At 37.2% G+C, this 143,400-nt stretch overlaps 7 protein-coding genes, 1 long non-coding RNA gene and 4 other non-coding genes across 13 annotated transcripts; 10 read left to right on the forward strand and 2 right to left on the reverse strand.

The window, feature by feature from the left end:
- Positions 1-33,316: 33,316 nt before the first annotated feature.
- Positions 33,317-37,335, forward strand: LOC145769875 (COP9 signalosome complex subunit 5-like). Its single transcript, XM_082581417.1, has one exon. It carries the CDS (start codon positions 33,427-33,429, stop codon positions 34,552-34,554), a length of 1,128 nt encoding a protein of 375 aa, XP_082437543.1. The 5' UTR covers positions 33,317-33,426; the 3' UTR covers positions 34,555-37,335.
- Positions 37,336-37,343: 8 nt separating this feature from the next.
- On the forward strand, positions 37,344-46,610 carry LOC145769876 (phosphatidylinositol-3-phosphatase SAC1-like). The gene is made up of 9 exons (XM_082581418.1): positions 37,344-37,511; positions 38,206-38,367; positions 38,686-38,846; positions 39,355-39,672; positions 40,915-41,011; positions 41,178-41,384; positions 41,659-41,826; positions 42,292-42,486; positions 42,873-46,610. Exons 1-9 carry the CDS (start codon positions 37,344-37,346, stop codon positions 43,158-43,160), a joined length of 1,764 nt encoding a protein of 587 aa, XP_082437544.1. The 3' UTR covers positions 43,161-46,610.
- Positions 46,611-47,438: 828 nt separating this feature from the next.
- LOC145770320 (uncharacterized) lies at positions 47,439-94,677 on the reverse strand. Of its 2 annotated transcripts, none has more exons than XM_082581921.1 (48): positions 94,571-94,677; positions 94,198-94,339; positions 93,829-94,001; positions 93,421-93,555; positions 92,477-92,635; positions 91,519-91,722; positions 91,218-91,256; positions 90,985-91,052; positions 90,467-90,572; positions 89,880-90,017; positions 89,440-89,620; positions 88,793-88,920; positions 88,455-88,576; positions 86,074-86,196; positions 85,320-85,461; positions 83,061-83,174; positions 82,067-82,184; positions 78,810-78,943; positions 77,178-77,257; positions 76,615-76,731; positions 76,150-76,312; positions 74,801-74,913; positions 74,298-74,431; positions 72,890-72,930; positions 72,304-72,483; positions 71,435-71,553; positions 70,732-70,897; positions 69,593-69,720; positions 68,767-68,908; positions 67,736-67,924; positions 65,834-65,988; positions 65,268-65,475; positions 64,202-64,298; positions 63,573-63,708; positions 61,694-61,891; positions 60,658-60,763; positions 59,873-60,019; positions 57,796-57,920; positions 56,978-57,124; positions 56,398-56,635; positions 54,972-55,093; positions 53,898-54,034; positions 53,301-53,463; positions 52,002-52,173; positions 50,382-50,555; positions 49,060-49,206; positions 48,456-48,709; positions 47,439-47,665 (listed from the first exon to the last, which is right to left on the reverse strand). In XM_082581921.1, the coding sequence occupies exons 1-48, from the start codon at positions 94,650-94,652 to the stop codon at positions 47,639-47,641; spliced, it is 6,633 nt and encodes a 2,210-aa protein (XP_082438047.1). In that variant the 5' UTR covers positions 94,653-94,677; the 3' UTR covers positions 47,439-47,638. The 2 variants fall into 2 exon arrangements, with proteins under 2 accessions (XP_082438047.1, XP_082438048.1); XM_082581922.1 differs by having other exon boundaries at positions 53,898-54,022; positions 54,951-55,093.
- Positions 55,264-62,251, forward strand: LOC145770322 (uncharacterized). The gene is made up of 3 exons (XR_014289142.1): positions 55,264-55,688; positions 56,222-56,276; positions 62,134-62,251. It is a non-coding gene; the product is annotated as an uncharacterized LOC145770322 (long non-coding RNA).
- Positions 94,678-95,110: 433 nt separating the features above from the next.
- Positions 95,111-96,899, reverse strand: LOC145771216 (type-2 ice-structuring protein-like). Its single transcript, XM_082582950.1, has 5 exons — positions 96,889-96,899; positions 96,290-96,429; positions 95,872-95,974; positions 95,366-95,474; positions 95,111-95,185 (listed from the first exon to the last, which is right to left on the reverse strand). Exons 1-5 carry the CDS (start codon positions 96,897-96,899, stop codon positions 95,111-95,113), a joined length of 438 nt encoding a protein of 145 aa, XP_082439076.1.
- Positions 96,900-106,068: 9,169 nt separating this feature from the next.
- On the forward strand, positions 106,069-106,142 carry Trnar-ucu (transfer RNA arginine (anticodon UCU)). The gene has a single exon. It is a non-coding gene; the product is annotated as a tRNA-Arg (tRNA).
- A 1,499-nt stretch (positions 106,143-107,641) lies between these two features.
- On the forward strand, positions 107,642-107,715 carry Trnar-ucu (transfer RNA arginine (anticodon UCU)). Its single transcript has one exon. It is a non-coding gene; the product is annotated as a tRNA-Arg (tRNA).
- An 811-nt stretch (positions 107,716-108,526) lies between these two features.
- On the forward strand, positions 108,527-108,600 carry Trnar-ucu (transfer RNA arginine (anticodon UCU)). The gene has a single exon. It is a non-coding gene; the product is annotated as a tRNA-Arg (tRNA).
- Positions 108,601-110,317: 1,717 nt separating this feature from the next.
- Positions 110,318-110,391, forward strand: Trnar-ucu (transfer RNA arginine (anticodon UCU)). The gene has a single exon. It is a non-coding gene; the product is annotated as a tRNA-Arg (tRNA).
- A 1,244-nt stretch (positions 110,392-111,635) lies between these two features.
- Positions 111,636-119,072, forward strand: LOC145771353 (chymotrypsinogen A-like). Its single transcript, XM_082583107.1, has 7 exons — positions 111,636-111,689; positions 112,752-112,855; positions 114,720-114,808; positions 116,973-117,132; positions 117,436-117,532; positions 118,200-118,339; positions 118,765-119,072. The coding sequence occupies exons 1-7, from the start codon at positions 111,644-111,646 to the stop codon at positions 118,927-118,929; spliced, it is 801 nt and encodes a 266-aa protein (XP_082439233.1). The 5' UTR covers positions 111,636-111,643; the 3' UTR covers positions 118,930-119,072.
- A 3,760-nt stretch (positions 119,073-122,832) lies between these two features.
- Positions 122,833-129,738, forward strand: LOC145771217 (uncharacterized). The gene is made up of 11 exons (XM_082582951.1): positions 122,833-123,046; positions 123,268-123,426; positions 124,050-124,165; positions 125,005-125,219; positions 125,795-125,940; positions 126,560-126,687; positions 127,380-127,487; positions 127,611-127,724; positions 128,450-128,540; positions 128,947-129,062; positions 129,319-129,738. Exons 1-11 carry the CDS (start codon positions 122,833-122,835, stop codon positions 129,736-129,738), a joined length of 1,827 nt encoding a protein of 608 aa, XP_082439077.1.
- A 1,416-nt stretch (positions 129,739-131,154) lies between these two features.
- Positions 131,155-135,435, forward strand: LOC145771339 (chymotrypsinogen B-like). Its single transcript, XM_082583089.1, has 7 exons — positions 131,155-131,208; positions 131,677-131,780; positions 132,679-132,767; positions 133,197-133,362; positions 133,925-134,018; positions 134,495-134,634; positions 135,139-135,435. Exons 1-7 carry the CDS (start codon positions 131,163-131,165, stop codon positions 135,301-135,303), a joined length of 804 nt encoding a protein of 267 aa, XP_082439215.1. The 5' UTR covers positions 131,155-131,162; the 3' UTR covers positions 135,304-135,435.
- Positions 135,436-143,400: the final 7,965 nt, after the last annotated feature.

The raw sequence follows: 143,400 nt of genomic DNA on the forward strand, positions 1-143,400 counted from the left end.
ATAATTTTAAAAAAAAATTGAAAAAATCCCCCGTTAAGGGATCGGACTCACCGAATCGGACCATTCCGTTTAATGTTATAGTCTGAAATGTAAATTCAAAAGAACCATGGGCATTGGGCAAGCTCCTACAAAGTACCATCAGGAAGCCACAGTCGGCGAAGTCCATTTAGTGTTTAAATACTCTTTATTTATTGTTTGTACTTTTGTTTCTTTTTTCTAAAAAGGTCTGTTACAGGTGAACCACTGACCCATGGGTAACGAATTGACCCATCAACCATCTTCAGCGACCCACTTATCTTTTTAACAATATATTCATACATAACCTAATAATGCAAGTGTGCTCCTTGCATGTTACCAAACTTTACTTGTTTGTATTTTGTAATACAAACAATGAATGGATGCATCTGGGGTGTTTTGGATTAGTATGATCTGAAAATAAAATTATTAAGAAAAATGGACGTGGATGTTCTTTTTTCCTGCTGTTGAAACCCATGCTGAAAATGTAATCCTTGCGAAATTGAACACCTTTCCAAAGGGTCCACGTCTTTTAGGCGCTGACAGTTAGGCGCTGGTCTAATAGGCGCGCACACTGTGGCGTCTGGATATTTAGGTGCGGAGCACTGTGGCGCCCGTTCATTTAGGTGCTATTTCTAGTAAAGTCTGTAGATTGTATCAGCTTAGCAGGTAGGGGCGTAGGGCAATGCTTTTCACACAAAATATTATATTGAACAGGAAAATATATTGTTTTGTTAATGCGTGTGCGTTGTTGGTCATGGCTTCAGTGAGTGAAGTTGCTTAAACCGCCAATGCTTTTTCACACAAAATGTTATATTCAACAGAAAAAATATATGGGTAAGGCTGCTTAAACCGGGAATGATTTTCACACAAATTGTTATATTGAAGAGAAAAATATGTCATGGCTAGGCTTAAGTGAAGAGTAATTTAGTTTTCCGTCAAAACCCCGACTAGGTTTAATAACAAGCGAAGTCCCACCATTATGCTTGCAACTTGTAGCCAAGGTGTAGCCTATATTCCCTGTAGAAATGTATTCATGTGAACAGAGGTAGAGCGTCTTACGCGTTCTCGTCACATGGCCAATCCATCCCGAACAAAAGTAATTGCGAAAGATAACAGATTAAGTAAAGTTCCATCTGGCTGCAACTTGTGTTCAGGATGCATTGCAAATGTCCTGTAGAAATGTGCTAATATCAAGAGTAGTAGAGCGTTTTCACGCACCTCAACTCCACACGATCTATCCGTCTCAAGTAGAAGTAATTATCAAAGGTAACAGATTGCACAAAGCTGCGTCTTTAAACCAGCAGCTTCTACTCCAGAAGTACGTGTCCTGTGGAGATCAGGTGGTCTACTGGTCTAATTGCCCTGCATACAAGCCGATGTTGGATTTGAGCACTTCATTTGCACTGAAAAGTTTGCCACATCATAAAGCAAAGATTGATATGGCAGCTTCGACTATTTCAACTTCACGTAATCGTGAAAAAATTGCTGCTAATGGCTTCATGTATACATTGCAGTGTTTGATTGCGCATTTTCCGTATTTATTAATTGTTTAATAAAAATCTTCATCCTTCCACCTCGTGTAGCCTACCTTCTCAAACAAAAGAGCTTGCTGTGGGTTCTTTGCTGTAGCCTAGGCTACTTGCAAAGTGAGGCACTGCACACCAAAATTTTAACCACCCGCTTCAATATAGGCTAAGGTACGATTTTTTTTACTGATGTTTAGTGTAGTTATTATTTGACTTAACTCTTTCGCAACCACCGAGGTCAAGACGTTTAATCTAAATAACCAGACATTTTTCACACAAATCTGTTGTATTTACGCCGTAAAAATATCTCATGTGATCGACGTAGACGCACAATCTTGACATCAAATGAAAGCATACATCTTCAGCTATCCGAAAATGCAAAGCTTTGCAATAAAATTTAAAACATTCAATGTACAACTAGCAACTTTCCATACGGTGTTTTTTCTAATTTCTAAAAAAATTAAAAATTGGCAGAAAAGTGTACTTCATTATAATCTTTACTACCCAAGCATGATAAAATAATTTGAAAATATATGTAGTTTAATCGAATGCCAAAACAATTCTGCACATGAGAAAAATTTTACTTCGTTTCTGCGCGCAATGCTTTAGGAGGTACAGCAGAATGATTATGGAAAAAATTTGGAAAATTTTAAGCAAAAAGTTTACCTAATTTAGCCTACAGTCTTTTTGATCGAGAACCTTTTGTGTGAAAAGCATTGCCGGTTTAAGCAGCTTCACTCACTGAAGCCATGATATAATTTTCTGGCAAGCTGCCATGCTGATACAATCTACATACTTTACTAGGATAAGCACCTAAATGACCGGGCGCCACAGTGCTCCGCACCTAAATATCCAGACGCCACAGTGTGCGCGCCTATTAGACCAGCGCCTAACTGTCAGCGCCTAAAAGACTTGCTCCCTTTCCAAATTCATATGAAACTTTAGTCAATGTTGCTTGGTTTTTCATATTAATTGAGCGATCCTTTATTTTCAAAAGTGAAGTTTATGCAATTAAGTAGGCTAGACAGAATCGTCTCAGCTTAGATACGAATGGTGCACATGTGAAGTTAAAATCCACACAACATACCAGCCAGAGATGACAAGGCTTGCAGAAAAGATGCAGTAGCAAGTTTCGCATTAACATTAACATGTAATTAAATGTATGACCTAGTTTTGTGTTTTTAAGGATTAAGATCTCTTTTGTAACCCATGAGATAGAAAAGGTTTGCCATCCCAAGTCTATTGCACATAGTTTAAAATTAATACATGCCCCAACTACAACTTGTACGTATTCAGTTTGAAAGCAAAATTTCAAAATTTGTTTAATAGTTCATCCAAAGTTTCATTTAATTGTGATCACTCAATGCTTGTGACACAATAAAGATATTCTACAGCATAACAAAGTTTTATAATTTTACTATAGCTTATTGCTTGCATTCACCATGATGGTTAACTAACAGCTGCAGTGTGAAGAGCGATTTTCTCTTCAGGTCTGAGATGATTATTAACTTAAACGCCTGGCTTAACTTCAAATTGCCTAAAGCATAATAAATGAAAAAGAACCACGTTTTAAGTATAAATGATTGATATAATAAAAAAACAAATATGCTGTACTTTAAGCTAATACGATTCATCTAGATTTTACGAAATGTTTATGCTAAATTAAATTTAACAAGAAAAAGTTCTCATGACATGCACTTTGGTATAACACTTACATGGTATTACATAACTGTTGATAATAATACATTGTACAAAAGACTTGGTTCATTGGTACGTACCAAGAAAATAGAAAAAGAACAACAATAAACAGAAATAAAACATTTTTATACATTATACATTGCGTATTTTTGAAAGTATATGGCAAAATCACATATCAATCTAACATGCTTCATGTCTTTGTGATCTCAATACAACAAAGGTGAATAACTTGGCATGTCTAGATTGCTGTATGGCGTATGCTATGAAAACATTAATAATAAATTACCTTGTTCAATGTGTATTGTGTAGTCATTAGGTTCAGAAATAAATTATAGGCAATTACTATTGTTTAGCTTTCACTTGCATACACAGTCTTGACATAACAGAAAGTTAAGTAGCCTATTGCATCAACAAGCAAATTTGCGCTAAACCAAGCATTGGTGAAAATCATGACCTTTTTTATATAAATGCCTTGTAGCCTACACGTGCGATTGGAGGCAATGACTGGAGGCGATTGATTAAATCTGACAGTGCAAATCAATTATATAGTATACATTATAATATGATTATAACTGCATACCTTTCACCAGCTTCAGCTTATGAAATAAATTCATATATTAAAAAAATGATTTTTAAAGCAATATACATATTGAACAGACAGTTTGAAAGAAAGGTTGCATATAGGGTTGTAAAAAATAAAGCAACATAAGAATAAGAAGATATGCTTCAAAATTGATCAGGATAACAATAATCGACTTTCACTTTTACTGTAATTGCTACATTTACAACATTACAAATTGTTGTTATATATGATATATATATTTTATATTTTTAACTAACTACTTTCCAGTGCAGTATAACCCATGGGCTTTTACCTATTACTGAGCTATACAAAAATTTCACAACCAAACAATAAAAATTAATCAGGCAAGTAGAACAAGTATAATATTAATATATAATTTTTTTTACATCTTAGTTAAGTCTAATCAGATTAAGTGACCACATCCTACCGTAGCTATAAGCAAACGCTTGGCATGCATTAAACATGTAGTCTATTATATTACAAAAATTTGAAAAAAGAAAAATGCTTTTTTTAGTACTGTGCAACCACAACTCCTGCAATTTCAATCCAAAATGCAACCCAAATGGCTATGCCATGAACAGATAAACCTGTACCACAGACTTGGGAGTGATAGTGTGTGACAACCTTAAGTTTCACAAGCACACGCATATCAGCACATCAACCTCATATTATGCAAACACCAACTTTGAAATCAACACCAATTTGGACATATCCACTCCAACAGTATTAATCTAATTCAACTATAACGTTCTTTCAACACTTAATTTTTTCAATCAAAGAGACGATTTAATATCAAGACTCAAGAGGCAACAACAAGTTCTTATCTAAAGAACAATTATAATATCGAACAAATCTTCACAAGCCTTCGTTCTCAAATCGATTGATTAACAAGTGGAACATGTTACCAAACAAAATTGTGACGTCTGAAAATACTTTCAAATGCAACTAAGAAAAACTTTTTGACACACCGATAGTACCGTACCCTATTTAGCTGGTCCTAGCAATAAGTTTTCCTACTGAATTATATTATACAGTAGGGTGGTCCTTATTTGAGGGTAAATTTTTTTTTGTAAAAGTTTCAGGTCTGACCATGCCAAAATGTTCTCATCGGCTTTAAAACACTCTGTGCAAAATATGAAAAAAATATACATATATTTAGAGGTTGCCCAGAGCCGTTGAAATTTGGAATTTATGGCGAAAAATGTGCATATATCAGATGTCAAAGAAATAGAGCACAAGTGCTTTTTACATCACTCCATGATTGTATAGCAGTCATCAGTCCATGCTATCTGTGCTAACGATGAACGGCAAGTAGCAAATTCTGAGAAATGAGTATGCCTGGCTAGTCACATCACCTGTTCTGATTCAACATTTTGAACTTTAGCATCTCTTTATTTACTGTGAGGGGGCCAAGCTAACTGCTTGGCGAAGGACCATTAATAAATTGATGCTTTAAAGTCCTAGCGTCATAGATTTTCATCAGAAGACAAGTTTTTGTTCAGTTTAAAAATCGTACTGATAACACAGCAAATAATATATAGGCTATAGTTATATACCGATGTTCTATATTTCTAATAACCTTAATTTAGGATATTATACTGTACAATGTCCATTGTCCATGTCCTTACTGTAGTTAGACAGTATATTTAATATGCCAACCAAGAGCCATGGTGAGCAACCAATCATTGTTGCATTAAGGTCTTTTTGAGGGTTTGTGGATATTTCTTGCGGTGATCACAAACGACTTAGAGAAGGAATTGTAATTTTTCTTCATCTTTTGTCCAACATCCAGAGAAATCTTACACAAGAGCAACTCCTCTTTCAGCATGTTTGTTTGTAACAGCCAGAGACTTTACAGTTGCTTTAGCGGTTTGAAAATTACCATCTTTCTCCCACTCTGTTGCTGGATGTTGAAACAAAGAGTCTGATATGTTCAGTTTCTTGAAGAGTGACCATGTGCTACTGTTACATTGTGTTAGTTGTGAAGAATGATCATAACATTTTTCCTTCGAGGTTACCCAATATTAATGTAACCTGTTTTACCAGACCTTCTCCTGCATTGCTGGACATTGCTTGCACCATCTCATCTTTCAGATCTGTTGAAATGTCATCATCAAACAGGAAATGACCCACTAATTCTTCCGATAAATAGGCTACCACAAATGGGCGCAATCTTCTTAGCCGTCACTATTGAAATGCCTTTCATCATCATCTATGACATCTTTGATACAAGTTTTGTTTCTGTATGACTTCACAAAAAAAAAAAAAAAATTGTATCAAAGATGTCATAGAAATGCCTTTATTGATGCACTTATAATCAACCAAGCTCTTCAAAACACACAGGTCACTGTTGGGAGCTTTAACAGCAAGTGGAGCAAGAATCCAGGCTTTTACGTAGATTCTTCATTCTTACAATAGTTTTTGACTTTTTGTAACTGCATCTCGCTCAGCGGCTTCAATAAGTTCACCCATGCAAGATGACGCAACACACTTGACGATTGATGAGATTGACGAAACTATGTTAGGCCTATGACTTATGAGCTATAATATGTTGGCAGTATTATGTTATCTGCTATATGTTAAGTTAAACATTGAACAACAATCCGCTGTTTCAAAAGAATTAAGTAGGAGATAGGCAACATAGCCTTATTAAAAGGTTTAAGTCATTGATATGATATTTTTTAGTTAAGAAACCACTTATCTAAAAGGTACACCTTTTTTTGACTTTTAGATAGGCCTACACTTGCCATTATTTTCTACTTAGCTTAACAATCTGTTTAGAAAATAAGAAAGCATTGTTAGAAATTCATTTATGAAAAATATATTCATAATGGTGTAAATTAAATATGATGAACCGAACAACATTCCGTCTATTGGGGTGGTGTATGGTGATTTTTCATTGGTCTTGGGCAACCTCTAAACATCAATATTTTTTAAAAATATTTCACACACAGTGTTTTTGTGCCTAGTAGCACATTTTAGCAGGGTCAGACATTGAACTTTCCAAAATTGAAAAATAAGGACCATCCTATTATACAGTGTACATATATAATTATACATATATTAAATCAAATCAATGTTTTTTAAATGTTGTTGTGATTGTCCTTTTTGTATTCAAGATATTATGCTATATAAAAGGTACGTATACTTCCTGTGAATAACTTGCCTACCATTAGAATGGCAGACATGCCTTAAACATAATCAGTGCATGCGCCATGCGCATTTACTCAACATCATTGTTACACAATATGTTTGTTGATCAAACAAAAATCAAAAAAATAAACAACATGTCACATATTTATAACTAATAAGTCTACTTACTTTATGAGAGCCATTAATGTTCATTTGCATGTTGTTGTTATCATTGATCTTCGAAGGGTGAGGAAAACGTGAAAATCCAAGTGATGTAGCACATTGTGGGATTGAAAGAGTAGAAGAGTGTCCATTATCAAGGCCATTTGTACCGGAAACCAAATATAAGCTGCTCGATGTTGGAATATTAGTTGATGAAATTGATTGCTCTAACATTGTGTTGATGTTTTCACAATCACTTCTTTTGGAAGCACATAATCTTACTAAATCTTCGTAGTTTTTAGTCACACTTTTACTTGGTGTAACTTGGTGCTGTGACTGATCAAAATTCCATTGCCGTTTATGAGATAACAATACTTGGCATTTACTGTTTTCCACATCAACATTCATACTCGGCCATTTTTAATGACCAACACATTAAAACAAAGCCCTAAAATAGTATTGACAGGCTAATAATGTAAAAATAACTGAGGTTTAAAATGTTAAACAAACAAAATTCTATTTATTTATTTTAGTGTCTGAGCATTTAGTTGCTGAGTAGGCATATTTTAGAAACTAGGGCTAAAGTGTAAACTGTAGCAGCCTATTTGGGATGAAATTCTAATTCTTGAATATGTTTAATTCAATTGCAATTGTGATTTTCTTACACAGATATATGCATCAATACAAGCAGGGGCTCCAGACACTTCCTGAGAGTGGGGGGGTAATTTAAGCAGGGGCGGGAACGATGTTTTGACATCGACAGGGGCTTATTGGATTATCGCATAACATATACTTCTGGAAGGTCGCTCCCCAGACCCCGTTTGCATTACTGAAAGCTTCAGTTTCGTATTACTGAAAATGAAATATTGAAAGCTTCTTATTACTGCATTACTGAAAGCTTCTTATTACTGCATTACTGAAAGCTTCTTAGGCTGCACGTTTTGCGCTAAAGGCGCAAAGTTTTTGCCTTTCAGCACGATTTAAAATCGAAAAATTCTTTCAACGAATCTGAAATCACGAGCAAAAGCTTTTTAACATTTGCCACATTTTTTGAGGTTTTGAGACAATTTTGACTGGAAGAGGGGACGTACGCAAAATCCCTCTCTGTATTCTTCCTTGGCTCAAGTCCTCCAAAATTTACACTTCAGACGCTAAAATGTTAGATTTAAAAGGCCAAAAGCGTTAAGGTCAAAGCTATAATAATCTATAAAACTTAATTTACAATTACATGAATACAGCACGACAACCTGTGCCATAACATCCACAGTGAAATAAAACGTTTCAGCATCTAGGGTTAGGCCTACATTCAACACAAAAAAAAAGAAGCTAAAATGCATTAACTTTTATAAGAACTGAAAATAAGGAGACATCTTGATCGATACTACAGGAAGGCCTACCATCTACTACGCCGTATAAGAAATAACACTAAACAAAAAATGCCTTAACACCCAGGTAATACTTTGTGCCGAAATCTCACAAAAACTACAAAGAAATAACATTATAAACGAACACCTCAACTCAAACAAAACACTGTGTGCACTCTGCTTCTATTCTAAGCAGAACAGTCAGAAGTCGCCAAAGACTTTAAATCTTTGTGCATTGTTGAAAAGAATTCTTTGCAGGTTTCATCTACACTTAGTTCATCCAAATACACTTGATGGGCATGGCACATGGCAATGAAATTGAGTCATGAAGCAGTCATTGTGCTTCGGAGCCATGTTTTTAAGTGGCGTAGCGAGTTAAACGATCTTTCAGCTTCTGCAGAAGAAGAGCCATTGACCCATAGCAACTTTACAAGTTTTTCCACACGGGCCTACAACTCTTTGACAATAATAGGCCTAAGTCCCATTAACTTGTTTCGAACATCGCACACATACTTGATCGGCCCAAATTTCTGATGGAAGTGGCTTAAATCTTGTCCCAAAATTTTCACGTCGAAGCCATATCGTTCCAACGTTGTAACAGCACTGTCGTTTACTGTGCCAGATACTAAAACTTCAAGCATTTGGTGAGTTTTAATTTCTTCGCCATTGAAGCGGTGGGTGAGGCCTTGCACTATGCTGTCAATAGATGCATAGAACTGACTTCTGTAATGAGAAGCGAGGTCATAGGAAGCACTTTGCTCACAGCGCTTTCTTGAAATTTGGACTTTAGCTAAGCCTAAAGCTATCTACTTGCTGCTGAATTTCCTTGTATCACTGCTTAAATTGTTCTTCATTTCTAAGACTCTGGTAATTAACTTTTGAGTTTTCAACCAGCTCTATTATGTCGCTGATGGTATAAGACTTAATCTGCAACAGGCCAGTTATCGTTTCAAGTAGTTTGAATAAAACTTGGCAAAACTGCAATGCAAAGTATGTGTTGCCTTGCAATAATTGAGAATAAAGCCTAATGATTTCGCATCAATTGTTGAAATTTTGAAGTGTGTTTAACAAGGGTTCGTAGTTTGACAACACTGAAGAAATGGCCGGTACACGTGTCAGCCATCTTGTTTGGCACAAAGTGTGCAAGCCATGGTGGGATTCCTCCTGCAGGGCGATTTTGAACTTGCCAGACTGATTTTGTAAACTACTTAGCTTCTGAACAATTCCCACAGCATTATGCACTGCAGGTCTCTATTGCATATTTGCGTTGTCTTGCGAGTTGGAGTTTCCAAGCAAACAACTAAAAAGTTGTGCAACAAAATAAAAAAAAAACACAGAAGTAGAAAAAATATAAAAATTAAATTTTTATTTCTACATTAGTGGGGGGTAATTTTGCATTAGTTACCCCCCACTCCAATTGGTGGGGGGTAATCACCCCCGCGGCCCCCCTCTAACGGAGCCCTTGTATACAAGGTTGTTAAAATCAGCAGACAGTGAAGCACTACATAAAAATGATGTCGTGTCATCGTGTCATTGGTTAAGTTGTTCTTTATATGAAATAAGCTACCCAGCTAATCATTAATCTTCATCATTAACCAATTTCGATCACACAGGCCAGGGATTAGTTCTCTTGTTGAGGGTGTGGCCTGTCTGTTTGTCGAGAGCGAAGTCTTCCTCTCAACATTTTCACTTTGTCGTAAAGCCATATTGGCAACGACACAACTCCTTTCATCATTAATTATCACTGATTCAACATCATCAGGCAATAACTTCACAATTCATATTGTGGGCAATCACAGTTTCTCTACATCATGTGTTACTGCTTATCACTAACATGTTCAGGGCAAAAAGCATCACTTACAAGCAAACCAATAAAAGATAGAAGAACGTTCATTTTAAACTATAGATACACAACTATCGTTTCTAGCACTAGTTGCTACGTTCATCTGATGAAATTGAAAGTAAAATTAACAACAAACAAGATGGTTTATTGCTTCACTGACATTTCGCGCACCATGACAATGCGCATCCTCAGAGCGAATAACATACAAAATAAAATTTCACCAGGTTTCAAATACAAATTTCACATACAAATTTTATTTTGTATGTTATTCGCTCTGAGGATGTGCATTGTCATGGTGCGCGAAACGTCAGTGAAACAATAAACCGTCTTATTTGTTGTTAATTTTACTTTCAATTTCATCAGATGAACGTAGCAACTAGTGCTAGAAACGATAATTGTCCTGATGAACACCCAAACTTTTCAGTATTCAGATACACAACTATTTAGGTAATAAGGTACAGGTCTGCACTCTGCATCAGGTATCGCTATAAAACACAAATAGTGTACATATTAAATGACAAAAGCAGTAAACTGAATAGGCTATATACTGAAAAGTTTGGGGGTTCATCAAGATAATTATTTTTTCAGGCAGAAGTTGCAACATTCATCTGATAAATGCAAAAGTAAAAGCAGAAACATACAAGTTGTTTTATTGCTTCACTGACGTTTCACGCACCATGACAATGAGCTTCCTCAGAATGAGCAACATACACAATCCAATTTACAAAGTTATATAGGCTACAGTTGAGTTGAAGGAAAAAACAGTGAAACATATAACCTACCGGTACATGGTAAACAAAAAACGTGTGAGTAGTCACTTTCTACTTTGTATGTTTTCTAAAAACTTTCAAACATCACACATAAAACCGAATCAGTTGAGACAAGCAGAATACTCGAGACAATTTAAAAAATAAAACAAATTATTAAAAATGCACTACAGCAAAAAATTGTTTTATTAACAATGCAAATGTACACAACCAGAAGGATTAAAATCTGCTGCCAAAAGCATATCATTTTTTTATTATCTTGATGGCTTCATGCCTAATTGGGCACTGTTGCAAACATTACCATAATTTAATTTCATCTGGAGCATTCTATTTATCTCCACTGCTTCAGCTTTATAATCTAACATAGAAAGCAGGCCCGCTTCTTGTCATTGTTGAAGAACTGGTAAAAGAAAATTATGCAAGTTCATACTTTGGTGCTAAGAAGACCATAGCCTCAAAGGCTATTGCTAACCTATCACATATGTTAACAATGGGCACTGCAATTGTAATAACATGTGGTATTTTAATGAAAATGACAGTTAACCTAACTAGCAACAAGGGCTACAGTAGCCTACCATACCGGGACTCAATAACCGGTTATGTTCGGTGATCTCAGTCAAAAACGTGCAAAGATACAGCCTTTATACAAAAGTTGAGAATTGTAATCAAATCAAAGTTTACAAGATACTACGGAGAGTCACTGCACCAATCAACCCATGCAACAGGCCATGTAGTAACATCATAGTTCAGTTCAGTTTATTTTTTGTTTTGTTGGCGAAAAAAAAAGACACAAAAAGCAAAAAGACAATAAACACAAATAATTCGCACAACAAGGATGGCAGCGAAAGACCAAACGGTCATTAAAGTCAGCTGCTACTCAAACATTTAAACAAAAGACCCAAAATTAAGAACATTAACACATACGGTATAATATATAATATATAGCACAATACCAGCACTTTAATTTGTAAAAATTAACAATGGAATTAACAATACATTAACAATGGAATAACACCTTAGGGCAACATAAAAAAAACATTGTGTAGAGAAATAAGCGGATGATACGTTTCAGGAATGATCATTGTACAAATTCTTTAATAAACATATATAATATATATATTTAAATTTAAAAACATTGTAAGACTTTTCTTTTATTTCTTTTGGTACTTGATTCCATAGTTTCACTCCATTAAAACATAGCATCTTCTTACCAGAGTTTGACGTTGTAGAAGGCAAATATAAATCATTTTTTTGGTTCTGACGGGTTTTATGATGGTGAATTTCATTTACAAAAATAAAGCAGCCAGCAAAGGCCCGGGGCAGCATTTTGTGCACATATTTGTACATAAATTTTGCAGTTTCTAATTTAATAATATCGTCAATTCTGAGCACATTAAATTGGTGATAAAGAACATAACTTTGTATTTGTTGACCTCGGCAAAAATAAGCAGGATTGAATGAACTTGTTTTGTAACACTTGTAGTGGAGCAAGCAATGTAGAGTTTGCTCTTCCCCAATTTATAATCGAGTATTGGATCTTGGATTGAAACAAAGCATAATATAAAGCCCGTAATACTGTTAAAGGGGCAATATATCTCAGCTTAAATGCTATGCCGCAGACCTTTGCAAGCTGCTTTCTAAGATTAATAATATGACTATCCCATGTCAATCGCTCATCTAAAGTTACACCTAGATAGTTTATACATTTCTTCCTTTCGATGGATCGGCCACTGATGGACAGACTAAAATTTTCTGCTGCACTTTTTTGTTGCAGAGGATCATATAAGTAGTTTTACTATAATTTAATGAAAGTTTATTGGATTCATCCACACATCAATTTTTTTTATTTCTCTATTGACATTTTTTTGGAGAGATGACAGGCATTTATCTGACATATGAAAGTTTGAGTCATCAGCAAAAAGTGTAGTTGAAAACAAAGATGCATTTGGAAGATCATTCACATAAAGAAAAAGCAAGGGACCAAGGATTGACCCCTGTGGGACACCACATTTAACAACATTGAAATTAAAATTCTTACCGTTAATTTTTGTACTTTGCATTCTATTTGTTAGATAAGATGTTAAAACGTTTAAAAACTTGCCACGAAAGCCATAATGGTGAAGTTTTTGTAAAAGTATGCCATGATCAACTGTATCGAAAGCTTTACTTAAATCAACAAAAACCGAACATGTGTATTTATGATCATTCAAGTTAGAAAGTAAATCATCATAAATTTTTGTCAATGCTAAGCTTGTTGAATCATTTTCACGAAAACCATGTTGAGCTGGGGTTAAAATATTATATTTGTCAATAAAATTCATCATCCGTTTATATAGAATTTTTTCGAAAATTTTGGCAAAAGTTGGCAATAAAGAAATTGGTCGCAAATCTGTAAAGTGTAAAGGTGAACTAACTTTTGGTACAGGTATTATCAGACTCTTTTTGAGTACATCAGGAAAGATTTCTTGCAAGACACATTTATTCAGTACTTTTGTTAAAAAAGGGCATATAATTACATTAGCCATTTTGATAAATTTAGAAGGTATTTCAAAAATGCCTGAAGCTTTATTTGCTTTGAGGCTCCTTATAGCATCAGATACTTCTATCTCATTTATATCAGGAAAGCCAAAAGAAGAACATTTTCTGTTTAACATGAATGATTCAAAATTTACATTTGAATTTGGAATTTTAGCTGCCATTGAAGTTCCAATATTTGTGAAGTAATTATTTAATAAATTAATGAATTCCATAGAATATGTTTTATAGCTTTTATCATTTATAGTCATAGTTGAAGGAAGCTTTTTATTATTCGAATTTCTTTTCCCCTCTATCATCTCATGAATGATCTTCCATGTTTTCTTGGAGTCACTTTTTGTTTCTTCAAACTTTTTTTTATAATGTTGATTTTTCAGTGATTGTTTCAAATGATTCAGCTTATTGCAATATGCTTTGTATTTCCTCTTTGCTGATTCATTTTTATTTTTTATCCAATATCTAAATAGTCTGTTTTTTGTTTTAATAGATTTATGAATGCCTTTTGTTATCCATGGTTTGTTAGAGAGCTTAATTTTAGTTCTCGACATGTTTCTAAGTGGTGCATGTTTATCTAGTGTTACTTGAAATCGCATAATAAAAGAGTGCATCAAGTTGTCTGCATCATCACAATCAGTATTTACTTCATTCAAATTAGACTCTAAATCGCATAGGAAGCTGTCAAGACAAAAGTTTTTTAAGCTTCGAATTTTTTTAGTGGGTGAATTACACAGTGCTACATTTTTATTTTTAACACATAAGAAAATAGGTAAATGATCAGAGATGTCATGTAAGCAAATGCCATAGGCATTTTGGTTACAAGTTATGTTTGTGTAGATGTGATCTAATAGGCTTGGATTAGATTCTCCACAAAATCTAGTTGCACTTGTTATCAATGACTGGCAGCCTGCAGCTTCAAGAGCTTCTTTATAATTTAATACTGCAGGAGACTTTGCAGCCTTTAACAAGTCAATATTTATATCTCCACAAATTATGTATTTACATCGAGAGTTTTCTAATTTATTTAAAGAATCAATTATTTTGTCTTTGAATGCAGAAAAAGCGTAACTAGGATGACGATATATGACTCCTACAAACATCATACATCACACACATTTAGCTAGACATTTTCCTTTCTGTAATTTCACTATCTTAATAACCTGGAACGAACAATAACAATGGACTTGCTTATGTGAGAAGTATACTAAACAAAAAACTATAATTGGAAGTTGCTCTTACTGCTTTTCTATTTACACAGTTCAGCAAACTGTGTTAGCCTACCCTACTAGGCTATGACTGCCCAACCTATATAATTCTTGAATTGTTTTTTGTTGCAACTGATTTTTCATAAATATATTGTGTTCTTTTGTATTACAATATATGCTAATTTTCGGCAACAAACAAAACACGCAACCTGTCAATCTCCCCTTTATTGAAGCAGGGACAAGGGAGTCGAAATATTTGGTGCGTTTCTAACTATGTTTGTAAAAAATAAACGGCAACACTGATTCCAATAATGTGATTGAGAAAAATTTTGTAAATCAATTTCGTTGTAAGTTTAGGCCTATACAGACGCAGATGGCAGATTATAAACAAAAACAAATGTGTTTATTTGTTTCAACTAGCCAATGCTAATAAGCCAAGTTCCAACTTGTTTATTTATTGCTGTTGGCTTGCAGGCTTGGTCATGGTAGTCAGTGAAACAAGGAAGCAGCTGACTCGATGACTGATATAGTCTTTCGCTGCTTCCTGTCTGTTGTGGTATTTAGATAGCTATGGTACTATTTTATTCGTATTGTGTATAATTGTACCGTACTATTATCGCAACAGACAAAATAAAAGGTTCTTCTCTCTCTCTCTCTGGTAGGCTATTCATCGAGAAAACAATAAAATCAAAGGTGAACAAAAGCCAGAGTTTTGGAGTATTTTTAGATCCGTTGTCTCGGTTTTCGAATGAAGTCGGAGTGGAGTTGAAGTCTGAAATTCTTGGCAAAAATAAGAACGAGATTGGAGCCGGAGTCTACTTTTTGGTAATAGGTACTTTTAGCATGCAAATCTTTGCGGCCTACTAAACGCAGTTACTATTTTTGTGAGTATTTATTTTCTAAGCAAAATTTTTTTCATTTAAAAATATGTTTTTTTTCTCATGACAGGAAATATTGAAGGCATAAGTGCAGGGATACCTAATCTAAAAAAGGGGATACGAAAGCTTTTATTACGTCTGACAATAAAAGGGCTTCTGTTTATCGTAAATAATCTGTGTTCATTGTAAAATGACAATTGGCACCGATAGTAGGGTACCCCATGGCCACCTGGAGATGCGGCCTGATTTGTCACATTTTGCAGATTTTGATTACAGCTACTGCTAGTGCTTGACTGACATTTTTTGAGATGTTTTTACTTTTTGCGGTTTCCTAATAACATATAAAACTTTTTTGTTGCTTTGGGGAAGCAGTAGCAAATGAGAAAAAGTAAGTTGAAAAACACAAAATCAGACTGTTATTGAAAATTAACAGTCTGACTAAAATCTTCGAAATCAAATTTTCTTTGTTTTTCAACATGTGAGGATGTTAAAACTTATTGTGTCATCTGGGGAAAAGAATAAAGAAAGCGTGAAAATCTAATTTTTAGAAAAAAATATTTAAACGTTCGCCCAAAGTTAGAAATACCTGGAAATTTCTGCAAAATGTGACAAATCAGGCCATATCTTTAGGTGGCCATGGGTACCCATATAGTTGCTTTACATCTAGCCTACTGAAAAGGCTTTGTTAAAAAAACGACTTACTGGTAACTTTTCAACTGTCTTTGTAACCGTCTTCTGTAGCTCATTGCACCAGCTGCACTACAAAACTTTCTACGATTTAAAAAAAAAAACATGTTTAAAGCACTACAAACTACCGCCCTGGTAGTGTCATGAGAATAAGGCAATCGCTGCGAGCCTTCATATCCCCTTCTTTAGATATCCCTGCATAAGTGTTATACGTAGAAGGCTATAAAAGAATTAGATTGTGATTTATGTTTTGCGTTTAGACTAGAGTCAGATTGCAGTCAATATTCCCAAAATATTTGGAGCAGGAGTAGATTTGGAGTAGTTTCGAGTCGCAGACTTGGGAGTCGGAGTGGAGCAGGAGTCCAGAAAACCTGACTCTGTAACCTGCACCTTTGAATAGAGTGGGGATGAAACCTCCGCAAATACTAACTTGCAGGCGCAGTAGCGCGCTACTTTTTTGGTAAAAGTAGCGGTAGCGGGAGAGGGGCTACTTTTTTTCAGTCGTACTCCCGCTGCTTGCTACTTTTTAATTTAAAGTGAAAAAATACTCGTTCTTTGGCAACACTGGCGTAGTCAAGCAGCTGGTAGGCACTTTAACAAGCAGATTTCTAATAATCCACGCGCGTATCCAATCCAACCACGAACCAATGAGATGCTACGTTATCTGAGGTGGGAATCAAACCCACGTCATTGTAATGACTACTACCGCCCTAACCCAATGCGCCAAGCCAACCGATGGCAGAGCGATGATTTAATTTAGCTAGAATTTGCGTTTTTCCTTTATTCTTCCCAAACGCAATCTTGATGACGTCATGAAAAGCGTAACTTCCGATTGGTTCGTGCTGGATTGGATATCTGCATGTTAAAGTGCCTCCCAGCAGCTATATAATGTACTTGCTATAAATCGGTTTGGTTGCAAAGTTTCGGTGTTTTAGATGTAATTCGATTGTTGCAAATCGACTACGAGACAGATGTAACTCGACTGTTGCGGGAGACATCAAGCCAAGTTGATACCGAGAAAGTGACATCAACACCAGTCTCGACTCCGAGGATGAATTTTTTGGTGTGTTGGGCTAGATTGGCAGAGTGAAGTTTTCAGATCGTTGAAGTGTTGTTCCCGGGGAATTATTCCATTCACTAGGTGCCACTGAATGGAGAGCAGTCCTGAAATGCGTTGCTCAAGCCAGGGCCGGATTAAGGCGGGGGTTGATGGGGCTGCAGCCCCAGGCCCACCAAAAAAATAGGCCCACCGATAACAACTTACTAAGAGCAACTGACATGCTTATTATCAGGATCGAAAAAATAAAGGACGAATATCATAGAACGAACGCTAACTGTGTAAACCGTTATTTTAATTGAGTTATGGTCTTGCATAATGGAACGGTTTTATAAAACTAGTCGGGCGCTCCAGGATAGCAAAATTACTTTGAATAAGGCAACAAATCTGCTTCAGGGTATACATAACTTTGTTCAAAAATTTAGATCCCAATTTCAAAAGCTCAAAGAAAAGGGTAGAGCAGGGCTACTCAACTGGCGGACCGCGGTCTGAATCCGGACCTTCTGGGGGTTGATGGTGGACCTTGAGCTTTTGGAAGAATACCCTCTTTGCCACGTTTCAGGGCTTTTTTAAACATATTTCTACTGAAAGGAAGCAATTTCTACTGTGATTATCCTAATTGCTGGGGGTCTTCGACTCCCAAACTCTCCAATACTTCCTCAGAAATCTAATTCGAGTTACATTTTACTTAAGAAAGTGGTTTGATAAAATAGTTTAGCTTTCGTGGTTGCGTGTGAAATAACTTGTTCACCGGACCGCTAAAAATAGACAACTTGTTAAACTGGACCTTTGTTAAAATTAATTGAGTAATCCTGGCGGGGAGTATTAAGTGGCTGTCATCATTATATTGAATGAAGAAATTTCAAGAAGGAAGAGAAGAAAAGTATGCTTGGATAGCGAAGGTGGATCTGAAAACACATCACTTGATCCATCGTGCAGATTCAAAGTAGACTCATATTTGCCAATCATTGACCAAATTATTTTGTGTATGAAATCCCGCATCGCAGCATACGATCGTCTTCAAATAAGATTTTCGTTTCTGGCGGAATTAAACACCATGTCCAGTAACGGCGCCACGGGGTGGACTGGGGTGGACATGTCCACCCCACTCCTATTTAGAGTCGATTTTGTAATTCGTCGAGATCCGATGAGAAAACTTGGGGGGTGTATGCGGAAGGTTAGGGGAGCCTAGTGACAGCGTCATAAATTAATTTCAACTTGTTACGTATTATTACTATTACTTTTGCAGCATTGACTTATACGAAGAAATGAAGAAACTTCATTGTTATCGCTCTGTTGTATTGATTGATGATTGTAGTTTAATTTTACCATTTTGAGGTGATGGCTTTTGTCACGTCACAGCTGAGACACAAGCTTTTGTGGTGTTTGCTAGTTCACCACGTTTTTTTGTTCCGTAATTTTGACGTAACAATCAAGATATAGAATTAATAGAAAGAGTCGATGGCCACCCTCAGAAGTCAAAATCTTAAATCAGTAATCATTCACTAAGGTGTTGCGACCGTGCCATATTTCAAACTGATTGTCCTGCTTTGGTATCATGCACGTTTTAACGTCCGCGTTTTGTCGCTTCTACTTTTTTCTAGACCTCTGCTATGTTTGTCATATATTGTTTTTTCGTTGTGATGGTCAGAAATAAAAACAAACTGAACTGAACTGATTCATGAGCTAAGTTTAAGTGAAGGTCGATTTTATTTGGCTCGAAGAGGTAGCCTAATTGGAATATTGCTGTCTTGCTATTTATCGAAATGTCTGAAAGGGATCCGGCGTCTGAAGTGATCCACGGCGATAATCGCGAATTTGTTGTTAAATCTAGCCCGATTCAGCCCCTGATAGTTTTTCCGCAGTCGGAGCAGTGCAAAAAGATATACCGATTTCAAAAGAAATGGTATTCAGAGTTTGGGTGGGTGGAGTACTCGACTTCGAAAGATGCTGCATTTTGTTTTATGTTTGCGGATCGAAATCAAATTACCAGAGAAACCACCACGTCGGCTGAGCGATGCCGCTACCTACCCAGCCAATTCCGAGATGGTCAAACATTATTGACAGGTTGCAACAGTCTTCCATGGAGTGAATCTGAATCCATTACAGAAAAGTTAAGAGATTTTTTTATCCCTTTCTTGACAGAATGCAAAATGAACTTACAAAGCGTTACTCAGATCAACCCTGTGAATTAATGTCAAATGCACCTGCATTTTATCCCACGCACATGTCTCCATCAAATTTGCCTACAGTTGAATATTTAGCCAAATTCTATAATTTCGATGAAAATCAAGTTGGGCAGCAATATCTTCTTTTTTTTGAGGTCAGCTAATTGTCAAAAGTGGAAACTAGAATTTGAAAAGCACAAAAATGGATTGACCACGTGGTTGTGTAAGACCCTGTGGTTGTGTTTGCCTTCACTTTTGAAATTGTTTGAACAAAACGATCTTAATCATTTGTACAACGATTTGTTTCAAATTATTGCTATTGTTGCTACTTTGCCCGTGACTGTGGCATCTTGTGAACGTATTCACAGCAAAGTTAAGATAATGAGCAATTATCTGCGAGCTGCCATGTCATCACAAAGACTTGAACATCTGGTGCAGATCAGCAGGGAGTGAGACATTGCCGATAACACTGATCTTCAAACGTTGGTGGAAGCTTTTAAACTGACCTGCGAGCGCAAAATAAAACTCTAACGCAGTGATTCTTAACCTATGGCTATAAGGCTATTATTGGGTAATTGGGAGGCTTTTTAAAATTCTGTTTAAGGGGCCACCCAATAAATTTTTATGAGGCCGCCTATAATTGCAGCAGCTCTATCACATGAAATAGCGACATGCTTGCTAACATCAAGATCGTATAGTCGGCAATTCTATGGACCGCAGAGGAAATGTATGGGAACGTTTGGTCCCATAAAACGACTTAAAACACTGGTTATAACCAGAGAAAACTGAATTTTGATATGTCACCAAGATTTTGGTAACTTTTGATACCTTCGTACTTTATAAAACGGATCATTTCCGTTTTATCTATTTTATTGTTCATAATTCAGAGTGCTCTCAATGGAAAACGAGCTTTTGCCCCCTTGCAATTTCTTTTGTTTATTTTTCAATAAATTTCACAACCGAGCTGCAGTGAGTCACATCGCAATTGGTAATATTAGTGACCATACTTTACGCTAGTAGGCTATATTACCTCGAAATATTTTTGTCCACCCCACTCATTTTTGGCTGGCGCCGCCCCTGACCATGTCTAACTGTAAAATTGAAGAGAGTGCTTCTTCGTCGTATGAGCTGTTCTTCCGGACTATATGTTTGGGCATGATGTCATCAGCCACTCGACAGTCTCGTCATCCAGGGCCTTCAGTCCAAGCGTTCCATGTGGTGGTTCCAAGAGAGTGCTAAAACATTGCTTCACTATTATCCAGATGATCTAGATTTTGGAAGAATCACTGCCTGAAGAGATGATTCATTTTTCTGCACTGCTTAAACAACACTATTTTAACAGCGAATGCAGCAAAAAAACTCGAATGTTTAGATTCATCAATGAAAATGAGTTTATGTAGGCTATGCATTTCCTGACGTATTTGTTGTAGGCTACTAAGAATGTATCGTTGTCTGATGATTTCTAATTGTTCAGGTGAGCGCTCATTTTCAGTGCTTAAAAGAGTAAAGAATCAACTGCGTTCATCCATGGACCAGAAAAGATTGCATTCCTTAGCTCTACTCTGCATTGAAAACAAAATTTTGGAAAAAAATAGACACCGATGATGTTATATTAACAGCTTTGCTTTGTCTAAATCCAGAAAACATGTCATTTGAATGAGTTTAATAAGTAAATACTGTACTTCGGGTATAATTTTTGTTATTTCATTTTAATTCTGATTGGTACAATGAGGGGAATGAAATATAGGCCTCAGATTACCAATAGCCCCAGGTCCATGAAAACCTTAATCCGGCCCTGGCTCAAGCACACACCCCGTGAGTCGAACCAGCGCCGCGTGATCTTGAGTCGAGCGCGTAACCACTCAGCTAACAGAGCGGAGTGTTGAACCATTCGTTAAAGTTCTTCAAAAACTTTCACATTATCATCTCACAAGTAGAACTATATTTTGAACATTTATTTGACTGTTGACATGCAGCAGTGGCCGAATGGTTAGCGCGTTGGGCTCGCAGTCGAGAGCCTGCATGTTCGACTCCAGCCACCCGCACTTGCTGTTGTTTCTCTGGGCAAGAAACTTTACGACAATTGCCTCTATCCAGTGATCGATTTCGAGTAATAAGTAGTACAAAATTTAAGTCATAAGTAGAGTAGACAACCGGAAACAGACATTGCCGTCGGCTGCAGCGTGGGTCAGGTGTACGTCGGAAGGCGTACATCGATGCATAGCGCTTAAGTCCGCTTTCCCGCAATGCAGGATAAATATATGGCAAACAAACAAACAATTTATTACGTGGATAACCCAATAAACTACGTCAATAATTTTTCCCAAATCTCTTTCCTGGTAAGAGATAATCGTGACAGAATAATCGTGACAGATTCTATTATGATAAAAATGTCAATTCCATTGCATTTCGGAAAACTTAGACATTTCTTGCTTTCTTAGTTTGCCATAATCACTCATTTAGGCCTAACGATAACAAAAAACGTATTCTTTCTTGGTGAAAAAAAAGTCAATGAAACGGTCAAATATTTATGGGCTATTCGTAATTATTATCGTAATTATCATAATCGTAAAATCGTAATTATTATCAGATAGGCCTAAACATTTTTTGTGTACTTTTGCTTTTGAAACTTTCTCCCCTCGGCAATTTATTAAGTCAAGTAGGCTACAATTTATTAAGTCAAGAAAACGGCCAAATATTCATGGGCTACAATCAAATGTAGCCACAATAGGCCTATAACAATAATAATCAAAATCTGTCCCGATAGCTCAGTTGGTTCCGTCTCAATAGCTCAGTGGGTTAGCGCGTGACTTCGTGAACGAAGAAGCTTCAAGATCAACCGGCGCTGGTTCGACTGTCGGGGTGTGCGCTTGAACAACGCAGTCTAAGGACTGTTCTCTATAATGTTCTGCCTTTACTCACAAGTACACTTTGCTTGCTTACAGTTTCTTTTTAATAATTGTAAAATCCGTTTACATGTGCGAAGTAACATAAATACACAACGGTTCATGCAATATCAATATGAGAATATAAATGAAAGGGACTCATGAATACTACAATCCTCCCCAAGTTGTAGATTTGGATTAAGGGGTATGCTTTTTATATAACGAGTACGATAAATTATAGTTGTCACAAATTTTCAGTCTGATGATAACAAAACGTTGCTTACTCGAATTACAGTTTTACACAGAACAAGAATTAATCAAACATACTTGTCATCAATCTATACAAAGGTCATTTGTGACTGGTTTGAAGAATGAAGAGTTTCTTGTGACCACATGAGATCCTTTTTTTTGCAGTGATCATCGAACCATTTATGTTGGTCACTTTGTAAGGACGCAATCCATAAGGGAGTGATAGTTTACTTTCTCTTTTAACTTTCAACAAAACCAAGTCACCAATTGAAATATCACAATTTTTAGCATGTGTACGTTTGTCTGCATATTTTTTCATTTACATTTTGCACGAGTGTCTTTCTCTCTCAACGATTGGTCATTTACAGTAGTGAGAGCTTGAGGAATAGTAATATTAGCTTTCCTTCAAACAAGAGTTCTGGTCGTGCAGTGTGGCGTAGCTCGATAATTTCTCAAAAAGTTATTCAAGTCAGATTGCCATGAATTGTGTTGAACATTTGAAATGCGAACAGATTTGTTAAGTGTTTTCATGAAGCGTTCAGCTTCGCTGTTGCTTTTCGGCCACAACGGAGTTATTTTTCGATGTTTGAAACCTAAACGTTGGGCAAATTGCTTAAAATCGTAAAGGAAATCGCGAATACTCATATCGACAATTACTAGCAAGTATTTACCAGTGTTATACGGTCCAGAAAAATCAATACACAGTTCAGTCCATGGTGCGTTAGGCAATGGTGACATTTTTAATGGTTCAACAGTGTTTTTAACGGTTGCAGCTTGGCAATAAATGCAATTTTTAACAGCGTTTTCAACAGTTTTGTCAATGCCAGGAAACCAAACTTTTTCTCGAATCAATGCTTTGGTTTTCACGATGCCTTGATGTCCTTGGTGTGCAAGAGTTACGGCTTGTTTTTCTAACACTCGCGGCATGACGATTTTGTTCTGTTTAAGAATTAAATCTGAGTTTGTTAATGTCAGCTCGTTTCTGATAGGAAAAGGAATGTATGGCTTGATGTCTTGATCTGGGTTCTTCATAGCAGATTTCCATGCGTTGCTTTTGATGATGTTGATGATTCTCTGCATTGTGTCGTCACCTTTGACAGCACTTGTGACATCATCAATTGTCATTGCTAGTGGAATTGCTGATTGAGAAATAAAGTTCACATATTGTTCAGTCGCATCACACAATTGAGTGCAATGTGTGCTTCCCACGGGATGTCGAGACATGTAATCAGCAGGGTTGTCTTTTCCTGGTTTATACGTCACAACGAAATTGTAGGGTTGCAATCTTAGATTCCAAGGCTCAATTCTTGCTGGAGGCTTGGATGATGCATTTCTGAATATGAGTTCTAATGGCTTGTGATCTGTAATCAAATTGAAGGGTTTTTGCATGCCATATAGATACAGATGAAAATGTTCACAGCCCCAAAACAATTGCTAGTGCTTCTCTCTCAGTTTGAGAATATCTTTGTTCAACAGGGGTGAGAACTTTACTTGCATATGCAACAATCCGGGCAGGTTCATTAACATTGCTACGTTGAGTGAGAATGGCTCCAAGTCCTACGGGACTGGCATCTACGACAAGCTCTGTTTTTTTGTTCAGGTCAAAGTATGTTAAGACTTCAGGGTTGCCAGACTGAAATTTGCAAAAAGGCCAAACTCACCAAGAAAAAAGGCCAACTTAAGGCCAGATAGGTAGAAAAAAGGCCAAAAATAAGCCAAACTCACACAAGATAAAATAAGCATTGTAATCACGATTTCCAGACTATGGAAAGGTCTTAATGCAAAATAATACAAAAAAAAAGACCAAAACAAGGAAAATATTAGATAAAAAAGGCTAAATGGATATTTACCTGTTTATATTAAAAATAATGAAATATACATAGTTACATATATTTAACAAATTTACTTATATTTTATTGGATTATTGAAGAATTTCTTCTGAATAGTTGGTTTATTCATTTTCTGATGAAATATACAAATTCTCACTGTTGTGCAATTCAATCATATTTGGGGTGCACTTGAAGTTTTTGCAACACATTTTTTGGTCCAACAGGTGAGAACGAATTCTTATGACAACTTCCAATAGTTGAATTTGTGTTCTGTTTCTAGGTTTTGTTTTTACAGCAATAACTAGTGAAAATGTTACCATGATACTTCTTCACATCACCAATGTGATCAATTGAGCACGCTATGGTTAAACTAAGATCCATTTCTGCTATTTTTTCTGAATCAGTGACTTCATGGACAAATTTAGTGAGAGAACTTTAAGAGGAGTTTGGTAGCCTATTTTATTTAGATGTTTCTTGGTTTTTTCATGTGTTGAAATGTTGCTTAGCTTTGGCAATATATGCACCTTGCTTGCACATTACACAGTACTCGGCTGGCAAGCCGGCGGTTGTGTTAGACCAGTGGTAGTGGGGGACCGGCAAACTTTAAAAAAAAATGTTCGCGGACCGGCAACCAAAGATCGTAGTGAATAGAATGAATATTTGTAACGTTTTGTTAACCAAAGTTGTTGTTGTGCACCATAATGCAAGGTTTTAGCATATGATTTGTATTCAGGACAAAAATTGGAATAAAACGGCAATCAAATCAACTCAAAGAGAAAAATGTCAATCCATTTGCATACAAAATCAATGTCAGTGGAAAAATTTCTTACTGGTACGCTGCCAGTAGCCTATGTGAGGAAGACGAGATATCAAAGAAGTTTCTAAATCACGTAGCTCTGTGTCGGCATCCAGGCGATTTCTTTGCTTTTAATTGTTATTAAAGAGTTGAAACAATTACCATCAATTTAATGGCACGAATTCGTTTGCAAGAGATATCCAAAAGTGTTACAATGATGTTTTTCAAATCTTGACTGCAAAGTAGAAGCACAACATATTGTAATTCAATCAGACTTTCTTTTTCATGAAGATTAAGGTCGCATGTGTTAACATCATTCATCGATGCATGGATTGTTTATCCAAAAGTTTCCATGTCGAGGATCTTCATTCTTCATGTTACGCAAAATGATCGTCAAAATTGTTAGCCAACTCTTTCAATTATTGACTCACAATGCTCAGCACCTCTTTTTACTTTTTTCACCACTCCATTTTACCAGCATTTTCCACAGCAAATCGGCTTGTCTTCATTCTATTCCGAAGCGCAATTTTCCGCATAGTCTTTGAAAAACAAGATCTTTGCTTTCTCACTCCGGTTTTGGCAAATTTCCATTGCAGGCCTGACTATCCCGGAACTTCAAATTTATTTAATTCCAAATTTTCGTCTCCAACGACTTTAAAATTTTTCAAAATCAAGGACAAAATCCCCCATTTGGTTATGTATTTCTGTGTTTCAAAACTTTTTGAAAACTACGCGCAATTGGTCACAAAAACATTATCAACGGCATAGAATTAGGCCATCAAAAAGTTCACCTTTATTATCAAACAATTTTACGTGGAGATATGTCAGTTTTACAGCTGTGCATATTTCACAGCAGTGGCGTAGCCAAGGGGGGGGGGGGGGTTTGGGAGTTACAACCCCCCTCTTTGGCACGCGTGTGACGTCACGATATTGAGAATGATGCTTTCAATCTAAAAAAAATTGCCTAATTTTAAACAAAATTGCATTAAAACAGCGAGTTTTGCCAATACCAAACATCTCAACCAGGAATTGGCAACAAGAAAACATAGAAACTCAGCTTTATTTCCGAAAAATGCCGAAGAAAACATGATCTTATCCTTTTGCTATGCCACCGGACAGCACCATTTTACAGGAATATTCGTAACCACATTTTTGTTGATAATGCTCTCAGAATGCACCAAATTCAAAGGAATTTTTCAAAATTTTCTGGGGGAGGCCCCCCAGAACCCCGCCACTGGGTCGTCAAAACCCCCCTTTCTAAATTCCTGGCTACGCTACTGTACTCACAGTTCAATCACAATTTTACAATATGCTAATGACTTCACATTAAAATAAGCTCTGCAGAAAGTAAAATCTTTTGCGGACCGGCAAAATAATTACACTGACCGGCACCGGTCCGCGGACCGGCGGTTGAGAACCACAGTGTTAGACTACCGATCGATCGAAACGTAAACACGTTACGTTTCTGTATAGGCTACCTACTTTTGAGCGTTGACATTATAATTCCAAAATAATATCTATAACATTCATATTTATCGATATTTTATGAATTGTACCAGATTTTAATAAATTGTAGCAAAAAAAATTCTGAAATTAGCCCAAAAGGTAGCAAGTATAAAAGGACTGTAGCGGATGAGTTTTAATCCTCTACAGTAGTGACATCTGGCACCACTGGCTGCCTTAGCGGGTGAGCGCAGTCTGACTCGGCGCCAGCGTCACAATACGACTATTAAACAAGTTTAGAACATGTATTGAACAATGGTGAATATGGTTTCATCTGGTAAGGTTACGATATATGAGAAATATTGATTATTATGCATTTTGAAGAGTAAATTTTAAAAAAAGCCAAATTTAAGGCTAAATCTAGAAAAAGGCCAAATTTAAGGCCAAATCTAGAAAAAGGCCAAACGTATAATTTCTAAGGCCAACAGACTTTAAAAAAGGCCAAATTCGAGAAATTTAAGGCCAATCTGGCCACCCTGTAAGACTTCATTCCCAGTCAGGCTGTCTTTGAGAGCTTGTATTGCGTCATCATGCACAGCGGTCCATTTCCACTCTGTGTTCTGATGTGTTAACTCTCGCAACGGTTGAGTGATTGTTGAAAAGTTTCTGATTGTTCTTGCACAATAGTTTGCTAATCCCAGTAGACTTCGCACTTCACCGACTGATTTTGGCGTTGCAGCATTCTTTATAGCATTTATTTTGGTGTCTTGTGCAGAAATGCCTTTGTCAGAAAATGTGTATCCATAAAATTCCAATTTTGTTTTGTTAAATTCACATTTTCTTTTGTTCAGAGTGAGATTCTTTTCTCGCAATCGTTGCAATAAAGCATCAAGATTCTTGTTGTGGTCTGCTTCAATCTTTCCATAGACAATGATGTCATCGCTAATGTTGAGTGTACCGGGTAAGCCATCGAGTGCTTGCTGAATGGTTTTTTGAAAAAATTCGGCTGCTGAACTCACACCAAAGTTTAAACGTTTGTAGCGATATAACCCATTATGAGTTGAGAATGTTGTTATGTATCTGCTGTCATCATCCAACTCAATTTGGTGATATCCTTTGTTCAGATTTAGCTTTGAAAACATTTTGGCCCCATTTAGTGCATGAATAAGGTCATCCACAGTTGGGCAGATGTGTCTTTCACGATGTATAGCCTTGTTTGGCATTCTCATGTCCACACAGATTCTTACTTCTTCTGGGTTGTTTGGTTTTGGTGGTGTGACAATGGGGGATACCCAAGGTGTTGGACCATTGACTTTTTCAATTATATCATGGTCTTCCAAGTATTTCAGTTCTGTGTTGACTTTTTTCCGAATGTGAAATGGTATTCGCCTGTGTGGGATAGCTGTAGGTATCACTGATTTGTCAATGTGGAATTTGGCTTTGAAGTCTTTGAGTTTGCCTATGCCTTGAAAACGGTCAGCATACTTGTTGATGCTAGAATTGGTACCAGTGACAGTTTGATTGATTATGTGCAACAGGTTTAGATTAACAGCACTGTTGTAGCTCAACAAACAGCCATGTGTTCCTTCCACTACATAGCCTAAAATGTGGCATAAGTTGATTTATTTTTTGTCTTTATGTCAGCATGACATTTGCCAAGTAGTTTCATTGGCTTGCAAGAACCATATGTAAAAATTTTAACATTGGTTTTGAAAAGTTTGCATTGTATTTTGTTGAAGTTTTCTTCATCAATGAGATTAGCTGATGATCCAGAATCAAGCAAAAATTTGATGTTTTTTCCATTGATGTTTAGATTTGCAGTAGGATTCTTTTCTGAATTTATTCTACATATAATATAAGCAATTTCTTCATTAGAATCTGATGTGTCACTACTGCTTTGCTGTTCAGATGTAGCTCTAACATTTCTTTGATATTGTTTTTGTTTAGTTAAACAGCATTTTTCAAAATGATTTGGTTTTCCACAATTTCTGCAAGTCTTTCCGAATGCAGGGCATAACCGCCTTTCCTTAGCATGAGGATAACTGCCACTGCAAAAATAGCACTTGCTGATGCTTGTTGACTGTCTGAGTTGTGTTGGCCTAGTAGGTTTTGGCTTGAATGAATGCTGTTTATTTGTTGAGAGTTTGTGCATTTTGTTGATCGATTGTGATTGACTGTGAGCCTGTTGTTCAAGATGTTCTGTTTGCTGTCGTGAAGTTTCAAAGGTTTTTCCTATTTCAAGCAAATTTGTTAGATTCAGATTTTTTGCTTCTAGAGCACTGGTACGCAGTTTTTTGTTAGAAGTTTTGCTGATGATTTGCCTTTTAATTTCTTTGTCAATTTCGCCACCAAAATCACAAGTTTGAGCCTTTTTTCTAAGTCTGGCGTAAAACTGATTGATGGTTTCATCTGGCAGTTGTGCCATTTCATGAAATTGCAGCACTTCATAGTCAATGTTTATCTGAGGCTTGAAGTAGTTACTGATGGCTTGTTTGGCAGCCTCATAATCATTTTCATTACCAGTGTTAGGCAAAGTTATGAAAATGTCGAACAGCCATTCTCCTGCATAGTGCAGTAGAGATGCTCGTTTGATTTTATCTTCTTTAATTTTATTGACAATAAAGAAGTTTTCTAAACGACAAACCCACTTGTTCCACCGTTGTCCAGTTGATGAAGGATCACCCTCTTCAAAAGATGGAAATGCTTGCGAAAGACCAGTCATCTTGCTGTCTTACGTTGATGTGTTTAGCCTACGTGGTTTCTGAAACTCTACTCGTCGCCAGTTATAATGTTCTGCCTTTACTCACTAGTACACTTTGCTTGCTTACAGTTTCTTTTTAATAATTGTAAAATCCGTTTACATGTGCGAAGTAACATAAATACACAAAGGTTCATGCAATATCAATATGAGAATATAAATAAAAGGGACTCATGAATACTACGTTACACTCTCCATTCAGCGGCACCTAGTGGATGGAATAATTCCCCGGCAACAACGCTTCAACAATCGGAAACTTCACTGTGTCAACCTTGGTAACCGGTTCTGCGTCAAGAGCCTCTATAAATAGGGTAGCTATATGCGAAACTACCAGAAATAACCTATCAGAAACTTTGTCAGTCCGACTACCCGAGAACAAAGATACAAAATCAACTAAGCAAGTTCAGAGTTAGGTTATAGCCTACTTTTACTCTGTCCTCAACAAACCCCACATATTTCGTTATAATTACAAAACAGAAAGCTGTAATCACAAAATAAAACATGTCGTCTGCTGCATATCCAAGTGCTGAGAGCCTTGGGTCGGCACTGGAAAGGGCGTCGGTTCGACACCGCTCAAGAGCATGCGGCTGTTTCTTTGGCAAGACACTTAAAGGCATGCCTGAAGGTGGACACAAAAATTGGCGTCTTGCCTTCCCTTCCACTTAATCCAAACCTTCAACCACCGGGCGTAAGCATGGATACGACGACGACTCAGTGATGCTTCCAATTGTTGTTGACGTGTCTGTGAATTATTCTATCCACTAGGTGCCTTTGAATGGACAGCTGTCCTGAGATATGTGCTCAAGCGCCCACCCCGAAAGCCGAACCAGCGTCGCTTGATTTTTAGTCGGGTGCTTATGACCACTGAGCAAACGGGGCGTATTTACGTTTGTTCAATATCACCGATTAATCTCTTTTATGTTTTCCAAAGTGAAACATGTTGTTAAGGTCATTTTGATCGGTAGCCACTTTAACAAGTCGAAATTCTGCCACTGCGAATGGCTACAATGCAACCGCCGACCAATCAGAACATGTTATAAGAGGCTACCGTCCAATTGTGACCCTTCTAGCACTCATCCAGAAAGTTAGCGCTTGTTTTGAACTTTATTTGGTAATTACAGAAGAAAAAGAGCAATAGCAGTGTTGGGAATCGAACCCGCGTCAATGAAATGACTACTTTCTAGCCCTAACCCCTAAGCCAACCAGCTGACGAAAAATCCATTACTTAATTTGCTGTCTATCATCTTCTTTTCGCCATTTTTTACGTCACTTAAACCGTAGCTTATGATTGGTTGGCGGTTTCATTCTAGTCAAGTTTAGTGGCAGAATTTCGACTTGTTAAAGTGGCTACCATTTTGATTACAAGCACTTGTTGAAACAAATTTACAGCCAAGGTGTTACGGATTTTGATTCTTTGAAGGACTATTTCTTCTGGGAGGGAAGAAGCTTCTTTTTAGAAATTTTTCTTGGCAAATTGTTCAAATTACCACATTACGTCGGCAGCAGTGGTTAGCGCGTTGAGCTCGCAGTCGAGAGCCTGCATGTTCGACTCCAGCCACCCGCACTTGCTGTTGTTTCTCTGGGCAAGAAACTTTACGATAATTGCCTCTACCCAGTGATCGATTTCGAGTAATGGGTAGTACCAAATTTAAGTCATAAGTAGAGTAGACAACCGGAAACAGACATTGCAGTCGGCTGCAGCGTGGGTCAGGTGTAGGCTACGTCGAAAGGCGTACATCGATGCATAGCGCTCAAGTCCGCTTTCCCGCAATGCAGGATAAAGATAATAAAACAAAATACAGTATTTCGGTTTCAGCTTATCTAAGGTTTCAGCTATCTTATCTAATGGAAGCTACAGCTCAGCAAGGCAAAGACAGTGTCGGCGGCCTTCCACCTAAACAACAAGGAAGCAAAACGTGAGATCAACATTACCACCGATGACGAACACCTCCCCTACTGCGCCGAACCCACCTACCTCGGCGTAACCCTGGACAGGTCACTCACGTACCGACGACACCTGGAGTCACTGCGCAAAAAACTATCTGCGCGCGTTGCACTTTTGAGGCGGCTGGCGGGTTCCGGCTGGGGAGCTGATGCGAAAACCCTTCGCACAGCTACCTTGGCCCTTGTCCATTCTACCGCTGAGTACTGCGCACCAGTGTGGTGCCGCAGCTCTCACACCCGCCACATTGACACCGCCATCAATGACGCACTACGCACTGTGACTGGATGCCTGCGTCCCACTCCAACGGACTGCCTTCCCATCCTTGCAGGCATCCAACCTGCTGAGCTTCGCCGTAAAGGAGCCATGATTTCCCTTGCTCGTCGCGCACTGGACCCCGACCACCTCCTCCACAGTACATTCCAGCGCCTACCTGGAGGACAGCAGCGACTGAAATCAAGACGCCCATTTGTGCCCGCCGCACGACAGCTTCTGAACAACGTTGAAGATCTTGGAATAAGTGCGGCACACTGGACGAACTACACATGGAACATGGAGTGGCAAAACAACACCTCCCGACTCCGTGATTTCCTACCCGACGTCGATCCCCACCCTCCGGGAATGTCCCTCGCAAGACTTGCGTGGGTCCGGCTTATCCGCCTACGAACCGGCGTCGGTCGCTTTCGTTCAGACATGTGCAAATGGGGCCTGGCTCCCTCACCGGGATGCGAGTGTGGCGCCACAGACCAGACAGTAGATCATGTCGTCCATGACTGCCCAATCCATCAACCACCACGTGGAGCGCTTGGACTGAAGGCCCTGGATGACGAAACTGTCGAGTGGCTGATGACATCATGCCCAAACATATAGTCCAGAAGAACAGCTCATACGACGAAGAAGCTTATCTAAGCATTTGAATATTATAGCTTCTATTTTTTTATACTTTGGATAACTTGGCATATATTTTTAGTCAAAAATAAAAATAAACAAAACTGTTGGCCACCATACCTGCTATACAACAGTTTTCAGAAAGTTGTTGAACAGTTTCTTGGTGGAGATCTGGCAACACTGGTGCCAACAGTGTTGCCGATTAGTACTCTGGAGTACCAAAAAGTAAAAAAATTGGTACTGTTTTGGTTGCATTGGTACCCTAAAAAATGATTTGGTACTCTGCATAACATTTGGTACTATTTGGTACCATTTTTAATTTTTATCATTCGTATTGTACTTTTTTTCAATATCGGAAAAGTTTGACAACCTGACAATGACATTGTCATTTCTTCAAATTTGTTTTGCGGATGATGTATGGCAAAAGTTAAAGCAACCAAATGCTATCATAAAAATCGTAGGCATTTGAAACATGGGAAGTTGAATTCACTTGGTCGTGCAGCCCACCTGAATCTAGCTTGGTAAATAACAAAGACAAAAAAGATTTCAACTCCTGTAAAGTTTGTAACCTTCCTGTCAATCCACATTGATTTGACTTGGCTCGATACGATAAGAGCAAATTGCACAGAAAAAGTTAAATTTTGTCTGAAAGAAAAAAAAACTCGATGGAAAGAATTATGGTCATGATTTTTTTCTCCGCTAATGAAGTTTAAAGGTGAAAAAATTTTTTTACTCTGTTTATCAATTTGGTACTCATTTAGAAAAAAATTGGTACCCATTCATTAAGTGTGGTGGGCAACACTGTTTCCCACTCTTATGACGAAAAGAAAAGTTAACCTTTAGTCCTTTATATTTAAGACCAGTCTCGCTCAACTGTCAGTCTGTCACAGAAGTACCGTAGTTTGTCTAATAATAGGACGAAAAAAGTGTGGAGTTAAACATTTTTAACCTACATTTTCAACATTGTTTCAAACTAACAGCAAAGTTACGTAACCTTCATTTCATTTTGTGAGCTGATGGCCAATTCTGCAGATATTCCACCACTGTCTACAACTGAAGATAAGGACAGTGGAGACGGTACACTGATTGGTACATCATCCATGGCAAGTGAGAGATCAGATCTTCCTGAGGATTCAATTGAAATGTCTGAAGATGTTTCCATTCCACTTAAAACATGGGAACTTCAAAATAATATTGAGGTTGTGAGTACTTTGGATGAGATTTATAAATATGATCAGCAAGCTCAGCAGGATATGCTTTCAGCTAAACCTTGGGCCAAGGACCCTCATTATTTCAAAAATTGTAAAATTTCTGCACTTGCACTTTTGAAAATGGTGATGCATGCTCGTTCTGGAGGCAACTTGGAAATCATGGGATTAATGCTTGGAAAAGTAGATGGAGAAAATATGCTGGTAATGGATGTATTTGCCCTTCCAGTTGAGGGTACTGAGACTCGAGTCAATCCTCAAGCTGCAGCTTATGAATACATGACTGCTTATATTGAAAGTGCAAAACGAGTTGGTAGGCTTGAAAATGCTATTGGTTGGTATCACAGTCACCCTGGGTATGGCTGCTGGCTTTCTGGCATTGACGTGAGCACACAACTGTTAAACCAACAGTTTCAAGAACCATTTCTTGCTATTGTTGTAGATCCAACAAGAACAATAAGTGCAGGGAAAGTCAATATTGGAGCTTTTCGAACTTATCCCAAGGGATATAAACCTCCAGATGATGGCCCTGATGAGTATCAGACAATTCCTTTAAACAAAATTGAAGATTTCGGTGTCCATTGCAAGCAATATTATTCTCTTGAAATCTCTTATTTTAAATCGGCATTAGATAAGAGACTTCTGGAGAGTTTGTGGAACAAATATTGGGTTTCGACTTTAAGCTCATCTAGTCTTCTTACCAATGCTGACTATATGACTGGACAAGTTCTGGATATATCTGAAAAACTTGAACATGCTGAAACCCAACTTAGTAGATCGGGATCAAGTTATTCTGTGGATGACAAAAAAACTGAAGACAAATTAATGAAGGCAACTAAAGACAGTAAGAAATTTACAATTGAAGCAATTCACGGTTTAATGTCGCAAGTGATAAAGGATCATTTGTTTAATCAAGTAACTGGCAATCAGATCTAAGTTGTGTGTATTTTAAACTGCATTTGTGACTTTGCTAAATGACATGTGTTCTTGTGTGTTTCAAAAGAGGTGTTTCACACAATAGGCTACCGGTACCATCCAACTAAATCATAAAAGTCTTACTTAGACTAAATACTTGCTTGATCTGCTAGTGTAAAAAAGTTTCTTTTCCAAACTTCCGATATAAAACACCAGCATTTAAATAAACATATCGTTAAACAACTTGTTATTGTATAGTTTTTATTGTTAGCTTGAGATCCTTCATAATGATGATGATATAGCAATACTGTGATATTCAGTGACTGGCTGAATTTTACATTTTCCTGGTGTGAAAGCCGATATTATTAGTAAAACAAATGTATCTATGTAGTTTTTCATTTTTTGTGATAGGTTGTAAAATCCCATTCACATAAACTCCTTCCACTTTCAAATACTTGAAGATAATCTTTTTTCTGGGTATTGGAATTTTGTAGACCAAATGTATAAATTTAAAAAATGTCTTAAACAAATTATAATATTATATCTTTGACGTGTTTCAATATTTCAGAGCATTATCTATGTTCATTGTTCCAGGAATATTACTGATCTGTTACAAAATTCTTTCAAATCACCACAAATAAAATGTGCTGTTGTTATTTCATTTTCTGCTGTCTCTTATAAATTGCAGTATTAACAGAACTTGTGATATGAAAATATGCCACAAACGTTTCTACAAAAGCCCTGAATTATTACCATGTGTTAGAGATGTACCGATATATCGGTATCGGTGATATCGGCCATTTTTTGAGTATCGGTATCGGCATCGGCAAAATTTGGCCGATACTGTGACCGATACAAAACATGTAAAAAAAAGACGTTTGCTGCGGATTTTCTGCAGAAGCAAAGATATAGATTTTTTAAAGTAGTAACTAACGTCACATTGAAGTAGAAAAATAACAACCTGTTCAAATTTTTGATACCTCACACTCCCATGACTTCATGCGCGCATCTTTTGGCATTGTTTGCTTACAGTAATTCTTTCACTCAAACAAAACGTTTTGTTTCAGCAGTTTTGTGTTGTTCGATTCTTAAGTTGTGAAGGAGACTCGATTTCTCCAATATTTATCATTTGTGTTTCTTTTTTACTCTCAGCAGAGGATAAAACCAGGCCAAGACTACCCAGGTGGCGGAAATGTGTAGTTTTGCATCGTTTTTGCGTTGCTGGACGTTTGAGGGACCCGTGTGGCTTGGTTGTTTTTGGTGGGCTGGTTCTGTCAGTTTGTGATTTGGTTTCCGCCTTTCATTATGGTGGACTTACCAGGCTTGAACAATGTCGTGGCAGATTGGGTGGGGGCGGTGGGACTGGAATCCTCAGTGAACTAATCAATAAGTGGTCTTGTTGCGCCTGGGATGGCGGCCTCATTGTGGGGGCGGAAGTGTCCTTCCCTGCTGTTGGCATGGGGCTGGGCGCTCACTGGTGCGGCGGGCTGTTGCGATTCGCTGGCCATAATGGTGTAGCTTCTACGCTAGCCATTTAGACCATCCAATCAACTATATGTTTCTCGGCAGCCGTTTTGTAGCAAGAATTGACATCGACAAGAATTGAAATGGCTAGTGTGGAAGCTGCACCGTTGTGGTTGGCGGGTCGCGGCAGCTCGCTGTGCTGGTGAGTGCTCAGCCTTGTGCTGGTAGCCGGGGGGGGACGCTCCTTTCTTCGCAATAAGGTTGTCATCTTGGGCGCAACAAGACCATTTTGATTGGTTTGGTGAGGATTTGTGGTCTCATTGCTTTCTTTTTGGGCCTACTTATTCTGCCATGACATTGTTTGGGCTTGGTGAGTTTGTTGCGGCTAAGGGTGAAAGTTAAATCGCCGACTGGTGAATCCGGCTTGCTGGGGGCAGCCGAGTTGCACGGGTTTTTTGAGCGTTTGGCGGGGTGGGAGCGATGGAGAATTGTACATTTTTGCTACCTGGGTAGTCTTGGCCTGGCAAAAGCTTTTCAACCAAACGACAAGCGCCCTTAGGTTGCACATTACTTGTCGAATAGTTTTTGTACGACTACAAAAATCACTTGGTTTACATTTTACATCTTATTATCAATTATGATAGATTATTTGGAGAGTTTACGCAAACACTTTATTAATTTTTCAGAAACCCAAATTATGATGTAATGTTTCTTCCCTTATACCCCTATCCTCAATTACGGTGGCCTTTCATTACTAAAACCTACTATTATGACACAACAATGCGGTTGAGATTGGTTTCTTGAATCTTTAATAAATTATGCCAATTCAAATCTTTTTTTAATAGTTTTATGCATATAAGGTAAAACTTAACATTTGATATATTTCCTTGCAAATACCAAAATTGCTTCTTTTTGTAACACCAAAGTATCGGCCAAAATATCGATATCAGTATCGGTATCGGCCTAAAAAAGTGATATCGGGATCGGTATCGGCCAAAATATTGGTATCGGTACATCTCTACCATGTGTGCATACTTTGTTTTAAGTAGGCTATCGTATATATATATAATATACAAATGTATTTCAAGTATTTGCATCATGACTCGCTTGTTGTAAACCATCAGTTAGCTACAATTGATGTTCAATATTTTAATGTCACAAACACCCAAAGAAAATTATAATTTTTCTATTTTGCCGATACAATGGAAACTTATGGGGAAATAACGTTGTTTATCATTGAGTTACATTATTGTTTCCTTTTCTTTTTGCTTTAGTTGGATATGGATATGCATTAATTCTTTCAATTAAAACAATTAAACGTTGTTTTGTTTTCATAGATTTTTACGATGGCTTTAGTTTATGATAATTTTCGATTACATGTAACAAACAAGGCTTTCTATATTGAATCACTCAATGCTGGAGCTGAAGATGTGCTTGAAATCGACCGTATTAACCATGATATCAATCTTCAATCAAATAGAGAAGACATTCCTCCTTCCTTGATGCCAAGCCTGGCAAGTAGATTAAAATTGTTGTGGTTTTATTAATGCAAATGGCAACACTACCGTGTCGAGTTTATCAATCTTATTCAAGGAGCTTATCAAATTATGGAATGATATCCCATGTTGATTTAGATGTTTATAATACTGTATAATATAATATAGATTTAGTTACTTCACAATTGTAGATACTAACAACCTGTTTTTTTCCTGATGCTGCGAGTTTGCTATGTTAGTAGCAGTTTGTACTATAGCTTTCGGAACACAGTTTTCTAGTCATTGCACATGACTAGGAAACTGTGTTCCGAAAGCTAGTGCAATTCACTATTATCACGGCAAACTCGCAGCATCAGGCTAAAGCAGATCGTTAATATCTACATTGTGAACTTGTGAAGTAAGCAACGATCCTGCTGCTAAAAGCGAAACTTAATCTATTGCATAGATTGAGTAGTTCGTAATCATGTGCGTTATTGCCAATTTGGGTTTTGATGAACGAGGTACTAGGCTTGTAAATTTTGCCAGCATTCCTGCTGTCGTTCAGCATCTTGAAGTGTGTAAGGTTGCCAAGGCAAACTTGATGGATTTTCAAAATTTGATAGAGATGTTTTTGTCACTCAGGAAAGCGACCGGTCATGATTAGATTGCAATTTCAGTGTACTGTCTTGAAATGTTTCACTTCAATAAGTGGTCATCATTGTTTCTGTTTTAGGTAATATATGGAATTTATGGAATTGTTCGTTTGGTCAGTGGTCCGTATTTCATTGTTATAACTGGCCGAAGTCGTGTAGGTGAAATTCTAGGACACACAATATGGAAAATAACTGAAACAAAAGTTTTTCCATATTCAGAGCAAAACCTTAATGAAACGCAGGTATATAAATTCTGTAATACTTGCATTGTTACGTGTTAAGTAGCCTAGATAATGTGTGAGGCGAATCAATGCAAAATCTAACCACATTCATTAATCACAGCACTTTCAAATTTAAGTTGCTAGCAAACTTGTCAAAGTAGTTTCTTACAATTACACAGTCATGGTTTCAGTTAATTATTGCGTTTTATAAAAGTTCTTTATGAAGTTACAGTTTGGGGACTTTTGATGTTTTATACGAATCTTTCAGGTGTAACATTGTTGCCAACACAAGTTTGTAATTTCCTTTTCTTCACAACGAACAATGCATTGTTTTCTTAGGTATCAGACAACAAGGCATTCCTTTCCATGGTTGAATATTCCTTAGCTACACCGTCATTGTATTATTCTGCTAGTTATGACATCACGCATTCTATGCAAAGACTTGCTTCTGCTGATATCGGCTTCAAATCCGAGTCTTTGTGCAGCAGAACTGATGAAAGGTGAGTGGTAGTTGTACATGAGATTGTGAGCATAATGCTGCTACTATTCATACCGTACTGAATGCAATGCTTTTTAACGCTGTTTGTTCCTTTTTTGCAGTCTTTCGTTTCCATTGTCGATATATTTAAAGTATTTTTGTTTCAAATAAAAGTTTTGTATTGATTTGATCAAAGAAGATTGCAGGTCCAGCAGCAAAGCTTTAAGTTATGTAGATATGAACATAATATCTTATGTGGGTCGAATTTTTTTTTGTATATAAATCTTTTTTCTCTTTGTACTATTTTTCATTGAATCAATTATTGCTTGAGGAACGAAACTGTATAATTATATAACTGTTATATTCACTACGAAATAAATTCAAACTTTTTGTTTCGTAAATGTTAAAACACCTTTAAACCATTTAAACTCTTCCGATATGTTCAGTTCAGATATTGATGATGGAAGCATCGGCCTTATCAACTTGGTGTGGACATTTTTTCACCGCATTGACTTCCGAAATGTTTTAAGGTTTTTCTGGAACCGGTACGCTCTTGAAGAATTCTTGGATCGTCCTGAGCTTTCCTTGTTCACGATACCGATCATGCAGGGCTTTGTCTCCATAAACTCCTGCTTTGTGGGAGGAAGGACATTTGACTTCATCCTTGTGTCTCGGAGGAGTACTCTGCGTGCCGGGACTCGGTACAATGTCAGGGGCCTGGACGCGATGGGGGACGCGGCTAACTTTGTTGAAACAGAACAAATTGTGACGTATGCACGCCGTGTGTGTTCCATCGTACAAACCAGAGGTTCCATCCCTTTGCTTTGGTCGCAGAAGGTCAACTTAAAGTGAGTTTTGTTTAGAGTTTAGTCTGGGTTGAGTTTTTATTTATATAGGTTGTTATTGGGCCAAAACACCAGCACCTAATCTTTACCGCAAAGTAAATTTGAAAGCTATTTAATAAAAATTATGAGAAAAAAATTATCATACTGTGTTTTTGATGAAAACCTTTTGTTTAAATTGATTAATGCCAGACCTACATTCTTTTTTGTATCTATGACTTAATTTTCCAAATCTAACTGATTTTTGTGCGCCTGATTTTTGTGATTTATGTCAAACGTTTAACTGGTAGGCTAGTGGTAGTACCCCATACCGCCCATGGCATCCAGCACGTTGAAACTACGCTAAAACAAACATAGATCGTATGATTTCCTGCGACTCATGAAACGTTTTTAAACTTTTTTCCTTTTCAAATAGCAAGTATGCACTTCACTTGCGATGACTCGTCTTTTTTAAGCAAAAGTAAATAAAAACAAATTTATTTTTTTGCGAAACTATCCAACTAGTGCTAGAAACGATAATTGTCCCGATGAACACCCAAACTTTTCAGTATTCAGTTTATTTTTGTAATCAAAGTTTTTTATAACTTTCTCAAACTCTTGCTCCTTTGAAAGAATCGCTCAAACCACTACCTGGTCTAGCCCCCTAAAGAAGTCAGTCGTGTCTGATTGACAAAACGTCGGAATAAAAGCAGATTGTCACTTTATGCATCTTGTGATAGTTCAGCTTAATTTGCACCAGTCCAGAAAAACACATCATGTTATTTAACGTAAAATACAAAAATTGGAAAAAAAACGTTTTTAACACTAGCAATAGCATGTTCAATGGATATTTTGTTTGGTTTGATTAAAATATGTAATATCTCTACGTGATTACTGTAGACTCTTACACGACACCGACAGACTGAAAAATCAATACAAACTTGTTTGTCATAATGACAAGCGAGAAAGCACTGTTTATACATTATATTCTGTGTGTCTTTAGTGTAAAGCTGCTCTCAGCTAAAGCAAAATCCGTCTATTTTACATTGATTTAACGTCTAGTAGCTGCCTTTGTTATTGGTAGGACTGCAATGCCATTTGCTCCGTCTTTTGACGCCGTCCATTGTACTTCCCGGGTCATAGGTCGTGAACGTACGTTTCATTTTGTCTTAATTATATATCATCTGTGCTAGCTCTCAGCATTACTTCGGTGGAGAGTTTGTATTAAATAAGATTATGTACTCACATAATACATAAATTATGTATTAGATACAAACCTTCACCGCTCATTAGCTCAGACAAGGAAAGGTCTATGAAGTCGTTTAATCAACATTTTGATTCACAAATCATTACCTACGGGAAGCAGGTAGGCCATATTGTTGTATTTTTTTGTTTGTTTTGTGTTGTTGTATGTTCCAACCTATCAGACGATGTAGCGGATGTGTCAAGTTTTGAATTAGTATTGACCTGATCAACTTACTTAGTTGTCCACAACTGCTTAATAAATGATTTTTTTCGCTTTTTCTTCTTAGGTTGCCATCAACCTGGTAAACCAGAAGGGCAGCGAGTTGAGACTCGCAAACGCATTTCTCGGAGCCGTTGACGAGGCCAAGAATCCGAATATTAAGTATGAGGCCTTTGACTTTCACCATGAATGTGGCGTGAACAAATGGCACAGGCTGAGTATTTTGATGGACCGGATCGCATCCGATCAAGAGGAATTTGGCTATTTTGTACAAGTGAGTTTCTTTGATTCGGGTTGGCTTTTTTAAGAGATATATGTATGCTCAAAACTAGTTTCTGTTCCTTAGAAAGTTATTTCTTTTCGGGCTGATTCCCGGTAGTTGAAGAGTTATATAAAGTGTGTGGGAAGGGAAAGACAAGGAAGCCAATTCTTGAGTCCACTCTGACCACAATCGATCAAGTCTCTTTTAAGGGTAGGTTTCTTAAGCAGAATAAATCAAAGTCACATGTTGCGGTTTGACCGACCCTGATCCAAGGAATTATTGTCAGGACCGGGACGGAACAGTCCAGATGAAACAAACCGGGGTGTTCCGCACGAACTGCATGGACTGCTTGGACCGTACCAACGTTGTCCAGTCCTTGATCGCCCGAAGATCTCTGGAAGACCAGTTGAAGCGACTCGGTATCTTCAAACCCGAATCTACTATCCCCTCCGAGGTTTGTTAAGCTGTTTCATACTTGCTTACTTCAATGTTTGTATTTTTCTTTGTGCCCGCACTGCGTTTCAGGATGAGCTTTGTTAGTTTTTCAACTTTTGAGCTTATCAGCATGAGCTTTTTGGCTGGTAAGAGCAAATCTTATTGAAAATTAATCGGATGCGTTACCAAGTGGTGAAGGTCCCTGCATAACAATTGCAAGGACTTCGGTTCAACACCTAAGAACACGCTGCTGTGTATTGGCAAGACGGTAAACTAAAACTATGGCATACCATAACTAATTATGGAGCAGCTGACTGTGTCCAGCCTATCCCTTTGCTGCTGCCTGTTGTCGGAATAAACGCAGAATAAAGCCAATGGTTACTTGAACTCTATATCAAATAAACTGCAGACCAAAACACTGTTATCTTTTTTTGCCTCTCACTTTAGCATACAAAACTTATTATATGGTATCATTTACCTTTAGCCTGACTTGGACTATCTGTTGAAACAAGTATGGGCCGACAATGCTGATTACTGCTCAATTCAATATGCTGGCACGGGTGCGTTGAAGACAGACTTTACAAGAACTGGGAAACGAACGGTGTTTGGTGCTGTGAAGGACGGCTTCAATTCTGCCGTGCGCTATTATAAGAACAATTTCGTGGACGGCTTTCGGCAGGTTTGTGTGATTATTTTCAACTGACTGTTACTAAACTCGTCGTAATAGAGTAGATCTATCAGTAAGATTTTTTTTTATACCGTATGTCAGACTGTTTTTGTGTGTGAAATCAATAACGTAGATTTTCTCTGTCTAGAATCGTGTTTTTCCAAATAGATTGGCTACTTTGAAAAAGAAAAAGCGTTTTTACTTTTACTGCAGCAGTGTGAAATAGAATTTTACTGCTATTGTAGCTAACTTGCTCGCCTTTTCAAGCTGTGTAGCACTTTTCATTATAATTTTCGAATTTTTGATTTCATTAATATCTTGAGATTATTATGTTCATACATTTATCTTATGTCTACTGGTGATTCGACGACATTGAACCGTTTTTGTTGATTCTCCAGGATTCCATTGACCTTCTGCTCGGGAACTTCACTGCCACAGACTCCGCAGCATCTCCATTTTCTTCCTCTCAGCAACAGAGACGTTGGAAGATCTTCTTCTTTTCCTACATCCTCTTATCTGTGGTCACAATCTTTGGTCTGATTCCTGCATCCGGGATTACTGAGCAGTTAAAGTATCTCTTCTTCTGGGCCATGGCAACTATCATCCTTTTATTCTACGTCGTAAGGCACGGAACAGATTTTGTTAATAGTCCCAGCCTGGTTCATGTGAAGAGGAAAGAAGATTAAAAGGAAGATTTTGATGAACTTCAAAATGATAGAAAATATCTTTCATGCTGAGACATTGTTGTATGAAGACTTTGATCACAGTTAAACAAAATAATAATCATTTAATTTGTGAAAATCACAACCTGTGATAGTCACATTGTAAAAATAGTCCTCAGTGAAACGAAGTAAATGTCCGATTACGTCGTATCTTGTACTATGAGCAAGAGCACCTGTCTTAGTGTCTAATTGGTTTGTGAAGATTTTCAACATGTTCTTGAACAGATTAATCATGTTTGATCAGCTGTGATCTCCCACATGAACATACCTGTTGATTTTGTAGGAAATGCGATATTTCTAAAAGCCATATATTGAAATATGATTTTGCTAAAGCTTTTCTTATGTCCGCATACTTGATAATTGTCAAAGGGACTCGTGGTTACTGATGTTTGGGAACCACTGGTATACCCTGATTAAAACTCTTAAAGCAAGCGAGTGTTGGCTATGGATGTGCCACTACACAGTTGTCATTATTATTTTTCTTTGTGCTAAGAATCAAACAGCTGCCTAAAATAACAGCCCATCTTGGATCCTAGACTGGCTGTTAGTTTTGAAAGGCTCCTCAGCAGCAAGACGCCGTATAAGCTTATACTAATACAACCAATGTTGACTTTAGTGTTATTTCATAAATAATTTCATGAATATTTCATGAATTATTTAAAAAAACGAAAGTTATTACCTATAATCTGCTCAAATAATAACCAGAGAACCGGCAGCGACGGTATAATAGCATTGACTCAGTGCAATCCAACTAGAAAATCAGTCACGTTTGCAGTTCACAACGTCTGCAGTTGTTAAATCAATGCAAAAATGACGTTGAATCAGTGCTTTTCTGTCTGGAACTATGATAAATGAAACCGTTACCTTTCTGTTGAGCAGGTTTGAACAAATTTTTCATGTTATTCTTATCACGGCAACGATGTCTTGATCTGTCGGTATTCACTTTTCTTTCAAGTGACTTCTTGCACACAGACCTGCTCAGTTGGATACTTAACTCACTTGTGCATGTGCGGTCTTGCGTACTTCGATGCGAATGTAGAGTTTTTGCAATCAAGCATCAAATTATGAAGAATTTGTTTCAATGAAACGTCGTTAGTTTAAAAATAAATTTACCGAATTTAGCGGATATTGAGATGAATGCCTGTTTTTAGTAATGCAACTTTTTCAAATCAAGTTTCTTGTGTTCGAGTGACAATCAGTGTTGCCATACGTCAAACAGTAAATTTTCTCAATGCCTCTTCTAACAAAGCGTTCTCTAAAAAGGCCTAGGTAGGCTAACTGTGTCTTAGTTTCGCTAGCATTGCCAGATTTTACCTACGGGTTTCAAATTTTCCGCAAATTGGTGAAATATTCCTTATCTTGCAACACTGGTGATAAGTGTATATCTTATTACGCATGACTTACATGTTTTGTCATAACTGGCTTTGTTGCAAGACACAGAGGAATGTGATGATACTAGCCCTTTGTGCAGTCCCATCATCTAGCTGGTGTTGTAAGTAATGGGACATGTACCGATACTGAGGGGCTCTGGTCATGTCCAGCGCTGTTTTTGTGCAGACTATGACAAAATTGACATTTGTTTTAAGTGACCCACTGTGCTGCTGCTGTTTATTTTTGCATTTATCTAGTGACAATAAGTTTAAACATCTGTCGAAAGTATATAGTCACTTTTACAATTCAAGTTCCAATTTCATAGTTTGATACTTCTGCCAGTCTATACCAAGAGAGCGAATTCTTTAGCGCTCAACCTTAAGTGGGTTTTGTTGATGTGGTTATTTTGTAGGTAGGCTTTCTTCGTTTAATTTACTCGGTGCAATATAGACCATTTCACTTTAAGTTCTTGCATGCTGTCTGCTCTCATACGTTTCCTCATGCTCTTGATGTCATTGTTGTATGTAATCCAGTGCCACCATTCATGTTGTTGTCATTGTGATCGTGATGTCATAGCCTCATTGTCATGGTGACTGTTGCATCATCCTCATTGTTGATTGACAGAAGGAATCTGCGGAAGCCATTGTTAGTGTCGCGTTGTGCTCAACTGGGAATGGAGTAGTGAGGGACCGCAGCTGTGTGCTGCTCGATCTCTTGATCTCCAGCCTCATGGGCGAAACATGGTGTCTATCGCTGTCAATTCTTGCTACAATCGACTGTCGAGAAACATGTCTTTAAATTTAATTATAAAAGCTTTGAACATAGAAACTTATTATAAACTTTTTGTTTTCAAAAGATATTGAAAAAGCCACCTTTACGGCGGCGAAAGCTTTATCATATATCCGAACCTCACTGATTCTGTTTGTTGCCATTTTTATGAAATCTTTCGTGTGCCAAACTGTGTTGAAACTCCTACAAACTCAAGAAGTTGTGTTCTGCAGTGCTGATGGTTCAATGCGATTTAGATTTTTGATTATGCTTATTTTAGTCTTTGGTGATCTGAAGTAGGTGACATTTTGAAAGTCTTAATTCGCAATGAACGTCCACCATTGTGTGGCAGTCGTGGTACTTGATTGCATTTCAACTTTTAAGAGAGTGATATGAGTGAAATATGTTGGTACATTGTTTAACAGTTTCGTATGATTAACCCTAAACATTTGATTATATGAGGTTTCGTTTTTAACCAGCAAAGTACCTCTTTGACGTACAGTATATATTTGCTTGGGTACCATTCCTCCCCTTGAGGTTGTTGCAACACAAAGTTATTTGATTTCAATCTTGACAAAACCTACTGGATATCTCACACCATAGCGATCTGTAGCCTATACACAGGTCTTGACAACGTGCGAACTGGAGGTCTGACTGAAGGGCGACGTAATTTTGATGTTGAAATCTAAGCTAAATTTACTTTATACCCCCTTGAAGTGATAGTTTTGAGAATGCAAAGTGTCATCACCGAATTTCAAATCACCGCAAAACTTCTCATTTTACATTTACAAAATTAACAAATCTTTTCCAATTACCAGTGTTGCCGTAAGCTTTTGGATTGCCGGCACAAGTACCAACATCTAATGGTAAGAATATTATAGAAGTACCTCAAATCACACAAAATACACACAAAGACTATATTTATTAACTAACACTCGAGCTATCAACTTATACTAGCGATTTTGTCTACTAACAGATGGGCCTTCAGTCAAATTTTAAGCTGTACGTTGTCATGGCCTATGGATAGAGGTGGTCATGTCTCACACGTATAGGCCTACCATCAATGGTTATTTTGATCAGTAAGTTTCGTTTGTCGCATCACATTGTTTCATTGTGATGTCACCGCGTGTTTTTGATTTATTGTGCGCAGTTTGTATTCGGATATCATTTGACTCTGCGATTAATGAGTTTCGCAGTTTGATAGATTATTATTCGGTCTAGCTACTTCTACAATCGATTTCAAGCGTTCCGTACTCTATAAATAAAATATTTATCTGTGCAGAGCTGTGTTGTTTTCTTTTAAAAAAGTAGAATGAAAGGGCAGTGGAGAACCAGCTTATCAAACGGAATATTATTCTAACTGGGCAGTTGAGAGGATTAACTGGGCCCGGTAACAATGGATCATCGTGCCCCAAATCAAGATACTTCTGAGAAAAACGCTTTATCCTGGTTAGTTGGTTTTGAATCTTTATCCTCGGACTGACAAAGCCTTGATAGGTTATTCCTGGTAGTTTCGCATACTTGTAGAGGCTCTTGACGCAGGGCCGGTTACCGTCATACTCAAACAATACGATGTGGTTTCTTTTAACTCTCTGGTCCCTGGGTTACGGGTCCAAAAGCATCCCCCTTGTTAACACTACTGCCCTCCAATGTTCACGCAGTTTGGCATGTTAATCTATCAACTAGGCTACAACTCAAATTGTGCAAAAACTCAGCTGGCAAAATTTACTCTTTTTATTGACCGGCTTAGTGGTGAGTGCGTCCGCCTCTGAATCGGTAGGTATGGGTTCGATGCCTTATCGGGTCATACCGAAGACTTTAAATGTGGCATTGAGTTTTGTTCCTTCCTGGCACTCAGCAAAAGGAATAGATTATGGATAATAATGTACTTGCTATACCGCAACACTGACAATTTCTGCTTTGTGAAGCGTTGAGAAACACCTGCGATGGATACAGCACTCTATAAAAATCCACGTTATTATTCAACGTACTCAGACGGCGAATCAATGTAAAAAGAACAGCCTTTTTACCCCTGGATATTTCCAGCTCTTGTCAACCCAAACAGACTTCCTCCATCTAATGACTCTTAAAATATATGTCAGATTGAAACGTCACTTGTTTGCTATTGATTCACAAACAATTCATTTCCAAACATAAACAAAATGTGATGCAATATTTACAAGATCATCGTAAGGCACGGTTCATTTTTTACGTCATTGCGAAGTGCCTGGAATAAGATTAAACAGGAAAGATTGACACAGAAGAGCAAAAAATGATTATTCGTTGTTTTCGGAGAAGATTCTTCAAGACTCCGATTCCTGGCCATTTCTCTGGAAAATACAATTCATTAGAATAGTTTCAGGGCTTTCGTGTTGTTTCAATGTTCCAGCCAGTTAATCAGTCCTTCTTTTTGTTGATTTTAGGTTGCAGACTATGATGGTTAGTGTGCCAGTCAAGCATCTATCTTTTTTCACTTGGATTCAACTCCGAAGGCTCACAGCGATTGCCTTATTCTTATGACACTACCAGGGCGGTACAGTGTAGTTTGTAGCGCGTGAAACATTGGGTTCTTGTCAAAGTTGCAGAAAGTTTTGTCGTGCAGCTAATAGCGCAATGCAGGTTATCATAACAAGATTTATTGAACTACTATCGGTGCCAATTGTCATTTTACGATAAACAGAGATTATTTACAATAAACAGAAGCTTCTATTGTGAGACGCAATAAAAGCCTTTGTATCCCCTTCTTTAGGATTCAACGTCTGCAAACGGAGAATCAATGAGCTGTAAAAGACTGATGCGCTGAATAGTAGCACCGAGGACGTCGTTATCATAACGACGTCCTCGATAGCACGTGCTAACATCGGGGACAGGCTAACATGTTTTCTGAAACACTGCAAATTGTTTTATTTCCATTTTGTTTTCGATGTCCAAGGGACATCTTCAATTCTTATCTTCAGTGTGTTTGGTCACAGTCGACCTATTCTAGAATAACTGCATCCCTTAATTGACTATGTTCCTTTCATGCAAGAATGCCGTAAACACAAAGTTTAAAGTATTTGAGCTTTTTATCTTTGGTTGCGCTCAGCAAATATACAGGTAAATAAAGCTTTGTGTACTTACATCCCCCATTGTGACAACTGGGTTATCAAAACCAGCACTTTTCGATTGTTTTTGTGTAGTTTCGGTATTCCAAGTTGGTAGTGATGGTAGGCTAATATCTTTTCCTTTATCGTTGATACAAAACATGTAGACGGCTCCTCCAACCAGTCCCACCGCAAGCAGGACACCAATAATTATCCCCACAACCGCCCCTGCACTGATACCTCCCGACCCGGAAGGCTTGTCGGTGATGGGGATACCAGAAGGTCCGACACCTGTAAAATTATTGATTGTTATGCGTTCGTTCCGTCTACCCATTTGAAGGGCTGCTTTCCATTGAGAGACCCCTAATGGGTGACATTACACTGTAGGCTATAGGCTTCACTAGCCAATAATAGACGTGAAAAATTAACAAAGTGAAAATTAACTAAATTATTCGCGAAGGATGTTGCGAAAATATTCTTAAAAGGTGTTAATGTCTGTGGGCATTGCATCTTTTTAAAGGTTAGAAAGTTGAATACAGGAAGGGAGTCATATGATAGCTCACGACAAGCATTAGAAAACAAAATCTATCGTCGGTTGCTTTAATTAAGCTGGGCATTAAACGCTGTGAAACCACAGTTACCTTGAGGATAATAGCAGCTGCTTATGTTTTCATTTCCGTACAAGGGATCCCAGCAGCAAAATCTTCTCAAGCAGACGGATTCATCTATCCCAGGATATCCACATTCGAGGCGTTGGCTTTGATCGACCTCAGAACAAGACGTTAAAGCTGAAAAGATAGCAATTCTCTTATGTTTACTTCCCGCGACGTTTTCCTTTAACGTCTTTTTCAAGAAAACAGAAGTTTGCTAAATCATAACAATCAACACACCTATTCTTGCATACAAACAAAAAAGCCACTTCAACATGACGAAATTCTGCCTGACCCCAATCTCTCGTCAACCAATCAGAACATGTTATTAGAGGCTATCGTCCAATTGTGACCCTTCTAACACTCAACCAGAGAGCTTGTTTCGAACTTTATTTGATAATTACAGAAGAAAAAAGAATAATGGTAGGCCTACAGGTGGGAATCGAACCCACGTCATGGAAATTACTATTTTCTAGCCAAGCAGCTGACGGAGAATAACTTAATTTGCTTTTTTGTTTTGTTTTGTTTTCCATATTTTTATCCTGCATTGCGGGAAAGCGGACTTGAGCGCTATGCATGTGTGTACGCCTTCCGACGTGCACCTGACCCACGCTGCAGACGACGGCAATGTCTGTTTCCGGTTGTCTACTCTACTTATGACTTAAATTTGGTACTAGCCTACCCATTAGGCTACTCAAAATCGATCACTGGATAGAGGCAATTATCGTAAAGTTTCTTGCCCTGAGATTGTATCATCTGTTTTTCGCACTTTTTCACGTCACGGAAAACGTAGCTTATGATTGGTTGATTGGTTCCAGGTTTCAGAGGGTGTGGCAGAATTTTGTCATGTTGAAGTTAAGTTACTAGACTAAAAGACAGACAAGGTGTTGTAACCGTGCCAAAATCCTTGCATTTAGAAAATTGTTTCTCTCCTGAGCACACTTAGTTTGTGTTTTGTCGCTTCTACCTTTAATCTGACCCGTGCTATGTTATGGTAAGTGAAAGAGTATTGTTCATTTGCTTTAGGGATCCGACATAAAATATGAAACTGAAGATTTAAGGGAGCATGACGAAATTGTAACGTAGGCCGAGGCTATGCAGTTAAACACTTTTTTTCACAGCGATTTGTTACTTTAAAAGAAACGTAATTTTATCAATTTATGAAGAATTTTTCTAATTTCATTTTAACCACAGAAAGCCTATCCTACTATCGTGTAGGTTAATTAAATACTGCGTAATAACCTAATCAAAAAATAAATATTATAAAACTATAATCTATTATTAAGTAGGAATAATTCTATTGCTAATTGCACCTTTTGGCTTCTTGCAAATGTACGCTCGTTTGCTGAAGCAGTCTATGTCATTCCATTTTCCATTCCAAGGATACATTTCCACACAATCTTCTCCCTTTCCTTGTCCGTTCGGTTCCCCAGGAGTTACCCAGTTGAAGTAATCAACAGCAGAGTCATCCACCCATTTCCATCCGGCTGGTAGAGTTAGCAATGTTTAAGTGACTTTTCGTATTGAAGTACGAAATTATAGTTAGGCTACTAACTGATTTATTCAATAGTTGTTCAAAGTTCATTAATATTTAGTCCGCCCCGTTAGCTCAGTAGTTAGGCGCTCGGCTCAAGATCATGCGGCGCTGGTTCGACTCTCTAGGTGTGCCCTTGAGCAACGCATTTCAGGACTGCTCTCCATTCAGCGGCTACTGATGGATGGAATAATTCCCCGGCAACAACATTTCAGCAATCGGAAAACTTCACTCGGCCAATCTCGGTAACGAGCGCTGCGTCAAGAGCCTCTACAAGTATGTGAAACTACCAGGAATGACCAATCAAGGCTTTGTCAGTCCGAGGATACAGATTCAATGCCAAACCAACCAAGTTGTCGTAATCTCGGGGTTACTAAAAATAAATGTTGAATTAAAAAAATTGCCCTGTGGATTAGACGTAAACAGCAATAGCTTATTAAGCAGCTAGCTTGCTAAAAAAAGAGGTCTATTGCAGCACAGTAATAATCTATAACTTAACAGCATTATTGCGGGTGGGCCTATAGTAGCCTGTCAGTTTTTCAAGAAAGACACATTTTGATATGTTAATAATTGAAAGTGGTATCGCAACTTCGGCAAAAAGAATGATGACAAACTTCCACGAACTATCATTGCAGAGAACATACATAACCTTGATTCTTCCCTTACCAAGCTGTTTAAATATACAATAGGTAATTTGTATACAGTCATGGCTACCTAGAGATACCACCTAACTTGTTCCATTTTGCAAATTTTTCAGATTTTGCCAACTGTTGGAGTGTTGGTAACTGTCTGAACGAAATTTTTTAAAAATCATATTTCAACGTCTTCTTTGCTGTCTTCTCCATGTGACAGAATGGGTTTTAACATTATCAAGCGTTGAAAAGCAAAGACAATTTGATTTGAATAATTTCAATCAGACTGCTAATCGCCTTTCAACAGCCTGATTGAGGGCTTTTTAACTTACTTTTTCTCATTTTCTACAGTTTCCCTCCTAGGCAACAAAAGTTCTTTTTATCATTATGAGTTGGCAAAAGGTGAAAAAAAACTTAAAAATTCAATTAAACACTAGCAGTATTTCGGACACACAATAAGGCAAAATTCATTACAAAGATCATTAATAGAAGGGAAGATAAACGGTAAAAGAAGTAAAGGCAGACCAAGAATGATTTGGACAACAAACATCACAAAATGGACAAAATTAAGTTATGAATGTGCAGTACGCACAGCTCATGGTCGAGAACAATGGCGCATTGTATCCAACCCTCCAGACGAGGAAGGAACAAAATGATGAGTAATCAAAACTAGTAGCTGTAATCAAAACCTGCAAAATGTGGCAAATCAGGCCACAGTTGCAGGTGGCTATGATGCAGTATATACTATAAATAAATAATAAACTTACTGAATCCGTCACTGGAAAGACCAATGAAAAGATTCTGAGAATTTCCGCCAATCTCGGTTACAATAGCTTGGCACTCGTGATCTGAATGGAAGCTAGCAAGAGTAGCACCCCTCAATTCACATTCGAACGCAGCTTCATGCCAGGATCGATAATCGTCTGAATTCTGTGTCGCCTAAATTTCAAAAAGCAATGTGACAAGGTACAGGATTATTCAATCCAAACTAATCAAACAAAACCAAAACTTAAACAACAACAATAAATAAACTAAATTAATACGAAAAGTAATTTTGCTTGTTTGTTTATCTTTATCCTGCATTGCGGGAAAGCGGACTTGAGCGCTATGCATCGGTACACGCCTTCCAACATACACCTGACCCACGCTGCAGCCGACGGCAATGTCTGTTTCCGGTTGTCTACTCTACTTATGACTTAAATTTGGTACTACCCATTACTCGAAATCGATCACTGGGTAGAGGCAATTATCGTAAAGTTTCTTGCCCAGAGAAACAACTGCAAGTGCGGGTGGCTGGAGTCGAACATGCAGGCTTTCGACTGCGAGCCCAACGCGCTAACCACTCGGCAACTGCTGCCGACATGCCACAAAATTAAATCTCTTTTCTGAAAATTGTGAACACATTTTTGCTTTGAATACATGAGTTTAAAACTTAGGTAAATTTCCAACACATTTAGCGCAAAGTTATTTACGTTAATGTGATGTGTTTTCTTTTTGTGTTAAATGTAATGTTTTGTGTTAAATGTAATTTTTTTGTGTTTTGTGTAATGTGATGTGTTTTCTTTTTACGTTAATGTGTGATGTTTTTACTTTAATGTGATGTGTTTAGATCGTTCTGGTGCGTTTGGTTTTTATGTCGAGTTATAAACGAAACTATAATACTGTTCTTAGTCTAAACTAAAGATTTCCTTAAGACCTTAAGAACCAAGCGTACTCCAAACCGGATATGAAACTTTTGGGTTGAAATGAATTAGCCTACTTCGATATTTCCAAATATTGAAGTTTTGAATCTATTCATTTTATCTATATTATTGTAATTATCATAATGCATACTTTTTAAATATACGTACACCGTGTATTATTTTCCAAGTGCACTACTCATCAACCTGTTCAGATACAATTTGAAATCAATATTGAAAGTTTATCGATTTCTGTATATAATGTCTCAAAAAATAAATAAACAACAATAAGCGTGCATTCAATAAGCACCGGCTATCATATTTTTTTCATTGGTAGTCGATAGACTGACATTGGTGCAAACATATGGTATTAGTTTTAGAACCTACCTGAAACAGGTAGCAGTTTGTTCCGTAGCCAAAATATCCAGGGTCACAGCTTCCTTCCCCAGGATTGGGAGTTGTGGGAGGAGTTGTCAATGATTGTTTGCAAACAAACGGCATTGATGTTGATTGACAGGTTGATGCAGGAAGAGCACTCCATGTTCCTTGACTGAAATATTTTAATAGGCTCAAGCTTAGTTTTACATTTTATACTCATTGTGTAATTTCTGGTGCAATGAAAAAACTTGGAGGTTTGTGGAACATGTTCAGGAATTCATTTAAAAAGCATTGAGATTTACAAAAAGTAGGCTTAAGTAAGCTGTTATTACGTAATAATACGTAAGCTTGCATTGCATTTAAAGGCATCAGTTGTACTGTATTTTAGAAACAAAGCTAGCGAGATAGGCCGAAAAGAAAATTAAGAGACTGTGTAGCAGAAGATATGGAAATATTAGAAGTAAAAGAAGATGCAGCTGACAGAGTGATGTGGAGGACTGACTGCAATCTGCACCGGTGACCCCACTTGAAGTGGGAATAGAAGAAGAAGAAGAATTGTATTTACTTCAAGTTTATAAATAAAAGTCACAACCATAAGTCACTTACTCGTTTATCGTTACGCATCCAGATCCGGACATCAAAATATCTATGTCAGGCTCTCCCATCCCCCAGTTTGTGTAATCTACGGCCCAGCCATCGTCCCACCTGAATGTGGTGGTTGGGTCGCTATTCTCATCAGGTGCCTGAAATGTTGTTGTACTGATCATGTAATCTTTGAATCGTTTTCAACTGTTATTTTTAGTTTACTTCTTACAACTTTAAAATACTTTATTACTACATATTTCATTGTTTTGTTTGGGATATGGACAGCTTTGTCTGACGCAAATAAATAATAATTATAATAATTACCTTTATCATTATTATTGTACCAATTATTACTATTATTAATATGAATGTTATTGTGTTGCGGCTGAATAAAAGCGATACGACCAGATTTTCGTGAAGGTAAGTAGTTATTTGTTGTGAATTGCCTGTCACATAGCTGTATAGCTGTCAGAGAATTTTCAGTAGTTTGGCCGCTTCAAAACAAGATACAGCTTTTTTATATACAGTATAAAGTTTGTTTTATCAAATTCAAGTTACTATTATTAAAAAACTCCTACAGCCTGTTTCACTCTTTATGGAGATGATCACAAGGTCTTTGTTCAAATAAAGTCCAATTATTCAAATAGAAATGGATTTTATTTGAATAAGGACTTTCTGATGAACCCAAACAAGGGGGAAACAGGCTGTAGAAGTTGTTAGAGAAATAGTTTAAACACAGGACTTAACTTTACTACCGCAGATGTGAATAACTTTTTTTTCTTTTTACTGAACATCAGTCTATCTTTGTTTCAACGTAATTTTCCGATGCTTGACATTTATCATATAAAGAACAGGGAAGCAGATGACTCCATGACTGATATACAGTAGTCGTTCACTGCTTCCTGTTTATTGTGGAATCTAGATTGTTATGGTGCTACTTTATTCCAATCGTTGAAGAACGCACCGAACTATTTTCGCAAAAGACGAAATAAAAGCTTTCTTTCTCTCTCTCTTCAATTAATTCTAAACAATAAAGAGATTTTTTTTGGTCGTCCGATGTACCAACATTTGCACTGTCAAGTCGCACAAACTCACCATTGTTTTGAAGCTTAATCCTGTCCAAATACTGGAGCCTGTTGTGATGTCACGCCAGAACCAGCTTCTGATCAAGTTGTTTTCATAAACGTCTTTGATGCTGGTTAGGAATACGTTGTCCCCTGGTGACGTATAATGTTTATGACGTAATAAACTTCTCTTCATACGTATCCCACACAGAGTACAGTAATTGTCGCTATAATTTAGTTTATTATAAAATTGTTGTGCTTGTTTTAACTTGGTTAGTTTATAAACCTAATCTTTGTTTTTGCTTTTGATGGAATTGATATCTTTAAGCTTACGCAATTACAAAATTAAATAACTAAATTAATTTTTAAATGTAGCTTTGAGTGCCCAGAAGAAAAAAATTTTACCCCGTAGAGTTAAAAAAAAATTAGAATTTTTTTTAACAGGTGTAGTACAACCAATACAAAGTAGTTAGCTATTCAATTTGTTGCAAATTCGCAACATTTAGCTGCAAAAAGTCAATTAAAAGTATTTCTTTGCTTTGCTGTTATCCCAAAAATTCGTTCCACTCTGCTAAAGTCATTTACTTTTAAAAATCTTTGTTGCTTTACTACATGCAATATAGGAGGCGACGAGATAAAAAATGCAAAACAAGTGGTCAACATTCGGATAACGTTTAAAATAGTAATACTGTTCCATGTTTATTAGAACTTTTAAAGATTCCGCTGAAGAACCAAATGGGATATTAAGGTAACTTTGATAAATAATAAGATAAAATAAATGATTGATTTCAGTTGGACTGCTTAGCATTGGACATTGCATTAGCGTATTGTATGTGATCTTTGTTATTACACTATTGATTTGTCGTAATAATTTGTTTTATCATATTTTTAGTAGTTAATATTATATAAATTTATTACAACATTTATTCTTAATACCTAGTATTACTAATTTTCTAGAGTAGTTTTGTTATTGTTAATTCTTATTATTAATTTATTACAATAAAATTGTTTTACTTATTTAATTTTAATAGTTTAGTTTAGCATGTTCTTTATAATTAATGTCTATGGCTGATTAATTTATGGTAGTAAATTGTTTGGTATTACTAAATAACATAACAAAGTTATTATATTATGTTTTACAATTAATGTTAATTGCTTGTAAACGTTTGTTATTGCTAATTATATACTTTTATTATAACTGATTACTTTTAAGCTAAGCTATCAATTTTGGAAATATGGTTTGTTATTGTTAATTAATTTGATTATTTTGTTGTATTGTAGGATAATTTCAAAACAAACAACTTTTAAAAAAGCTTGGCAGTATCACACTAAATCGGTAAGTTTAAGTTTATTAAGTGGATCTGTCGCCACACGACTGTGGCTTTGTAAGTACAATCCTATTCAAATACAATCTTTAAAACACAATTATGCAATAACAATTCTCAATATGAAGTCACCTTCAGCCATGCAGGCAGCCTGTGCCTGCTCTTGCGTCATAGCCACATCCATGACTTTGTAGCAAGCATCGTTGTATGCGTAGTAGCCTGGTGCGCACACATCTGGAGCAGGTGTGGTATCTGGGTAATCTGTTGACCTCATCATGTAACAGGAGTATGCTTTGATGTTGTAGCAATACTGGTCTGCCCACCTCCCTGCATTACTTTCTGAGGATGCTACTTCAACGCATGTATCATCCTGAAAATAGAACGGTTGTGATTAATTGGCATTAATCGTGTCTCAAGTGGAGAACTTTGTAGTTTGTTAGTTTGGTATCTAATTAAAAGTTTAGTTTTTGTAGAAATGCAAAAAAAATGATGAGGTTAAAACACCGCACAATCTTGCAAGAGGCAAAGATTTCTTATTTCTCAAAGCTGCAGTTCTTTTCGTCTGACCTCTTCATGAGCTTGTCATCTGAATAAAGTTAACCTAAATGTAGTGAGGTACTTGTAGGTAGACGGAAAGAAGAAAAAAGAAAGCAAATCTTGGCTAATCGAGGCAAAGTAACCCTTTAAGACTATATTTCGTATGCTGGCTTACCCCATAATAACCGTTCGGCTCAAAATCGTCCCAGTTTGTGTATGTCAGTTCAGATTGGTCATGCCATGCGTATTCTGCACTGGTGCGACCAGACAAACCGATCCACGCGTTTTGACGAATCCTCCCCAGCTGACTCACGACAAAAGCCTGAAGGAGAATCACATTTAATTAAAATATGTTATAAATGTTATTTGAATAATTAATAAAAGCGATTGAGTTCATATATATAATTTTACACTACAAAAAGAGTTGCTCAACAAAAAGAGTTGCTCAATACCAAGCAAAAAACTAAGCTGAGTGAATTAAAGCAAATATAAGCAATACCATCTAAAAAAAAACTTGAAAAACCTTTTTTTCGTTATCTTTTACGTAAGTTAATGTACTAAACCGCAACTTCGTATAGCTGTGCAGGTAATAAAGCAGCCTACTTTAGTTTTGGTTTATTCTTTATTCTGAGCGTCCCAAAGCATTTTCACCACACCACGAATCAAAATGGATCTTTTCTGCTTTCTACTTGTAAGATTATAAATATTGCTAAATCCGAGTATTTTTTTGAAATGGTCTATGATAGGGAGTTGTACATTTCATTTCAGTGTTAGCGCCCGTGAAGAAGCTTTTTCACGGGCGTTAACAAGTTCCGTTGCAATGCTAGAATCTTTCGCTTTGTTGCTAATTATATTAGCTAGCAGCCGTGTTTTGTTTTTGCGAGTCAAATCCACTGAGTTAGAACGTAAAACTTACCGTAAGAACAGGTCTACAAATAACTAATAGTTCACAAACTAGCTCTTGCGTTTTATCTTAATATTCTATCAACAAACCTGTTCGTATGAATTTTGTATCGTTGCAGGTTCTGCAGAGTTATTGTTACACTTCTCGATCATATCGTACCAATTAAGCTGGTCGGTACCAAACATGTAACACTTGTTCCCGTACGCCATAAACCCTGTAATATGATATACACATATCTATAAACATGATGGCACTTGCAAATAGATTGTTTACTTTTCTATGTTGTACAATTTCATGCTGTACTAATGGTAGACAGAAGTAAATGCGTGAACTAATGGTGGACAATAGTGGGCTAATGGTGGACAATGGTGGACTAATGGTGGACAATGGTGGACAATGGTGAACTAATGGTGGACAGAAGTAAATGCGTGGACTAATGGTGGACAATGGTGGACTAATGGTGGACAATGGTGGACTAGTGGTGGACAATGGTGGACTAATGGTGGACAATGGTGGACTAATGGTGGACAATGGTGGACTAATGGTGGACAATGGTGGGCTAATGGTAGACAATGGTGGACTAATGGTGGACAATGGTGGACTAATGGTGGACAATGGTGGGCTAATGGTGGACAATGGTGGACTAATGGTGGACAATGGTGGGCTAATGGTAGGCTAATGGTGGACAATGGTGGACTAATGGTGGACAATGGTGGGCTAATGGTGGGCTAATGGTGGACAATGGTGGGCAATGGTGGGCTAATGGTGGACAATGGTGGACAATGGTGGGCTAATGGTGGACAATGGTGGGCTAATGGTGGACTAATGGTGGACTAATGGTGGACAATGGTGGGCTAATGGTGGACAATGGTGGACTAATGGTGGACAATGGTGGACTAATGGTGGACTAATGGTGGACAATGGTGGGCTAATGGTGGACAATGGTGGGCTAATGGTGGACAATGGTGGGCTAATGGTGGACAATGGTGGACTAATGGTGGACAATGGTGGACTAATGGTGGACAATGGTGAACTAATGGTGGACAATGGTGGGCTAATGGTGGACAATGGTGGACTAATGGTGGACAATGGTGGACTAATGGTGGACAATGGTGGAATAATGGTGGACAATGGTGGGCTAATGGTGGACAATGGTGGGCTAATGGTGGACAATGGTGGACTAATGGTGGACAATGGTGGACTAATGGTGGACAATGGTGGGCTAATGATGGACAATGGTGGGATAATGGTGGACAATGGTGGACTGAAATAAATGACGCTTTTTGGGTTGTGAGGACGCTGAAGAAATGAAATATCATTTTTTACATGCAGTCGAAAGATTAATTTAAAGTGGTCCTATACTTGATTCAAGTGTCGTGTATGATAAGATGATTCTCATTGTAGCCTACCAAGCTTTCGGCACTAAGGATAGTAGTGCCGAAAGCTTGGTAGGTTCCTTTTTCTGTGGCCGGTTCCTTTTTCTCGGCCGCCTTTCCTGCAGCAATTATGCCTACCCAATTTATTGCACCCTAGGTAGGTGAGCGGTGTTTTCAACAACCAGCTGAAGCCGGGAGTCGAGCCAAGTTTGCATAATTGGAAAGCCAACGCCTTATCCGTTGCACCATCCCACCGCTGTCGAAAGTCGAAAAATAGCTTAAGCAATCGTGCGTACAAAAAGTCCAAGTTCTAAAAGGGCATCAGCAAACTCCAGCGTTTAAAAGTGCCGAAATTATTGTCTGCTTTGAGCTGTCAGTTATCAACAGCTGTTCTATTCCTTCAGGTGCTATTTCAACTTATAAAAGTGGTGAAATTCGGTTAAAGCTCACCGGTTCATGCGAGCCTGTTATAGCAATGATAATAATCTTTCATAAGTTCATAAGGGAGATCACAGCTGATCAAATATGATCAATCTGTTGAAGAAGAAGAAGAATAATCTTTGCAAACCGACTGTTGGCAAGTTACAAGTATAAACCAACACATGCGTGTATATATTAGCTGGTGGTCAGAGACTCTGTTGTTGACTTATTTGTGTACACCCTGAGAGCTGAACCAGAGCCGTGTGATCTTGAGTTAGGTGCTTCACCACTGAGCTGACGGGGCGGACTATATGCTAACCTACCAGGCTACCACTGATTAATACTAACAAGTAATGAATTGAAAACTTACCAGCTGGGCAGCCTCCTGGTACCGGGGGAGTGGGTTTTACCTCTGTTCCTGGACCAGCCCCGAGATACTTTTGACAAATGAACGGATTTTGCACTCCACAGTTGTCGTCATTCCATAAGCCAGTATCGCTCTGTAGTTCTGCGCAATCTATCAAACGTAATAGGAATATTACATTTAAGACGGTCTTTGTTAATGTTGTTATTTTCAACAACACTTGGTGATCCTGACAGGCGTGATCAGGGTCGTTGAGAGGATAATTTGGGCGTGGTGCCAATGAGATCTTTGAGTTCCAAATCAAGACATTTCTAAAAGAAACGCACTGTATCCAAACATGCACTGTATCCAAACATGCACTTCAAGTTTCCAGGCTCTTGGGAAAGTTTCTGGCTCCCCAAATCATCTCAACCCTGGTCTAAAAGTACCCCTTGGACTCCTTGTCAATGCTACTGGGCTTAACCATACAGTCTCAAAAAGTATATGAATATAAATCAAGTCAAAATTAGTTACTAATTCACGGAAAACATTAACAGCCTGTTTCACCTCAATAGAATCATCAGAAGGAATTTGTTCAAATATAAATGTATGTGCCGTCCGATTTTAATAAAATCTTACAGACCTTCACCAGAACATGCTCTTCTAAGCATGGACTTTAGGCTATGCTTCTGCTTATTTTTCTTCTTGCTTTTTTGTTCATGGTTTACCTATGCCTCATGCATAGCTATTATGCGTTCAAAGCATCATCAGGTCGGATTATAATTTCCTTACGCTGTGTAAAAATTACTCACCCTCTTGCTCCAAATAATTGTTCGGCTCTCCATCTGCCCAGTTTTGGAAATCCACCGTTGAATTGTCGGACCATTGAAAGCTTCTGCCATTGTCACTTCCTAAATCCTGGGCAAAAAATCAATCTCAAAGGTTATCAAAGTGCTTTGGTTGGTTGGTTTTGAATCTTCATTTTCGGACTGACAAAGCCTTGATAGGTTATTCATGATAGTTTCGCATACTTGCAGAGGCTCTTGGCGCAGGGCCGGTTACCGAGATTGGCAGTGTGACGTTTTCCGATTGTTGAAGTGTTGTTGCCGGAGAATTATTCCATTCACTAGATGCCGCTGAATGGAGAGCAGTCCTGAAATGCGTTGCTTAAGCGCACGCCCTGAGAGCCAAACTTGCGCCGTGTGATCTTCAGCCGGGCGCGTAACCACTGAGCTAACCGGACGGACCGTTATAAGTCATACCAATACAAAACAATGGTTTTGTGTCATAGTTTTGTAATGGCTGATCGCCATAAAATGGGTTAATTTATCTTTTATTTGTAAATTTAGATGAACCTTCTTGCTGTGACACTGTAAGAAATGATTCTACAGGATGTAACTGCACAAAGACTGAGATATTTCATATCCCTAAACTTGTCTATATTGCCCTTTCAAATAACAATTGTTTTGAACGTTAATAGACCTACTACTTTTATATTTTATTGCCGCTCATTTCAGATCTTTGCTCTTTAAAAATAGTTTTAAGCCCCAATAATGGATCGATTGTTTGGTTTCGTCGAGTAGTCTAATCATGTTTGTGCTTATATAATGATTTGCCAAATATAATATTTGGCACTGACATGGCCGAGAATTGTATTTCCATGACTTTCTATTTAATTACTGTCTGTCTAGCTTTAAGCGTTTGGGTTTATTCACATATAAAACCAGACCTCGCTCTTTTGAACGCCGAATGAAAGCTTTCACTTCTCGGTTTTGAAGTGGACTATTTGTTTGTTTAAAAATAAAAGCAACGATGCCTCAATATCATAACGTCACAACTTTAACTTACTTTCAATCCAATCCACATCACATTTGCCGAACTTCTATAAGCTCTGCCGAGAATAAAAGCGTTCTCAGCGTCGGTATGTATGGACACCAAGTTACCGCCTCTTGCCGAACAATTCCTTTGTGCAGAAACCCAGCCCCGCATATAGCTGTCCTCGAAAAGATAACACTTGTCAACATCTGGCGATGGTTGGAATAAAATCTAAAATATACAAAATTTCGTTTCACACAAGAATCTTAGAGTAATTCTACAAAAAGTAAAGCTAATTTTCGTTCTTTTGCACCCAGCATTATTTCAAAATAATTTCCGCGGATGTGTGACACAAATCTTTGGGTCATACTGTAATAGATTATTAATTCATGATTTCCTTTACAATGCGTGTCGTTGGATGGGAAATATTAAGATCTTTGAGGGTAAAAGTTTATAATGGGAAAAATTTTCAGGTTTAAAGAAGTCTCACAAATCGAACCTTGCAAAAAATTTTGTTTCTTGATCAGAAATTGCAAAAAAAATTCTGGATTCAAAAAATTGCATTGTAAATAATGCAAGAAAGTCAAAGCCTAAAAAGAACTGTGAAATCATTCCATTTGTAGTTGGTTTGAACAGAAAGCTTTGGAAGAATGTTGTTTTGCAGTTGTACACAAAATGTGGTTTGTAACGACGAAGCATTAAACGTATACGAACAATTTTGTTCAGGAGTGAACATAGGGGAGATGCAGGACCTATTATACAGAAGGACCTATTATACAGCGCTGTATTTTCTTTACTTCAAAATGAATGTTTTCGGTTTTTATGGTTTTGGATCGAGATTTTAGTCCAACTTAGTTATATGAAGTTTCGTGTGATAAAAGCTTTCGGTTCAAGAGAAACACAGGCTTTTCCATTTTTGGGTCAAAATGTAAATTTTTGGAAGTTCAGCAATAACGCGATAAATTTTGTTATTAAAGCTCTTTGCAAAAGTTTGCATTTATTTACGGTTGTGTGGTGATTAACCTAGGTTGTCACAAAATTTCAGAGTGATTGCTTGTGTAGATACTTTTGTATTAACTAAGAAATAAAAATGATTCCTTGAAGGACCTATTATACAGTAACGTCCAGGACCTATTATACAATGAGTTAAGGCACTTGAAGAATTAACTTTTGTATGTTTTAAAATTAAGCCTTACTTTTCTAGCAACATTATATTACACGTAAGCTCCAAAAGTCATTTCAACAAAAATAGTGAATTTTGGCCGTGGCGGAAAAGAGTTTAACACCCCCCTTATGAAGACGCCTCTCCCCCAATTAAGAGCTATTGATGTAATGCTAATCAATCTTACTTTGGCAATTAAAGTGTTTATAAACACTAAGTATTATTATTTCACATTTTTATGTTCTTGTTTTTACTGTGAAAGTGAAAAAACATGTTTTGTTTTTCAATGTTCGCTTGTGTATAATAGGTCCTGCAGGGGCAGGACCTATTATACACTCTTCAAAAAAGTTTGTATAAGCTCTAACTTCACAAAAATAAATCCGATTATCAAGATATTTATACAGTCAATAACCATTGACCTTGGCCGTATTCTGTAAAAAAATTGTCTAATTTTGATATGAGCTGAAAAAATGAGAGCAAAAAAGAAAAAAATGTATAATAGGTCCTGCATCTCCCCTACTAACTGTTTTGTCTGTTGTATCCAGGCTTACGCCCGTGATTAAAGATTTCGATTAAGTGGAAGGGAAGGCAAGGAAGCCAATATTCGTGACCACCTTCAAGCATGCCTTTAAGTGTCTTAACAAAGACACAGCCGCATGCTCATGAGCGGTGTCGAACCGGCGCCCTTTCAAACGTCGTTCCAGGGCTCTCACCTCTCGGCAATGCAACCGATAGCATATTAACTCATACCCATGTTCCATCTGTTCCACAGGCTGTCGATACTTGACCCCCTGCAGTGGGTGGAGCAGGGGAAGGTTTAGGGATCGTTCCTTTAGGAATTTTGCAAATCCAATTTCTCGCTGTCTGACAGCTGATGTCGTTCCATCTGCAATGAGGTCAAATGAAAAAGTTAGTTGCTTGAACTACAGTACAATTAATGTAAACATAAAAAATGCATTCATAAGCGCTGTAAATTGACACGATTAACTGCAAAAATTGCTGAATTTCATCAATATAAAGAGATTTTTTGCGAGCACTTTTCAGAGCACGGCTGCTCAAAGTTTTGTTTAGCCACATGCCTCCTTTTCGGTTTTCGCAAGTCTTGGCAAGCGTAATGAATTTTTCACCTATTTTTCCCTTGAAATTTGGCTTATTCTAGAACCCGGACGGGGGGCCACAGATAATGTTCCTGCGGGCCACACGCAATCCGCAGGCCGCACTTTGGGCACCGCTGCGTTAGCGTAATAAAAGAAATATATAATATACAGCGCAATGCAAAATATTGACTTATTGAAACTACAATTAGGATACTTAAATCGAACAAAATGTTAAACAAAGGTGGCACAGAAAAAAAACCTTCAAAGCAAAGATTTGCTTACGATCCGGTATAGTAAAAGCTGTTTTCAACGCAATCTTCATTTCCATTGAAATCATTTGGCTCACCAGCAGCCCAGTTTGTGTAGCTCACCGCAGTGCCTGTGTTGCAATTATTTGTAAAAGAAACGAGTTGGTTTTCATTCAGGTTTCTTATACTCTTCAACTCAATGTTGAGCATTTGCAAACACACCAATTATATTGTGTTTTGTTGACCATGTTGGCATGTAGCTTAAAGACTCGTCTTTCGATTTTCCATTTGGTAATTACGTATCTACTGTGTGTGCACATCATGTCGTACCAAACAATGCATGTATTGTTTTATGTTTTGACTCTGATTGTTGTTTCATAATGAAGCAAAATATTCAATTGTAGCAAATGGTCATGGACTTGCACGGCCAGAATGCATTGTCACATCATTATTGAAACAGTAGGCTTACTGTGTCGGCCCTGAAATGAATCACAGGCTGTAATATACAGCAAAGATTTGTATAAATACAGGTAGATAAATTATAATATCAGTCTACAACAAACCTACTAACCTACCGAAATGAATTGCTAACTTAGCAAGGACACTATCACAATCAATCAGAAAGTATATGAAAACAACAATTACGTGCATTTTGATTGCATTAAATTTTGAATTTTTGTTATTCGCCAATGAAAAAGTTGTAAGAGTGGAAAAGCTCTGCGTTTTGACTTAAGACAAGGATTTTTAATCAGGAGTAGATCACTTAAATCAGGACACTTAAATCAGGAGTACATCACTAAGAGATGCGAGACTACTTCCAAGAGGTGCATGGATGCTAAATCATTAGAATTGGTTATTAAGTTACCTAAGAAGCTAATCTTGTTTACTATGGCTTTTAACCAAAATTCTGAATCGTAGGCGGCTTTACTTTGCAGCCATTTTAAGTGTGTATGTGTGTGTGTGTGTGTGGGGGGGGGGATAAGAACTGGTTGGAGATTTCAAGGTGGTGCGAACAAGGAAAAAGATAAAGAACAACTGACTTAAGACAATAGCGAAAACTTGGACTAAGTCGTTAAATATGCAATTTAATTGAGTGTTACCATCAGTCCATTGGTATCCACTTCCCTCTTCCGTCAAACCCATCCAAAAGTATGTGGAAGTGTAGATAGGGTAAGCAAAGACAAAGTCAATTATCTTCTGTTCTTCTTCGGAGCTATGTAGAGACACAAGATCTGCTCCTTGAGATCTACAGAAGTCCAGAGCATCAAACCAAGACAACATTTCTACTTGATTTTCTTTGGCATTGATCTGTAGAACATTACAATATTGTTGTTGATTGTATTATTTTAATTGTAGAATATTCTAATGTACAACAGCAGTTACTGTTGTCAAGCAACAACTAAGACTTTCATGAAAAGACTAAAAAAACTTTTCTGCTTTTGATTTCATGAAAAAAAGTTGTAAGTAATCCAAAGTTATTTTGAAAAAGAAAATTACGTTTTTTTTCATGTAGCGAGAGTCACTTGGAATAAAGTGACGTTTTGCTAATGACCGGTTTATAATTCCCCTTTTTTTGCAAGATTTCTACATCATATAGGCTATACACGTCGTCAATGATGACATCACCGCTATATCATTGTCTAAATACGTTTACAATGCAATTCACCTGGTAGCAAAACGCAGTCTCGTCATCACCGTACCAGCCATCCGTGCAAGTCCCGGCTGTACTTGGAGTGGTCACAACAGGTGGAGTGTAACCAACTCGGTCCTTTTCGCAGACGTAATAACGATTTTCGCCGCATATATCAATACGCCAGAATCCTATCAACACAAAAGTAGCATTTTCTGATCGTTTGCTGTTTGCTGATCGTTTGCAACCAATTGTATTCGTTCTTGTTACTTTGTTTTTACACTTTCTGATCTATCAAGCAATGGAATTAAAAAAAGATTAGATCATTGGTTACAGATTTTATCTGTACGGTATCTCACTTTAGAGCAAGGGTCTCAGACCCTTGCTTTAGAGCAGTGGTTCCCAACCTTTTTGTTGTCACGGACCCCTTTAGACAAATTATTAATTCTGCGGACCCCTACCTAAATTTTGCCTGAAACTCAATTAACATACTATTGACTATTGTAATAATTATGTTACTCAACTACTGTAGCCTACTGTGTCATATTGCATTGCCGCTATGACTCCTGCGGCAAATATCAGGTTAAACTGTTGCTCAAATAAGAAAATGAATGAAGTGTTCAAGAAATGTCAGCAGTATTTGAATATTAAGATGACCAAAGTGCCATGCCGAAACTTTTTAACTTGAGTTTTTGACAATGCAACACGCATGTCATCTTCAACGTCCAGGCGATTTCGACGTTTAGTTTTTATTGTAATAAGAGCTGAGAATCCTGCCTCGCAAAATTAAATGGTTATGAATGGTAACAAAACAATAATCGCTTGCTTTGCCAAGAATGGGTAAGTTTTCAGTTGTGAGCACCAAAATTCTTCCACAGTTTTTGAATGAAATTCAATGCGTAATAACTCTTTTGATCTCAAATCAATTAGGTCATCTTTACTGAGATCGTCATCGCAAATGTTGTTCAAGTCAAAAAGAAAAGGATTTCGAATCCATGTTTCAACTTCGTTCGGCAGGTGTTCTAAATTAAAATAACGTTGAAATGAGATTTACAGTGTTTCCAAGTGTGCGCAAAATTTTTCTCTCATAGAGATCAAAAGAGTACATTCTCTTTGAGTTTCATCCATCAAGATAAGATCTTCTAACTTTGGAAAGTTAGCGTAAGTACCTGCTTCCAATCTGCGTTTCCAAACCGGCAACTTGGCTAAAAACGCTTTCAGTTTTTCATCTGCATCAATTGTCACACGTGGTCCTTGAATGCCACGATTAACATTGTTAATATGACCGAAAATATGGGCTAAGTTGGCCATGCGTATAGAAAACTTTTACTCTCAAACAATTTTGAGAGGGGACTTCCTTTTGCTTTTCAAATCGACATGCGTTGTGGTTATGTGGTAGATGTAGTTTAAGGTCGATGTACACACTGTAGGCAGCAGCATAGATTTATTTTAATGCATACCGGTACAGTTTATTCTCGCGGGCTTGAGCTTGACACATTTGCATTTAAAGAGAGAAATGAAAGTAAAAAGATCGCTTTGCGTTTTTTTTCCAAAATTCATCAAAGTAATCACGGACCCCCAAATGCTTTCTCACGGACCCCCAAGGGGTCCGCGGACCCCAAGTTGGGAACCACTGCTTTAGAGCAACATTCACGACCTGACCACAATTTCTTTGGGAAGCTTAAACCATTTTGTAAAAATTATTGAAATTTTAAGATGTAGTGCATTCAAAATGTATAGATCCGTCTTGCAATGGTGTTACAGAAGCTTCAGTTAAGCAGTTGCTAGATAGTTGATCTATTGTACACAAAAGGTATTGAAGTGTGAACTGATACTCAAAGTGTTATATAGGCTACTAGTAAATGCTAGTCAAAGTCACTGAAAACAATAAAAACATAAAAGTTGGCATCATCTATAAACTATGGGATTAATTTTTACCAGTTTGGTCATCCATAAACGTGCAACCATATTCGTATCCCGTGTCGCAGTTAATCCACCTTCCCTGATAGACAGGATCAATACTGCACCAGGGAGTGTCTTCCAACCGTGCCGGGTGATCATATGTCGTGCACTCATAATAGGTCACTCCTTTGTATTCGAATGGAAAAGCGCACGAAAATCGAACGTCTAAACAATTGCAAATACAACACTCATGAAAATCAACATTTCTCAGGAATCTACAGTATGAGGTAATTTCCCACAATAAGGTACAACAGAGTCCATTTGGGACTACACTCAAACAAATTTGAAACCTTTGTTTTGTTGGTTTGTCATGTTTCAAACCGGTTATTGTGTAAATTAAAAACAAAATTTTACTTGGACAAGCAAATTACAATATTTTTTTTTTAAATTTCTACAAGACGAACAATAAACAGACTTCATATATGTTTTAGGCAAGTTTTTTAAAGTCTAATTTCGATTTATTTGTTAAGTTCATACAGGCAGCCTTTCTTCAAAGTTATGCAAACTTAGAACTTTCCAACTTCGAAGTGGGCTTATTTAAGTAAAGCTACTAACTAAATAACATATTTACAATATTTAGGCACAAGATATTAGTTTTTCCATGCGCTTTGTCCCATATATAGTTTTTGTCCCATATAACTTCTTGAAAGTTGACATTTGTTGTATTTTATAAATATTTGCAGATTCCTGATGAGGGCTTAAGTTAAGCCGAAAACGTTTGACTGTTAAACTATTTGTAAATATGTGAAAAAATATACTGTTGTAATGCTCAACCCTGTGGTATTGTTGTGTCTTGCCTGTCTTTGTCCCATATCAAGTATACCGAGATCATACGTTACTGCAGACAGGATGTCACTGTTTCGACCTTAAGGTTTCATCAGTGTAGTAAACGTAAACGTACACTGGACTTAAGCGCTTTATTACTCTACGTCTACATACTGTAAGTACTTCAACGTGGCAATTTTTCCATTTGTGGTACGCATTACATTGATCCATGTCAGACCAACCTGGTTCGTTTTGGTCCCAATGCGTGTACGTCACTGGCTCTCCGGTTTCCCACTCATAATACAAGGACCCCGTTTCCTCTGTCTTGGCAGAAAGGCCAATCCACGAAGTGTAACCCAACCCCGGGGCCAAAGTATTGGTCACCTTTAGAGAAGAAACGATATTAACTTCTATAAATTCAACATTTCATTACAGAAGGGTAACCGGTTTATCATAAACAGGAACTTATATGCTACATTTTATCCGTTTTATCCGTTATCCGTTTTTCATTCAGGCACGTTTTAAACCTTTCAAGGTTTTGCCACGTTTTCCCGTTCGTTAACGTGCTGGTAGGTCTGTATCGATTTTTGTAGTTAGTATCTTTTTCGTCCCGAACGCGTTAATGACGAAAAATAAAATGATTGATTGATTGATTCTGTTTATATCTATTATGCTATTAGCGAATTGTACACAATTCGATACAAATATTCATTTCAGCGGGGTATGGTTATAACACCAACAGCATAGTAAGATCAACATCTTGCATTTTAAATACAAAGTAATATCTTATTTTTCAAAAGGTTATTAATCATTTCAATTTCTTATTTTTCTTGCTTTTTAGGTTTTATTTTCAGATGTTAATTTGTCTTCATCACTGTTTGTTTTCTGCCCTTTGATTTCAACCAGAATTTCACATCATCACTTTTACAATCCTTTTATTTCATATTACTTCGTCTATCTTTTCCACTTTATTTGGATTACTCGCTAAACAATTCCATTTTTTTTCTAACCTAACCACTCAAAGTGGCGTTTATATTAGGATGGCAATCTCTATAGTTTGATTCTTACCAGCGCGAACACAAACGACTGTTCGTACTCATCGCTGATGGTGGCCAACTTCCCACCACTCTCTTCACAAATCCGATTCCCGTACACAAAAATGTACACGTCGGAACTCGCTTGATAACACGATGTGCCTGCGCAATATGTCAATAAATACGTTTAATAATTTGTATTTAATAATTTTAGAACTAAACAATGCCATAGTGTTAGCACTTAAAACACATAAACATCCCGAAATGAACCATTTTAAAATATGCTGTGTGAAAGTATCAATAAAAATAGTTATAAAAAGTAACTCTTTGCAAAATCCTTTCATGTCATTATTAATTTTAAATAACCCTTGGCATACGGAACGTGCCACAGAGTAAACAAAAACACTGAAATTTTTTTTTCATGCAAGCTACAAAGTACGTTGATGAAATACCGTCACAAAGATAATTTTTGCATAAGAAGCGAAAGCACAAATCAAGATTGGGCTGCCATTATTACAAATAAGTGCAGAAGATATTTGTAAATAATTGCAAGTGAAAAACCTCTTTTTATTTTGTTTGAAGTAAGCAATGTCAATGTCAAGACTTGTAGCATATCCGTTCGAGGAAGGGTCGTACTGTGTTTCCCAAACACGCGTAATCCCCAGGGCCGGATTTAGCTGATGAAGAGCCCGGGGCACTTTTAGATCGGGGGGCCCCGTGCAAAAAAATGTTTACAGTAGCATTAATCCAGCTCTGCACTGCACAAGCATTTTGCAGAAACTTCAAAGGCTATAAGAAAATAAATTAATTGCCTAACAAAAAATCACATTTTTTCCACGTCGGGGGCCCTTCAAAAGGTGCCCGGGGCACCTGCACCCTCTGCCCCCCTAAAACCGGGCCTGGTAAGCCCTATTTTGTGACATTGATTGATTTGATTTTTATCCTCAGACAGGGAAAGCTTTATTAAGAGCTTAATTCTGGAAGTTTTGCATACTTATAGAGGTTTTGAAGCGCTGACACAGGCCCGGTTATCAAAAATGACTGATATGTAGCCTACGGTACACAAGCTAATAAAAATGAAAAGAAAAAAAGGGGTCCATTTTCTCCTTTCATATCAAGATGGATGGACGTCATCCATCCTCCTCAACAATAAAAATGACCCATTTTTCTTACCATAAGCCTTCCATCCAACATCACACCCTTCATCTGGCACAGTGGCGTCTGGCGGAAGCGGAGGAAGAAGCTCTTTCTTCTTCTTGCACAAATAAGGCAATGTTGTGTCACAATCTTTATCGTTCCAGTACGCCTCGAAGCGATACATGTTCACACATCTGTGTTTCTAAATAAGCACACGCGTATTGCTTTGTTAATTTGGTAACAATTGAAAAGGAAATGAGCGTGCTTTTCAATACTGAGTATTCGTCGTTATTGAAAATTTGTATTTTCCCAACAAGAACTAAATTGATACAAAAAATAATGTCGTTGGCTAATTATGCTTTTCTGCTTTATTTTATTTTCGGTTTCACATGTTTTCTTGGCAGGTGTATATTTGAAAAAAAAAAAAACTTAAGTTAAAGCTTTAACAGGTAATCTAAAACGATAGTGCATTAGGAATTTTTGCAAATTATTGAATTTTTATTATTTATCTATTTAATTTTAGAAATTTTAGAATATTCGACAGCCTAAACTCTAAACAAAAATTGGATATTTTTGGTGTTGTTACATTTATTGTGAGGCAGTTGTTTCAGTTTATATTACTTATAGAAATTTCTTGTAAACACTGATTCAGTTTTCCCGGATATCATAAGACGTTGAGCAATTATGAATATGGAAACATGTAACTTTAGTCAGTGAGCCTTCTGTTGTTGATACTCACTCCGGATTTTGGTTCATCAACAAACCACTTTGTAATGGTCACTGGACTTCCATCCGACCACTGGTAATAGTTTTCTATCTCAATGTCGTTAAATCCAATCCATACATCACCTCCCTGGTCTGCATTCAATGCAATTCACGTAATTTAGTCTCTAAGCAAAGGTCAATTTGTTTCATGACGACGCAAAGATTAGATGCATGTGAGCAAACATTATCGGTTCGACACCGCTCAAGAGCGTGTGGCTGTGCTTTTGGCAAGACGCACTTAAAGGCATGACTGAAGGTGGACTCGAAGATTGGCTTCCTTTTTTTTCTGTCCACGACCTGAACTTTTACCTAATGACATTAGTCTAGATACGACAAAAAAGTAATGATCTTTTCATTAGTTGCCTACTGTTTTTTACAAAACAATAAAGCAATTTACAAAACAATAAAGATGTTCAGATAACATAGATTAATTGTGAAAATTTTCATTCTTGAACTGAGAAAGCCTATTTCGAAGTTTAATTTCGGCAGTTCTGCAAACTCACAAAAGCGTTGATTCACGACACAGGCCCAGTTGCAGAGACTACCTCAGTGAAGGTTTTGTTTGTTGTTGAAGTGTTGTTATATGTGGATTATCCCATGTACAGTACAAGGTAGACTACGATTAATCGGTAAGCTTCCCATGAACTGGGTTGTTCAAGTGCACACCTCAACAGTTGAACCAACGCTCCTTGATCTTGCAATCTGCTTGGTCTCAAAAACAAGTGTCGACTGAGCCATGTATCAACAAGAACATACAAAAACAAGGCAGACCTACCCTACACCTGTTGGCGTATTGTTCAAATTATTTAGTTTATATAGTGCTGGCAAATCAATCTTTCTTACCTGCTTGATAAATAATAGTCTCAACAAAATTATTTTCTCCACTTGAAGTAATAGACACAAGATCTCCACCTCTGCTAAGGCAATCGGATCTTGCACTTTGCCAGGTTTTAAGCACTCCTTTCATGGAGAGGTAGTAACAGTGGCCTTGCCAAGCGAACCAATCATCATCGCAACGTAAAGCTGAGAAAGATTAAACATTTGATCAACCTAGAAAACTTCTGTTTGCTAAAGTTTCAGCAAAAATTTTAGTTTATTTTTATTTTTAACCATCATAATAAAAATATTACAAGAAAAACGTAGAACCATTATTTTGAGTACTTTGACAGACTGACAGAAAAAGTTATAGGCTATAAGAATTTGCAAAGCCTTGTACAGTGTGAAAATCTTTAGTTTGGAATAAAGCGCAATAAAGGCAATAGCCTAGTAGGCTACATTAGTACAAGTCTTCAAGCAAAACTTTGAGATAGAAGCGATTTGATTTAAATATTTCACTATCGGATGAGTTGAGACTGGATAAAATTGCAGGGGTAATTGAAAGAGAGTGTATTTAAGCTATTTAATAAAAGAAAAACGTCTATTTTCTTACTGTCTCCACTGAAGACGAATGATGAGGAGTATACTCCGTAGCTGAAGAAAAACAAAAAAAACAACTGATCAAATCTGCAAGTTTGTACAACATAAGCACGCACCTAATATCTAATATAAATCTCCCGAAGTATAAATAACATAATATAAAGTAAATCAAATACAGTTACTATTCATTAAAAACCTTAACAACCTGTTTCACCCTTTTTGAGATCATCAGAAGGTTCTTATTCAAATAGAAAAAGTAATAATTAATTTAATAGATGTAATAATATTTGACCAAGAGTAAAAATTGATACGTGATATTAATTTCATTTGCAGAAAAACCTTCTGAATAAGAGTGAGTGAATAAATAATAAGAGTGAAACAACCTGTTAAGGTTTTTAGTGAATAGTAAGTGAATTTAATGTGATTCCTTCTGCTTGGATTTTTTGCTTAGCATTGAGCACTTTCATTATTATAGTTTCTATTGTTTAAAAAGTTTACATATATAGTCGATTTAAAGCAGGGGTGTCCAATCTTCGGTCTGCCGGCAAACTGCGGCTCGCGGGCCAGCTTTTTGGCCCACGGCAAATTTTGAAATATGGACCACACAAGAAACTTGACCTCAACTCTGTTGCACTTTTCAGTTTTAACACAAGATAGAGCCAGCAATGAAAACATTGCTTCGTAACTGTGACCTGAATAAAATTAGGCAAAAAAAACTTTTTCCGCAAGTTACCAGAAAAGGTAGCACCCAAAACACGAAAATTAGCAAGTAAATGCAGAAAAATTTTGAACACGGTTGGAAAATGATTATTTTTTCAAAGAAAGGTTCCCTCGCCAAACACGTGAAAAACACAAATAACGTTAACTACAAAGCCTATTTTTAGTAGGAGAGTGGTCCATTTGAACAAAGTAATAATCTGATTAAGTGAGGGAAACTGCACAGCAAAATCAAGTTAGATTCAAGACCAGTCAAAAATGGTCCGATTAAGGGAGTAGTCCGATTAAGTGTGGAAACGTTAAGCCAGTTAAGCCAAATTTTAAAGACAAAAATGATTAAAAAATGTAATGCAGCCCGCCAAGACTCACGAATAGCAAAACGCGCGCCATGGCGAAAAAACTTTGGGCACCAAATAAATAAATGAAATAAACCAAAAAACAGATCTCATTCTTAAACAAGTTTCTTTTGATTATGATAGTAAGGTATACGCTTTGGTAGTTTATCAATGGTGGGCGTTTGTTGTAGGCTATCATCTATGTACAAAAGTTTATTCAATATGAAGAACGGTGGATAGCTAGCAGGACTTGCCTAGCAGCAACTGGACTGTTCACAGGTTTAGCTTATGTGTTTGTTACTTGTTTTTTTGGGCAATTAGCCTAATGCAGCCAATAACAGCTGGAAAAGTATTAATATCATGTCTTACTCTTCTGATGTTATTCCGTTGCGATACGTTCCCTCGTATGTGCTCTGCCCTTCTGTAACTTTGACAGTGACGCTGCCCCCATGGCTGTTCAGCACTTTCCCGGCGTGTATCGCTGCTGGGCATACGGAAGACGACTGCGTAAAAGCGAAAAGTGTGAGTGAAAGTAGTTGTACGTGTGTTTATGTGGTCACAAAAGAACTTAAAAATGAAGTATTTTGACAACATCAAGTAAATTATGTAACAGAACAACATTTATAAATGGATAACAAATACGGAAAAAAAGGAGTTTATGAGGGAGATGACAGCTGATCAACCATTATTAATCAGTCGTCAAAGCAGATGAAGTATAATCAAAATGGTTTAGGGGTAATGCTCGAAACATTTCGGTTGAAAGAAAACTGTTAAAACTTCTTATACAACATACTAACTTGCTTTTAGCACGACAAAATCTACATCTATCCACAGGGTTTTCATAAACAATTATTCAAATGTTAATTACTTACCAGTGTGTAGGTGTCAGTACCATAAACAATGTCATAAGTTTGATCTTCTGTACATCCCGCTGGACAATCCACAGTAAAGGAAGGACTATTGGTACCCCAAACTGTACCTGGGTCTGAAAAAATAAAGTAATGCAACAATAACAACGTTTGAAAGCATAGTTAAATATATTTTTAAATTGAAAATATTTTTTTACATGTTTATCAGGGTATTAGTATTTTATTTTATACCATACCGTACACTGTTTAATAGAAAATATTTTAGTTTCACCAATAATTTAACTTCTGTTGTAGTGAAAACAAAAAAAAATAGATGCTAGTGTTGTTGCTCAGAAAAAGAAAAACAATGTATGCTCTCGATCTTCGGGGTAAACAATTTTTTAAAGCATTGGCCAAATAGAAACATGCAATGTATACTGTTGGGCTGCACTGCACATAACAATGATTTTATGCATTGTATTGCATTGCGCACTGCGCAGAGTGCATTGCGCAAAGCTCACTGCTTGCAGTTTGAGTACTTTGACAAGGTTGGCGGTAGTACCATTTTTTGGAGCTTGGGTTCCACAAATGGGAAAACGTCACACAGAGGTATATATTTCCGTGGTCATGCGCAGTGTAGCTACTGCACTGAGGAGGCTAGAATGCCGAAACAGTGTGCACTGTTTGCAGTTAAGCAATGATTTATATTTTTAAATTTTACTAGAGCATTTCTGCAAGTACGTACAGATAGAAAATATAATGAAAATATCCTACACATGTAAATGTTGAAATAGGAGTTAGTGTTAGTTAGTTAGTAGCCTAGTATTATATTTTTTCGCCTTCTTTGCTGTTTTTCCCAGATGACACAATAGGTTTTAACATCATCAGATGTTGAAAAACAAAGACAATTTGATTTTGAAGATTTTGGTTAGACTGTTAATTATTCAATAACAGTCTGATTGAGCGTTTTTCAACTTATTTTTTCTTATTTGCTACTGCTTCCCAAAGGCAACAAAAAGCTTTTATATCATTAAGAGACAGCAGAAAGTAAACACATCTCAGAAAATTTCAGTCAAACACTTGCAGTAGTGGTAATCAAAATCTGCAAAATGTGACAAATCAGGCCATGGTTAGTAACATAGAAGCTAGTTTATGTTGATAGTTTGAAACAGGACATTTAAAGCAACATTTCAACTTTATAAATACACAAATAAACTTACTTGCAGGAAAGTAGCTGAAAACGGAGCGAAGACGTTATGAAAAGGAAAAAAGACCATAGCCTATTGGCCATACGTTTCCACCCCTACTCTAAACCCAGCTTTGTTATATGAGCGGTAGTTAGATAAATTCAACTATTATCCATCTCTACTTACCACTACAACTAATTCTTTCATTAACATAGCATCCATGCAGCTCAAACTGCATCAGTATAGTGCCTGACCACTCTTGAGGGAGAATGCGAACATACTTTGTGGATATGGGCTCCCTTAAGATGTCGGTGTATTCGGTGTCTTCATTGGTTATTCCAGTAAAAAGCTGCATTCACAAATTCAATTGAGTTAGTATAGTTTAGTCTCCAGTCTAAAAACTTAGATTTTTTTACATTCAACGTCTCCAGACGTCATATAAGACAGTCAGATCTTTTGTCTCATTTGATGATTTGGGGATGTGATGTCTTTCCAAAATAAAGCTCAATGATCGAAGGTCAGTGGTTCAAATCCGTACAAGTGCGCTAAAATATTAGGATGAAGCTTCAGCAGATGCTTTCTCAGTTCAAGATCAACATTTTTCAATCAATGGCTTAAAACAATTCGATTTTGAGAACAACATTTTCTTACGTAGTTATTTCCACTTTGATCTTGATAAGTTTTGAAACCGTTCCCGTCATCGCTGAAGGAAAGGAAGTATGACGTGACGAATGACGACGACGTTTTGTACAATGTCACTCCAGCAACCTTGAAAACAGAAAACACGTGATTTGCTTCGATTGTTTGAAACAGTATCAAGCAGGAGCTTGCCCAATATATGCTTTTTTCATCCGGCTTCATACCACGGTACTTTAAAGTTCAAACCAAGCAAGGATGACAAGAATGACAATTTTTGTGCCTATAAAAATGTCGAACGTTTTTGCCAATGCACAACCTCGTACTGATGGTAGATCTGATGTTGTTCTGTTAGACATCTTTTCTGATGCCAAAAGGACCTTTTTCACTGTGTAGCCATGTCATTTATCCAGTGATCACTAGCATTTTGAATCGTAAACAATGAGCAAATCAATTCATTTTTCCTTCATTATATGCAATTTAACCTTTCTTACCTCCGCTGATAGAAGCTAAGCGTCTTAGATCTAAATTCATGATCAATGTGCTATTTTCATAGTCATCTTATTTGTTTTACTAACCTTGAAGAATGTGTCAAACGTGATCTGGACATACTGGCTTGTAGTGGTAGAGCTGGGCGACCAACCAGATGGAGTATAACCTGAGTAAGTTGGTGAGTTGGTTAGTAACATAAATTTGAAGACAAATCTTTTTACAATTCAATATACTAAAAGCAGAAGACGTTTTGGTCAATCAGAAAGACAAAAATGTAGCATTTTGAAGGCGAAAGTATTTTGGCATTTTCTTGGCGAAAGCATTTTGAAAGCGAAGGAGTTTCCACGGAGCAAACATTTTAAGAGAAAACGGACAATGCAAAAAATGGAGCCAAAAAGAAGAAATATTTTTGTAGCCCAAACGGGCCTGGAAATTTTTTGACAAATTTTATCTTGTTTTTGTAGCTTTATGTATATTTTTCCGTTTAATGATGTTTTTTGTTCAAAACGTGAACTTTGCATTTGACTAAATTAACGCGGCATTTGGCCACGAGAGTGAGGGAGCACTTGGATTTGACTAATTTGAACAAGCAAAGTGCCATTAAAGATCACATATTCGATTGTCAAACATGTTCAAATAACAAACCATCCTTGGAGTCCTTTAGAATTATGCGTAAATGTTTCACCGAATTCGACACTAAAATCCACGAGGCTTTGCTAATAAAATCATACAATCCTCGCCTCAATACACAGTTGTTTGCCTCAGGTGCTTCTTATCTACTCAACGTCTTTTCTTGATACGTCATATGTTGCGTCTTTGCCTAGTGTAATTTAAACGCCACGTGATGTGCCTTCTTCTGTGTTCTGCCGTTTCATTTTGCATTTCGTTTTTCAATTCAGTGTTTAGATCAGTTATTCATTTTCATTGTAGATATGATAAGCAGTTATTTTTTGTTACTTGATAAGGGCTAACGTGTGTATGGCCGAAAACGTTTGTAGCTTATAGTTTATGTTCAATTTTAATCCATTATGTTAAATGCTGTGTGGTTGCTTGGTTGTATATGTCTGTGGCTGAAGAAAGTAACCTCTTTACCAAAATTGTATTTGACTAAATTCATCACAAACCAAATTTCTATACAAGCTTAAGTTGCAACATTTGCTTTAAAATTGACTGCAAGTTTCACATTGTTTCTTTTCACAACAACACAAGGGTTTAAACAACTTTTTTGTTGACAAATATTTGCACAGTGAGATGCAATCTTTCTATAAAATTCCAAATATCAGTTTATGATCTTCCTACATTTTCTCATAGTATACAAATCTCAGTTTACTTTTATCAAAACGGAAATGAATTTGTTTAATTGCTAACTAGTTTAATGGCAGAAAAATAAATCATAAGTGTATATTCCGATTGCAGGAAAGATGTTTTGAGATGTATCAAACTGGATAATAACTGGATAAATATATCAAAATACCAGATGGATAGTTTGAATAGAAAAGTGTATAATTGGATTAAAACTCTCTAAGGATTCCGATTTTTTTCGTAAAGACGTTTCAATAACTGGATAAATATATAAAACTACCAGATGGATAAACCCAAACAAACAACTTGAAAGAAATTTAATGTCACATTCACAGCTTGAATAGAAAAGTGTATGATTGGATAAAAACTCTCCATGGATTCTGCATTTTTCCGCAAACACGTGTAAATATACTAACTTGGGCAGACGGGGACGTAACAATACTCCCATTCTACTTTGGGGTCCGTGGTGAAACACCAGGGGGAATTCCGACCGTTGGGGTTACGACAGTAGTTGCTTCGTAAATCGGCGCTTGGGTATTTTTCTGGCGAGCTGAAAAGAATAACATTAGTATGACGCAATACATGAGTTGATCATAGGATGAATAATTTCAATCTTCCTGAAACCATGAGATCCGGATCTTATAAGATCACACTTAACTGAAGTGATGCTTAAGACTTCCATTTGTATCTTTGGTTCGTTTTTTTTTTTTATATTCGGACTGAGAAAGCCTCTGATTGGGTATTTCTGGCAGTTTTGCATATTAGTAGGCCTAAAGCTGTGAACCACTGACGCAGGCGCGGTCATCTAGATTGAGAAAGTGAAGTTTCTGGTTGTTAAAATGTTATTGTCGGCAAATTATTATATTTCCGCTAGTTGCCACTGAACGAAGAGCGTCAGGGATACTCAGGATTGTTTGTTTGTTTGTTTGTTTATCTTTATCCTGCATTGCGGGAAAGCGGACGAGCGCTATGCATCGGTGTACGCCTTCCGACATACACCTGACCCACGCTGCAGCCGACGGCAATGTCAGTTTCCGGTTGTCTACTCTACTTATGACTTAAATTTGGTACTACCCATTACTCGAAATCGATCACTAGGTAGAGGCAATTATCGTTAAGTTTCTTGCCCAGAGAAACAACAGCAAGTGCGGGTGGCTGGAGTCGAACATGCAGGCTCTCGACTGCGAGCCCAACGCGCTAACCACTCGGCCACGGCTGCCGACATTGAATTTCGATAATGTGTTTATCACATGAGAGCAATGTGTTCTATTCTTTTAAGTAGACAAAGTTATTAGTAAACCTGGACTCGCTAAGTCTAACTATAGCTTGCAATAATCTATTGAAATCAATGCAAGTCATGATATTTTTAGCACCCGTATATAAATATGTTCTGTTTGTTAAACTGGCTGCACCATGTTAGGCAGGGGCGGATCCAGGTATTCACGTTAGGGGGGGCGATGTCATTGACATTCAGACAAGTGATCAGCCAGGCACAAACAACGACAGGGGTCTCCCCTAGAAAATTTAGATCGAATGTGATGCGTTGAAAGCATTTCGAACACAAAGTATGAGAAATTGAAATTCTATCACTTAAAAAATCTTCAACAATGCTGTTGTTTAACAAAGGGAGGGATGAAGAGCTGATATGCCTTTGCCATGTCAAGTTGAAGCCTGAGCAACCTAGCCGCATTTATAGTTGAGACTGAAGGTTGCACTCTTGATCAGTAGCGTAGCCAGGAATTTTGAAAGGGGGGAGGGTTTGACGACCTAGCGGCGGGGGGTCTGGGGGTCCTCCCCCAGAAAATTTTGAAAAATTACATTGAATTTGGTGCATTCTGAGAGCACTTTCAACAAAAATGTGGGTATGAATATTCCTGTAAAATGGTGTTGTCCGGTGGCATAGCGAAAGGATAAGATCATATTTTCTTCGGCATTTTTCAGAAATAAAGCTATAAGTCTCTATGTTTTCTTGTTGCTAATTCCTGGCTGAGATGTTTGAATGTTTGGTGTTGGAAAAACTCGCTCTTTTAATGCAGTTTGTATAAAATTAGGCAATTTTTTTTAGACTGAAAGCATCATTCTCATTATCGTGACGTCACACGCGTGCCAAAGGGGGGGTTGTAACCCCCACCCCCCCCCCTCCTTGGCACGCCACTGCTCTTGATTGTTTTACGGCAATTTAAAAATTGACCTCGGAAAGATAATAACAGGTAATTCTGTTTTCCCAATATTGATACAAACATTGAAGTTATTATTTTGAGGTTTTATTCCTCTGACAAGTTTTGAATTGTTATAAAGAGCAATGAGGAAAGGTTATGCATACACTCAACATAATGAGTAACAAAAGTGGGGGCCAGGTCAAAACACTGGGTCATGCTCCACCCCGTAGAATCGCCACTATAGGCTAGGTATCGATTGTAAATTTTTATTTTGGACCAGCAAAACACTACAATTTGTACAATAGAATGGCAGTTAAACATAATTAAATGACGACCAAAAGATATAGTCCTCCTTAAAACGTGTCATGCACGGTCGCTGCACCAGACAAAAAAAAAACTAACAATAACAGAAACAACTATTTCTGTGGACTTCACAAATAAAACGAAAATAAAAAGCTACTTTGCCGGTACGGGTAATACTAACAGGTGTCGTACCTTTGACTACAACACTAAGTCAAGTCTACGGTTTCTACAGTGGCTAATCGACTTATCACGGAGTCTGTGTCAATTAAAATGTCCCGATGCTGGTATAGTAAGGCCAATCCATTCAGTCTTTCCTCGCCGATGTTGTTCCTCAGCCAGGTTTTCAACGACCGAAGAGATGAAAAGCTTCTTTCGGCTGATGCTACGCTGACTGGCAAGGTTAATAGTATTTTTAGAAGAGAGTCTACGATTGTGTACACATTTTCATCACACAATTGTAAAGCTTCTTCCGCAGTCATCGGTAAGACTGCAGCAGTCGCCGGAACAGTTTTGTTTTCCCACTTCTCCTTCCATAGTTGGATCTCTAAACCTAGAGCAGATTCCACACTATATATATGAGGTAACAAGCCGTTGTAGGCATTGCAAATGACTTTTGTCAATGCTATCGGGTCGGTAGGCCTACTTAAGCAATTTCGTGGTAGCAATGATGTTAGGTGTCAAGATGCTGAAGTCTCATTGAAAAAAATTGAGCTTTGCTGTTTCTAGATGCAATTTCAAGGTAGAATTTCAATGGTTTTAGTTCCACGTCTGACCGTCAAAGTTGCCAATAACTTGCTCTGTCAACCAACTTATCTAGGCTAAGGGATTTATCGCTATGCTCTACAGTGCCGGCAAAAAGTTTAGAAACTTTTAAAATTTTAGTAATTTCGTTCGGTAATTAGACTCTGCGACGAAATAATAGCCTTACACTATGTTATTATTGTAGCCTACCCTAGCCTAACCTAATCTTTGAACATGGCGAAAGACTTATTCAGCATTGCTTTCGATATGTTGTTTTCCAAATCGTATACATATAAATGAAGAATAAAGCTACTTTCTTGGGTTTTAGGGGGGGCGATCGCCCCAATCGCCCCCCTCTGGATCCGCCCCTGATGTTAGGCTACATAAAGTTTTTCATATTGACCAGATCACTATCATTAGGCTAGTAAGTGTAGCTATCGTCGTGACTACTAGGTACAATTAAAACGTACAAATCATGAGCATGTGGAGTTTGGGAGGACCACTCCTGGCAAATTAGTCCAGTCGTTGTCTTGGCAATCCATCCTCTGAAGTCCGTTCCTTTATCACTAGAACCAGACAAGCACTCGCCTGAAATTAATGCAACAAGAATTATTATCAATCCATTCCTGTGAATAAGTGAATAAACACGTAGGCTGCATAGCGGAGTGGTGAAAGCCCTAGTTCGGCACTTGAAAGGGCGCCGGTTCGACACCGCTCAAGAGCATGCGGCTGTGTCTTTGGCAGGACACTTTAAAGGCATGCCTGAAGGCCAACGTAAAGATTGACTGCCTTCCCGTCCACTTATTTCTAAATCTTTAACACGGAGCGTTAGCTTGGATACGACAAATTGATAAACAATTAAACTTTTTGGACAAAATCGTTAAGATTAAGCCACGGTGGTTCATCTGACTTTTAATTAAACTGATTCAGGTCTCGTTGCTTCAATAACGTACTTCGAAGACAATTCTCCGTTCAGTTCATGGACCTTAGTCAATATTTAAAGTAATTTACAGGCAAAATAATTTTAACTAGAAGTGAAAACTTTTGTTAATCTTGGAGACCCGCCTGAGTCATTGTTTCGACATTCTACACGTATGAGTAACTACCAAGAGTAGGCTTCTACAGAGCTCGATAAATATTCTTGCAACCAATCAATTTAGAAAACTCTGAATATTGAAAAGTTGGGTCTTCTGCAACAAATTGCTCAAATCGAATACATCCCGCTTCTTTGAAAAGGGTTGTTTCTTTAAACAACACGTAGATAAGATCAGCCAGGCTCAGAATTAGTTAGTTATTAGTAATTAGTTTACTTTATTGATAAAAACTTTTGTCACCGTACGGGATGCTTTTTCATTATACACTATACAGTATTATTTAAATAACACGAATTTAAACAAAATGCAAGCGGTACAGTGCTGTAAAATAGTAACTATGTGATGTCTACAAGTGAAAGGTGTTCGTTACTTTTATCCACCGGAGCTCTGGCCTGTTTAGCTTCCATTCCATTTTTGTTAGTTGAAGATGAGATCATCGAGTCGGGAATCAAGCCGGAGTTCATGCCAAGTTTATTTAAACAATCTGTGAAGTGCAAAAAGTAACTGAAATCAACGTGGATCATAATTCTTTCGAAATAAAAGTTTTAAAAACAAATTGGAAACATCTTGATTGTGGAAGTAAGTAATTGGTTGGGGATACAAAGCATCAAAGAACCGAATTCATTTAAAGAAACATCACAATTGAAGTTTTCCGATTGGTAAAGTGTTGTTGCCGGGGAATTATTCCATTCACTAGGTGCCGCTGAATGGAGAGCAGTCCTGAAATGCGTTGCTCAAGCGCACACCCCGAGAGTCGAACCAGCGCCGCGTGATCCCCTGAGCTAACGGGACGAACATCACAATTGTAACAATCTAAGTTCTTGTGTAAGTGTATTTAGTTGATTGACCCCACAAAAATACTGACTTCTATGCGGTGATGTGGCTAGAAAGAAAATGTTGTGGGTTAAAAGCAATTGTTGGAAGAAAAATCATTCAACATGAATTACAATGAAATTAAAACGTTGTAGCCTAATAGTATTAAAACATATGTTTTGTGGGGACAAGAAGAATTTTGGAGGGGTGATTGCTTCCAAGCCTCTCTTTAGCTACGTCTGTGCTTCTATGCGGTGCAATGATTATGGCATTTGGCTTACAAACTAAATCAATACCATATCAAGTAGGCTTACTATGGGGTGATTAGTTTCGTTTTCAAGATAGCCTTTCCTTAGCAGCTATATGTCAGTGTTCTTTCTTTTTGGTAACAGCTATCTATTAACTAGACAGATAGCTGGGCCATAATTTTGTCAACAGCCTGATCAACATCATTTTCTACTTGGTGCTTGCATGAATGAGCTCATTCATCGGCGTCATGCAGTTTAAACGCTTCAACTGTTTGTTGAATTAACAACAACATTAGCAACTACTGTAGCAGCAAGTTCGCTAAATCTGTTACATTCGTTGCAGCGTTGCAGTGTGATTTGACTCTGAATATGAGGTCATTTCAAACAAAATATATGGAAGGATATATGGACAAGATATATGGAAGCAAATGAGGTATTCAATCAGCTAGTTAAAATGTCAGGTCTCTGTGCTTTGACGTAAACCTTAACTTTATAAGAAATTGTTGTGTTGGTGCTAAGGCAGAGGCGGATTTAGGGCAAAATTTTAGGGGGCGCCAAAGAAGTATGGAACAACCTCGGCAGCAGTGGCCGAGTGGTTAGCGCGTTGGGCTCGCAGTCGAGAGCCTGCATGTTCGACTCCAGCCACCCGTAGCCTACTTGCCTACTCTGGGCAAGAAACTTTACAATAATTGCCTCTACCCAGGAATCGATTTCGAGTAATGGGTAGTGCCAAATTTAAGTCATAAGTAAAGTAGACAACCGGAAACAGACATTGCCTTCGGCTGCAGCGTGGGTCAGGTGTACGTCGAAAGGCGTACACCGATGCATAGCGCTCAAGTCCGCTTTCCTGCAATGCAGGATAAAGATAAACAAACAAACAAACCTCGCCGCAAATGGCTTGGGAAAATTTTATGCATTTTTATCAATAAAATTGCCTATCTAAGTCAGGTAGGCTACCAGTCATTCCCACATCACAAGTGACAATCAGTTGTAAAGTTGAGGCAATGCCATAATGCCGCTCGTGGCAATTAAAAGCAATAACGAACGTGAAATGATAATTTAGGTATTTTCCACTAAAACTTTAGGCTATGCAACAGTGATTGCTCCAAGTGAATGAAAAGGTGTAGCCTAACTACCAAAATCGATTTCATTAAATCACCAACCTAGAGTGCCTGAAGCGAAGTGTTTGGCAGTTGTCAACCTCAATTTTTCAAAGTACAAAATGTTCTTTCATAATTTTTGAATTGAGGAACCTATTATTTTAAATCAGGTGATGGAAGGTCATTGTTACGCACACAATAAAAGGTTATTAGCGGTTAGTAGGTCTACTTGCCGAGACTAAACATCACGCATTGTTTTACGTTAGTAAAATGGAAATTTACAAATTAAAGTATAGCATAAAAAGGAAATTTGCATGCAAACACAAAAAAATAAATTTGAATTTTAGGGGGCGCCGCGGCGCCCCGGCGCCATAGGTAAATCCGCCCCTGTGCTAAGGTACTTAGTATAGGCATTAGGCAAGCTTGTTGAAATAAGTTTTTGAGCTTAACATTGATTGCATCACTCACATGTTTTGCAGCCGATATATTCAAGCCTCATACACGGTGCGTCATACCACGTAACTGGATGACATCTGACGTGGCGTGCTATGATTGGCCGAGGAAAAAGGTTGGTCACTTGTGTGTTTTGATCTGAATTGCCGCTGAATATCTAACAAATTTCAAGTCATTTGTTTATTTCCATATTACCATAGCACAGATAAATTTGTGCTTTCTACTCGCTTTTAAACTTTCTAAAATATGAATTATACTGTATACTTAAGGACCCCAGTGTATCCCGCAAATCATTGTTACGTTTGTAGTTAGACTCCGGAATTGGCTTCTTTGTTTTTTCATTTACTCAAATTAAATGCTAGAGTGCAGCTAAAATGACATGTGTGTGTGTTTTTGTGTGTGTGTGTATGTGTGTGTGTGTGCGTGCGCGCGCGTGTGTGTATGTATATGTGTGTGTATGTGTATGTATGCGTGTATATGTGTGTGTGCGTATGTATATGTGTGTGTGTGTGTGTGTATGTGTGTGTGTATTTGTGTGTGTGTATTTGTGTGCGTGTGTGTGTGTGTGTTTAAACCATGATAAAAATTGCATCAAAAGATGTTATTGCTTACACAAACAATTTTCTTTCACAGTTCAAGTCAAGCCCAATTTATTGTGCCGTCGCACATGGCAGCTAGTACTTTGGTACTTTAGCCAGTACACGCTAAAGACCAAAAAAAGAAATTACGTATTATCCCTACAAAAATCCTTAATGCTCTTGATACTTACAATCGGCTGCCCATCTGCGTCGGATATGAACTCCCACTTTCCTACGCTAGCATCTTGGCTATACGAGACTTTATACGAAGTGACCCATTGTCTTTCTTGGTATTGAATGATTCCATTTCTACCCTGGTCAAGGAAAAGAAAAGATTTGTATACAGTATTAACTGCACTTAGTTTGTTATCGCTGTACCGTACAAATCTCACTGATTTTCCGGTTTAGAAGTCTTGATGATTAGATGTGAGCAATATTTTGTCTAGTTATATCAAAAAGCTAACAAATTAAACATTAAAAATTGCTTTCGGGAAGCTACAAGCGACAGGATCCTGAATCAATGTAACCTAGAATCTTCCAAAAAATTTAATGTTTATACAGTGGTGTCCGGTCATTTGGTCGACAGACATTTGGTCGACAAGACATTTGGTCGACACTCGACAGGACATTTGGTCGACAGGACGTTAGGTCGACAGAACGATTCATTTTAGGGTTAAGGTTAGAGTTAGAGTTAGGGTTAGCGTTAGGGTTAGGTTAGGTCAGTGGTTCTCAAACTTTTTTAGCTTGTGGCACATTAGAAAAATATAAAACGCTCGCGGCACACTTACAAAAAAAGAAAAGTTGCTTTAAAAAAATTATTTTCACGTGTCAATGCGATGGATGTGCGTGTTTATACCAATGTAAGCTCTGACTGAAACGAGGTTGCATTGTTGACAAACATATAACCGAATTTCATCGTCAATTTCAAGCAGTCTCTCTCGTTTACAGCTTTTAATTTCAGTCAAAACAGAAAAGCCATGTTCACATGGCCATGAAGATGCAAATGGCAACATAATTTTGATTGCTTTTGCGCGGATCATGAAATAGAATTTGGAAGCAGACAGCCAAAACGTATTCAAGTTTTTTGTGGAAACAGCTTTCGAAAAAATGGGTCGTTTCGTAAATCAATGAGCTATTCTTATTCTGCAGAAAGATTGCTTGATTCATTGTTTCCAAATGGTGGGAAGTAATGTTAGCAATAGCTAACATAGCAGCCCAATAGTGACGTGGCAATTACCCTGCTGTATCGGCAATGCCATAGTTGGTTTCATCGTCACATGTGCTTATTTATCATCTATTGAAGGAGTTAAAACGCTTTTAAGTCGCATGCTTGTCTGAATGGCTTATTTTAAATATTTATACAGTTCTTTTCCAAAATTTCAAAAAGATTCGCGGCACACTTGAGAATCTGTGGCGGCACACAGTTTGAGAATCACTGGGTTAGGTTAAGGTTAGTTAACTAGCCCTAACCCTAAAATAAATCGTTCTGTCGACCTAACGTCCTGTCGACCAAATGTTCTGTCGACCAACCGTCTTGTCGACCAAATGACTGTCGACCAAATGTATGTCGACCAAATGACCGGGTACCTATACAGTAGACTGTATGTGCAGTTTGTGGGCCTTTTAGTTTTTATAATTCAGTTATTTTTGGCACGTTTTATTTTTTCAATAATTGTTAAGGTTATTTAGTTTAGTGCTTGTTTGGAAATAACCTAAACTTTTTAGCCTAAAATTTAAACAACAACAGTTCCGTACAAGCTGAAATAAAATGTAACAGTATGCTCTGTTACGCCAGTTGTTGATTGGTATAACGCTCGAATAGATGTCGGTCCAACACCCATAGAGAGCTTATCAATCTAATAGGCAAGACACTTAAAGGCACATCACAATGGGAACAGCTGACTTGGTTATTGTGTTTCGCTGCTTTAGCTTCGTGTTGCGTTGCACTTGTAATTGCAGTGTATCGTATGTCGTCACAAAGGACGCTAATTGTTTATTAAAGGGGTACTAAAGGAAAAACTTGACTTTGCGATTTTCCACGTTCTTTGTGTTTAACATGCTACCATAAAACGATTTTTAATAAAATTTTGCCCCATTGCGGTCTGACCACCATTGTGCGCGTGCTTTTGTCAGAGCTTTCAAAATGAGATTGGGTCTGAGCAACGAAGCGTGCGACTGTACAGTCTACGTAACAAAAGACTAGCAATCAACAGATCACGCAATAATTGTTACTGCGGGCGATTTGACTGTAGGCTATGTATGTATGTACATCAAAACAACGCATTTCAACATCAAAACAGCAGACAGTTTGCTCAAAACATCAGATGTGGTAACATGGCTTTTGTTATTGCTGTCTTTTATTACGTATTCTCGAGCAGTGTTTGCACGTTTTGGTCATTTTGAAAAAAATGAAAATAAATGAAACACTGGACTTTGGGCCTTGCCAGCGTCATTGAAAACAATTTTTTTTGGGTAATTGTTTTTGAAATGTATTCTTGAATGTTCAGTTTACTCATTTTAATGCTTAATTCCGGTTTGAAATTTTCATTTAGTATGCCTTTAACTTTCTTACTTGAGTGATAATTCCTTTTACTTCAGAGAAGTCGGCTAAATCCACTTGCAACCACTTGTCCGGGTCATCAAAAAACGGCCCCCACGCCCCATGGCCAGCACCGAAAGATATTTCATTTTCAGCTGAGTTGAAGGAAAGTTGATATATAAGATGACAAATAAAGTAATTCCTAAAAAATTATCTGGAATTTTTAAGCAAACGATACCTTATTCAGCTCCACCTCGTACAGTGAAATAAATCTTGTTTTCGTTGTGTATATTGTAAGAAATCATCATTGATTTATTATGGTTATAATTGTTATTAATAATCATTAATAATTTAAAAACTAAAAAACGTACTATCAATAATGATGACGTCAGAAGGAGTATTGAGACGGCCACGATCTGCAGTAAACCACTGGTCGCGTTCCGTTGATGCACTCATCGCTGAATCCGGCAAGGATCCGCCGTACTCTGCTCCCAGATGTCTGAAAGTGCAAACTCTATTGTAAGCATTGTTGCTATTGACGACCCACTTGAGAAATTTTTTTGAATATCACAAGGGACTTATTAAAGTAATATAAATAACATTTTGTGTTGTCATATCGATTTCTTTCTCTTCTAACTACCAATAGACCTCGACAGTACATTACATGTCACCAGTTTGCAGTTTCGTGCTGGGTTCTCGTGTTATTGCGGTTTAGTTATTTCGTCTAAACTTTGTTCTGTTGAACACATTACAAAAATTATATCTAACATTATATATTATTATCAAACACCTCTTACTGTATGTTATATTTTTTATTTAACACATTATAAAAAGTGATAAAAACTACATTCTTTTGACATAACAAAGTGTCGGTAATCCGATCATCGTGGTTATTATGTAAATCTAAGTTACAGGTAACCTTACATACTGTAACTTTTGTATTTACATCATTTGTTAACATTTTAGCACAAGTGATACAAACTCATAGTTTAATTGATTTAAATTTCATAGATCTTACGCAAAACAACAAGCTTGGTTGCTTTGGCAATTCTCGTCTTCGGGAATTGTCCCAATAATGCTGTCAACGTTTCCAACTTTTTCACAAAGAGATGGAAAATATTTGAAGCAATCCATGTCATTCCAATAGCCACTCCTAAACATTTCCATGCAATCCTCCGTTTCAGCGTTGTTTGGCTCTCCTGGGGATAAGAAATGATGTTAATAGAACTTTTGCCTACACATGTGTTGGTGGATTGTCAAAATTTGGGATATCGGTACAGCCATTGATATCCCATTATTTGTCTTGGCATTTCCAACAAAAATTTGAAAGTGATCAAAGTGATTGTCGCAATCTTAATTGGCTCGAATTTTACTGAATTTAAAAACAACAATTTTTTAAGTTTTCTTGAGAGGTTTCTGCTAAATAAATTTTACAATACAAGTTCAACCCAATTTTACCATCATTCCAGTTAATGTAATTGAATGGACTTCCATCTGACCATTCCCAACCATTATCCAACAATTCGATATTGTAAGCGTTCAGATCGCTTCCACCAAGCCAAAAATCAGTGTTGGTAGGAATTTCACTGATCAAACCTGATAGGAAATTATATATGAGCTTCAAAAGTAATCCGCCCTAAAACAGAGCCAAACACTTCCCAAAAAGGATAAATACAAAATTTTCTTCCACTTGCACGCCTGTGACACAACGCGGCCGCTCTAAAAACAACGATAGCAAGCCAGTTCATCGAGTTTGAAACTTCCGTTTGTGATGTTGTTCCTGATTCTATTTATTAAGATACCACTGAATGGAAGACATTACTTGAAGTGCGTTTTTACTTAGCAATTATGAAACTTCACAAATCGAAAACTAAATCATATCAGTCTCATCTTTCCATTCCCTTGTTTACTTAGTTAAATTTGTTGCTGAAGAAAGACCTACGTTTGATTTTTTTTCGGTAATTTGATTAATACTATTATTATTATTTTGTAGTTGTATTGCTTTTACTATTGTTATTATGATTATTATTAGTATCAGCACTGACTCTGCAAATGTGCATTTTCTTCTGGAGAATTAGGAGCGGCAAGATCTCCTCCTCCCATCTGGCAAGCGTATCTTGCATCCACCCAACTGCGAGGGTCAAGATTAATCTAATGAAGAAAACAAAGACCACTATGAACTTATCCTTGATTGCGGTGTTTTAATTGATATACGTATTTTGGATACTACGTGTGGAAAGTATTGAAACCAACATCAGTGCTTGAAATACTGTAGCCTACTGTAAGCAACGTCAGCCATTGTTATAGGCTACTGACCTATTTCATGGTTTACGACTGTGGAACAGTTTTATCCATTCATTACTTAATCCAAGGACATAACTAATCTATCAGAATTCATACTTTGCAACAAACAAGAACCTGATATCTTCTTTTATGAAGTCTTTGAATAAACTTTTTGTGATTATTTTAGTCTGTGGCGATGCAGTAAATACAATTCTTTATATTTTTGTTACGGTAGCGAATGTAATGATTGTGAAACTCAATATTTTTAAATCTTGATTACCTTGTAACAACGATCACTTGATGGATCAGAAATCCAATTGTCACCTCCACACTTGTCAAAGTCAGGCACTGAATGTAACAAACAATATTGTGAAAAACTTGGTAAATGAAACACAAAAGAAAGTGCCACCCGAAGTAAGACTTTAAAGACATGCAGTGATCGCCAGCCAAAGAATGTAGTTTTATTTACATCTTCTTAAAATTGCCAGACGTCTAAAAGCGTAGTAAACTCACCATACGTTGGTGGAGCTATTGTGCCAGTGTCTGTTGGAACTGTAAAATTCGTAAACAATGTTATGTGCAGAGCTTTTAACAGAAGTTAAAAACAAGTTTTTCAGGGCTAAAACAACAAAACAAAACAACACACCAGAGTTATCTTACAGTAGGTTGTTTCAGATATAGCAAAAGAAACAACTGTCCATGTTATTTTTTCGAAAAAATGATGAACAATTGCATAATACGCTTACAAGATAAAACGTTGTCCCTTGCAATATAAAACTCATGTCAAATAGTCTGCCCATAAAAGAACACTTACTTTCGGCCTTCTTGCATATGAAGGGCCTCAGAGTGGAACAGGAGCTGTCGTACCATTCCCCTGAATAAGCAGCATACCCACAGTTCCCTACTCCCGTTGGTCCTTGAGGATTCCAATTTTCAAACTGATAAGGCTGATTGTCAATCCAGGATTTGCTCTGGCCTTGTATTTGCAATCCAATCCAACTGTCCCCTTGTAAGTGACCTGGCAAGAATTGAAACTTGTTACAGAAAATTTTCCGGACCATAAATGCGATTTTTTTGTATGTCACCATTTGTAGCACAACAATGCATTACCAATGCTGTTGGTAACACAGAAAATCATGAAATCTGATGTTTTACGTCAAGTTGTTGACGTAAGCATAAATGAAAGGTGACCAATCGTAAGTAGAAATTTAACAACATTTTTGGTACTTATGCTTAGTAAGCTATTGTTGCAAAGGTAGATGACTTGCAATAAATGTTCAACCGTCCATATTTGGTTAGCGATTGAATTAGCATCTGTAGGATCGCTATATTTTTATTACGCTATAAAGGCTTTATTTACACGTCACAAAAACAGTATTTACAGTAAGTCTGAGCAGTGTGCACCACCAGTACGACAACGCAATGACAGACCAATGTAAACAAATGTTGGGCATATTTTTCTTTTTCAACTGTAAGTTCTGGTTCAACTCTCGGCGTCTGCGCTTGAAAATCGTATTCCAAGGACAGCTCTCCATTCAGTAGCACCTTGTGGATCAAAGAATTCGACACTTCAGCAAAAATCGGAAACTTCATTCTGTCGATCTCGGTGACTGGTTCTACGTCAATGGTTCAAAGCCTCTACAAGTATGCGAAACTGTCAGGATTAAGCTTGTAAAGAAGCTCTCCCAGTCCCGAAGACAGATTCAATCAATCAATCGATACCACAAATCACGTTATTTAAAAATACCATTGTTCACAGATCATTTACTTACCAACAATGAAGGACATTTCATCGGACTTTAGGACACTGGTTAGATGACCACCCTGTTGGGTGCAGTACGATTCTGCGGCTGATTGGCTGTTTTCAGCTTCTCCAAAGAAATAGCAGCTGTTTTCAAAATGGCGCCAACCTGAGTCACAGCGGCCTTCAACTGGAAAGCAAGGTTTAATCTTAGAAATAAAAGCCAATGAAATATTAAAGTTTTGAGTTTTTACCCCCATTTATGGGTTTATAGGAGTGTTTTAAATCAACGTTTATTACGTATCAATTAAACTCAAGTTGGCTGCTAAGGGATCACCTTGTTTGCAAAGAAGACTTGCAGAAGATTTTGAGGATAAATTTTTGTAATCATATCCTTTTTAAGATTTTACGGTTATATTTTGCTCCATGAAATCACAAGTTATTAGCAATATGTATTGTAAGGTGTCTGTCATACGTAAGTTGATAAACACCAAGAAACAACAAGATTAGACAACAGCAGTTCAATTCCAGGCATGTGCAATGGAAAACCTCACAACTTTCCATTCAACGGCAGTCAGTGAGTGGAATTGTGTGCTAACAACAGCAATACGTTAACAACAACGGTTGACGTCACACCGTTGACGTCATACCTCATCAACCTTGCTAACCGCTCAGTGGTTCAAAGCTTCTATAAGAATAAGAATCTGCTAAGAATAAGCTTTAAAGATACATTCTAAGTCTTTGAAGGAAGCTGCCTACCACCAATCAAAATAGGAATAGCAATAACTTCTAATAAATCATACCATGACATATGGTATGATGTTTTGTCATATGCATTTATCAAACTTATTAACTAAGTATTTAATACCCATAGGATAAAACTAAGTATTTATCATAATATATAAACTTCCTATTTCTCTACTGTCGCAATGCACTACTTTTTAAAATTCTTGAAAGAAAACACATTGTCTTTACCTGTTACAACTGGCACTGATGACAATGACTGGCCTTCGGGAATTTCACAAACGTAAGCTCTTTCCGTGAAGCAGGTCGCAGTCTCCCAGTTGTAGTTTGATTTTCCAGTGTATATTACCAAACAGTCATCTCTCCCTGAACAAAAAATAATAATGTTCGTATGATATTGTACCGTACCATATTATTTTTGTGCATAGACTTTAGCTAACAAAACAAAATTAGTATCACTTTAAAAACCTATGCAGCCTGCTTTTATTCACGCAAGGGTGGTATAAGGCAGAGCCTCTCGACCCCTGAAGTGGCGAAGAAGGTTCACATTATTATTCATACAAAACTAAATGCAACAGTCTACATTGGATTATCTTGAGAATGTAAAGTCTACTACTATTTAACTTTCTAGTCACTAACCTGTTACAAAGTCAGGCATGTGTGAGCTCCAGAAATACGTTTGAATTTGGGATTGATCCCACCACAGCACAGAGTCATCATGGCCAATATCGGAAGCCCCCAAGTATATCAATGGGTGTCCATTGAGAGTATACCCTTGCAATACACCGCCAACGAAGGTCTCTTCAGCTTGACTTTAAATAGTTAGTGAAAATATTTTTTGTAGTCTACTTTGATAACAGCAAATAATGCGCTTTTATCTGTTTCTTTTAATTTGATTAAAATTTGAATATTTGACAGATTTAGTTTATAGTTCTGTCTTTGCATCTTAGATTTTCCAGAACAACTTGGCATTGTTTAAGTTTGTGGCATCAACCACGTCACAAATACCTTTCGATCTTGAGCATTCCTGCTCCTCGGCTGGAACATATCTTGTTGGCGTTGGTCCATGTTTCCACCCTGCTTGGGTTGACGACGAATTCATAACATTTTCCACTATCGCTAGAGTACAACCAGCCAGGCGGGCAATCAGCTGAACAAAAAAGTCGCTGAAGCCTTAAAGGCATGATTTTGTAAGGTATCAGTGGTACAATGCATCAAAATGCTGGTGAGGTAAGGACTCCTTTCAAGGAAAAACGTTGATCGTACATATTAGCTTTCACTCGCGGTATTGCTTATGAATGAGTGTGAACATTTCAATTCAACTCTCCTCTTTATAAAAAATACAATATGGCTACTAAACCATTTACAGACATCTATTTACCTTTGTATCCTCTCTCGCAAACAAATCGGAGCTCGCTCGAACACCTCTCTGTACTCCATGCGTACCCCAAAGCTTGATCCATTTCAGCGCAGGTGCTGCCTTGGTACGGTAAACTAGAAAAAACAATATCACAACATGCCAAAGTATGGTTTATTTACATATAATATATACTGTAGTATAACATATAATATATCATAAAATATTTCTAAAAATATATCTTGGTTTTAGAACTTACGTAGTTCCTGGTTGTCCACCCGCCCAATTGTTGTATGACGTAATAGTTGAGTCGACCCATTGTAGAGTTCCTGGAGTCGCCTACAACAGTATAATAAATAGTGACGTCAGTACTGACGTCACGAATATAATTCGTGTTACACTTTGGAAGACCATTACGATTTGGAATATTATTTTTTAGCTTATAAAAACTTACCAGTAGACATTGCGTATGGATAAAGGCAGCTAAACTGACATTGACTAATGTATGATAAATACATATTATTATGTACTGAATTTTATTAGGTAAACAGAAATACATAACCGTTAGATACCGCCAGAGGGGACGTTTTCAAAACGAGACTGTTTCACAGGATTACCGAGACCAGGGGGACTAAATTTCTGCAGAAGACACATTTGTCTAAAATAAAAACTTTTAAATTGTATTGTTGCTTGAAAGAAATCAAATCATGATAGCCACCAAGTTTCTCCGTACAAAAACTCTTAATAAACCGATTGCTACATTCCTCTCAAGGATTTACATGCAACTCAATAATAAAACGCTCTTTGACGTCATCATACCGTATCAGAAAGACCAATCCAGAAGTTTGACCCTTCTGATCCAATCAAGGACTGGATGTTCGATTGCTCTGTGGACGAACCGACTGAAGCAAGATTTGCCCCTTGAAGTCTAAACACGTCATAGTTTCGTCATTGTGGTAAAAGACAATTAAGCTTACGTGACGTCATAATGACTTCATACTTATGAAGTATTGTGAGTAAAACATGACTGAAAGCTATAGAGTTGAGTCGGGTTATAACTTCAAGAAGTGTACTTGGCAGATATTTTATGAAAAGGAACCAGATAAATTCGATCTTGATATGTTGAACTTCAACAAAAAGATTTGAGGTTTTTAAAAGTTGCCCAGCACATTGACAAAGAAAAGGTGAGAATGGGTCGGGAGATGCGAAAACAAAATTTCTTTTCTTTTCTTGAACATTATGCCACATCGGTTTGTGTCTTGTTGCACGTACGAATTACTGAAGTTATGAGAATTGTAAAAACAGTATTTAGTAAGGCTACTCACTGGCACTGGTCCTGTGCTTCCAGCCACTGGTAGGCTCCACCCGACACGTAGTAACAGCGGCCACCGATGTCCTTGTAGTCACTTGGACAGGAACTGAATGTACCTACCCACAAGATCATAGTTGCAAGTTTATGAAAAGACCATGTGCATAGCATAACATTTTCAAAAGGTCACTTTTCACTGCTCGTAAAATTACGCCATTTTAATTACATTTGTATAAAATAAACTTTTATTAAACGCATATATCAAGCTTGGTCCTACACCGCATTGAAGTTCTTCACAAAACACATTGGAATATAATTGGGTTTTGTCAAACAATATTACGCTTAGAGCCTTAGAGTCTTTATAATTTATAATAGGACCGTGTTATGGCTATCCCCTAAACTTGCCAAAAGATGAAAATACCTAACCGGTTTACCTGGGTCTCGTTTGCAGACGTAATTATTTAACCCTTCACAGGTCCTATCATTCCACTGCTGGTCGTTGACAACTCTCTCGATCCAGATTTCCACACAGTTTTCCAAGTAGGCGTTGTTGGGTTCTAAAGGTTTCCAATTGCTGTCCAAAAGAAAGTCGTGATGATACGTTTCCAGAGTTTTTTGTTATTTTGAGGTGGTCAAAATCACATCTATCATAAAATCTCATTGCTGTATTAAAACTAAAATCCAATTTCTATGTAGTTTATCGTTTAAAAATACTTTGAAAAGATCACCATTACACCACCATGACGTCACAATTGCTATGACGGCGGCCTGGTTTAGTAAAACAAGCCACGTTTTGACCACTGCTGGATTGACACCAGCTGAGGACACGAGCACGTTGGAAGGACATGGCGAGGCTACAAAACAACAACATTCTTGTTTTGTTGTTTAAATAATTATACAAATTTCGACTATCTTGTGTAAGCCAAGACGCAGTAAAGGCGAGTCAAAAAGTACTTTTATTACCTCACAGAGGGATCGTACGGTGATCCATCACTCCAAACAAAACTGTTTTCTGTTTCGATATCGTTCAGACCGATCCACCATCTTGGATCGTCCCACCTTTTTAGATTCCGTTTTACGACCCAGTCCTGAAAAAACGAGGTTTTAACATTTTCTCGCAAGAAATTTAACGCATTTTTTCCCTTTTGGCAATTGATTATTGGTCAACCCCGTGGCCGTATTCGCAAAGAGTTGATCCATTGATTGTAGATTTAAAAAAAAGAATCTCTATATCCACACAAATACTTACTTAAAACTTGCAATATTTAATAATTACTAGATTTATAACAATATTTGGTTCTTCTTCTTCGTTTGAACCTTCTTCGCCACTTCAGGGGTCGAGGGGCTCTGACTTTTTGACTACCATCCTTGGGCAGAGGCAGCGACGCGGTCTAGATGTTTGGGCAGGTGTCGAGCAGCCATTAAATTGATTCGTCATCCGTCATAATTGATAATATTTAGTTATCAATTATGGTAATCCCTGCTTAATTAAACATTGTTTTAAATTACTTCCCTTTAAGTGAAATATAGGTTGCACAAGAAACTTTTTTTATTTGTGAAGTATTTTGAAATGTGTAAGCCTTTTTGTTAAAATAAAACCAGTTTGCAACACAATTTAGATTTAATGCAATAGAAACAAAAAAGTACGGACTCACTCTTTCATCTACACTTTCAAAACTGGCCAAATGGCCGCTGTTTTGCTGACACCATGACTCAGCAGCGTACCAGGTCAAAGTTGGCTGCTCGTGGGAGAAGTACCAACATTTGTTGTTGTAAGAATCCCAACCAGTAGGGCATTCGTTTTGCGATTTCACTGTAAAAGCAACATGCTTTTAAAATATTGTATGCTCCAGCTGCAGCGTAGGCTGCGTAGCCCAGTGGTGAGAAAGTCTACGCGACGTTCGCAAGGACTTGGGTTCGACACCGCTCCAAAGCACGCGGCTGTGTCTCCGTAAAGACACTTAATGGCAAGCCACAAACTAAGGGGAGCAGCTGACTATATGTCACTTTGCTGCTTCCTGTCGTCTGTTGCATCGCATCTGTGATCGCAGTGTACTGGATGTTATCGCAATGGGCGTAAATAAAACATGATTATTATTATTATTATTATTAGAGTAAAGACACGTGTACTTTGAATATAACCTGCACACAAAAAAGACGAAACTATTTTCTAAATATGTAATCTCAAACAATACTTGCTGTTTGTTTCAAAACCAATCGGTTAATTAATTATACCGAATGTTTTCAAACGTAAAATTTTTGTAAACCTACGTAGTTTTACAAATTTTGTTGTGAGAACTCCTTTTCACGCAAAGGCTCTGAAACCGATGAGTGTACGTGCTTCAATTGGTGCAGCAGCTCACACTTTCTAAGAATGTAAAGGCTGATTACGCCCACAGCAGCTCATTTAGCGATTAAACAAATTGTTTCCTGATGCAAACGGCGGCTTAAAATATTTACTGCTGGTGTACCTCGCTCTTTTTCACGTTTTTACAAATTTTAAAGTGTTGTTTACTTGTTTTTGCATGGTCTCACATTTAAAACATTTTTTTAGAAACACTACAGCTCTGGTTTCTGGCTTGTATCCCGGCTTAGGCTTGGTGGGTAAAGATGTTGATGAAATAGAAAGCCAATCTTTGTCTCTGCCTTCAGGCATGCTTTTACGTGTACTTTCAAAGACACAACCGCATGTTCGCGGTGTTGAACCAGCGCCCTTTCATACAACAAACCAGGGCTCTCATCATTCGGATAAGCATTTTACAAAAATGATAAATCCAAAGCTAAGTGGTAAGAACGCTCGCACGACGCTTGGAAGTGCAGCGTCGGTTTGCGTATTTGTAAACTGTCGGTCGCTGCAGCAGATGGAGCGTTTTGACCGGTAGGTAAAGGTGAGTCCCATACTTGAATCCTAGCATCTGGGGATGAGAAGATAAGGTTCTCATTGTTCTAAGGCTTCGGCACTAACGAGAGTAGGGTGGCCAGTTCCTTTCCCTCGGCCGCTTTTCCTTCAGCAACTTTGCCCACCCAATTTATTACATCCTGGGTAGGGGTGAGCGGTGTTTTTCAACAAACAGTTGAAGTTGGGAGTCGAACCAGGATTGCATGATTAAATTGCATAAACGGACAATTTTCCCTATGAACCAGCTGACTCCAGTCATGGTGACCCTTCTAGCACTCAGCCAGAGAGTTTCTTGCTTGGAAGTTTATTTTGCAATTAAAGAAGAAAAAGAGTAATGGCAGACGTGGGAATCGAACCCATGCTATCGGTATGACTACTTTCCTACCCTTAAAGCTCAAACCGATAGATCACACTGCCAAAGGCGAAACGTTTAATTAATTTACTTGGTAACAAAAATGTTTGAGAAGAAGACAATATCACGTGCACGCAAGCAACTCTCCATCTGCTGCAGCGTCCTACAGGTTACAAATAAGCTACCGGTTCGGCACCGCTCAAACAAATGAAGCTGTGTCTTTGCTGGGACACTTAAAGGCATATTCAATGAAATTTTCAAACTGGAATTAAGCATTAAAATGCGTAAGCTGAACACTCAAGAATACATTTTTAAAAAAATTACCGAAAAAAAATTGTTTTCAAGGGCGCTGGCAAGGCCCAAAGTCCAATGTTTCACTTATTTTTTATTTTTTTCAAAATGACCAAAAAGTGGAAACACTGCTAGAGTATACGTCATAAATGCCAAGAGCTCCAGCAACATCAAAAGTCTTTTCGCGCGCTGGGTTGCAAAGTTCGGACGTGTTGCGTTCAAAGGAGTTTTGCAGGATAGTTTTACACGTTTTTTAAGTTTCTAGGATATTTCGTTGAGTAATAGTAGCATTGTTACGAGAAAGGTGAGGTACGGTAGTATAATTCTAGTAGCATTGCTAAAAATTAAATGTCCATAACATCAATATTGCATCATTGTTTGACTATTGTAGAAACAATATTGCATCATAGCAAATACTATGCCTGACTTTTGTGTTGTGCTTGGCTGTGACACGACAGCATTGCATAAAGTTAGTATGTTTGGGTTTCCCAAAGACAGTAGCCTACGCAAAAAAAGGAAATGGAATAAATTTGTCAACACCACAACTTGTCATTGGAGTGGACCAAAACCACACCACAGAATTTGTAGTCTGTATTTTCAAGAAGCAGACTTCAAAAATTTTCTTCAATTCCAAATGGGATATGCCAAAAGACTTGACACCCGGTGCATGTCCATCAATCTTTCCTTCTCCACCAGAAACTAGTGCAACAGCTGAAAGATCACATTTGACTTCTTCCTGGCGACCAGCTTATAGAACACGCCAAGTTAATGAAGTAATGTTGATTTTATGGTTTATTGTATTTTTTTAGAATTACAGGATTAGGTTTTGATAACCTGTACGGTACCCCAGGGCCTAATTTACAACAAGGCCATTAACCTAGTGCAGGGGTTCCCAACATGTGGGTTGCGAACCCAACTGGGGTCACCTGACAATTTGCCCGGGGTCACCTGAGGCCTTCTGAAAAGTTTATAATTTCATTAGTTTAGAAACTTTGCCACAAGAATTCCAAGACACAATGAAAAGCGTTGTAAGTGTCGTGAAATTTGTATAAGCAAGTGCTTTAAACAGCCGCCTATTTTCAAAAGATTGCAGTGAATTGGATACATCCAGTTATGTTCTGTTATTTCACACTAGTGTGAGATGGTTGTCCAGAGGCAAAGTTTGGAAACGTGTTTTTGATCTTCGTGATGAATTAAAAACATTTTTTAATCAAAAATCTAAACCACAGTTTGAAGCACTTTTTGGCGACAAAAATCAACTTCATAAAATTGCTTAAATTGCTTGGTGTCAAACTCGTATGTTTACTTTGTCATTCTGTACTTGTTTGCGCCAGCCGCAAAAAATAAAATTGAATTCACTTTAGGCCTATAACATCGTTAAAAACAGAGTGAAATGGTTCACCAGGCATTTGATAATTAAAGTAACTTGCGTTCTTCTAGGCTACTAGGTTACCAGAAGAACGCAACCTAGTATGGTAGCCTATAGTCACCAGAAGAACGCAAGTTACTTTAATTATAACATCATTATTGTATGCGTGGTTTATATAGTTGTCAATTTTTAGGTGCTTTAGGTTAGCCTACTATAAATTTTTTGTGTCATATTGGAGAATTTCTGCCTCTTGGTTTCCAAGACGAAGAGGAAGATAGTACGGTGGTTGAAGTGAAAGTGATGATGAAGAAGAGAGTATGCTAGAACCTGAACCCTATCGTTTTGAGCCTGAGTACACAGAGGCAGAGATCAATCAGCTTTACCTGCTGATGTGACTGACGTTTCTCAGCAGGAGGATCGAGTGGGGAACACTGATTGGTAAGCAAATTTAGTTATTTGACAACATATACTGCATTTGTTTAGCTTTACTTAACATAAAATAATTAAATTACCGACCGTAGCGGGATAAGTGCTCACTGCTCAGCTTTGCATTGTATTTCCCTATGGGTTTGTAAGGCCTTGAACCTACAACACGTTGAAAACAACTTTACAAATGCAACTGAAAGTATAAGAAAATGTAATCTTAACGCTCTTAAGTTTACCTTGCCTAATACTAGTTATATTGCAAAGTTGAATTTTCCCGTCCCGGTAGCCTATGCAATGAAATATTACTAGGGCAATTATTTTTTGGCCTAAAAATTGAAACTATTGACATTAAAATTTGTTTTGACAAATTTTCACGTATGAACAACTCAAGTAGTTAAATTACGCATCATTGTACAAAATGCTGTACAACACAGCTGCCACAAAACGACCTATCAAAAATTTTACAGATTTTGAGGTGTGTTGAGCACCACACCATATTAATCTAATTATTTCACCTAATGGCTTATGATTCACAATAAGTAGACAATGGGCCATTTACACCAGTATAAAGTAAGCTAAAAAGGCAAATGTGATCCCATACTTGATTCAACTTCAAGTGTTGGGCATGAGCAGATAGGTACTCATTGTACTAAGCCTTTGGCACTAAGAAAGTAGGGTGGCCAGTTCCTTTCTCTCAGCCGCCTTTCCTGCAGCAATTATGCCCACCCAATTTATTACACCCTAGCTAGAGGTGAGCGATGTTCTCAACAACCAGCTGAAGCTGGGAGTCGAACCAGGTTTGGTTGGTTTTGAATCTTTATCCTCGGACTAACAAAGCCTTGATAGGTTATTCCTGGTAGTTTCGCATACATGTAGATTGTAGAGGGTCTGCTACAATTCGGTGAGTCCAGATCCGTTACACCATCCCTCTGCGCCAAAGTAGGCTACAAGGTGTAAAATGAAAAAAATTCACTGACAGTGCAACCTCTACGACACCACAACAATGCAGTTTGTAAACAATTTTAACTTTGTGAACAATTTTTGATCTAACGCTACAATTTTGATAAATTTTTGACTTTTTTTGACAAGTAAAAAAGTAATCACCCTAATTATTACCAATTTTATATCAACAGGTGTTCATGTTGTCACTGTGTGGCAATGGTTGAGCAACATCAAGCTTTGTACTATTGTGAGATAGATACAGCACGGATGAAAGACATGCTAGATGGACAATTGGACATGCATGATTACATTTACTCTGCATGTTTGTTAATATATGGCGCTGTTGAAACAAAATAAATTGACTTGACTTGCTATCGCCTTATTTGTTTCCAAGTTATCAATTCCGTTCAGTAAAAATAAAGTAAAAAAGAATTTTTTTAGGTTAAATTAAAATGGCCTTAGTATTGGGAACGTTCAAATATTACGTAACGCTTTTTTTCCGAATTTTTGACCCCCCCCTCCCCCATGTAACGCCAACGTAACGCTTTTTTCAATCCCCCCCCCCCCTCCCCCATGTAACGCTTTTTCACTACGAATTCAGCACAAAAAACTACCATTCCGTACTCGAAAGCGTTACGTAACGTTTTGCTTGAACCCCCTCCCCCCCGATGTGACGCTAACGTAACGCTTTGCATAAACCCCCCCCTCCCCCTCGAAGGCGTTACATAATATTTGAACGTTCCCTAATATGTAAGTCTGCACCGAGTGAAAAATGCACTAAACTATGAAAAGCAATTCAATGTCCTGTTAAATCTACATAAAATCGCTCATTTTGTGGGTCCAAGAAATGTAGCCTATGTGATTAGACGAGCGTGAATTTACACAGTAGCCTATGTAGAGTTGGTTGATTGTGTAAAATCATGTGTATGCCATTTCTTTGAATGCAGTATTTGAACTAGACAAAACATTATTTAATTCTCCAAGTATAAAAACTACCGCTTGTAATCATAGAAACTCTGGTCAATGAGAGAATACATACAGTTAAATCGCCCGCAGTAAGAAATATTGCTCGATCAGCTTTTATGACGTAGTCTGTACAGTCGCACGCTTCGCTGCTCACGCAAATTCCCGTTTTGACAGCTCAGACAAAACCACGCGAGCAATAGGGGTCAGACCGCAATGGGGCAAAATTTTATTGAAAATCGTTTTATGGTAGCATGTTAAACACAAAGAACATGGAAAGTCGCCAAGTCAGGTTTTTCCTTTAGTATCCCTTTAATGGTGTGCCTGAAGGAGGACACGAACAAAATAACCTAACCAGTTAGAAAGAACTTTTTTTGCGTCTGAAGATGTTGCATCAATGTAAAATGAACTGATTTGCTGGCTGGGTTATTGAAAATATCAAAAATCAAAATAACATTAAAGAAGCACAACTTACCCAACTTTAATATCACCAGAAGCAGAAGACAGACGGATAACCTGCGAAACGTCATAACTCTTCTCTATGAAGACACACAACGCATTAGATGCTTATCAAAATCAATGCTAAGCCTTAAATCCAAGAATGCTTGTATGTGAGAAATAAAAGCTATGTTAGCCCATATTAGTAGGTTAATTGAGTTTTCTAATTAATCAGTAAATACTATTAATCAAAAAGTGCTCAATGCTAAGCAGAAAGTCAAGCAAAGCAAATTACATCAAATATAGTCATTAATCTCTAAATCCTCTACAGCCTGTTTCATCCTAAAAAGGGAATCATCAGAAGGTCCTTATTAAAATAGAATTTATTTATTTTTAATATTTAAAATAGGCTAGATTTTTTTGGAGTAAGGACCTTCTGATGATCCCCCTTTTTAGGGTGAAACAGGCTGTGTAGAGGTTTTAGAAAGTAGTAACTATTTGATGGAGTTTTCTAATTATAGGCTATTCATACACATGCGTATATTCATAAGTCATTTAAGAAAAAAAATGTAGGCCCTCACAAAACTAATATTTTTACAGTACTGTGTATAAACAATAAATACTATTAATACTACAAACAGTGCTCAAGACCAAGCAAAAAGCCAAGCAGAGCGCATTACATCAAAATAATATAGTTACTACTCTCCTCTCTAGAATTATAATTCTATTTGAACAAGGACCTTCTAATGATCTCCCTTTTAGGGTAAAATAGGCTGTAGACTGGTGTAGAGGTTTTAGAAAATAATAAGTATATTTGATTCACTGACTCTAGATATGCATACCTCCTTGCATGCGCTATGTAGAATTGTGTGCATATATTTATAATGCATTGGAGTTATTGAAACATTTTAATTGATTTTGTTAAACAAATTGACCGCGACAACTCGTTCCTAATGTTGTGCTGTAAATTAATGTTTCGTAAACACAACGTTTACTTTGTGCAAAAGGAAGCATCTGTTATTTTAGTTCATTAGATTAATGAGTAACCAATAAAAGAAGAACGGCTTTTCATTTAAAAAACATTGCAAAAAAAAATGGTAGTAAAATTGAAAGGGTATGGTTACCAGTACGAACGGTTTGTTTTGCCTTAATTTTATGGGCAATAAACGTTTTATTTACTTTTGGTTGCAGGGGTTGTAAAAGCTTATGCGTAATCGATGGTCAACAAAACTTTTAAAGTATTTTAATTTTTGGTTCAATATTTTTAGATCCTTCAAAAATATTTTTTTAAATTTTCAACAAAATATGCATCACATAACTAAGAATTTGCCAAATATAGCATAAGCTAGTGAGCACATCATTCATGACATATTGAATAATAACTTATCTATTCTGCAGTAAACGTCTTGTGCATTGCGTGATTTGGATGACAAAACAGCACAATGGCTCGATACTTGACCAAAAAATTTACCTGTCTCACCACCACTGTACGTCACTGGCTTCAGAAAGCTGCGTGTCCCTTCTGCGTTTTGACTGGCAACGTGGGGTTCTTGGTTTGAAAGCTGTTTTCGACTGTTTCCTGCCGATGTTGAATCAAAGTGAAAAATGAATGATTTTCTGGCTGGTTTGTTATTTATCATACAACCACAGAATATTTGTTGTCAAACACTTCAATTTATTGATCAGCACAAATGAAATAACACCCTCGGAAGACATTGCATTTGTATGCTCCTTTTTGCAGTTTTGTAGTCCGTAGATATTTTTGCAAATCGTTTCTTAGATCGGCTAAAGGAATACAGTATATGCTAAACTTTTTACTCTCTCGGGCCTAGGCCATCAGCCATTCATCCCAGTCTGTTTTTTTGTTTTTTTTACAGACATCTTATTTAATCAAAAATGCTTGTAGTAAGTTTTTCATTTGTACTTGTCTCTGTGGCGCAATGAATTAGCGCGCTGGACTTTTATGTTCATATTCGACTGAGTTTGATCTACGCCGGTCGATGCAGTAGGTGGTCCCGAATCAGCTTTGCCTAATTAGTTTGACATGTCATTAAGTGTCTTGGCGAAGCATGGCTGTGTGCGCTTAAGCAGTGTCGAACCGGCGTCTTTTCGAGCGTCGTACGGGTTTTGTCATGTCCATCTGTGTGTGCTGGTACAACGCATGCTGTAGCTGGTACTACCATTTGCTGTGTCGGCCACGTTTATGACAAAATACGTGATGTCATGGTTTGGCTTCAATATGAGATCTTGCGTCCACCAGAACATAAGATTTTACCTCCACATAATAATGCAGCTACAGTACATACATGCTTGATATTTGAATACAGTTGTATACTGAACTTTTTACTCTCTAGAGCCTATAGGTCATTATCCACTCATCCCTGTCTGTTGACTTAGGCCTAAATCTTTCTCATATCTCGAACAATCTTTGCTGTGTAAAACATCTTAATTTGTAAAGTGTGTGTTTCTGCGTTTTTTACAGACATTTTATTGGATCAAAAAATGCTTTCTAGGAAGTTTTTCATTTGTACTTGTCACTGTGGCGCAATGGATTAGCGCGCTGGACTTCTAATCCAGAGGTTCCGGGTTCGAGTCCCGGCAGGGACGTTTATTATTTGAAATTTTGATGTAAGCATTGCGCACATTCTTTCTTTCTTTCGTATGAGTCAGTGCTTTTGTGTTGAAGGCTGGTGATGGAAAGCTAGAAGAGGTTTCTAGTGCTGCTACACCATGCATCCTGTTTGATGCCTGCTAGATAAAGAAACTCAAGAACGAAGTTAGCAGTTTCACAGCAACCTTGTTTTTGAGTTTCATTTCAAGGTTTTGTCATTTATTTTTATCGGTGTGTGCTGGTACAACGTAGCTGGTGCTATCATTTACTGTCTCGGCCACGTTTATAACAAAAGATATAATGTCGTGGTTTGGCTTCAATATGAGATCTTGCGTCCACGAGAAGATAAGATTTGACGTCCACATACTGCAGCTGCAGTACATGCTTGATATTTGAATACAATATATACTGAACTTTTTACAGTCTAGGGCAGTGGTTCCCAAACTGTGGTACGCGTACCACTAGTGGTACGCGAAGGTCTTTCAGATGGTACGCGAGAAACTCACTGAAGTTGACACGTGGACGTCCACGGTTGACAGCAGTTAAAGTAAAATTACTGAATACAATTTGCTCAAACTTTCAAATTACTCAATGTGCATTATTGTGTCATAATCAATGTTATTCGTAGGAGATTCAAGCGTTTATGACGCAACATTTAGGTCAGTAGTTTTTAAACTTTTTTCGTTGCGACGTTTTCGAAAATCTTTATTGGACTTGCGACTCACTCAGCGATAGAAATTTCAGTAATTTTTATTGATTTGTGTCTCTCTCTAGCCTTTATTTGTCGCGCGACGAAATGAATTTAGAATTGCGCTATGTGATTGTTAAACCAGAAGCATTTGCTACAGTTTCGCAATGATGAGTTCTCATGCACATGTCAGGGGATAACAATATCTGTGAGCGCTTTATTGTGCAATTGAGTTTAGATACGAAGCGGAATCATTGTGTGACGCCCTTGAAAAATTAAAACTACGCACCAAGAGCGTGGCGACGCACACTTTGAGAACCTCTGACCTAGGTCGTTTAACAGAAAAGCCAAAACTTTTCACTTTTCAATGTTGCTACTGATAGTGGCACTAGTAGAGCACCCTATTTATTGGTATTCTACTATAATCTGACAGCTCAATAGCTTACTGTAATTATATTTAGTCTAATATTAAAATTTTTAGTCTTGAAGCGCTGTGCTAAAATTTGTTAAACTTTCTTGCCTTTTATTGTACATTTTTGAGATTTTCTGGTTGTAGCGTCGTTGGTGGTACGCGTGCACTGTATGAAACTGCTAAATGGTACATGAATAGAAAAAGTTTGGGAACCACTGGTCTAGGGCCTAGACCAGCATGCATTCATCCTAGTCTGTTGACTGAGGCCTACATCTTTCACATAATTATATTAACATGTCGTGTAAAACATTTTAATAAAGTGTCTGTTTCTTCTTTTTCTACATACATCTTATTCGATCAGAAAATGATTTATAGGAAACTTTTCGTTAGTACTTGTCTCTGTGGCGCAATGGATTAGCGCGCTGGACTTCTAATCCAGAGGTTCCGGGTTCGAATCCCGGCAGGGATGTTTGTTATTTGAAATTTTGTTGTGAACGTTATGTACATTCTTTCTTTCGTGTAAGTCAGTGCTTTTGTGTTGAAAGCTTGGAGAGGGTTTCCAGTGCACCGACACCATGCATCCTGTTTGATGCCTGCTAGATAGAAAAACCCAAGATCATGGTTAGCAGTTTGATCTTCTAAGCCACGTTGCATGTTGTCGCTGAGGAAACTAAACCTAACTTTTGTGAATGCCAGCAACCAACTTATGTTCATATTCGACTGAGTTTGATCTACGCCGGTCGATGCAGTAGGTGGTCTCGAATCAGCTTTGCCTAATTAGTTTAACATGTCATTAAGTGTCTTGGCGAAGCATGGCTGTGTGCGCTTAAGCGGTGTCGAACCGGCGTCTATTCGAGCGTCGTACGGGTTTTGTCATGTCCATCTGTGTGTGCTGGTACAACGCATGCTGTAGCTGGTACTGCCATTTGCTGCCTCGGACACGTTTATGACAAAAGACGTGATGTCATGGTTTGTCTTCAATATGAGCTCTTGCGTCCACCAGAAAACAAGATTTGACGTCCACACAATGCAGCTGCAATACATACATGCTTGATATTTGAATACAGTTGTATACTGAACTTTTTACTCTCTAATAGAGCCTATAGGTCATTATCCACTCATCCCAGTCTGTTGACTTAGGCCTTCATATTTCTCATATCTCGAACAATCATAACTTGCTGTGCAAAGCATCTTAATTTGTAAAGTGTCTGTTTCTGCGATTTTTACAGACATTTTATTGGATCAGAAAATGGTTTCTAGGAAGTTTTTCATTTGTACTTGTCTCTGTGGCGCAATGGATTAGCGCGCTGGACTTCTAATCCAGAGGTTCCGGGTTCGAATCCCGGCAGGGACGTTTGTTATTTGAAATTTTGTTGTGAACCTTATGTACATTCTTTCTTTCGTGTAAGTCAGTGCTTTTGTGTTGAAGGCTTGTGATGGAAAGCTTGGAGAGGGTTTCCAGTGCACCGACACCATTCATCCTGTTTAATGCCTGCTAGATAGAGAAACCCAAGATCGTGGTTGGCAGTTTGGTCTTCTAAGCCACGTTGCATGTCGTCGCTGAGGAAACTAAACCTTGCTTTTGCGAATGGCAGCAACCAACTCATGTTCATATTCGACTGAGTTTGATCTACGCCGGTCGATGCAGTAGGCGATCCCGAATCAGCTTTGCCTAATTAGTTTGACATGTCATTAAGTGTCTTGGCGAAGCATGGCTGCGTGCGCTTAAGCAGTGTCGAACCGGCGTCTTTTCGAGCGTCGTACGGGTTTTGTCATGTTCATCTGTGTGTGCTGGTACAACGCATGCTGTAGCTGGTACTACCATTTGCTGTCTCGGCCACGTTTATGACAAAAGACGTGATGTCATGGTTTGGCTTCAATATGAGGTCTTGCGTCCACCAGAAAACATGATTTGACGTCCACTTAAGCGGTAGGCTATCGAACTGAGGTCTTCCAGCGTCGTACGGTGCTGTCACTACTCGGCAACGTGTTTTTGAACATTGCAAGGTTTTGTCATTTATTTTTATTTGTGTGTGCTGGTACAGCGTAGCTGGTACTATCTTATGCTGTGTCGGCCACGTTTATGACAGAAGATGGGATGTCATGGTTTGGCTTCAATATGAGATCTTGCGTCCACCAGAACATAAGATTTGACGTCCACATAATAATGCAGCTGCAGTACATACATGCTTGATATTTGAATACAGTTGTATACTGAACTTTTTACTCTCTAGAGCCTATAGGTCATTATCCACTCATCCCTGTCTGTTGACTTAGGCCTACATCTTTCTCATATCTCGAACAATCTTAAATTGCTGTGTAAAACATCTTAATTTGTAAAGTGTGTGTTTCTGCGTTTTTTACCGACATTTTATTGGATCCGAAAATGGTTTCTAGGAAGTTTTACGTTTGTACTTGTCTCTGTGGCGCAATGGATTAGTGCGCTGGACTTCTAATCCAGAGGTTCCTTGTTCGAGTCCAGACAGGGATTTTTTTTATTTGAAATGTTGATGTGATTGTGACGCACATACTTTCTTTCATGTTAGTCAGTGCTTGTGCGTTGAAGGCTGGTGATGGAAAGCAAGCAGAGGGTTTCTATTGCTGCTACACCATGCATCCTGTTTGATGCCTGCTTGATAGAGAAACCCAAGAACGTGGTTAGCAGTTTGATCTTCTAAGCTGCATGACATGTCGTCGCTAAGGAAGCTAAACCTTGCTTTTGCGGAACCCAGGCTACTGGAATGGCAGTGGCCAACTCTTGTTTATACTCGACTGAGTTTGATCTACGCTGGTCGATGCAGTAGTCGGTCACGAATCAGCTTTGCCTAATTAGTTGGACATATCATTACATGTCTTGGCGAAACATAACTGCGTGCGCTTAAGCGGTGTTTAACTGAGATCTTTTCGAGCGTCGTACTAGTGTTCTCATCACTCGGCAACGTACTAGTGTTCTTATCACTGATTTCAATCTGTGTGTGCTGGTACAACGATGAAGTGTCAATTTCTTCTTTTTTTTACATACATCTTATTCGATCAGAAAATGATTTATAAGAAAATTTTCGTTAGTACTTGTCTCGGTGCCGCAATGGATTAGCGCGCTGGACTTCTAATCCAGAGGTTCCGGGTTCGAATCCCGGCAGGGATGTTTGTTATTTGAAATTTTGATGTAAACTGACGCACATTCTTTCTTTTGTGTAAGTTAGTGCTTGTGCGTTGAATGCTGGAGATGGAAAGCCGGAAGAGGTTTCCAGTACACCATGCATCCTGTTTGATGCCCGCTAGATAGAGAAACTCAAGAACGAGGTTAGCAGTTTAATCTTCTTCGCCACGTTACATGTCGTCGCTGAGGAAGCTAAACTTTACTTTACAACAAAAGTGGCAATCACAAACAAATCATACGCAGCTTTGGAATCTACGTTGATTGGCATTTTTCATATTAATTTTTAATCTTCATTGACTGATTGGTTGATTGATGATATAGGATCTTTGTTTTCGGATAAAAAACGTCATTGAGAGCTTTATCCTGATAGTTTCGCATGTCTGTGGAGGCTTTGAAGCACTGACGCATGTCCGGTCACCGAGTTTGACAGAGAGAAGTTTCCGATGCTTCTTCGTGCTTATTCTATCCACTAGGTCTGCCTCGATAGCTCAGTTGGATAATGAGTGACTTGGTAAACGAAGAAGCTTCAAGATCAAGTGGCGTTGGTTTGGTTCTCGGGGTGTGCGCTTGAGCAACGCACGTTAAGGACTGCTCTCCATTCAGCGGCACCTACTTGATGGAATAATTCCGCGGCAACAACACTTCAACAATCGGTAACTTTCTCTGTCAATCTCGGTAACCGGTCTCCGCGTCAATAGCCTCTGCAAGAATGCGAAACTACCAGGAATAACCTATCAAGGCTTTGTCAGTCCGAGGATAAAGATTCAAAACCAAACCAGGTTCCGCTGAATGGAGAGCTGTCTTTGATATGTGTAACGTGTAGAGCTGAATCGTAATCATGATTCAGAATATGTGTTGCTTAAGCGACACACCCAGAGAGCCGAACTATCGATCTATCAACCAGCGCATGATCTTTAAGCTTCGTCGTTTGCGAAGTCATGGGCTTAACCAAGTGAGCAATTGGGGCGGATATTTTGGATCCCGGTTCCACGTTCAATCCTATTGAATTCAACACTAAAATAGCACAGGACAGCTTTTGAGAACCCCGTGAGAAATATAACACGTGTTAATAGAACCAATTATATTTTTAGAACTAAAAAAGCAGTCATAGCCAACCTATTCATACCAAGGCACTCTATGTGTTTACATGGAAATCCAGTAAATTCAGCATGTTTGGTTACAATATAATAGCTGTCGACAGCTTTTGAAGGCATTTGTATGAAGAAGAATTGGTAACATGTTGGCTCGTATCTGTGTTGTGCTTTTCCTGGCCGAGGCGTTTGGTAAGTAAAGTTGTTTCCAAAATCAAAACATTACTAACACGTTACGTTAGATTCTCTAAAAAACGCTTGTAGCTTATATTGCTAATTATTTCATCACAATGATTGTCACGTATTGTCGATTATTACTTCATCTAATTAATAATGACTTTATCTAATTAATAATGACAAAGCATGACTTTGATGGTTACAGCGCTATATAAAATCACCTACTTTTATTATTATTATTTTTGCCATTAGTGTTAATATTATTGTGTTAAACTACTCACTTTTCCATGATTAGTTTCATTCGATATAATTTTATTTACAATATGTTATGTAGACAGCAATCACACGGCATTTAACATAATACAATATAGTGAAAATGGTTATAGGTGAATTCTTCGTAAACAATTCTTCGTAAAGCAATTCTTCGTAAGCAATTCTTCGTAAAACAATTGTTCGTAAACAGTTGTTGGTGAAATGAAATCCGTAAAAGAATTTTTCGTAAAGCATTTCTTCGTATACATCAAATCTCCATTGCATGCACGAATAAATGCTTTGGGAAGAATTGTTTTACAAAGAATTAACTTTACGAAGAATTGTTTTACGAAAAATTGCTTACGAAGAATTGCTTTACGAAGAACTGTTTACGAAGAAAACGTCGGACACCAGTGAAAATATACTATCAACTATGAACGTTTTCGGCCATACACATGTTAGCCCTTATCGAATAACAAAATTACAGACTCTAAACATAAATTGAAAATACACAACTGATCTACATGCAATGAACCGAAGAATGTGTTTGGCCGAAAATGTTCATAATTTATAATAGCCTATATTTTCACTTTATTGCACTGTATTATGTTAAATAGGCCTACCGTGTGTTTACTAGATGTACAGTAAATCGAGTTCTGTGGTAAATTAACTCTTTACCTAAATGGAAATACCTTTTGCCTTCAGTGTCAGACTGTGTTTTTTTCGTGCAAACGTGAACCATTCAAAATAATAAACAATATTTTGAATTAGCTCGTTTAAAGTTTAATGAACGATTGAAACATTATCTTTGACCTTCTGCTGTAGCATGGCCAAGTCCTCCAAGAGATATTCCTGTCCATCCAAGGGACAGAGCTGAAAGCAGGGTCATCGATGGTCAAGACGCCACAGAAGGAGCGTTCCCTTGGCAGGTTTCTTACGTTTCTTACGTTTCTTGCGCTTCTTACGTTTTTTACGTTTCTTACATTCGTTTTGTTTTGACTACGCTTTCAAACAAATTGGCAACTGATGACTTTTCAGAACAACGTGAAGCAAACACACTGATTTATCAATACTGCTTTTAGTTTGCTTTCTTAAAAATGTTTATCTGATATACATGTAATACAAAATATCAACCAATTAATATTGCTTTTTGATCCTAAGCCAGTCTGATATGTAGTCAGAGCTCAATGTTCAGAATTGCATCTTGAAGGTTTGATATTTTTTGTTTTATGCAAACTGAAATTTGTTGCCTGGTTCCTCAGTGAGCACCTTTCGAAAGCAATGCATACACCCAAGCGTGATGAATCCAGCGAATGGTCGCGCACTACAGGTTGTGATAGGCTTTGCAGATTTTAAGGCGAAAAATGGGCAGATAATAAACTGTGTCAAGCTTCTAGGCCTGTCTCATCCAGTGGCGTAGCTAGGGAATGTGCCGCCCGGGGAGGATTCAGATTTTGCCGCCCCTTCAAAAAAAGCATGTGAAAATGAAATGCGTTTTTTTATCAGATTATAATCAAAATCAAAAATCGTAGTCTGAAAGTGCCGCCCCCAGGCGTGCCGCCCCTCCGGCCCCCCTTAGCTACGCCACTGTGTATCCCCTAATGCTGAAGTTGAACCGCTTCAATCAACGGCAGGCTTGGTCATTATCCAAACTAGTAGAGCCTTCGTTTTCGAGAAAACAAAAGAAAAACTTTGATCAGACTTGATTTGAGTTTTGTGCTTGTAAAGGTGAATTCAGTGGCGTAGCTAAGGGAGGGCGGACCGCCCCGGGCGGCACGTCTGGAGGCGGCACTTTCAGACTACGATTTTTGATTTTGATTATAATCTGATAAAAAAACGCATTTCATTTTCACATGCTTTTTCATGAAGGGGCGGTAAAATTTGAATCCGCCCCGGGCGGTCACATTCCGACACATTCCTTAGCTACGCCACTGGGTGAATTTCTTTTGGACTTTATCTAATATACAAGGGCTCTAACATCTCATTGGGCTGAAATGACAAAGGTATGACTGCAAGGAGGGTAGCCTTGGCTGACTCTCGATTCGTCATAGAAAGGCCGCTGCATTCCAATAGCAAGTTAGGCGAAAGAAAAGGACAGTTAAAAACACCCACTTCAATCACTCTTCGTTTGATGAGTGAAAGGAACGGGTTAAAGATGATTGTTCACCTCAGCTAGCTGCTTTTCGGTAAAATACCGAGAATATGAAATGGTGACTCTCACCGCTGGAACTAACCATTCCAACACTACAAGCAGAATTGACAGGGAGTCCAGGTGGTACGTTTGGATGCGGTCAGGATCATGTTATATAGGAACCCACAACCTTTCCAAGTGGCCTTGCAACTTGAAGCAATACCGAGTATTCTTTGCATGTAGTGTGTTTTATCTGAGAAATATTTTGATGTGGGGCCTGATGTCGCATTGGTACCGGGCCCAAACTATCCTCTCACCGGCCCTGCCAACTACCAAGGGTAGCTGGAAGCGACGGTTAAAGAGTTGGACTCGAGTGACTTTTCTTTCTTCTCATCGTAGAAAAGGTTTAGAAGGAAGGAATATGTCAGACGACAAAGGAATGTTATGTCCTTGGTCTTTGTCATTATTACTCATATGGCTTGCATTGTGAACCGTCTTGTTTCAATCCATCCTTTGAAGCAACAATTTTATTTCTTTGCTTCGGTTTTTGTTTTTATCACAGCAGGAACACAGACTCATGTAATAAAACTATGTTTAAATTATCTGTTTTGTGAGTAAATCTTTGTGACTGAGGTAAAAACTGCTTTACATTTTAATTGCAGGTTTCTCTTCAGAAGTCCGGATCGCATTTTTGTGGAGGATCACTCATTGCTCCTGGATTTGTTATGACAGCCGCGCATTGTGAATCCACGTGAGCAAGAGTTTGTTAACGACAAACATTATAAAATGAAGTTGAATGAGTTTCGCTTTTAGCAGCATGATCGTTGCTTACTTCACAGTGTAGATTCAAACGATCTGTTGTAGCCTGATGCTGCGGGTTCTTTTTGGCAATATCAAATTACACTAGCTTTCGGAACACAGTTCCCTAGTACAGAAACTCAACAGCCGGCAGCCTCAAGCTAAAACAAAGAGCCAATTTAAAAAAACCACTCACTGACTTCAACACCATTCGTCATAGCAACCAGCTCAGTGGCCGAGTGGTTTCGCCTTCGGCTCTGGTGCTGGTAGATCTGAGATCGATTCCAGGTCGGGTCAAACCGAAGACTTTAAAAACGGTACCGATTGTGTTCTATCCTGCATAGCGCAGTGAGAATGAGTCGGGTAATAATGTGATAACATCGTAAACCTGATATAAATTAAAAATGAGCCCTGTCGCTAAAAGACCTTAGCTGTTGTAGAGCGACAATAAATAAAACCATAACATTATTATTATTCGTCATAGCACATGACTAGGGAACTGTGTTCCGAAAGCTAGTGTAATTTGATATTGCCAAAAAGAACCCGCAGCATCAGGCTAAAACAGATCGTTTGAATCTACACTGTGAAGAATTATAAAATGATTTTGATATCGTCTATTATATTTTTGCATGCGGTGGTTCTGAAAGCACAGACAGCTGATAAAATGAGAGCCGGAAAGGGTTCAATTTGGGATGCCAAATTTTTGATTGCAAGGGAATTGTTAGGGAACTAAGAACGAGGCGAGACTACAAGTGGGCGCAAAAATCATTTTAGCAAAAAATAAATTAGGTATAGACTGCTGCTAAAAGGCTTTAGCCGGACCTTGAGAAACACTGTTGCAAAGTCAAGTTTACTTTCTTAGGCTAAGCAGGATTACTTGGAGACGCGCCTGATTTGCCATATTATTTGCAAACTTTGACTCCCGCTACTGCCACTGTCTGACTAAAATTGACTTTCTAAGATTTCTTTTCTTTTTTAGTTATTCGTAATGATATAAAACCTTTTTATTACATTGGGGAAGCAGTAAAAAATGAGACAAACTAAGTTAAAAAAAAAACATCAACCAGACTGTAAGCAAGCGGCAAACAGTCTGACTGAAATTGTTTCTGAATCACAAAGTTGTTGTTCAAAGCCTGGTGGTGTGAAAACCTATTTTGTCACCTGGGGATGACAGTAAAAAAAGGCTTTAATAGATAATTTTTAGAAAATGTCATTCAGACAGTTACCAAAACTTGGCAAACTCTACATGGATGGATGATTGGATGGATGGATGGATAGATGGATAGATAGACACAATAAGAAAGAATTTAACCAATTTTTTCAAGAACAAATTCTCTCCAGAAACCTTTTCACCTTCTTGTTTTCAATGCCCAAGCTAACCCAACGTTGCCAGTCTAGTTAAATTGGGCTAGATTTGTTTGGAAATTTAAACTCCAGTTAGGATGTGAAACTTATTTATACTTGGAGATAAAACGATTTGGTTGGCTGTAGGAATTTTTATCCTTGAACTGAGAAAGCCTCTAATAAATTATTTCACTAGGTGCCGCTGAATGGAGAGCGTACTTGAAACGCTTTGCTCAAACGCACATCCGGGGAGTCGAACCAGCGCAGCTTGATTTTGCGACAAACAGAGTAAACAGAAAAGGAATACTGTAACAAACATGGATTGTGACGTGAAATTTGTAATTTGTTTGTAACTCATTTATGAAAATATGACGTAATTAACAAAGATGTTCTAATATTACATTACCTTATTTGCTAAACTAAACATTTTTACATCTGTTTTTTATTATCAAAAATGCATGGAGAATCAGAATAGCTCTATTTATGACATAATATGCATTTCGCTCTACAACTGTAGAGCATCGGCTTCCTAGTCAGGAGATCCCCTATCCTTAATAAAACTCAATAAATACATTTTTACTTCTTTTAATCTCTCGAGATGTTGCAACGGTATGAAGATAACAAGTGCAAAGGAAAGCTCAAAGACGAACTGCAGTGAGAATAAAATGAGATATTTATACAAGACAAAACAGGGGGAGATATTTACTCTTGAGGGAATTTTGTGTTTTTGTTATCATATTGTGTCTATCCACCTACAGTTTATAAATTCACAGCTCTGTAACCGTCGGCCTTGGAGGAGTTAACTACAAGCAACTGGACCAATATATTGATCAAAAGTCTTTCACTGCTCACCCTCAACACAACGTGGGCTATCAATACGACTACGATTATGCTGTCCTGACGTTGGCAGCCGACGCTAGGCTGAATAGCCTGGTAATGAGTTGATCACTTGTCACATATCGCTGCAGTAAAATCATTACTTGATAATCAAAGCATAATACTAATTTTCAGACCAGAATGATGTAAGTTTTATATTACTTTTGCGAACCTTATTAAGACTTACATCATCTACGAGCCAGCTTTTTGCTGCGAGCGAATGATTACAGAAAATTAATTGCTTCAGCAACACCTAACTATTCTTGTGCAACAATTCAGTAATCTCTTTTTACTTATTTCAAATTCAACTTATGCTTAAGTTACACATACTCTGTTTCATCATCATACTCTTCAACGCAGGTTGGATTGATTACCATGGCAACAGAAGGTGCTGAGTATGCAGAAGGAACACCTGCCACTTTATCCGGATGGGGTTATTCAAAAATACATGGGCAAAGTATAGTTGTTAACTAAACAATATTAATAATGATTATTAATTATCAACCAATGGTAAACATGTTAATTATTGACTAACTTCAGTAAACTGTTGCATTAGTCCGTTTTAAAATTTACCACCAAAATAATTAAACTTGCTGAATTGTTGATGATTTAATAAATAAATAAATAAATAAATACTGTTGTAAACTAGTGTTACATTATGTGGTGCTTCAAATGTCTTTCTTAAACCACCTGCACTCAATTCAAAACTTATTTGATACGAAATTTAATCAGAAACTCATGAAGTTGTAAATCTGAAAACTTAGTTGCTGCATACAAACAGATATCACATGTCGTCAGATGGATAACATTTTTTAGGTTGCTCATTTGAAGGACCGTTGAAAGGGTAATTTTGACCCGGTACTTTTGACCCGGTACTTTTGACCCGGTATCAATAAAGTCTTCGGGCTCCAAAATCAAGACGCTTTTAAGAATTGAGCACTACAGTATATTTAAAGAATACGGCGTGTTTTTTCAATATTTTGACTCTCTTGAAAATGTTATGGGTTCCTAAAATCATCTCGGTTCTGGGTCCAAAAATGCCCCTTGGACCCCTCCCCTGACAAAGCTACTGCTCATTTGGCAATAAAGTATTTCTTAAGCTTTAAATCGATCCAAATTATTAGGTTTAGTGGTCCTTGATACCTTACAAACGGGAATTGTACCCCTTGTCTCCCAAGAAAGCTGCCAGGAGATGTGGGGAACTGGAGTCGCAGTAACTGACCGCATGCAATGTGCTGGAGGTCAAGAAGTTGCATCCTGCAATGTACGTTCCTTCAATGTGTCTATTAGCTAAAATTAAATAAAACCTCAAGATGTAGAAGTTTGGTTACGCTTAAGAATGCTTGTGAGTAAAGCTATAAAGTTTATAAATAACTAATCAATCAACGTAAAATTATTAATTTTAAATAAATTGCAACTAAAATGTAGCCTACTTCCTTTTTTAAATGTTTATAAACATGAAACTTTTTACGAATTTATTTGAACAAACATGCTGTCAAATATATCTAATCACTTTGTTTTGTCGTTGGTAAATTTATTGTAAGAAAGTTTTCATTGGGTAAGTAGCTATCTTACTTTACCACTGCCTAATTGTCTTAGATTCTTTTTCAACAAATTCAACTTATCATACAAAGCTTTGGAGAGGTTGGCAAAGCTTCACATTTTCTCAATCTGCTTTTATGTACTTAGGGTGATTCAGGAGGTCCATTGGTGGTGCAAGATAAAGGAGAAAATATTCTCATAGGAGCTGTATCATGGGGAAGCAGCAGATGCTATCCACAATACCCTTCAGCGTATGCCAAGATCTCTGCTGCCCGCTCGTGGATAGATTCCATTGCTGGAACTGGCCAGTAAAGGATGATATGGAGCAGCATTTTTGATCATAATTGATCATCGTTTTTTGGCGTTGAGGTTGTTAAAATATCACAAATTAACGATAAGGTTTTACCCTGATTCTATCATTCAACTTCCATGAGTTAATTTCAAAATAAAACAACACATCATAACATGGAGTTTCTGATTCTCATGTCACAAAAAGATGCAAAAATAAGGTAAAGTAACGTGGAAATAAAGTTTGTTGTGCAGACTAATGTGACAATATTACGTCAGCTGACGTGACAAAATAACATATTGAATTTACTATAATACTGCTTCTGCATTCAGGTGGAAATTGTAGACTAAGTTTATTATTAAGGTAGTACAGCAACATGCCAGCTATTTTATGTGTGAGACAAGCCTAATTCAACCGTTTAAACTTAATATTATTTGTAAGGTGAATGTTACAATTTGTCAGCTGTAAGCCCTCTCATATTTTTGTCTTAGTAAAGAGAAGGTGAATGCTTTGGTAAATCAACAAACGTAGCAGCCCTAAAAAGTAAACAAAAACCTACCCTGTTAGCCAGTAGCCACGTTGGACAGCGCTATGATTGATTTGCGATAAAGCTGTTGAGCAAACAATTAAGTTTTATTATGTCACCAGCCAATCTCCAAGCACAAATCTGAGTCTTCTAACGTTATTACTTCGATGTTTGGTAACGTAAGATTAACGAAAAGTAAAAACAATCTTCATAGTAAAAAGCCGCTTGAGTTGAGGAGTGTTTAATGTATGCACTGACAGAAGCTATAGAATAGAAATGGTTATTGAATCAAAATCTTTTTTAAGAATTTTAGAAGTTCTCTTTAAGAACATTGAACAAAAACTAAATTTAAACAGCTGGAAGTGCAAATAAAGAATATGGCAGAATATCATTCATCAATTTTGGTAACACCGCTCCCAGACTTATGTGCATTAGGCTAATCATTAAATCAAAAACGCAAGTTGTTTTTAGCATTTATGCATAATACTAGTATATCATAGTATGGTGTTTTAACTAACAGGAAAGCAAGTACCTAATGGAATATTTTTATGTCAATTTCTTTGAAATTCAGAATATTTGATAATATTTATACAAGAACAAGTCAGATTGAAAATACATTTACAACGTAAAAAGGATGAAATTGCATTAAGCAACGATTGCTAACAGTAAAAATATTCATTCTTTAGACTCCAAAAAGAAGAGAGTCAGTTAGACATAATGATTGACGTTAGAGTTGAATCAATTGCATAGTTTTCAGTTCAATTACATTACAATTACAATATTCTGAAATTTTCAAATTACAATTACAATATTCTGAAATTTTCAAATTACAATTACAATATTCTGAAATTTTCAAATTACAATTACAATATTCTGAAATTTTCAAATTACAATTACAATATTCTGAAATTTTCAAATTACAATTACTTTCAAGTATAATTAATTTCTATTATAAAAATTAAATGTATTAATATATATATGTTCATCAATGGTATTTTACAGTTTGATTTTATCAAATACAAATAGAAATGCATTTGATAAAGATCAGTTTGTAATGTAGAATTGTAGAAGTCCTTTTTGAACCCCGACTGGTGGCTCAGCAAAAGTACTAAAGTCATACGTGCAACTTACCAAATGCAATTGTAATTTGAACCAAATTGTTTTGAAATCACAAATATATAACAACAAAACGTCTCAATTAAAATATTTCTATAACTACAATTACATGAAAATGTGTAATTAATTACATTCAATTACAATTGTAATTAATCCAGCTCTGGTTAATATGGCGGTTGATGACGATGATGATGACTTGCAGGAGGTTTGCTGTGTAACTGATAAGGAGGTATAGTAGTGCCTTTTAGTATGGCACACTCATCGCAACCGTGGTCATTGGCCACGTACCAAACCTAATACCTTAGAAAAGCTCCGTCAACATTATTTATGGAGAAACTTTAAAAGTTACTGAAAGAATAAAAAAAAAAATTTGAGGTGTCGGCTAAGTATTTTTTTCTCACAAATGTCTTGATTTCTTTATTTTAGACATCCCACATAGACTTCTGTTTTTGAAAATCTCAAAAGACTATTTGCTTGCATCATCGTTAACAAGACAATGCTTGTCGTTGACAAATAAAAGATGGTTGTGTTAGCAATTAGTAAGCTGAGCACACCAAATTTGAATCAGCGCTAGTTGTCAGGCTTGGTACTTAAAAATTTATATAAAATGAATGGGACACCTTAGAAGACAAAGACACCTTAAGGCACGCCTGTGTCTTGCCAAAAGCACAGCCGTATGCTTTTGAGCGGTGTCGAACCGGCGCCCTGTCGAACGTAGAGCCAGGGCTCTCATTACTCTGCTATGCAGCCGACAGAGCTGGTTACCAACTTGTTCGGTGGATTAAAACTTTAAACCTTAGCCAGCCCTGCGATATGCAGACTGTATTCTTGATGAGTGGAATATGGTAATTAAACACCTAAATCCTCATTGTTTTAATAAGAAAAATAGTGTTTGGAGAACAGATCTTTAGTATTATTTGTTGATGCTTTGACATTTGGATATATTTCATCTACGCGAGGTAAAGCTCTCCGATTGTCTCGCCTTATCGTCAACAAACACCACGCTAAAGCCGATGAATGGATCAAAGGCGTATGCAAACAATACCTTTCATACACACCCGACGATTTGTTAGGTGAACATGTTATTTTAAGACTAATTCTCAGGAAGCAGTGCGTTGTAACTTTCAAACAATTTTCGCAATACTTTAGGTATGCATTAAATTTTTTGCAATGAGTTTCTTCTTGCTATGTGTCTGAAGTATCGTTACTTTCTGAGTTTAAGGTTGACACAAAATGACTGAGATGGGGCAAAGCAAACGAACGAAAGGACGACAAAAAATATTTTGACAATATCAAGCAAATTACGGGAATGAAAAGGGATGCTAGAAGTACCAGTAAAAACAAATGGATAATAATAATGTTATGGTTTTATTTATTGTCGCTCTACAACAGCTAAGGTCTTTTAGCGACAGGGCTCATTTTTAATTTATATCAGGTTTACGATGTTATCACATTATCACCCGACTCATTCTCACTGCGCTATGCAGGATAAAACACAATCGGTACCGTTTTTAAAGTCTTCGGTTTGACCCGACCTGGAATCGATCTTAGATCTACCAGCATCAGAAAAACAAATGGAAGAAGTTCATATGAGAGATTACAGCTGACCAAACATGATCAATCTGCTAAAGAAGAAGCGTATACAATGCTGATGAAAGGTGGAGAGGCAAAATAATAACTGGGAGTATGTAGAAGGAGGTTTGGAAGTTTAACTTTTTCTACTTCAAAACTGGTGTGACGTTACAATCACTAGTATTATCATCACTATTATCATCATTTACTGAGTTCCATTAAGGATAGGGGATCTCCTGACTACGAAGCAGCAGGCCAGCGATTCGCCATCAAGTATCAGTTCAGTATTTTGTATTAAAAATGCATGGAGAATCAACACAGCCCTATTTATGGCATATGCATTTTGCTCTACTACCGTAGAGCATCATTAATGCCTTATTCAAATAGATTTCCGTTTGAATAAGGCACTGATGATGCTCCACAGTAGTAGAGCGAAATGCATATTCCATAAATAGGGCTCTGCTGATTCTCCATGCATTATTAATAGACAATACTGACATTATTACCATCATTATCATCATATATACAGTATAAGCTTGACATTTTTGTGCATTTTCATTCTTTGCAATTTTGTTAGATTAGATTAATCATCTCAAGCCACGAATAGTTGTTTCTTTTGGACTTCGTTAGTGCAATTCACCAAATGGTTTTCAATTTGCTTTTTTTTAAAAACTTATTTTTCAAATTAAGGTGTTTCTAAATAAACAGGAATATGTTTTGTATGGTGTGTGGCTTGGTTTTCGAACAAGCAAATTTCAAATTTTGTGCTGACTGTGGAAAGTTGATGTGTTTGTCATGCATGAATGAACACGCAGTATATTACAAAAATTCCAAGGAAAGACACAAAGAAGAAAATATTTCGCATCTGAAAAGGTTTTTTGAAGTCGAGGCTTCACTGGACAAAGGCAAATGCCGAAACAAGCATGGTAGGTTGAGTGGTTTTCTATTTCCTAGGAAAGCTCAGGTTTTAATCTGATAGTTTGGCATACTTGCAGAGGCATAAAACCTTAGCCGGTCACCGATTGCGTTTTAGAATTAGCGTTCCTGCATGGCTAGGCGATGCATTGCAAAAATCATCTTTTAACGTTTTCTGCCAACTACGTTGTATTTCAAGCACACCAAAGATATTTTTTTAAAATTGTTTTAGATAAAAATGCGGATTATTTTTGCAAGAAGTGCAAGAGATTTACATGCGCGGCTTGTTTATCCTTGTATCATCAACACGGAAAGAATAATAAAGTTGAGCATTTTACCGCACAAATACAAGACGCTTTGATTGGCTGCGAAAATATGCTGGAAGCCAAAGGTAGGTGGTGGTCATCGACCATTTCTATTTAAACTATGATTTTAGCAGCATGAATATTTTTTTACTAAAGCTTGAAGACTTTTTGGTCAGCAATGGTTGAAAAATGAACTTATTTTTCATTAATAAAGGGAAAGTATTTCGTAGTAATGTTTATGTAAATAACATTTGTTCAGAATACTGAAAACTTTGTGTGTTCATCAGGACAATTATCATTTCTTGCACAAGTTGCAACGTTCATTTGATAAAATTGAAAGTAACAGTAACAACAAACAAGATGGTTTATTGCTTCACTGACGTTTCGTTCACTATGACAATGCGCATTCTCAGAGCGACTAACATACAAAATAAAATTTTAGAAGGGGATATACTGCAATGCGATTGAAGACAAGAAAAAAATAAAACACGCAATATTTTATTGCTATTGTTGCTTTTATTTTCAATTTAATCAGATGAACGTTGCAACTAGTGCTAGAAACAATAACATTTGTTCAAGTAGGCCTAATTAGTTTGTTTAAGTAGAACACTTTTGTCTGTTGTCTGATTGAATTATGATACCAACAAACTGCAATAAACGCCATAATATCACTAAGATCACCAAGTACTTTTGCTTTGTTTTCATAAAGAAACTGAACTCCAAACAATCTTAGAAAAATTAAAGCGTAAAGAAATGGACTTGCAAAGACAGAAAAGAAAATCAGATCAACTAATTCTACAAACCACTAAGAAGCTTTGGTATCAGGTGGGTTGCATTTTTTATTCATCTTTACTTTGGGCAATAAAAAAAAATTCTTGCTATTTGTTCACTGCACATTTCGGTAAATATTGACTTTCCATTTCTAACTTAGTTTGACAAATAAATTTCTAATAAAACCTGGTTCTAATTTCTTTCTGTACAATTGCCTAAGTTTTGTTTATCGTTTTTATAATGACTAATCAAGTTTTTAGTCGTTTTCTCCACGTTCTTCTGCCATTTAACATTCGTAAATATTATTTGTTTTGTCTGTTGTATGTTATAACACGCTCAATAAACGCCGTTGCTTTTCATGTAAATGTTGGTAGTTTTATCCATTCAAAGAGTGCTAGGTGATTGACAGACTGTGGGCTGAGTGTGGGCATCTTTATCCTAGAACTGAGAAAGTCGTTGGGAGCCTAACCCTGGCAGTTTCGTATACTTGTAGAATCACTTTAAATCACTGACGCAGGATCGGTTACAGAGATTGACAGAGTGAAGTTTCAGCTTGTTGTCTATAAATTATATCATCCACTAAATGCCGCTGCTGAATGGAGAACTGCCATTCTACTGTAGTGCGTTGCGCGCACACTGAAAGAGTAAAACCAGTTTTACTTAATCAAGCAAATTCTTTGTTTATATAACTGAGGGAAAAACTGAGCTATAGGAGAGACACAAACATTTTGAAAGATTCACGTTTGTGTCAACTCCAATTCAGAATTACCTGAAACATTTTGGAGCGGAAATATTTTATTTTTAAAACATGGTTTTGTTGGTGAACTTGGCTGGTGTAGTAAGTCAAACAAGTATTCGTATGACTTGGATGAACAGAAAATTATTTTTTGTAGATCGCAACCGCACTTCGAAAACGCGAGAAATCAATTAGGACAAGATGCAAATTAAAATTTGAAGCAGACGAAACCAGAATCAAGAATCAAGCAGAGAATGCGAATTATTTTCTTGGAATTTTGAGAAATGCCAAAGCCACTGTAGAAAAGTTTAATCAATCCTGTACTGTCCCATTGCAGAAAGAAATTTTCTCAAATCTCTCGCTTTTAAACAGGCGAGTATCTGAAAAGAATATTTTTTTTTCGTATTCTTTGTTTTGTATAGCAATAGGTTTTTTTGTTTCTTTTGCGGTAAAAAGGTGCGTCCCATACTTGAATCCAAGCATTGGGGGATGAGAAGATAAGGTTCTCATTATACTAAGCCATCGGCACTAACGAGAGTAGGGTGGCCAGTTTCTTTCTCTCGGCCGCCTTTCCTTCAGCAGCTGTGCCCACCCAATTTATTACACCCTGGGTAGAGGTGAGCGGTGTTTGTCAACAACCAGCATAAGCCGGGAGTCGAACCAGGATTGCGTGGTTGGAAAGCGAGCGCCTTACCCGCTGCGCCATCCCACCGCAGCGCCATACCCGCTGCGCCATCTTTTGCGGTAGTCAAAAATAAACACAATTTCACTGAACCACTCTGATAACCTACTAATATGTTAAACGTTTTAGCTCATTATACTTGTCTACGTCTTTTGATTAACAATGGTTAATTTCTTGTCATCGAAACAAGTATCAGTTCTTCAAGCACTTTTTTGGTCTTGCAGGCCTACTTGAAAAATTAAAATAAAACTCCATATTTTAACAGAATAAACACAGCACCATTTGATGTACGTCAGAAGGCAGGCAACGATTCAGCTTTTCCACAATTTCATTATCCGAAAGATGCAGATATACAAGAAGCGTGCAATACGATGCTTGTTCTAGAGGAAAATCAAACTTTCCTCGAAACAGGTCAATAAACACTAAACAGCAATTTTTCCTTTGCATTCACTTTCTTTGTTTTCACTAATGTAATAGACCTGTTTGCACTTTAATAAAGTAAGACCACCAACTTGTGATAAAAAAACAGTGAAAGTGTCTTGGTGGATCCAGGGTTTTTTTCAACACAAGTGGACTATGCTTAATGTCTACTGTTTATTGTTTAGTGGAAAAGGTGAACACCCGAAAATTGATCATGTTACCCCACTGAAAACCACGGTCTACGTATACCACTGACCACAACATCTGTCTTCTTGTTTTTTCTTTTTAAGTATTGAAGAGCTTTGTCATGTGTTTTGCATAAGATCGAAATTCCTGTGTGGTATTTCTGTGTCCTTGTATTTCTAAAATTAATTATCGTTAGTTGGCAGTAAAGTCATATAAAAGATACGCTTTTGTTCTGATAAACTATTTTTTCTAGTTTGATTTTCGCCTATGAAGTCAGGTTGAAAAAATCAAATTTTTGACTGAATTGCAACTAAAGCGAAAGATATTATGCTGTCACTGGGCCACATTGTTAATATTCTGAAACCGTGCCAATAGCAGTTGTTTTAACTCAAAAGCAAACATTAAAATTTATAATGACCTCTAGAAAACCTTCAAGAATCGAATCAAAAGTTTCAAACTGACGGTCTAGGCTCTCTCCGGGATGATGATCTCTTCAGCTTTGGAGAAACAGATGAAGATTTTGGAGAATATTTTGTCATCGGTGTACCTCAGGTGAAGCGCATTATGCATTCATTCATTATTCACGCATTACTCAGAAACATGACGCACGTTTTTACGTTTTATAACATCGACATCAAAAGATATAAGCAGCTATCCTTGCATTTTAAACCCAAACCAGAAGATTTATTGATATGAAAATTATAGTTTAATACTTATGAAAATTATTAAGCCTTTGCCACAGGATTTAATAAACCCTTCTGTGGATTACAGGTCTGTTATTATTATGACAAATACTCTCTTAATATTTACAATTGCACATAACTCCTTTGATTGCATTTTTTATTAACCAAAAATAACTTCAAATGTCAAAACATTGTGCTTGTTGTCGTGTCCTGACTTACGCCGGGTGATAGAAGATTTAGATTAAGTGGACGGACAGACAAGGAAGCCAATCTTCATGTCTACCATCAGGCATGCCTTTAAGTTTCATCAAGAGCATGCAATTGTGCTAAAAACACAATTGCTTGCTCTTGAGCGATGTAAAACCAGCACCCTTTCGAGGGTCGTTCCACATCTTTCACCACTCGCCTATGCAGCGTTTATGTCTAAAATAGATTACAAAAATTTTCTGAGAAACCATGCTGGAACCTTGACGATAGTAATTATAAAGATCAAATTATCCACAATAGCTCTGCAGACCATGTAATGCATACTGCGAAATTATAGTCAAAGTACTTGTATAGCAGATGAAAGGAAGACCTACCACTGCACAGCAAGTTATCAAAGGCCCATTACGTCACGATCATGTTGGCGGCCTAAATCGGGAGGAGAAAGCAAGAAATCGTGAAAAAGTAAAACAGTTATTTTTTGCGTTGATTAATGAGCAAACTAACTTTTTTGTACATATTCCAAACACATCTGGTTGTTAAGTGCAGTGAAAACATTCAAAGCAAACTAAATTTGTCAACATGCAGGAAAAAGCACACCCAAAAATAAAGTCTTCAATGCCAAGCAAAGCAAACCCAACCGACAAGTCCAAATACTATCAGGAAGAAGTTTTGTCGGTTCAGAAGAATCACAAAAAAGAAGTGAGTAATAAAAGAAAGATGAGAAAAAGCTACACAAAATTTAAACAATTAGACGGCTTAAAAAGTTATATACAAAATCCACGTAGTTATACAAACATTTCACAACTGGCTAAATATGAATTATTGAGTTGGCTATAGTCATCAGCTTTCAAGCAGAGATGGCACTGAATGAGGATGATGATGATGATTAAATTGAAAGACTGACGTTTCGATGACGTTTTTGTTTGTGTGATTTTAATATCTTGTACATGGTAAACAACAAGCAAAAAAAGGAATTATTCCATGTCGGCCGGAGTGGACATATGTATGACATTCAGACGGTTTTGGTTCGACACCGCTGAAAAGCACACAGCTGTGTCTTTGCCAAGACACCTAATCGCATGCATAGTGGTAGACCAATAGCTTGGCTTTCTTATGCTTTCCCATTCATTTTATTTAAATTATCCACCATCGAATGGAGATCTAAATACAAGAAAACTTTTTTTTTTCATGATCATGCCTGTTCTTCATGTTTGAAGATGTTGGTCTTCGCACTGAATTGTCCTGAGATAGCGCCTGTGTAAAAAAGTTGTCAAAGCTATAACTTGATACTTAATGACACACACACAACATCCAAGTAAATTAAGCAAGCCATTGAGAAGATTGTGATTGGAAATTTTACCACCCTACAAGAATTTTTTAGTAGTTATATTTTATAGTAAAAAAAATGTGTGTATTGTATTCAGAAACATTACAGCTCAAAGAATCACGTGACGTTTGAACAACCAATCCCAATCAAGCATTCCAAATATCACAAGCATAAGAATTCTTATTCGGGTGAGATCATGATTTGAGACTAGATTTTACAAGAAAGCTATAATAAACACGATGGTCTCTCGTATACCATGGTTCGATTCCAAGGTGGGTTATAATGTAGGAAATACTTCCCAAAATGAATATCACTTTTTGTAAGATATCTTCAATAGAACTCTTTCATAAAGCATTCCTTTGGAAAAACAGTGCAACATTTTCATAAAAATTGTATTGATACAATTAAAACAACGGATTACCAAGTTAGTAGCAAAATGCTTGAATGGTGCAACAAAATTAACCAAACAACGACATGATTAAACATCAAATTTCGCACCGTCACTGTGTAGATTTATTGCATGGTTGGATAATGATTGTACCTTATTGTCGAATACTGCACAAGCAACTTATAAGTGATTACCTTTTGTAACAGTCAAGTCCAACTCACAAGCGAATCTTCATCGAGACACAGAAAGAGATCCACATGACGCTATTGCTTCAGAGTTACGATCATACAGCACAGGGAATCTGCATTCTACTCTTGAGACTGTACGTTTTGTATACATCAATGAAAATTGTCTTCTCAGGTTTAGACTGATCGATTTGTGTCCATTTTTTGCAAACACAGACAAAATCTTGTTTGTCGTATATTGCTGGTTTTGCTTTGACATTCTTTTGCATTTGAAGAGTGTTTTCTTGTCGATTTATTCACAATAGAACCTCCGAGAACGCATGAGATGATGTTAAATGCAATATAGCTTTTGTTTCCACAAAGATTTCACTTACTTTGATTTATTTTTTATAGACAACGGAGAAACACGGTCTTTACTCAACCGTTTCCAAACACATCACTTCGTCTTCTACGACTCCGAAAGTCCAGAATGGTTCTTCATACTCGAAGAAAGAAAATGTTCCAACCAAAACTACGAGGAACACAGTTAACCCTTACAAATTATCCAATCCTGAGATATTTTCACAAACAAGGGTTTTGAACCGTCCTTCTCACAGAATTTCCACCAAACCTCACCAACAGTACGTTCAGCAAAGTTATCATTTCAAGGAGAAAATTGTTGCTGACGAAACGAGAGCAGAACACCCTCACAACCACAACAATGACTTTCCAAACAAATCTAAAAAACAAAAGTTTGCAAGACCCAAATTTTTGCTCCGGACTGCTCAAGATCAGCTCTTTTTAAACTCTCGTGTGCTATCAACCGCTTTGTGATTGCAAATAAGCCTTGATTGCAGTAGCCTTTATACTTGTAACTTCGTAATTACACCTACAGCGTAACAAATCTTCTAGCTGTAGAAAATGCTCTCTCTGCAACTTTATAGATAACTTTTGCTCAGATGTGCTGCAATTTTTAGTTCAATTCATTTTATAGTTGTTAGACAATTTATTTATTTAATATCCGTATTCCTTACTCTGTATTGTTATATTTTAGTAGATTTAGTTGCCTTATCAAAGTTTTGAAAAGGGTAGACTGTGTTAAAGCCTTTTCTTTCTAAATTTAGACACTATTAATAGTTTTTTTTTAACTTATTTATCTTTTAAATTTGTGCTGCCAAATGTTTTTTCTCAGAAACCGATGGCGTTAATAATATAATTTCTAACATTGCTAAAGTTCCTTTTGCAAATTCAGCAAGTCATTGCTTGTTGCAAAGTGGCTGAGGCAATGCTGCCAGCAAACACTTGTGTCAGGATAACCATTTAAACTCACCGGTGTCTTAATATAGAATCATAACATAACAGCAACAAGACCGAGTCCCACGTTATTGTCTCGTTTGTTGTTTCAACACATTTGCATCAGAAGCAATGTGCAGCCATTATATCTGCCCTTTTGGGTACTGATTCAACATCTGTAAACGTTGAATCAATGTCATAACTGACTGGTGGCTTGGTTGGTCTTACAACCATGTCAACTACGGACATAAATCTTAAACATGCGCAGTGCACATGCACTATTTTTGCGCAAGTTATTAATTACAGATGATACACATTTATGTCTATGAGAACAGTTTGCGTCCAGTGTAAGATAAGATTTTGTGCACACATATTTATTATCAGTTAAAGCGCATCTTTGATACATAACAATCATGGAAAAACCATGTGTAGCTTTAGAATGTAGCCTACGCTTTTTGGTATTTATATTGTTACAATTACTATTCCCACTTGGGCAAAATAGAGTAAAACTCAGATTCACCAAATACAATGATGGAACCTTTCAAAACTGTTGTTGTTGGAAAAGTTGTAAACAGTATTTGCAGCAATGGAAGCGACAAATAAGATATTATAAATGTTAATATTTGAGTTAGGTTTAAATTTTAAAAGTTAGAGCTAATTTTAGAGGTATGCACTCGAAATAAATAGCGATGCAATAATCAAGTTAAGATCTAGGTTCCTTGCAGGATCCTGCAAGATCCAGCCCTAAGCTAGCATTTGACATAACAATTCGGCAAGCTCGTGAGAAACATAAAATATGTTGCTGCAATCAATCTCTGGAAGTTTAGAGAAGCTCCCTGTCTATTTATGGCATGCATGGCACTCGATATGTTTGCACTAAAGTAAAATAAATACAGTAGGTTTTTCAAAACTATAAAAGCCGTCGAGAGCTTTTGGAGGCATTTGTATGAAGAAGAATTGGTAACATGTTGGCTCGTATCTGTGTTGTGCTTTTCCTGGCCGAAGCGTTTGGTAAGTGAAGTAGTTTGCAAAATCAAAACATTGTTAACAATTTTTTTTAACCATAGAGAATTTTTTTTTAATTTAAAAAGTGAGTTTGTCACTAAGGTTTCTAACTTACACATTTAGCACTCCTGAAATGCGTTGCTCAATCGCACACACCGGGAATCGAACTAACGACGCCTGATCTTGAGGTTTGTTCGTGCATAAAGTCTGGCGCTCAACCAACTGAGCTAACGGGACGAACGATGATTATTGTGAAAACTAATATTGATTATTATTATTAGTTGTGTTTTCAATATTATTATTATTATTGTAGAAAAAAGTAAATATATTTAAAATATTTTATCTTCAGTTTCAAACTGATTTCTTTGCGTGCAAACTTGTGTCATTCAAATGATGGCGATTTTCTCTAAGTTTTAGAATTTTCAACCATTTTTAAACAATCATCGAAACCTTATTTTTGACCTTCTACAACAGCATGGCCAAGTCCTCCAGGAGATATTCCTATCCATCCAATGGACAGAGCCGACAGCAGAGTCGTCGGTGGCCAAGACGCTTCAAAAGGAGACCTCCCTTGGCAGGTTCTTATGTTTATTGTTTAGTGTAGTTCAGACTACGCTTTTGTATAAACTGGTAGCTGCCATGTGCAAAACAAGGTAAAGCAAACTCTCTGGTTTATTTATTAACTCTCTGATAGTTAATTAATGATATTATTGATGGTCTCACAACGTTTTAACTGATACGAACTATAAAATATACATATAAAGTACCATATAAAGTACCCGACTACAAAGTACCAACTAATCAATATGTTCCCAGACAGCCAGTTTATCTGGACCAGATCTGGTAAAAATCTAGTAAGATCCCTACCCGATCTGATAAAGATCTGGACCAGATAAAGTAGCTGTCCGAGTTTAAGCCATTTCTCTCTGTTATGTAATCAAACGTATCCCACACACAACTCACTTTATTTTAGTCTTAATCAATTCATCTAAACCTTTTGTATTTTGCACTCGTTCAATTTTGCTGCTTTGATCTTAGCCAAATTGAATAGCTGGCTATTTAATTAGCCCACTTTTACTAACTGGTGTACACGATTTTAAAAGAAAAATATTGCGTTGGAGTTTAGACCACAACTCTAAAACAAACAATTACAGTGAACAGTTTAAACCAAACATGCAATAGATTGAGCTTCTTGCTTCACAATGTAGATTTTAACGCCCTGTTTTAGCCAGGCTAAAACAGGGCGTTCAGACAAACATGATTACCTAGGATTAGTTTTTATAAAACCAAACATGATCGACTGGCATTAAATCGAGTTTTAGTTGCATAACTTGTGAGCTGTACTAAAAAGTTTTAATTGATTGTTTTCATCACTGAATTCACACAGACGCATGATCAGACAATCCTTAAACTGTTCATTACGTGAGCAGATCGCTGTGAACATGAGGAAAAAAACGGTTTACATTTCAATTGCAGGTTTCTCTCCAGAAGTCCGGATCGCATTTCTGTGGAGGATCACTCATTGCTCCTGGATTTGTTATGACAGCCGCGCATTGTGAATCCACGTGAGCAAGAGTTATTGTCAACAACTTTCAAATCGTGGAAAAATATATTATGTTGGTTTTAATACAGCGGTTTTCAAACCATGGACAGCTGGCAAAACGTGGGCCGTAAAGGGTTCAATTTGGGTTCCCTTAACCTTTTTTTACACTATTGCCTGACTGGGTCGCTAGCGAACCAATAGTTTTTTGCAAGGAAATTTTAATTATTCTTTACGAAGTTACAAATGAAACCAATTGGCGTTTATGAAAGACAAGATAAATAGTAGCTTGAGAAATACACTGACTATGACTGTAGAGGGATGTAGGCCTATAGTGTGGGAGGTATACGTGCTTTCAAATTTTTGTTCGTGTTGCTAGAAACCCATCAAGGCGTTAAAGGGTTAAAAATGTCAAGTCACATTTGCGTTCTCACGCTGGGCATTGCATTACTAGGACAAGCACCGTCACCGTTGGTTTGGGAGGAGTCGACTACAAGCAACTGGACCAATATATCGACCAAAAGTCCTTCACCGCCCACCCTCAACACAACGTTGACTCTCAATACGACTACGATTATGCTGTCCTGACGTTGGTAGCCGACGCTAAGTTGAATAGCCTGGTAATGAATTGATATCTTGTAACAATATTGTTGCACTCAGATTATCACGTGACAATCAAAGCATGGTAGTAATTGTGAAGATAGAACCAAGTTAATGTCGAATGTCAAGACAGCCACACCGGTGGTTAGCAATGTGGTGTGCTCGCCACGTCTCTTCTGTCTAGAATTCTAAATTCTACTGTAGAGAGAGTTTGGTCTATCCGCGTTTGGTCTACTTGCACTGCAAGGCGCATGGTTGCTGACGACAATGTGAACTCGTCTGGAGGGAAGTAGTGTGGAATGCCAAGCCTGTCGACTTCGTTTCATACTTATCTTTGCATTCTGTATCTTAAAGTTTTCACATTTAGACTTGCAACTTTTACTGGCAAGCTCTTTCTACAGCAAGCGAGATCAAAATCAGAGTAACAAAACTGAACAAAATATAAAAAAAATAGACCATCTATACTGTAACTACTAATTATTTTTTTAGAATAATTGGATAACTTCTCTTCTCATTTCTTTCGAATTCAATTCATGCTTAAGTTGCATTAACTTTGTTTCATCGTTTTACTCTTGGATGCAGGTGGGATTGATAACCATGGCAGCAGAAGGTGTTGAGTATGCAGAAGGAACAGCGGCCACTTTATCCGGATGGGGTTATTCAAAAATTGGGCAAAGTATGTTTAATTAACAACTAATAGCGTAATGATGATACTCAACTAGTACTTAACTATTTAACTGTTTACTAAATTCACAAATTTAAAACGTTTGTTCGAACGCTTAAAAAATAACCAAATTACGGTAAGATGTATTGTAGATGAGAGCTATTACGTTCAGTAGTATTTTTCTCTTGTATAACTAATTTTGATTTGGTAATAGGCCTTATAATAATAATTACCACTATTGCTAAATTTTGTATTATTTTTTATTTTATGTGTACAGCAGCCTACTTTCATACCGCTTGCATTCATAGCAAGACTTAATGTAATGTAAATTCAATGAAAAATTTTAGGTTATGAATCCGAAAATAAATTCATACGCATCGGACTAACCGATGTCACATTTCGTCCCAACAAACCCCTGGCTAGCCTTCTGTGGTACTGAAGTGTTCCTTTAGGCTGAACTTCAAACCTCAGTCAATTGCAATTATTAGGTTTGGTAAACCTGGACACCTTACAAGTGGGAACTGTACCGCTTGTCTCCCAAGAAAGCTGCCAAAAGTCTTGGGGAAGCGCAATCACGATAACCGACCGCATGCAATGCGCGGGAGGTCAAGACATTGGGTCATGCAATGTACGTTCTTTGTATGTGTCTATCAGCTAAACTGAAAGTATAACAGTTTAAAGCATTTCATAGCAGGTCAAGCATTATAGTTTTGTGCAGGCTAATTCATGCTTTTAAAGCTTGTGAATAAACTTATTAGAAAATGGAGTAAAAGATGAAACCGTTTTAGCAGCACAGAATTTAGTAAAGTACTTTAAATATGAGCCTATAGGCTGCACAGCTTTTGAAATATATTTAAAAACATTTTAAATTTTGGCAAAAGTAAACTAAAAGTTAATTTAATTTAACAAACATACAGTAGCCTATTGTTGAGCATATCTGATCACTTCGTTTTTCTCGATGGTAACTTTATTTTATCACGATTTTAACAAGACAAGACTTCTTATATTTCTACTGTACAATATGCCCAACCTCGCTTTACAACAAATCTTACTTACACTAAATAGACTTTGGAGAGAAATTAAATATTACCAAAGATAAAAACACTTTTTTAATTCGTCTTTCTGTACTTAGGGTGACTCAGGAGGTCCATTGGTGGTACAAGATGGAGGAGAAAATATTCTCATAGGAGCTGTATCATGGGGAAGCAGCAGATGCAATACAGATTATCCGTCAGCGTATGCTAAAATCTCTGCTGCCCGCTCGTGGATAGATTCCATTGCTGGAACTGGCCAGTAAATGATGATGTGGAGCAGGATATTGGATCATTTTTGTTTGTCGTTTTTTGAGGTTGAGGTTGTTAAACATTCACCAGTTAACGATACTGTCTTTACTGATCTTGATATTAAATTTCCATCACATGTATCCGTATTAAACACAAGGTAAAACAATACGTCATTCAGTGCCGTTTCTGGTCTTCATTTAACAAAGCATGGAAAGATAAGATGAGACATCTTTTTAAACAAGTCAAGTCAATTTATTTTTGTTTTAACAGCGCCATATATTAACAAACAAGCAGAGTAAATGTAATTGTCAAAACAATGCATTGTACAACTGTTGGTTAGATTATGGCGCAATCAGGATGGTAGCGAAAGACCACAGCCAACTGAAAGACCACAGCAAACACAGCCAACTGTGGGCCATTGTAGCAATATTGCCTTTGCTAATTAATTTGAAAAGACAGGTCTAGAGAAATAACATGTTAGACAAACTATAACGCTTAGTATTCGGAAGGCAATGCTTAAATTATCAGCGGGCTAGCTACAAGTCAAGGAAGCCATATCCAAAATAATCACAGTTTATATCCCGCTAGACGTTTAATCTGTCCAGTGGATCTCAACTCAGGCTATTATAGGTATATGCCCAATATATCATATATGGTAGATATTTTCCCAACTCAGCCTTAATTGTACCAAAGCAAATTGTGAAAGCCCACGCCAAACCTCAAGAAAACACAATTGAAATATCACAAAAATAACCAACCTAAAATGGCGATACCTGAACAGGAGTTTTCACAATTGTACCAATTAAACAAACCGAAATGCTATTGACTGTGGCTCCTGTGAAAAGTTAACTATCCGACATTTAAGAGGGCCCCGGTTCGACCCTCTTCAAAAGCACCAGACTGGTCCTTCACCAGGCTGAAGAAAATTCAAGATCAAGCGGCACTGGTTCGACTCTCGGAGTGTGCACTTGAGCAACGCACGTTAAGGACTGCTCTTCATTTAGCGGCATCTAATGGATGTAATAATTCTCCGGCAACAAGACTTCAACAATCAATCCTTCCACAATCGGAAAACTTCACTCTGTCAATCTCGGTGACTGGCCCTGCGTCAGTGATTCAAAGCCTCTACAAGTATGTGAAATTGCCAGGATTAAGCTCTGCAAGAAGCTTTCCCAGTCCGAGGATAAAGAATCAATTAGATAGTCATTTGCAATTGATGGCTGGATGTATATCCCTTTAGAATAGTCATGGAATAGTATATTTCTGACGAAAGCAGATTTGCATTCATTCCAACTTAACCACTTTCATTTGCGAGATTGTCTCTTGCAATATTACCATCTCAATATCGTCATTTTTTACATAAAAAAAACTTTTCCTTTAAAACTCGGCCTGGCTGAAACAATGCTTTAAAACAAGCTGACCGCCATTGGATGTCGCTCTAGCTATTGGCAGTAAATCTAGGCAGTAAAATTCTAGGCAGTAAATCAGTCGTTTTTTTACATTGATTCAACGTCTGATACGAGCCTTGCACTTAACTTGTTTTGCTAATACCTTCAGGTTGACATGCAGCAGGTGATTGACAATATCGGCTTTTTTCTCCCTTCGCTGGTTGAAATCGGAGACGAATTACTTGTAGTAAAAAAGATCCATCGCACGAGATGAATATCATTTACTTAGACCCTGACAACATAATCTGTCACTTTCATGTCCGTATGCAGACGTTGATTCAATGTAAAAATAACGGATTTTGCTGTCTATGGACATCAAAGTCATTTGTTGATACATAAAATCAACATTACATTCTGATTCTTCTGCAGAACCAGTGTCAGAATGTTGGTTGTTATTGGGCTGCACGTAGCGATTGTCATGTAGAGATTTAGGTGATTGTATTAACGTATGACGTCTTTAATCACGTATTCAAGCAAAGATATTGCACTCACTGTTAATATGCAAAGAACGTTTTTAGAGCAAAGTGAGCCTGATAAAAAGCGGAAGCTATATCAGCTTCTTGGAAAGAAACTTGCCAAGATAGAATTGATAGTTAAGCAGATTAGATGAAAGAATTTATGTTATTTACATTAAGTTTGATCTTGAACAAAAATACGTGTTCTAATGCATGTGAACACGCCTCTCTTACTGCGTAAGTTAGGCTTCATCACAAGTACAAAAACAGGTTTTGCATATGGCTTAAAGATGATTACACTGCAAAGCCGTTGCTTGCGGCTGCTTACAAGTAGGATACTAAGGTTGGCTTGAGTCCTTGAGATATCTATTTTGTTTATTATTGATTAGCTCAACAGAGCATGAAATGTACATACAGTAAAAAGAAGAGCGTTAGAAATTCAAGCAAGCCTGTTGATTAGCTTTTAAATGTTGCACTATCTCACTGACTTTTAATATATTTTTCAGGTGGCGCAGTTGTGTTTCAATTACTTCAATGTGCAGTAAAACAAGAATAAATATGAATTTGTTGTTACAAAATTAGCTAGCCTACCATAAGCTACCTTTGTTAAAGATCAAAATACTTTTCAAGTCTATGATATCATAAAACATTTTAAATCTATTATTGAGAATCTTTAAATGTGCTATCCAGCGTTGGAGTACAATAACAGTATCTAAGTTTAACACTGTTGTTTGTTGGAAAGTCGAATATCTAAGGAAATGATTTCAACGCTTGTGGATCATTCATTGGCAGTTTAAGACAGTTAAAGTAAATAATTTATAACCAAAATAATTTTGAAATTATGAAACAAAAAGAACCATTTTAGTTTTTTTCTTGAAACAAACACTTTACAAGCCCAATTTCTTGCTCAGTCGTGATTAACGTGCTTCTGAATACGATAACTAAAGACCATTTTCCCGCTAAGATGAAACGTGACAACTGTCACGACTTCAAAAGTAGGTGAGTGGTTTCGAAAATAAGCTCGAAAAAATGTACAGTTTGCGTTGATTCAATAAATTTAAACGTTGGTTTATAATTAAAATGAAATTTGTTCACCAAAACAAGTTCAAAGTGGATACTATAGCATTGCAATGACACACGAAAGCAAATTTTTATTAAAGCAGTCTAGCTACAATTCGTCACAACTCTAGCCACAATTCGTCATGGGAAAATCCTTTAATAGGCAAATTGAGCTAAAGGTTTTGAATATGTCAGTTGTGTTAATTAAACCTCATGTCTTTAACTGAGTTTTAACGCTACCAAGCAGCATATTAAGCGAACAGTTTTGTTAGTCTGTTATACTGTCGAAAAGAAGTATTGTTGAGTAACAAAATAGCGTTAGAATCAGGAACAGAATCGGCATTCATAATAAGTATCGATGCTGAATCAATCTAAAAATTAAGGACTTTGCTGCCTGGGCAGGCGTGTGTATTCGTGGTCGTTGCTTAGCAATTTTATATCTTGTGTCTGAGTATATAGCCTACAATGCACAGACAATAACGAATAACTAAAAGTATTTGGAACTTAAATATCAAGCAACGCAACGGGATTTAAAATGCGTTGCTTGATTGTATAAGTTTATGCTACAATTAAGTAAACTAACTGAATACCAAACTTTGCAATTGGACCAACTACAAACAATATACAGTAAATTATTTTTATTGTAAACCCGAACTAAATAATGAGGTGTTCCATTGCATGATGTGTTTTGAACAACGTTTCAAATCTGTACAAAAAAATCTCCAAATTATCAAATTTTATTCAATAACTTTCATGTTTGAAGAAAAATGCTGAATAAAGTATATGGTTAATTTTTCATCATTATTTTATTTCTTGTTTTCTTGTTTATCATTCTCATGTGTATGAATCACTTTCTACTTAGAACCTCCAGTTCGATAACTTTCATAAACAAGGCAGAAGAGCGAAAGACAACAATAATATCGTGTTTTCACATCGCGCGTGCATTTCTTCACTTAACTTACATTCTATTTGTCTAGAATCAATTATATCTTAATTATATATTATATCAATCTATATATATTATATTATATCAATCAATTATATTTTAATGCATTTTTTGACGCATTTTGTAATACTATGTTGATTAATCTAGGCGTAGATGTATCGAAGTCCACGGTTAACTATATCATCTATGACGTCTTTAGTCGTATGGACGCATTTCAAGCTATCAAAAGCACCTTTTTCTGCCTTTAAGACGATGCTTAATGACAATGTTAATCTCTCTCGTCTATCCAATATTCTAAATCATCATCCAAACAAAACTATAAGGATTTGTTTAAAATCTTAATTGTAATAATTTATTTGCCCAGACAAACGTTGAGCAGATGTGAATTGTGCTCTTGTGTAGGTTTACAACACTACTTGGCCTACTGCAGTAGTTTGATGTGTAAAGTTGATTGTTGTACATCAACATTCAAAGTACGAAATATATAGATCTCCTATCGAAGCCACCGAAGTGATAAACGTATTTACTTATGAAAACCTAATGACAACATGTTTGTTGAAGTTTTTTACACTTCTCAAAGCTATTAAAACTGTGAAACCGAAACATTAACACGTTTTTCATACATCAGGTACGTGTAACTTTGGACAACAAATTGACATAGACTGTTGGTACCAACACGAACTGGTGCAAATGAAAAATAAAGGGCAGTTTATTACATAGAGACTTGATCTTGATAATGTTTAGACTAAGCGATTATGTGGAAAGAAAGGCAAGGAAGTCAAAACTTTTGTGCAGTGTTAATCATGCAACTATCTTGCCAGTACATTGCTATGCAGTTTCCATAAGCTTTTTTGTGAGTGGACCAAGCTCTCGAAAGATGTTATGCTCTCCCCTAACCAGAATAGAAAAATGAAAAAAAGAGCTATTTTGGTAGACATAGTTTTTAATGCAATTCAATACTGACAGTACAGAAAAATAATTTTTAGCACTAGTTGCGACGTTCATCTGATGAGATTGAAAGTAAAAGCAACAACAAACAGGATGGTTTATTGCTTCACTGACGTTTCGCTCACCATGACAATGCGCATCCTCAGAGCGAATAACAAAATACAAATTAAAAAAAAAAACATAAAATTAAAATAAAATACAAAATTACAAAAGAAAATTTACAAAGTTACATACTGCAGTGCAGTTGAAGACAATAAATTTTACTATTGTAAAATGATTGATTGTAGGTTATACTATACTGGAACAGGAAGTGGACTTTGAATATTGGTTATTAAGAAAGAGATCAAACATGCTTTTAATTGATATTTGATCGATTTTGCTATCTTATGCAATAGATTAAGCTTCGCTTATTTGCTATCTTACATGAGGGAAGCTGAATTTTGTGTTGTTGTAGTAATCAAGTGTAAGATGATACTATATACGGTATTCAAATAAATTAAATTTGCTATAGGCTACTACAAATTTGTCGATATAATCATCATTTCATTTGAGCAACGACAGATGGAGGCCAGATAAGACGATGAGCTGTACCAGAGTAAAATGACTAATTGACTATATTTCAAAAGCACACATTTATTGCTACAGAACTACAGAGTTTTATCAATACGTAAACATAGAATGGATGCAAAGATTAATCTCTCATAGTCTACATTCAATTTATTTTTGATTTAGATATTTTGATCTAAAACTTTGGCCAGGGTGGTCCAAACCCTGGCACGCGTGCCGCATGGTGCGGCCCGCGAACACTTCCTGCATGCCGGATTTTCCGGTTTAAAATCCATAGGTGTTATAATGCACCTACTTGAGTTTTACACAATTGCAATGCATTAGCCACAACCCTAAATAAGTCGCATATCATCAAAGTGCATTTAGGGGAAACAATTTCTTTTTACAGTTTGTGACGACACAGACTTATCTTGGTTTTTGCTGTTTGTTGCCAGCATAGACTCTCAAATTCTGTCGTAAGTTATCAAATAACTTATATTATATTCAGTCAAGTGAAGTCATATATTAATAAAATGAGTGTAAAAAAAAAGGAAAACAAAGTTGAATTCTACAGAATTTGAATTCTACAGAATTGTGATAAAGTTATTTCTTTTTCTGAGTCAGACGTCACCGAGAGACCATTGGAGAGATATCAGCCTTTTGGTCTCATTGTTCAAGACACATTGGTCTGCTACTCTATTTGTTCATGTAATTTTATTTAGAGTTCATCATGAAGAACGAAAGCTTTTCAACTAGGAAGTTAGAAAGTGGATGTATCCATGTGGCAAACCACACTCGATCAATAAATCATTGCTTGATGTTATTTATAAATTTTAATGGACTTGCTCCTTGCAGTGTGCAAAAAAATACACATTGTTGTGTTGAAGAATTGTGTCTTCATTTGTGTAAATTGTAATATGATAAACAATTTTAATTACTGATTAAACAAAGAATAATTCAAATACAATTACTTTCATAAAAATCAAGCATTTGTTAGCATTGACTACCCCAGCAGTCACCTATTAATACGTGAAAGAAAACTGTTGCAGTCATCTCATCTATGCAGGCTAAATAAAAGCAAAGTCTCCCAGCCTTCTATTCAACAAATCCGGAATTCGGTTGTATTTCATCAATTTTAATAGAGTGGAAAATGGGAATGCAATAGTTTTTCCAATGAGCATGTTTTTCTGCTTTGTTTTTTTTTCATTTTGGTGTTCATCTTTTACAAATTACGACAGTGAGAACTTTTCAGTAGCGCAGTTTTAATTTATTTCGTGTAATTGTAATTTATTTGGTAAATGATTAAATAAAATGTTTAGTCTTATACAGCAGTTAATAGATTCTGTCAATGTCAAATTGATGGTATTATCATTATAGCGAAATTGATTCTTAAATAAATTATGATAACTGACCAGGGTTTTATACAAATACCAGCATTTGATGAATGCAAAAAGAAACAGTGTAATTATGGCTGAAAACACTACAGCCAACTTTTTCTGTACTTTAATTTGAACACGGGGCTTTGCAACAGACGCCACTCCAAATGCCATTGCAGCCTAGTCACAATGGCCGAATATTTTGTACTGTGCTTTGTAATTCTTTTTGATTTAACTAGAAATGCAAAGACCACTGCTGCTCAGTGACGTTCGGTGGCTTAAACCGTTGGGAAAGCAACTTAGAAATATGCTGCAGCAAGGTAGTAGGCACGAAGGGCGTAACCGTCGGGCGAAGCCCGAAGGCGTGTTGCTGAAGGCAACACTTCCAGCGGGGGGTCTGGGGGGCCTCCCCCAGAAATTTTTGAAAAACACTTCCAATTTGGTGCGCTCTGAGAGCATTTCCAAAACAAATCAAAAATAAAAATCTGTCAAACTGTGCTTTGCCTATGTCGTGATCATACATCCATTTAATGTTTAGAAGTCATGAACAGTCTTAATTTTGACGTTGCTGGACCAAAATCCAGTGTTAGACATGGAATAATAGTTGTTTAAATATTTAATTCGTCATGAATGTTCCTTCTCAGATATTCAGTTAGGCCTACACTACAAAAACTAACACTTAGGCCTAAACATTACAACCGCAAGCAATTTGTACAAAAAGCTGGATAAGTTTACCTCCTGCGTATAGAAGCTTAACGAACTAAATATTGCATCCGCACCTGAACGTTCATTGGCGAAGTAACGTTATATCAACGCTATAAAAAGGGCAAAGGCATGACTATGAAAGCTAGTAGGCCAAAAAGTACATGGCGAGGAGACATCAAAACACAGCAACAATCTTTTCGCCTTTATGATGCTGTGCTGTGCTGTGTGCGTGACGAGAGACCATTCTGTGCGTATGACGAGTTAGTCTAGCGAATGTACGCATTGACGTCACTAGGAAAGCAACTCTAACCATAACACATCTGATTGGCTAAGCAGCTGGTGACGTTTTGCAAAACGAGTGAGGACTGGATAAAACGAAGGCTTTTTTTGACGTTTTTGGACGTGGGGAAAGCAACTGTGAAAGTTGCTTCCCTGGAGCCTCAGTGGTTGTTTCTGACAGGAGCGTTTGCGTTAATTGGCATTTATAGGCAAGACATGCGGTTTGGTGAAGACTTAGACTACTCACAAACGTTACGAGTAATTCTAGTCACGAATACAGTCATTTTCAAGTTAAAATAGACGTGATAAAAATAATAAGAAGTTAAACCTAGAATTCAGTCATTATATT

Source organism: Aplidium turbinatum, chromosome 5, assembly GCF_918807975.1.
Source record: "Aplidium turbinatum chromosome 5, kaAplTurb1.1, whole genome shotgun sequence".
Taxonomy (NCBI): Eukaryota; Metazoa; Chordata; class Ascidiacea; order Aplousobranchia; family Polyclinidae; genus Aplidium; species Aplidium turbinatum.

Coding starts and splice junctions, on each gene's coding strand:
- LOC145769875 (XM_082581417.1), top strand. CDS start 33,427: ATGGCCAATTCTGCAGATATTCCACCACTGTCTACAACTGAAGATAAG.
- LOC145769876 (XM_082581418.1), top strand. CDS start 37,344: ATGGCTTTAGTTTATGATAATTTTCGATTACATGTAACAAACAAGGCT. Junction 37,512..38,205: donor CTTCCTTGATGCCAAGCCTG/GCAAGTAGATTA, acceptor TTTCTGTTTTAG/GTAATATATGGAATTTATGG. Junction 38,368..38,685: donor AAAACCTTAATGAAACGCAG/GTATATAAATTC, acceptor TTGTTTTCTTAG/GTATCAGACAACAAGGCATT.
- LOC145770320 (XM_082581922.1), bottom strand. CDS start 94,652: ATGGATCAAGCTTTGGGGTACGCATGGAGTACAGAGAGGTGTTCGAGC. Junction 56,636..56,977: donor AGCCGAACGGTTATTATGGG/GTAAGCCAGCAT, acceptor TTCTATTTTCAG/GATGATACATGCGTTGAAGT. Junction 47,666..48,455: donor CAGTTGTCACAATGGGGGAT/GTAAGTACACAA, acceptor TGTATTTTCCAG/AGAAATGGCCAGGAATCGGA.
- LOC145771216 (XM_082582950.1), bottom strand. Junction 95,975..96,289: donor CGTCTGCAAACGAGACCCAG/GTAAACCGGTTA, acceptor TCTTGTGGGTAG/GTACATTCAGTTCCTGTCCA. Junction 95,186..95,365: donor GGATTGGTCTTTCTGATACG/GTATGATGACGT, acceptor TGTCTTCTGCAG/AAATTTAGTCCCCCTGGTCT.
- LOC145771353 (XM_082583107.1), top strand. CDS start 111,644: ATGTTGGCTCGTATCTGTGTTGTGCTTTTCCTGGCCGAGGCGTTTG. Junction 114,809..116,972: donor GCCGCGCATTGTGAATCCAC/GTGAGCAAGAGT, acceptor ATAAATTCACAG/CTCTGTAACCGTCGGCCTTG. Junction 118,340..118,764: donor AAGAAGTTGCATCCTGCAAT/GTACGTTCCTTC, acceptor TTATGTACTTAG/GGTGATTCAGGAGGTCCATT.
- LOC145771217 (XM_082582951.1), top strand. CDS start 122,833: ATGTTTTGTATGGTGTGTGGCTTGGTTTTCGAACAAGCAAATTTCAAA. Junction 124,166..125,004: donor CTAAGAAGCTTTGGTATCAG/GTGGGTTGCATT, acceptor TATTTTTTGTAG/ATCGCAACCGCACTTCGAAA. Junction 125,941..126,559: donor TCAAACTTTCCTCGAAACAG/GTCAATAAACAC, acceptor AATGACCTCTAG/AAAACCTTCAAGAATCGAAT.
- LOC145771339 (XM_082583089.1), top strand. CDS start 131,163: ATGTTGGCTCGTATCTGTGTTGTGCTTTTCCTGGCCGAAGCGTTTG. Junction 131,209..131,676: donor TTTCCTGGCCGAAGCGTTTG/GTAAGTGAAGTA, acceptor CTTCTACAACAG/CATGGCCAAGTCCTCCAGGA. Junction 133,363..133,924: donor ACGCTAAGTTGAATAGCCTG/GTAATGAATTGA, acceptor TCTTGGATGCAG/GTGGGATTGATAACCATGGC.